We start from the raw sequence: 121896 nt of genomic DNA, 5'->3' as shown, positions 1-121896 counted from the left end.
CAGAGGCCCTGGTGGAGGTAAAAGATGTTTCTGTTATGGGCAATTTATAATGGAAAAATTAATTGGTGGATCCTCTGCAAGACTGGGGTTTCAGCCTCAGCCCTTTCCCTAGTTGCTAGTTAACTTTTTGGCATCACTTAACCTTCCCCAGGCTAACTTCCACATTAAAAATAGAAATTTGGAAACATGTTCTCTACAGTCCCAGAATGATGTATGCAGCGTGGATTCAGGAGTCAGACTGTATTTACAGTTTCTTACTTGCAAGCTTGGCAAGTTGCTTGGACAAGTTAGTTCATCTCTATGCCTCCTTCTGTTTCTCATTTTGGTGGATAATAATACTGGTGTCACTGTGGAGTGTGGGTAGGATAAATGGGGAAAGTTCCTCTCACAGTGCCTACAACCCAGGGGAGAATACTTGTTAGTTCCAGTTCCCTTTCTTCAGTTGAAATCTTTTTCAGCAAGATTAAGTGCCTAAGAGGTCAGAATTCCCCAAGCTATTAAAGTCTCTAAGTGTCATTAGCCAAATAAGCCACTGGATGTCACACTTGATCTAAGCTACCACATGTACCTTGTCCAGTGTACTTTGGCTTGGGCAGTCTTGTGTTTTCAGAGCTGGAGTGGACCTTAGTGATCGTTGACTCAGAGTTGGAGCCAGAGTTTGAAAACTGCAGGCCACAGCCAAATTTGTTTTGCACATGTTTTATTTTTTCAGTTTTAATGGAACTTGAATACACTCAGGTAGACGGTACCCTGTCCTATCCTGTAGAGCCCTACTTGGGACCTTCACTCATTGGGGTTATTCACCTGGTTCCTCAAGGCAATGGAGTGGGGAGCACCTCATCTCATTTTATAGAAGAGGAGACTGACCACCCAGACGCCCTACATGGTTTGACCAATGACATAGTGTAAGTTGGTGGTAAATCTGGGACTAGAACTCAGGCCACTTGACTCCCCCATTGGTGCCTGGCATTGAGCCAGGTACCCTAGAGTTACATCAAGATTATGCACCTTTAGGAAATTTCTACTATGCAGAAGCAAATGAGAGGGATCAGTATCTGACTCTAGCTCTCTCCTCTGTTCAATCACAAGCCTCAGAATATTTTGACTTTCACAGTAGCACTAGATTGGGTGTTTTATCTCATGAATGTTTTTTCTCATGAACTTGGTTGGGGGGTGGGACTGTGTTTGGACATTGGAACATGTTTCCCAAAGCACTTAGTAGAGACACATTAGGCTAACAATAAAGTCCACAACCTCTAACAGGAAATCAGTAAGACAAGCCAAGGGTCATGATTTATCCCAGCTCTTATCAGAAAAAACAAGCCAAGAGAGCTCACCCTGAGTACTAATAAGTTATAATGTAACCGTACACAACCACACAGGAGCTTAAATTTTCATAACTACCAGGAGGAGGATATAGGCTAATATTGCTCACACTCTACCCACCACCTTTGGAAAAACCAGGTCAGAGAGGGTAATTATCTCTCCAATTTAGATTTTCCAGGTTGTGTTCTCATTAGAACAGCAGAAAGTTATTTCTGGGTCTGTGTCAGCAGAATTGCAGACCTGTAGGAGCTACCAAGATAAGAGTAAATCAGGTTTCCATTGAAAACATTTGACTGCCTAGGGCACTTGTTCTGAGATCCTGCAGGGTTTGGGGAGGGTGTGGTCCCTTCCCAGGGGACTGGAAGTGTGGCGTGTGAAGCATGCCTATCTCTTTAGTTGATAAGGATTTTGAAGCTTCTTAAGGAAGCTCACTGCCGTCTCTTGAAAGTCTATTTTGAAGAACCCTGATGTCAATGATCAAAAATGGCAGCACAGCCTGTTATAAGTGGACCAAATGTTAAAGAGCATCAAATCTAACCATTTTCACATCACACAATCAGGAATGGGGGCCCAGAAGTGATAGAGTACCTATTGATGGGTACACAGCCATTTAGCTGAGCCAATACTTTTGTCCTTTCTTTTTTCTTCTGGCAACACTTTCTTGTACCCAGATCCTCAGAATCCTCGTCCCTTGATTTCTCTAATTACCCTGCTGCTTTTACTATTTCATACCCATTTTTCAATACTGAGGTTTTGTCGACACATAGTAAACTACACATAATAAAATTATACAATTTGATACACGTTGACATGTATATACTCACAAAGCCATCATTGCAGTCTAGAGGATAAACGTATCCATCACGCTCCCAAGTGTCCAACTGCTGCTTGGTAATCCATCCCTCCCACTCCACTCCACCCCACCACGCCCCACTCCGGTCCCCCAGGCAACCAATGATCTGCCTTCTCTCACTGTAGAAGAGTTTGCATATTCTGGAATTTTATATAAATGAATCTCTTTTGTCTGAGTTCTTTCACTTAGCATACTTACTTGGAGCTTCAATCACGTTGTAGCATGTATCAATTGTCCATTCTATTTATCACTGAGCAACATTCCTTGTATGAGTGTACCACAATTTGTTTATCCGTTCATTCATCTGTTGATGGACGTTTGGGCTTTTTCCAGTTGTTGACTGTTACAAATAAAGCCTCTATGAACATTCATGAACAAGTCTTTGTGTACATATTTGGATCAAGACTTAGGAAAAGAATGGCTAGATCATATAATAGGTATGTGTTTAACTTTTTTAAATGCAGCTTTACTGAGTTACATTTGATATATAATACACAGTACATATTTAAATTACACAATTTGATAAGTTTTGACACATTTATATGCCTGTGAAAACATCACCATATTCATAATAGTAAACACATTCATCACTCAGAAATGTTTCCTCAGAATCATTTGCCATCACCCTGCCCTTCTCAGCCTCAAGCCCAGGCAACCACTGTTTTTTCTCACTATAGTTCGTGCTTTCTAGTATTTTAGAAAATGGAGTAATACAGTATGTGCTATTTGATGTTTGTTTTCTTTCACCCAGCATAGTTATTTTAAAATTCATCCGTGTAGCAATGTGTCAATACTTCGTTCCCTTTTCTTAATGAGTAGTATTCCATTATGTGGATGGATTTTTGGCTATTACAGATAAAGCTGGTAGAAACAGTCATGTATAAGTTTCTGTATACAAATATGCTTTCATTTATCTTGGGCTAGATCATATAGTACCTGTACATTTAACTTTCTAAGGCACTACCAAACTGTTTTCCAGAGTGATTGTATCATTTTACCTTCCCAACAGCAGTGTATAAGAGTTCTAGTTCTGGGCTTCCCTGGTGGCGCAGTGGTTGAGAGTCCGCCTGCCAATGCAGGGGACGCGGGTTCGTGCCTCGGTCCAGGAAGATCCCACATGCCGCGGAGCGGCTGGGCCCGTGAGCCATGGCCACTGAGCCTGCGCATAAAAAAAAAAGAGTTCTAGTTCTTCCACATCCTTGCCAACACTTGGTATGGTCTGTCTCTTGAAGTTTTGGCTACTCTAATACATTTATAGAGACGTTTTCTAGGGTGTTAATTTTCATTTCCCTTAGGACTAATGATGTTGAACATCTTTTTATGTACTTATTTGCCGCTTCACCAAAGTGTCCATTCATATCTTTTGCCCATTTTTGATTGGGTTGTTTTGTTTTCTTAGTGTTAAGTTTTGAGAGTTCTTTACATAGTCTGGATACATGTCTTTATAAAATACTTGCTTTGCAAAGATTTTCTCCTAGTCTGTGGCTTGTTTCATTCTCTATTGAATGCCAGAAGTTTTACATTTTGATGAAGTTCAATTTATCAGTTTGTTCTCATATAAAACTATGCTTTTGGTATTATATCTAAATAACCTTTGCCTATCTTAGGGTCACAAGATTTTTCTCTTATTTTTTTCTTCTAGAAGTTTTATTGTTTTAGGTTTTACATTTTATTCTATGATCAATATTGAGTTAGTTGTTATGTAGAGTGTGAGATATGGATCAAAATTTATTGTTTTACATATAAATATCCATTGTTCCATCACCATTTGTTGAAAAGATTGTCCTTTTTCACTGACTTTGAACTGCTGTCAAAAATCAGTTATATATATGTGTGTATACACATACACCCACACATATATATGTATATATGACTCTCTTTTTGGACTCGGTTTTGCTCCATTGATCTATTTCTCTATTTTGACACCAATACCACAGTGTCTGGGATACTTTAGCTTTATAAAAAATCTAGAACTCAGGTAGTATAAAACCTCAAACTTTGTTCTTTTCAAAGTTGTGTTACCATATTCTATATGTATTTCTATATAAATTTTTGAATCATCTTGTCAGTGTCTAAATAAGTCTGCTAGTCTGCTGGGTTTGGGATTGCATTGAAACTATAGATCAGTTTGGGGAGAATTGACATTTTTAACAGTATTGAATCTTCTGACCCATGAACATGGTGTATCTATCCGTTTATTTAGACTTTCTTTAATTTATCTTTAATTACTTTCTCTAATCTCAGAAGCGTTTTGTAGTTTTCATTGTATAGGCATCACATCTTTTGTCAAATTTAAATCTATGCATTTCACATTTTTTGATGGTGTTGCAAATTGTATTGCCTTTTAAATTTCAATTTTGGATTGTTTGTTGCTAGTGCATAGGAATATAGTTGATTTTTGTATATTGATCTTATATCCTGCAAGCTTGCTAAACTCAATTATTAGTTCTATTAGCTTTTTTGTAGAGTCCTTCACATTTTCTATGTAGGCTATCATGTTGTCTCTGAATAAAGACAGTGTTACTTCTTTCTTTTCAATCTAGATTTTTAAAATTTCTTTTTCTTATTTTATTGTACTGGCAAGAACCTCCAGCACAGTGCTGAATAGAAGTGGTAGAATTGGACACCCAGGTCTTGTATGTTATCTCAGGGAGAAAGCCTAGAGTTTTTCACCATTACTATAATTTTAGATATAGATTTTTTTTTTGTAGATGCTCTTCATCAATTTAAGGAAGTTCCCTTTAATTCTTAGTGGGCTGAGAATTGTTATGATTATAAGGTTTTCTTTTAAACTTTCTTTGCCTTATTTATTGGGGTAAAGCTGGCCTCATAGAATAAGCGTGGAAATATCCCTTCCTTTTCAATTTTCTGGAATAATTTGTATAAATTATTGTAAATTAAAATATTGTAAATAGAACTGTTATTATTTCTTCCTTTATGTCTGGTAGAATTCTACAGTGAAGCCATCTGGACATGCAGTTTTCTTTGTGTGCAAGTTTTTATCTACAAGTTCAATTTTTTAAAGCTATTGGACTATTCCAGTTATCTGTTTCTTCTTGATTAAGCTTTGGTAGCTTTTTTGATTCTTACCATGTCAGGCATTATGATGAGTACTCCTATGTACATGATCTCAATTCTCATAGCAACCCTATAAGGGAGATGTTACAATTTCTCCCTAATGAATGAGGAAACAGAATCAGGTAGGTTAAGTTATTTTCTCATTCCCAACCATAAGTAGTGGCAGGGCAGACTTCGCTCTGACTGGCTACAAAGCTTGTGCTTTTAGCCACTCTGCAAGGCAGCATGGGGTTAAAAAGAACAATTGGAACTATGCTGAGGTTGACCTCGAATGATGGAGTAGCAGGTCTCAGTCCACAGACACAAGCACTAAAGAAAAAAAAAATCACTTTATTTTTCTATAACTCAACTTGAATTTTGACTGACTCCCGTTTTGTGGGGTGGGTTAAAACAAAAGCTTGCCAAGGCTCATCCTCCCATTCCTGAGATTGTGTTACAATCTTTGGTGTCCTTCGTAGTAGTAGGAATGGAGGATCTGGTCCTCATTACTGGGGCACAGAGATACCTTCTGAGAAGGCCAGTGTGTCTGTTGCTTTAGCCCCTCTGATTTCCTTTGAGAAGTCCCGGCTCTGTTTGGGGCATGGGTGTGTATTCAAGCCTGCCTGAACTTGTTCTGCAGCCGTTCTTTTCTAAGATCTCATTACCTTCTGGTGGGTGCTGCTTGGATGCAGACTCCAAATTCCCTGTATTCTTGGCTTTTCAGGCCTCACTATTCTCTCTCTCCCCATCCCCATTCTGTTTTGGAGATGAGGGCACACGTCATTCCTCTTCCTTCTCTATGATACTCTCTCTATACTATGAATCACTATCTCCGACTTTTTCACTTCCTGTAAATTCTTTGAATTGATAAATCTTTCGGAAAACCACAGTCAGAAAGCCTTGCATGGAATCTCTGGTTGATGTTTGGCCAGATACCTTTACTGAAGCAATGATAGACAGATGGATCTTCTGAGAAAGGGGGATAAAGTGAGAGTAGAATTTAAGTTAATGTCTTCCTTTTCTTTGTCTTTCCCTTCCTCTCTTTCTCTACCCTTCCCTTCCCTTCTTCCTTTCTTCTTTCCTCCATCCTTCACTCTTTCCCTTCATCCATCCCTCCCTTCCTTTCTTCTTTCCACTCAGCCAACATTTTTGAGCACTTCCAATCAGGTATCTCCAACCTCCTTAGCTTTAATCCTCCCTAGTATTGGGCATATGCTCCTGCATACGGACAACAGCAAAGTTATTCATAAATTTAAAAATTGAGTTTATTTCTCTGATTTTGCATAACAGCTTCAATGACTCTCAAATAAGCACATTTGCATTCACTATAACTTTATAACTTTTCACTGTTTCATTAATTATCTACTGTTTCACAACAAATTGTCCTAGAACTTAGCAACTTAACACGTTTTACCTCCTGTGGAACAGGAATCAAGATGCAGTTTAGATGGGTTCTCTGCTTCGGAATCTCTCATAATCTGCCGTTAACTCTGTTAGCCTGGACTGCAGTTCTGTTGAGGAGGAATCTGCTTCTGAGCCCAGTCATGTGGCTCTTGGCCTGACTTAGTTACTCACAGGCTGTTCCTTACCATATGGCCCTCTCCATAGCACAGCTCACAACGTGGCAGCTGGCTTCATGAGAGTGAACAAGCAAGATGAGCTAGCAAGATCCCAGCAAGATGGAAATCCTAATCTTTTACAACCTTATCTCAGAAGTGATATCCCATATTCTGTCCATTAGAAGTGAGCCACTTGGTCCACACTGAACTCAAGGAGAGGGATTATTTAATGGTGGGAATACCAGGAGGTTTCAGTGGAACCATACGTACCACAACTATACTTTCAATGGGTGACAACACTTTAAGAAATTCTGAGGTAAATTGACAGTTTCTTTTATTTGGTGAAGGGGAGGGAGACAAGGGTCCTAGGCATCTAGCATGTGCCAAGCCCAGTGCTGAATGATCTCAAGTGCTTACTTATTTAACTCTCACGTATTTCCTGTGATGTAGGTATTTGTGGCAGATTCTGCTAGCTTTCCCTCAATATTCATTCTTCCATAGTAAAATAATTTCTGATGGTTGCCCAGATCAAGACTACATTTCCCATTCTTCTTTTGCAGCTAGGCCTAAGTTCTGGCCAATGGGATTGAAGCCATAGTGTTGTGTGGCAGCTTCCAGTAAATTTCCTTTAGGGAAAGCTAGTAGGTGTCTTTTCCTCTTCTTCTTTGTCCTGCCTCTATCCTCCTATGTAGAATGTAGGTGCCATCATTTTAGATCATGAGATTGAGACCATGCAGGTAAAGCAGCAGAAGAGACTCTCTGTTCATGATATTGTGAAACACAATACCAGCATTGTACTGCATTTTGGGACTTTGGGTGAGGAGAAATAAATTGCTATATTATTTAAACCGTTGCCATTTTGGACTGTCACTGGCAGCCAAACCTAATCCTAGCTAATTCAGAATTTGGTACCTAGAAGTGGGATGCTACCTGTAACAGAAGGTATTCTGTTAATACCATCAAAATGTGTGGTATTGGCTTAGTGCAGGGTTGGCAAACTTTTTGTAAAGGGCCAGATGGCAAAGTCTTTAGTCTTTATATGCCATCTATGGACATTGTCACAAATTCTTCCGTTTTTTCAAAACAACTTTATAAAATGTAAAAAACATCTTAGCTCAGTCCTATAAAAATACTACAACCATCCTTAGCTCAAGGGCCAACAAAACACAGGCAGCTGGTTTTGGTCCTCCAGGGATGGTTTACTGACCTCTGCTCCCGTCCATTAAGGGATCAGCAGATACCCCCAGGGTAAATGTTGACTTCACAGCCCACTTACCTTTCTGGAGTCATGTTTTCTCGTTATTTTTTTGTTTCTTAGTATTCCTCTTGTTTTCTTTATTGATTGGAAAATAACGCACTCAATCATTAAAAGTTACATTTGTTCTCAGAAGATGCACCAGAGGGAAATTTTATAAAAGATGTGAATGTAAAGGAGTCACCAAAGGGACACTGCAATTATGGATCCTTAATATTTAGGTATTTGCTCAAAAAGAGCAAAACTTTAGTTTTCAGGAAAGAAAAAATGAATCAGCAACACATGTTGATACTTTTAAAAACTTTATAATGGTGCTTGAAAATTCAGTTAAAATCATTTTATCATCCTGGAATTACACTAGTCATCACAGTATTGCATTATTTCTCATTTCATGTGATTTTTGATTCTACAGTGCCCATTATCTTCCAAACCAATGATTATTTTCCCAGTGAATGAATGTTGTAATTTTACTCAGTATATATAGATAGATCACAGAGTTTTATAAAACATTGTACTCAAAGTACAAAAATAAGTGCTTTATGCATACTCTTTAATACTGTTTTTGTTTCTTGGTACCTCAGCTAACTAACTTCACATAAATAATGTCAATAATAACAAAAAGGAAAAGAAGAGATTGTTTAACATCTAGAAACTAGAGATACATTTTGCTGACAGCATGCTTTTCGTTAAGAGAAGAGATAATAATATCTGGCTATATTGCAGTCAGAAAAGTAGAAAAAAGAACTCATGAAGAAATAGGGATAAAAATGCCAATAATTACATCACATATTTGAACCAGTGATAATGACAGATTGATTTAATAGACTTATCTGCAGCCTGTGAGCCCAAAAATCCCTTATAAATTATTGTAGAAAATGCCAAGTTTCAAAATAAATTTACATTTGAAAATAGGTATACTTCATTGTAAATCATTTACTGCCAAAAATATAGGTATAGATAAGGCTTTTTACGCAGAGTTTTTAATTTTATAAACACAGGTATATTTAGAAAATAGAAGTTGTTAATAACCAAACTGTTTTCAAGTAAATAAAAAGCATGAGTCCCTGCTCATTAACATCATAAATCAGTATGTGAGTTTGTCAACTCCATGTTTTAAAGCTCCTTCTGGGTCTCTAACTAAACTTTTTTCTTCTTTTTACATTTTTGCATAGTCTTTTATATTTCTTCTGGGGAAAATATTTGAAAACTCATTTTACTTAAGTAGCAATAACGATAGATCAAGAGTTAAATTCGTCTTTAAAAAGGCTTACTACACGAACCTAGTGTTTGGCAGTGATAGTGGAAACAAGGTTTAGAACAGAGTCGATTTATTTTGGGGATTCTGACTAAGTGACAAAACTTACCAGATGACACACTTAAATACGTGCAATTATATTCAGTTTTAAAAACTGCAGAATGGATCACTAGACTGTGTACCCCACTGAGGGAAGAAATTTTTAAAAATAGATTTGTGTTCACAGTTTCTGGCATAAGAGTAGGTGCATAGTAAACACAGACTGATCATACATTCTATGAAGAATAGTTTTGTGGGTTAATAGCAATAGAGACTGTAAACTTTGTTTAATTCTCAATATTAGTAAAGAGAATAAAGGAAGAGTGAAAAGGAATTCCTGTTAAAAAGGAAACTATCTGTTAACATTATTTTCCATTAAAAATAATAAATTCTTTATATGAGATTATATGATGATTTGGGGTGAAGGATAGTTGATGAGCAAACATAATGGTGAAGTTAAATAGAAGGGAGTCAGTGTTTGAGCAAATCTGGAAAACACAGAAGGAGGGAAAAAGACATCCTGCCTCTTAATATGAAGATTTACATAGGAAGTCCTTTCTGGTTTGAGGTTTAGGTAGCTTGGTTCCAGGAAGAAAGAACCCAGCAAATGCAAAGACCCTACTAATGCCCTCTTGACCTTGACAGGCTAAGCACATGCCCCCAAGAGCTATCTTTCATCTTTTCTTCTGCACCATGTGGCCAAGTGGCTGCTAGCTCTGTCAACAAAAGGCAGAACTCAGGACCCAGAGCCCAGGGGCAGTGGGAAGAAAACTAGGACCAGCAAGGGGCAGTAGAGGGGCAGCTAGATGGGGAGTAGATTGAAGAGTGGAGGAGAAGATGTTGCCTTCCTCTGTGTTCACCATGATCCTACCCCAGTCAGAAAGAAGTGGCAGGGCCTTTTAGTTTAAGCTGTATCTGCTCTAGAGAGGATAAAGCCAATTCTACAACAATAAAAAAAACAAAAAGAGCCATAAAAATGGGGTCACTGGATAATCTGTTGTCTAAACTGAGACAAGTTTGAGAGTAAGGGGGACAGTTGTTCATTTTAATTGTTGATTGTTAATATTTATAGTGGGACAACAGACAAGCCTGCACTGTCCTGGCAAACCAGGATGTATTGTCACTCCAGAGAGATGGTGTTAAACCATGAGTGGGGTGGATGCTCTTCTGTCTTCAAGAAATTCCTGCTGGCAGCTAACTTTCTTTAAAGACCTGTTTCTTGGTATCTCTCCTCCCCTTAGACGAAGTACCATATGTGAAGAGAGAATGGGGTATATTCTTTTTCTTGATTTCCCTCTCAAAATAGGAGAAACGTCCACAAGGGAGAGGTGATGCAGAAGAGTTCTATATTTTATTCCAGGCACTTTTGAATGAATGGAGGCTCTGGTTTCCTAATTACTTTTTACTTCTAGATCGGTTATGAACTTCTCTTCACTATTAGCTAAACTATAAGGTGTTTTTTTATCTTTCCTACAAAACTGAGGGTAACTGGGGATGCATAAAGTCTGCCGTTTCCCATCAATGAGTCTGTGTGTTCAAGGTATACATTGCTGTCCCTATTAAATTTGTTCATCCTATACTCTGTATCAACATTGTAAGAAAAAGCTGGCTTTTAAAATGTTGGACATTTTGGGGGCAATAGAATATTCTGTACCCATTTTTTATTGAGTAAAAAAAAATTTTTTTTAATGTTTTACTCCATAAGTAAAGAGATAGGTATGAAGGTCAGAAAAAAATCTTATTTTCCTGATAGTTTCACTGATTATAGCAGGACTTGCTTTGCTTTGTTCTAATGTTGGCAAACACAAACATACAGTTTATGGATACTTTACACTTTCTATGAATATGTTCTCATTAAACTGAGAGCATTTTCAAGATGTCACTAGAATGAAGTGAAATTTCAACATCAGATTTGACAATCAATTTGACAAAACCCAGTAGATAACCGTTGCCTGTCAGGTAGGAATGTCTGTTGCCTAGTTTCTCTTTCAATAAGTATTTTAAAATTCCTAAATTATGCTATTAGTATTTTCTCTTAAAAGTGTTTATCATAAAGTTCACTTATGGTGTCATATTTGAAACTTAGTTTTGTCTTTAGCAGATGTCTCTACAATATATAAAAATATATCTACAAACTATAAAAACCTAATTCTTAACCTAATTTTCTAGGTTAAGTTGTAGCTATGTTTTCACCCCCTGGAAACTTCTATATGAGTGCAAGGGGGGAATATATGATCATGGCCTTGTGTGAATATTGGGCACGTTATTCCCTTTTAGTTGTAAGTTACTTTCAGGAAATCTGGGACAGGGCTGGAGTTGCACAACAATAATAAACTTTATCAAACTTTGTAGCTTTGAATACAAGACAGTTTACTGAAAATCCTAACTTTCTTTATTGACCCTTATTCTGCCAAGGCACCCTGGAAAGTTTCCCTATCCCCATGAATTCAAATTGTGACCCAGCTGCCCAAGAAAGAACGATAAGAGAGTCATTTAAAAATATAGCGAAAATTAACATAAATTAAAAATTATATTGAAGCAGTATTTCTGAAAAGCTAATCTGTGTGATTGGAAGAATGTTTTTGTAAAAAAACTTTTATGTAAGACTAAAATTTCCTGCATAGCTATTAGCAATACATAGCTATAATTTAATTTCCATCCATCATTGGAAAGTTAAACACCTGTGGTTTGGAAATACGTTCTCATTTGTTAGATATTTTTTGAAATACGTTCTCGTTTGTTAGATATTTTTTGAAGTCAGTGTTTTCTTAACACGAGGTAGCTTTCTAGCAGCATTTTGGGTGCTGTCACCTGAATATCGTGTGGTTTGGCATGATACCAGCTTTGGGCAGGGATGGATGGGTGTGGATAGTCATCTAGGAAAATTATGTTTTGTGGCAGTTAAAGGCAGTTCTAGCTAAATTAATGGGGTGGGAGAGGAGTATAGCAATTTAAGAAGAGGAAGCATTTTTATAGATAAGAAATTGATATCTCACTGCTGTTTCATTTCCTCCTAAGTAACATAGGGCTGATTTTAATTCTCATTAAGCTATTAATTACCCAAATTTAGAAACCCAATCCTAATTTACTAGATGTTTCTAAATTATTGGTTTGGGTATTTTGTTGTTGTCACTTAGTGGGTTGACTCATTTTAATTTTGTTTCTCTGAAGATTTTCTTCTATTAAGCATTAAAGTAAGAAATAGAAAAAGAGATATTGATACACAAGGTATGATAGGTATTAAATAAATGCTAATTGGGCTTCCCTGGTGGCGCAGTGGTTGAGAGTCCGCCTGCCGATGCAGGGGACACGGGTTCATGCCCCGGTCTGGGAGGATCCCGCGTGCCGCGGAGCGACTGGGCCCGTGGGCCATGGCCGCTGGGCCTGCGCGTCCGGAGCCTGTGCTCCGCAACGGGAGAGGCCACAACAGTGAGAGGCCCGCGTACCGCAAAAAAAAAAAAAAAAAAAAAAAAAGTTAATTTCTGAAGTTCAAAACTATAAACATAATGCAAAATAAACCTTTGGTTCTACACTTGATTTTTTTAAAAATCCCAATTTTTAAACTCATCATAACAGGAGTTTCTCTACATTACTTAATTTGGGCAAAGGCAATGCAAACATATGGCTTGGCGAACACATTGATACTTTCTATGATTTATGTTCTAAATGGAATTCTCTAGATTTTACTAGAATAAAGTAAGATTTCAGCAAAAAATAAAATCACATCTACTCACTTGAATAAAACTAGTTCTCAGGAAGTAAATGTTATGAATACTTGTGACTATTTTCCTTGAGCAAGTAATGAGATGATAGTCCAGTGGTAATTTTCTTGATACTTTGCTATTATTGTATATTTATGTCTCTGCTCTTAATCTTTTTAAAAAGTGATTATGATTTAATCTGGAGTAATGATTTTTTCTCATAAAATGATTCCTGTATTAACTAATTGTTCATTTTGATTAAATTTAAAACTGTATCATATCTTCTTTTTTGCATATACTAGATATGCAGAGTGCCTTTTTATGTTTATTTTCAAAGATTTTAAAGAACATTAAAACTTTTGTTCTTGGAATTTGGAATGCTTCTTTGGACTGATTAGCAATTTGCCTGCCCCCACTGTAATTACTCTCCTTGAGTATGAAAGCAGATCTGTGGAGGAGTGTAAATTTGGACCTAAGAATTGCTTAAGGAGGAATGTTTCACTTTCTCATACTTAGAATTAGTTTGGCCCAAGAGTTAGTTTGAAGCCAGTATGAATTATATTCACATTCATACTTTTCATGAGATGAACATATATAAAAATATCTGGCTATCTATTTTAACTTAGACAATTTTTCTTGCATTTTTCTATTTAATAAAAGTGAAATAAAAAAGTATTAAAATACCAGCTTACCCTTTCCCCTCCGCATATCCTCAAGTTCATTCTCTAGTAGGAGAGAGTGGCATGGCCATATATATACTACCAAATGTAAAATAGATACCTAGTGGGAAGCAGCCGCATAGCACAGGGAGATCAGCTCCGTGCTTTGTGACCATCTAGAGGGGTGGGAGGGAGGGAGACGGAAGAGGGAAGAGATATGGGGATATATGTATATGTATAACTGATTCACTTTGTTATAAAGCAGAAACTAACACACCATTGTAAAGCAATTATACTCCAATAAAGACGTTAAAAATAAAAAGTATTAAAATAGAGTGGAAATACAAAGAATACAGCAGTTCCCAAACTTAGTTGTACACTTGAATCAGCTAAGATCTTTAAAAACAATCAAACAAACAAACTGATGTCCGGCTCAGATCCCAAGACATTCTTATGTAGCTGGTATGAGGTGTGACCTTGGCATTGGCAGTTTGAAAAGCTCTCCAGGTATTTCTAATGTGCAGTCAAGTCTGGGAAACACTGTCCTCGGAAATATGAAAAGCAAAACAAAGCTGAAAGCATGAGGCCTTTCAGAGTTTCAGCTGTAGCCTTGAGGCCTTTGATATCAGATTGGAGTTAGTAGAACAGAAAGGTTACAAGGACTCTTAATTGTTGTTGGAATTTACCTGATTTCCATTGGAATCTGGCCTGATTTGGGGGTCACAGAATTCCATTCAAGAGTTGACAGATTTTTCTATGCTTTGGTGTTTATGTCTTCCCTTTAGTCTTGCAGAATTTTACAAAAGCCAAGGGAAATGGAAATCTAGTACTGTATGTCTTAAACCACTAATGAGACTGGAGTGGTAGTAATAGGTATTTTGTGTTTGGACTTTGATTATTTCTGTTTTGAACAAAAAGCTATCATTTATAAGTATGGAAAGAAAGCAGTGCCTTCTCCCCAGTTTTTGTAGCACACTCACCTCAGATGTTCTAGGGAAGAGACCCAAAACTCTAGGAGATTTTGATAAATAACACCCTTGCTGAATATTTGAAAAATTGGCTTCTAATAATAATCAGTGATGGATATAAAGTTCTCCTGTGATAACTTCAAAACCAAAGGACTCAGATATGGTAAAGCTGTCTGATACTTATTGAAAGTAAAAGGAAGAGAAGGCGGTGGATTTCTCGTCAGATTTAGTATAAGTGGGTTAGATAGTCCAAGGCTGAACCCAGGTTAATAACTGTCTCTGAATGCTGGGTGGTGGGCTGGGTGCTACAGAAACATCATAGAAACGAGAGTAAATCTTCACTCCTCCCTTTGAAATGACTTTTCATCCAATTTGCTGAATAGCAAAAAGTATCATAAATGATATGCTGTAGATTTGATTTATTTTTTTATGATATTGGAGATGAGCAAAATGAGATTGAGATGAAAATAAATCAATATGGACAAGTCAAAATGTTTAAAATGAGAAAAAGTCATTTCAAGTTGGCATGACTATTATGGTGTGGGCATCCTTAGGAAGCGTAGGAGTTCTAGGGAAAAAGAGGTGTGGGCTAATGAGTTTAATAAACGGTGGGCCTGGATTTGTCTTAACAATAGCTGTAACATAGCACATCAATTTCCTAGTCCCCAGGGGCTGCAGGGGATGAGAAGATCCTGACCTATGACAAATTGACTGGATGGAATTTTCAGACTGAAATGATGCTGACTCCATTAAACCTTGGATAATCTCTCACGAGGTCCAGGCTGTGAATATGCCTCATGCAGTGGGCAATGGGAAATGTGCTTTGAAAAGCATCTCCTACTGTCCCTCAGCCTTTTGTGACTTTGTGTATTACAAAAGCAGCCGTCAGCCAGGGGTTAAGACTCTGGAATTACTTGGCCCCCTTGGTTGTTACTGGTTGTCCAGGTCTGCTTAGCCCCTGAAATCTTGCTGGCTAAAAGATCTCTCTCCACTCTGTCAGGGTTTGTAAACATACTCCCCAGACACTCAGGAACCTTGGAAGAACAACTTTGGGGGGCAATTGCTCTTTAGCTTCCTGTTAGATAAAGGGCTCCTTAACATTGGATTTCATTAGAAATAAAGTTCTCATATCATGATTCTACAATTAGTATCAATGTAAGCTGTACAGTCTCAGGAAAGGCATCACTCTGGGACAAGTATTACGTGTGATCATTAGGGGACCGAGTTAGAGGTGTATTTCTTCTAGATTGAGTTTTGTGTGTTTTATTCTTAAAAGAAAGGTGTCTTCAGAAGGTTCCATAGCCATCCCCTTGGGCAGTCACTGCAAAAGTGGGGTAGACCTCATACGTTGCATACGCTGCTAAGTCTTGTCCCAGGGTCACCGCTTGCTTGAGCTGGGCTGCAGACACAGATGCAGCTGCGTTAGGGACAGCATAGCCTGGAGGAGAAGGCAGAGAAAACTTCATGAAAGGGATTCGGATTTGCTTCCTTTTGGCTTACGGTCTTTATGAAAGATGAAAATTTAACGTATTGCTTAAAGTCAAAAGTTAACGTGTACATTTTAAAAGGTGCCCTCAGGGGATGTAATATCTGGACTCATTGATGAGGGAAGAGTCTTCCTCAAAGTGGGGTCGACCATTTATATCAGAATCGTTTCACTCTTAGAAAACTGGCAACATGGGGGATAGACCCCAAGAAACAGAAACTTGACAGAATGCGGAGCTGATTAAAGTTTGATGTCCAGAACTTTTTCAGAGGGTCTCAGAACTTGTAAAGGAGGGGAGGCAGTTGATGGGTTGGCAAGGAGATCGGGGTGGGCCCTGTGGGTCTGGTTCTGCTGCATCCCCACCCTCACCTAAATAGAATATTAAAAACCATTGCCTTTACCCAGGGAGGTTTGTAGGGACTGGGTAGACCAATAAGAGAAGTAGTTAAAGTTTTAGCGTATTTCTATATAGCACCATAAAAGCACATACCTAGGGTGTCCACATTTTGGTCTAAATGGATAGGACAAACAATACCTCACCCCACCATCGAGCTGTGTTTGATGTATGCAGAGGTCTTAGTGCTCGTCCTTACTGTCAGAGAACTAAGGGGCTTGAGTGATAAGGAAATACTCATGTGCTTTTGTATTGCTATCATGTCTAGCTGATTAATACTTTTGAAGAAAAGAGCATAATAGCTATTATCTAAAAGCAGTATTTCCCTGTTAATGTCTTAGACCCAAATCTGGTTATTTCTGAGATGATCCCCAAATTGTGAAAGAGGATGAGAAAAAGGGAAAAAGTATACTTAAGCAGCAAATGGGGACCTGATTTTAAAAAAGAAAAGAAAAGAAAGAAAGCGCATTTGGTTTATGTGTCGTGGAAGTCTGCCTAAACCCAGGCACATTGATTTCTTTCTGGTGGCTTCTCAGGAAGTGGTAGTGGGAAGCTGGCTGGACTATTTGTAAAAAATTTGAATCCCCTCCTTGGCTCGTGCACTTTGGGCAGTAATGCTGACTAACGTGCTAGTGAAGTTTGGTACATTTTCCAAGGATATGAGAAATATGTTAACAATTACTTTCATAATTTTGGAAACAGTATTTCTAAAGTAAGTAAGTAAAATATACGTGTATGTGCGTGTGTAGCGTAGGTTTTAACTTTAGGGATTTTGAAAAGCAAATTGAATTTTCTTTTTCAATTTGGCTAATTTCTGAAGTACAAGAGCATTTGTGTTTTAAATAGATTCTTCCCTTGGAGCCTATTATTCTTTACTTGACTCCATAACAAGTTATAAAAGATCTTCTCAAATTCTTAGGCATTCCCAAGGCAATTCTCATGCTCTAAATATTTTTTTATTTCTTGTAGGAGCAAATAAAAGTGAGGATAAGATAAAATATTTTTGGGCAAAGAGCAAATCCTTTCCAATGTAAAAGCAAACTTTAAAATTCTCCTGGCAGTGGCTCATTTATTTTTATAGTACATTAATTTGGTGTCTTTGGGGTACAGCTTTCTGCAAGACAGGGCCTTAACTTTTTGCAAGAACTGAGAAGCCTGGCACAAGACACCCCGTTTCATGGAAAGCAAGCACGGCGCTGATGGCTGCAGCACAGCCCAGGAAGGACCTGGCCCTCGGCAGCTGTTGCCTTGATAACCTCGAAGGGGTGCATCACGCATCTTCTCCACGTTCTAAGAGCAAAGCTGGAATTGAGGTCACATTTGTGTGGGAAGCATGCTTAGTTTCGGCTTCACTTGCCAGGATGGAGGCCACATTTGCAAGTTTTGAGAAATAAAAGGAAATGAGAGCCAGCTCAGGTGTTATGGATGTGACGTATATAGCAGTTCTCATACCTACACAGGACCAATATATGAATTAATCAATTGATAGGAATGTCTTATTTCTAGGTCTAGTCAGAACTCTCTGATTTGGGCTTATGGGAGGAGGTATGCCAACACAATGACAAGTGAGAATGACAGATTTCTTCGAAAGAACCTAAACTTTTATTACCAAGAAAGAGTGGAGTTGCTCAAACTAACTGCTGAGGGAAAAATTTCCAAAAGAAATTTCTTGTCTGGTCCTCTTTAATCTCTAGAGGATTCATTTTTAATTAGTAGCATTTGTTGTAGGTACATAATAAATGGGGAAAAGTCTTTTAAATGTGACCCTGAAGGCATGTTGATCTACAGACAGACTTTAAGTAATCAGCATATGCCCCAGACCTAAATTATAGAACAGATAAAATGAGCCTGATTAGCCACTTACTGAAATGGTCTCTCTTTTTCATTTTCTCCATCTCTCTCTCTCTCTCTCTCTCTCTCACACACACACACACACACATAGAGTTTTCGTCTTAAGATAATTTTTAAAAATCCGATCTACACGTTTCTTTCAGAAAGCAAAGCAATACAAGTAGAATTGAGTAGAACTGAAGATTAGAATTGGGGAGGGAGTCCATGGATTGCTTAAAAGCTGATTGGCCTTGGCCAAATGACTTAATCTTTCTCTTGATGGTAGTTGGTTTCTTCATCTGTACAATGTGCGTGATGATAGAACCTGTCTCTTGTGGTGTCATGAGCATTGCTGAGATAAGTCAGTGCCTGGCACATAGTAAGAGTTCAAATAAACATCATCCACGAATGTAGTAGTAGTAGAATGTGGTAGTTCTAAACTCTCTTACTAAAAGTAAAAACCCAAACAAACTAGACGCAGAGAGATTGATTCATTTAAGGTCACACAGCTGCTTATAGCTGAGCTGAGACTAGACCCTCCTCTGCTGCCCAGCTCAATTCTCTTGCCTTGTTAATGGCTCGCTCATCGGGCAAATTCTTTTTGGTCACAGGTGGTGTAAATCAGATTTATTGTAGTTGAAGTTCACAGATAACTCTGTGAGTCCATGGTCCCAAAGAGGGTCTCCCAAACACTCTCTGCAGGGTGCCATTTCTGGCATTATTTTTCCATACCTGGAAATGCGGTAGCAGAAGCGGCAGCAGCAGCTGCGGTCTGGGCATCGGCTCCATCGGTGGGGATGCCCAAGGTCTGCAGGGTGTACTCGGCTGCATATGTCTTTGCTTCATCCACATAGGCACTTAGCTTCGGGGGTGTGAAAGGGTGGCTGGAAAGCAAAGTCAGTCAGGGTGTGCATTTTAAACTTATGTAGCTGAGACAGGTGAAAACCTAAGGCGCTGTTCACTTTTTTGATCGGATAATGGAATTTTGCGTGGGGACTTATCACTCTCTGCTTTTAAAGCTTCCAGATATACATGCATGTTGGAGCATTTGTGAATGGACCTAGAACATCGGTGGACGATGACATTCCTGGAGCGTACTTGCAACTCATTGTAAGTTCTTTCTAAAGTATGTGTGAAACAGGATGGTTCCTAAAACATGTAGAAATGCAGGCTCAAGGTAAAATTGAGAAGGTGATAACCACTAATAGAGAGGTTATAGCTTTGGTTCAAAACTTAAATGGCAGGGCATGGTGTTATTAGGTATAAAAGGGCAGTTTCGTATGGTTCAACCCAAATACTACACAGATAAAAGGATGGGCTATAGTTTTCACTTCTATTACACTTAACATCTGCAGTTTTCCATTGGTTGGTGAGAGTACACAGTCTTCATTGTCTATATGAAATTTAGGGGCTTTGAGATGCTAGTCTCATAGCTGTCATGTATATCCCCAATACACATCTCAACGTTTGCACTGAATGAAAAATGAGTAGGTTGTAGACTTATCTTTATCTTATTTAGATAGTGATAAAATACACTTAATTTACAAGACTCATTCTAAAATCGAAATGATTAGGAATTTGGAGAAGTTACACACATGACAGGATTCTGGCTGGACAGGGCAGGAATAGTTATTTTGTATAAGAAGAGTTGTCTTTGATCTTGTCCAATGGCAGAGTGCAGCTGATATACAGGTTGTCCCCAGTTATTTTTCTGACAAACTTCTTCTAGTATCTACAAGAGCAAAAAAAAAAAACAACAAAAAAAGTGACTTCCCTTCCAAATATCACATTTGCATTATTTCTCTTTCAGGTTTTTAAACTTGAATCTTCAGAGTTTAAGCAAATATAAGAAGAGATAAAATGCCACATGGTTTAATGACTCATAAAATTTAAGATGAACTCAATTTGAACTCCATTTAAAATGTTGTGTCTATTAATTCAGGAAAATCATTTTCACACCATTTATTCTAATACACTTTTAGTTTAGTCCATTAGCTCTAACTTTTTTACCAATAGTTTAATGTACAATTTGTTTGGTATATTTATTCCGTTTTTTAAAAAATTGATATTCCAGGGCTTCCCTGGGGGCGCAGTGGTTGGGAGTCTGGCTGCCGATGTGGGGGATGCGGGTTCGTGCCCCGGTCCGGTGGGATCCCGCGTGTTGCGGAGCGGCTGGGCCTCTGGGCCGTGGCCGCTGGGCCTGCGCGTCCGGAGCCTGTGCGCCGGGCCACGGCGGTGGGGGGCCCGCGTACCGCAAAAAAAAAAAAAAAAAAAAAAAATTGATATTTTAGCACTCTGTAGCTGGATTTACTCATTATTACCCTGAATCCTTCTGTTTATAATGGTTTAGAGAAAATAACCTAAGGATTTATTCCTATTTCATGTCATTTGTCATAGGGTTTTAACTTTACATTTTCATAAAAATAGAGTTAAAAAGTTTAATGGGTTAGTATTTATTGATGAACATTAATAGAGGGGTGTTGAGGGGTTTCCCTGGTGGCGCAGTGGTTGAGAGTCCGCCTGCCGATGCAGGAGACATGGGTTTGTGCCCCGGTCCGGGAAGATCCCACATGCCGTGGAGCGGCTGGGCCCGTGAGCCATGGCCGCTGAGCCTGCGCGTCCGGAGCCTGTGCTCCGCAACGGGAGAGGCCACAACAGTGAGAGGCCCGCGTACCGCAAAAAAAAAAAAAAAAAAAAAATAGAGGGGTGTTGATAGTTGCAATGTCTTTCTTTGGCAAAACACCACTTCTGGCTATTTTTATGATCTGATTTTTGGAATGTTCCTTCATGCTTCTTTCTTCTGTCATTACTCCAAACCAAACCTTGCCTGAAGGCACATATTTTTTTCATGCCGAAGCCATTTCTGGTGGCCCACAAGCCCTGATGCTCCCATTGATCAGCAGATCCAGTAAACTGTGCAAAACAGGGCGTAAGTCCTAAAAAATAACTCTTGGGACAGAACAGTTCCCAGGTTGAGTCTGTGGAATTTCTTATCTCATTTGCTCTAATGCTTATCCAGCTGTAATAGCATGACATTTTCCAGTTTATTGAATTTATAGATTGCTCCTATCTCCTCTATTAACTGTTGCTTCTTAATACTCTTAGTTTTGTAGCATCGCTTGTCATCTACAAACTGTTCTCTAAGGTTCCTGGGCAATAGTCAGTTACTTGAGCTGGCTGATATTCTGCCTGCTTATTTGTGCCCATTGTGCAAACACATGTAAAGGATTCCAGCTCTAACTTCTGACTCTGCAGGGCAGCCTGCTCTTCTTGTTGGAAGTTCATAACTCCACCATGGAGTTGTCCAGGCTCCATCTATGCTGGTCAGGGGTGGCATGGCCCTTAATTTCTAAGATGCAGTTGCAGAAATTCAGAGACAAATTAATTAAGAAAAACTTTCATTAGTTGATAGAGATAGTTACTCATATGTTACTGTATATATTTTTTTGGTACATTTATTTTATTTATTTATTCATTTTTGCCCACGTTGGGTCTTCGTTGCTGCACGCGGGCTTCCTCTAGTTGTGGTGAGCGGGAGCTACTCTTTGAGGTGCACAGGCTTCTCATTGAGGTGGCTTCTCGTTGCGGAGCACAGGCTCTAGGCACATGGGCTTCAGTAGTTGTGGCACGCAGGCTCAGTAGTTGTGGCTCACAGGCTCTAGAGTGCAGGCTCAGTAGTTGTGGCGCACGGGCTTAGTTGCTCTGCAGCATGTGGGATCTTCCCGGACCAGGGCTCGAACCCGTGTCCCCTGCATTGGCAGGCAGATTCTTAACCACTGTGCCACCAGTGAAGGCCCCATATATTACTATTAAGCATGACCAATTTCTAACCTGGATTTAATATAAAACCAGAAATCATTACTCATGCTATGGCAGTTCTTAGAACTATTACACAGAATTTATGACAATGATTAGTTTTTATTTTCTAAAAATATTTCTGGGTATCCTAGTACTTTAATTAGTTTGTTTATTTTAGGTTTTAACCCAGGATAGATTGGATTGACTAGCTTTTGTGTTTTCTGAGCAAAGCTCCATCATGGCACTTACTAGGTTTTATTGTAATTATTTTGTGTCAGGATCCCCTCACTGGATTGCCGTATGATTTTTGATGGCAAGGGTTGTGTTATATTCACTTTTCCATCCCCAGCACCTAGCACAATACTCGGTGCATAATGCGTGCCCCCCATATGGTTTTTGAACAGACACATGATTACTATTTACCACTCTGATAGGCATCCCTTAAAAAAGAATTGTATGGGGAGGGGTAGCAGAAACTGTAGATGAGCTAATTCGTATGTATAAGAAAGCCATTAATACACCAAAAACAAACAAAAAAAACCCAGTCAAGATGAGATTTTAGAAAATCAAGTTTTCTACTTGATTGCAATCATAAGGCTACTCCCACAAATTTGGGGCTTATACCTTTGGGGTGGGAGTTGGGAATTTTCCTTTAGGATATGCAAACTGTCACTCTGAACAACTGGATATTGATTATTCAGCCAAAGTGTCTCTGCAGAGAGTCCAGCATGTACTGCATGTCCAGAGGGGACAGTGTAAGGGTTAACACAGATCCTGTTTTGTTTTATTTTTAACCCTGTTGTTCAGTTTCCGTACTGGAACAACTTTTATAACTTTTAACTTTCCGATAATAAAATCATAGCCTCATGCAGAAACATGGAAACTTAGAATTGTGAAGTGAAAGCAAAAAATTTACCTTAATGTTACTGCCCAGATACAGTCATTGTAGATGGCTGATGGCATCTTATAGTTAATATGAGTAATGATACACCAGAGATAGCACAGTGTTTTCTCTTGGACACAGGGCTTCCAAGGAAAGATGTTCTAAATGATCTGTTCATTCCCTGTCATGAGTGCTCATCATTTGCCAACAAGCCTTGCTTCATTTTATTCTCATTTAAGGTATTGGTTGATAATTCTTGGTAGTGCTCAGAATCCTTGCATTTCAGTGGAAGATTACTTAAGATGTCAAATTTCATAATTTAAAAAAAAAGAGTCTAAAATGAAACAATTGTACTCAACACCCACTTTTCTCTCACAGTACATTATGTTGATTGGTCGCTATATCTATTTAATAAAACAAAACAAAACAGCAGCTGAAGTAGGGATCAAGTCAAATCCTTTGACAAATGGTGAATGATGGTCTTTGGCCCAACTTATACAAACTATCCAAGCTATCTCTGGAATAACGTTACCTACCTGTGGAGCAAGTTTAATTCCTTGGGGTTTTAAAGTGACAGGATTCATTGGGGTGAGCTCCATCCCAGGCAAAAGATCATAGAGTTTGTCTTCTCTCTTGTCTCCTTTGATCTGGTATCCTCGACCCAGGCCTGTGTAAGCCAAATAGCCACGGCCGCCCAGTCCTCTCACTCCCGCAGCCCCTACAGGTACATTCATGTAAATTTCTAGGAATGTAAGAAGGCATTAAACCGAATCAAACCACCAGAAAATCACCCTGAATCTTACTGTAATGGAAAAGTTAGCCCAAGTCACATTGATTATTTCCCTGAAGACAGATAGAAAACTCCAGGATTCTAATGTAATGAAACTCAACATAAGATAGGATTCACCACAGGTGTCCTTTTTTTTTTTTTAACTGTCTGTAGAAGAAAGCAATACTATCAAAGCTATGGATAAGTACACGTGCAACTTTAAAGCTTTGGTACAGAGAAATTTTGCAATTTCTCTCTTCAGTTAACCTTTCGTTGACGTTTTTCTATAGACTAATAAATGTTGGGAAGGTATTTATTAAAACATCCCAGCATAATATGACCACATGAATTAAAATAAGTCTTGCCTTTTTGTCTTTGATCAGTAAATTAGAAATGAATTCTAGTTTCCCTAATATTCCATTCGTGATGGCCTGCTGGAAAACCAACATTTAGAAAATGTGTTTTAAAACTCACCATTTTCTCTCTTATATTCTATCAATGTGAGGCTTAAATTTCCATTGAGTTTCATTAATAGATTCCTTTTGATTTTTTGTTTTGCCACATTGCTACTTTGATTTCCTATTGGTGGCATAAAGAGATAAAAAATTAAATTGATTACCCTTCATCCATGAATATCATTCATTGATTCCTTTCTTGTTATAAGTCAGGTATTTTTTCCCTTGGAGTGAAGTTTGTTTTTTTCCTACATTACAACTGGTTGACAACTTATATTTAATGTAGGGATTGTTTAATGATGTGATTTTAGATTATAAATGTACAGTGTTTTAATGACATAATTATCAAACCTATAGACAGATCATCTTGAAGGAAATCCTGAAGATTTCTTTTACATTACAATTTTGGGTGGAGTATTATGAGTATGGAAATTTTAAGGCTGTTGAAGACTAGAGTTCCTAGGATGGTCAATTCAGTTCTCCTGAAAAATAGTAAAACACAGTAAGATAATTGTTTTCACAGTAATCTGGACATGCCCCTTTGCTTCTAGTCAAACCCAAGAATAGAATTAAGTACACAGTTGGCTGTTGAATTGCTCAGACTGGTGTCATATTTGGCAGACAGATCTGAGATTCTGTAGGCATTGGTTCCTAGCAGAACCACTCTGAAGGATCCCATTAGGCAGAGACAAAACAGTTTCTTGAAAATAAAACATGCTTTCCTTATCTTTTACATTTTTTGAAATAACTGAGCTCAGAAAACTGCTTGAACATTAGGAATTCTGACAGGATTCAGCAGGAAAACGTGTTGTTTGGCAGTAAGATTGAGGTCGCGTTTTTTTTGGTTTTTTTTTCTATTTGGACTTTACTATTTGTTTCCTGATATCCTGGAGAAACAAGTTGATTTCCTTAGTAATGTGGCTTTTTAGAAGGCATAGCACATATTTCTTGGGGGATATCAGATGAGAGCATCTCATATATCTGTTAAATATATTTATGATGAATTGTGATTTATATATGGATGTGATGGCACTGACTCACCATCCAATACTCATGTGTCTTGATATTTGAGGTAACTGGTTTCCACTGAACCATACTGCTCTCAGTTGGAAGTTTTGTAATGAGTCACATATGACTCCAATATGGTAGTACAGTGATAAGGAAGAAACTAATAATTGTAGACCCGAGTTCTGGTTTGTACACATTTTACGGGCCCATGCAAAGATCAAATGTGTACATCAGACTCATTTATACTATGTTCCGACCAAGTTTTTTCAATAACCAGTTGTAATGTGAAAAAAGATTCATATGGAAGGAAAACTATTGATATAATATTTGATTTTCAATAAACAATTTTCCAGTTCTTGTCTCCCAGTGGACCCGTCCAATTTGTCTAAGGCTATTGCAATACAAAGCATTTGAAATCACAGAGTTTTTTTCTAAGGCAAGAGCTGATTAATGTTACCTCTAACAGAAGGGGCTCTGATAATGGCCCTGTTGCCAAGATGTCCTTTGGTGGCTGGGAAATGAAGGCTGGGAATTGCTGTGTAGGCCTGGGGGGCATAGAAGACAGGAGCTCCAAGGTAGGCTGTGGTGGGATCATAAACATGGCCCAAGGAGTAGGTGTACTCTCCCTGAAGCATGGTGCCCCTTCCACCTGTTCCTCGGGTGTACCTAACATAACTATCCTTGTCCACTGGTTTGGCTAGGGTCACTTCGATGGGGGACCCATCCAGCACCTGTTTTAGACAGCAAGGAAAAAGCAATGTGAAAAGATATGAAGACAGCCAGGTGTGACTGAGCCCTAGTAACACGTCTCCTTCTAAGTGTTAGTCTAGTTTGCTGCTGTGTTTACTGACTGTTTCACTTATATGTGTGAATGGAAAATACTGCCTCTCATATCAGTAAACAAAGGATGTTGCAGCCATTGAGCCATCACATTACATACTCCCCCAACGGTGATCCTGAGGAAACTCAGGATGTGAAAACACAGGATACTGGCCCCAGAGCGCTGAGGTGCATATCAAAGGAATGATTTCAATGAGCACAGACTCTTGCATCTTCCTATACATAGAAAGTGCTAAATTCCTTAACTTGAGATATCTGGCTTTCTTTAACTAACAGTAATCTTTTGGTGTTCCAACCACCTGGTCTTCGTTGCAAAAACTCCTACATATCCTGGCTCTTCTCTTCCCTCTTCGGAGCAATCCCTTAGAGCTATCTGAGAGGCTGTCTCCTGGGCGCGCAGTCCTCAGAATATCCACAGAATAAGACGTAATTCTCAACTTTCAGATTGTGCACTTCTTCCATTGACATATGTATCTTACCTTTTCATAGGTTCTTGTTCTGTGCGCCAGCTGAGTTTCCCTGAGTGGTTTGTTGGTAAATTGCACATAATCTAGCAGCAGGTGTGACAGTGAAAAATTGGCCACTGTATTGACATATTAGTTACAAATGTATTAAGTGAATACAGTTACTGAGACAGAGAATTATGTAATATTTATATGTGATATATATTTTTAATTATCTATTTATATAATTATTCTAAGAAATTTTAGGTTAATTATGGATGGAATATAATCTCCAGTACCTAGCACAGTGTAATGAAGATAAAAGGAAACCAATAAAAGATCTTACCAATTGTTAACACCTTGGCATGGGCAGCATATCAGGCCTTTCCAGCTGCCGGCCAGGTACGTGTCTTACTTCTTGGTGCAGTTACGCAATAGGTGAATTTTTACTGGAAGAGAAGTGAGGCTTAAAAGTGGGGCCCTACTTAAGAAAGAGGAATCATTGAGGGTACTGCATTGTCCCCTGTAGGCGCTTCCTTATGAAGCAACCTTTTGATCTGCTGAACAGCTGGGAACTAACAAACAGGGATGGCAGGGCAGTACTGAAGTTTCTCAAGTCAGGCACTACTTAAAACTTGTCCTCAAGAATTGTTGAAGTGTTGTTTTTCTGACACATGTTTCTGACATTTTGTAACCAGATCCAGATACTGAAGATAATGGCTGTGTGTGCATCTACAAGTGGGACTTGCTTTTACGTGCTGCTTGCATACACAAAAGATGAAGATAGCTCTCAACAGATACTTGATAGATGGGTGAATTTCCTATCAAAGGGACAAGGTGTTTTGAGGAAACAGTTGGTGGCTCCTTTCAAATAAGAATGTCATTTGTTATAAAGAAAAGAAGTGATGTAAAGCGTTCCTGCAAAAACTCCCTTTCACGGCAGCTCATGATTTCGTGAGTGATTCAGTGGCTCCTGCATCACTGAGGTCCGCTGGACAAAATCTGTGCTTTATGGTCATCCTGGTCATTTTGGTCCGCCTCCCGTTCCTAGTTACATGTATCTAGCCTACTTTTTAGTAGCGGGAGTCAGTATCAAATACGTTAGATGGACCACATGGAGAGATAGAATTCAGCTCATACTCAACTCTATTATATTGATGTTGATGTAATTAGAAGAAACAGACTTGGAGTATTAAAGAAATGGGGTGACCTTGGATGTAATTCTTTGTCTTCGGTCCTGTCTTGAGGAAGATAAGATACCCAGATAGGTCTCTGCTTATAGGAACTTCCATATCAAGAGATGTTTTTAATATTTTAACTGCAAAGTCAAATTTCTTACTGTAATAGAGTCTGTTCTGCATTACTCTGCCCCTCTAACCGTGTTTTAAACCCAGTACTGTATTTCACTTATTTGGTTTAGACGTTTCAAGATCTAGGACAATATCTTATTAACCTGTATAGCCACAAGCCCAGCAAAATTTCTCTCACGTCGTAGACATTCACAAGTATTTACAGAATAAGAGAATAATCATGTGCAAACTTCAATTCATCACCTTTCTTTCCAAATAGTTTTCTCTTCTTGACTTCCCTATCAGCCTTCTTCTGGTCTCGTATATTGAAAACCTATAATGACTCATCTTTATTTCTCACTGCTATATACAATCAGTTGCTTGATCCTTTGAATTCACCCCCGCATAGTCTTGTATAGAGATCTCTCCTACATTCCATTCCCACCCTTATTCAAGCCCTTATTTCTTCCCATTTGAGCGACTATAATAGTTTTTTAACTAGTTCCAATTACATCTCTCATTCTACTCTATGAAACTTCAATTCTTAAGAGGTTAATTTCCCTAAATTGTTAACATGATCATTACTCCACTGCACAAAAAAAATTCAAAGCCTCACCTTGTCTAATAAATTAAATATAAATATCCATATGTATACTTAAAAACCTTCATAGTTCCTAGGCAAACTTACTTCTGATTTTCCCATACCACATTATAGTTAAATATTATTATAGTATTTAGTATATATATTTATAATTACACTGAATATGTATTTAACTACATAATACATGTATACATTGCTATAAAAATATCTAGCTCTAAATATATTAGCTGCAAAAATTGGAAACAATTTGAATACTTTTCCATTGTGATTATTCCAATGTAATTATTTAGCATTTAATTTATGATGATCCCTTCTCAGTAACCATCATATGTCCCTCAAGAATGTTTTCAAATTGAGAAACTAATCTACAAACTGTTATCAAAGTAATAACATTGTTTTGATAATAAATATAATCATCAATGAAGAAGAAATAATGTTTTGCTTCATAGATATGCAATTAAATATACATTAATTTTTGAGCTGCAGTTTTCCTTTTGTGTTTTGGAGTCAGTACTTCCCCCACCCCCCCCCAGGATTCAAACACTTCTGTAGGCTCATAAGCCCAGGCCCCACTGTGTCTGAAGGGCCTGTGCTGGGAGACCATAATTTGCCCTCCAGATCCACTTCCCACTGGTCTCCAGTCTCCCAGCTCCGGGAGGGTGTTCTGCATGGCATCCTCTTCAGAGTCCTGGGCTTTCTGGATTTTGATTGGATTTGGCCAATGGAGAGGCCTGGCAGGAGGTTGGAGGGAGAGAAAACAGTGAGTTCAAGCTATTTCTTCTCTTGCCTCCCTCTCTGAGAGGTCGCCTTGGCCTGGACGTGTCCACTGGCCAAAGTTCATTACTTTTCTCAGAGACCTGCTCTTTAGAATCCTGTCTCCTTTAGATTTCCTGTTCCTTCTGTAGCCCCTTGTCCCCTTGGGTTCAGGAGTGGGTGAGCCCCAGTTTCCTGCACTGTCTCTTTTAATTCCCCTACCCCACACTCACATGTTTGTAATTAGTCCCTTTGCCAACTGTCTCCTGTTAGGACTGACTGATGCAAGGTCCGGCAGGTGAAACAGCCCTATGTGCATTAGGTTCGTAGCAAAGCAATCTACTTTTACTGTCTCCAATCGTATCTTGCTCTTTCCAAATTCTGTGCCTCTGTCTGAGACTACCTCTCCTTTTCCGTGTTTTTTCTTTTGGAATTCTGCCCAACTCTCATGGCTTCTCTTAAATATTATCTTCTCATATCCATGAAGATTTTCTGATTCTTTATGACCCACTCCTCTTTCCTTTCAACATTCTCACCACTTCTTTTTTTTTTTTTTTTTCCTAAAAAAAACTTTTATCTGGCTGGACTTTGCAAAAGTTCTGCATACTTGTCTTAATCTTCCAGGTGACTTTTAACCCTTTGATAAACATCTTTGGTTTGATCCTTTTTGTATCCCAACATTATTTAGCATGATAAGTGGTCCACAAAAGCCTTTTAATGTTTATTGGAGTAATAAGTAAATATTATATTGGTTTCTATATACAAATCAGAAGTAAGGATATAGTATCTGAGTTTTCCCCAAACCTTACTCTTGGCAAGGTGAAGAGATTCCAAGGCTTCCAGAGTTTGGAAGATCAAACTCTGAGGGCAAAATGATAACCTTGACATCTTTTTAGATTATCAGCCTCCAAAATCCTGCACTACGAAGGTGATAGTTTCTTTGAAATAGAGAAAACTGAATTGGGAAAAACACCTCGGGATAATCCACTCCAACTCTCTCTTTGTAAAGAAATTGAGGGCCAATGACATGCCCAAATCAGCCAAAATTAGAGATAGAATTGGACATATGAGCCACATCTCCATTGTATTTTCCATCACTTCTCTTTTGTTCATCTTAGATGGATTGAGACAGCCATGTCAGAGATGGAGGAAGGCTGAGTAAGAAGGACTTGCAGGACTGTTCCCTTGAATAAAACTTCCACACCAAACTTTGATGGAACCTGTACATATTTTTTCTTTGTCCTACATTACCTTCCCATTTAAAGCTTTCATAGCCTCCACCGCATCTTCTCTGTTAGTGAAGTGCACGAAAGCATAGTCTCGGATTTTCTTTACCCTCTCCACAGCACCTGGAAGCAGATTGAAAGTAGCCCCATTAGCAAACCTGAGATAGCATTGAACATGATATATTTAAGCATTTGGCTTCCAAGAATATTTTATCCTTTTTTTTTGGAGACTCTATTTAAGTAAGGAGGTCATTGAAAATATTTCCTGTGTCCAGGTTTAAAATTCTGCACATTCAACAGAATATTTTTTTCTAATTTTTAAATAATACTTATATTCTGCCTATTATAATTAGTTGTGGATTTGTGTTTCCACTTCCTAGATTATAAGATCTTTGAGGGTAGGAACGGTATCTTGTTTTGTATATTATATAATATAAAAGATAGTAACTTATACATGGTAAAATATTATTGAGTTGAATTCAATTATTGGTCATATTATAAATATATATTTAGGTAATTACCTTTTAAATTTTATGGCTTTTTCCCCAGAAAAATACCTTGTCTCTTTTGATTTATATAATAAAAAGTGTTAGAGTTAGGAGAGACTTTAGTAATAATTTAATTTTTAATTCATTTTACCTTAATCTATTTATTTTTAACTTAATGATTTGGAATGTAAGGTTCTGATAAGGTATGCGAGATTTATGAGTTCACATAGCTAGGAACTAGAACTCAGATCTCCCATCTGCTTATCTCAAACTCTCTTGATCAAAACAAACAAACAAAAAATAGTTTGTGAAAGAACATCTGAAAACCAAGATAGTTCCTTATGATGCTGTTCATAATATCTAAAAGTTGGAAACAATGTAGATATCTACTAATTCTACCTTGAGGTATCTCTTTTACAGAAGCATTCACACATATGCAAAAAGATCATGCATAGAGGTATTAATTATACGTCAGTTGAAATAGCAAAAATAAAACAATGAACAATGTCCAATTTCATGAGAGAGATTAAATTTGGTATATTCTTTTTTTTTTTTTTTTTTTGCGGTACACGGGCCTCTCACTGTTGTGGCCTCTCTCGTTGCGGAGCACGCACTCCGGATGCGCAGGCTCAGTGGCCATGGCTCACGGGCCCAGCCGCTCCGTGGCATGTGGGATCTTTCCAGACCGGGGCACGAACCCATGTCCCCTGCATCGGCAGGCGGACTCTCAACCACTGCGCCACCAGGGAAGCCCTATTCTTATTAAATAGCACTAAGGAGTCTTTAAAGAGAACAAATAGACCTATGTATACATGGAAAGATTCAGAGCCTGTTGTTAAATTTAAAAATTTACAAAATAATAAGTATAATATCATAGCATTTATGTTTTTAAAAATCCCAACTGGCATACATGTGCACATAAATATGAATACACACACACACACAGAAAGAGAACTGGAAGGACAAATATCAGACCATTAGTAGGGGTTACTTCAGGAATGGGGAGAAGAGTTGGGGAGAAGACAGGGGACTTTGATATTTTAATTTATATTCTCCAGTATTCTACAAATATTAACAAGGCTTATTTATATTATTCGTGTAATAAAAAAATAACAAATCAAACTATCCTATTTTTATGTAGAGGGATTGCTGAATATGTTGATGGTCATGTGTAAAAATAAAGTTCTACTGAGATGGTTGACCTTTATATTTTACATTTTATTATGAAATGTTGCTTACTCAATTTTAAAAATAGAACTTTTGCCTAGAGTGAAGGTAAGATGGAAACTTGTTTAACATTAACCTGTTAGTTTAGCATGTAAATTACCACCTTTTAGTTATAGTCTTGGGTATATCTTGAGAGAACAGGTTTTCTTCTATCTTTAGTTTCCCGAGACATCCTAGGATGGGACCCCATGCCAGGGAGGACCAGAAGAGAGGAGAGAAGTCCTCCTTTTCCCCTCTCCCTGTCAAAGTTCAGTTATCTATCCTCTTAGGTTCAAGGTCACAAAGGCAATTAGGTTTCTATTCTATCATGTGGTTCAATGGCTATAAACTGTCTTCCTTTGCAATAATAGTAGGGTCCTAATGGAAGGATAATTTAAAAATATTGCAGTACTTCTCTTCTCTCACCCCTCAGCATTCAACCCATGACTTCTTATGATAGTGGTTGTACAGAGCAAAATGGTCTGGCTAAGCTGAAAATAAATAAAGGTATTTGAGACCATGAATCATGAGACATGTGATTAACCGAACTTCTAACCTGGTCCCTTTATTCCTTCAGTGTCAAGTGGGGTAATTAGTGTGACTTAACCTTATGGCTTATCTTGGAAATTAAGTAAAATGTGGGCCAATGAGGACCTTTACCTTTCCAGTGTTTGCCCCATTCATCCTCCAGTGCCATCCTCCACCCAGGCTCCACTGTTAGCTCCCAGAGGCATTTTGGTATTGTCTTTACCCTAGATCCTACCTAGTGTTTTGTACACAGGGGCTGTAACCGAGTAGGGCCCTCTGGGGCCCCCAGGCACTGAAACCGAGTGGGACCTGGGCACAGAGGATGAGCAAATATTATCAGTCAATTCACACTCCAACTCCTATCATTCACATTAGTTAGGTGGCACTTCAGATGATAATGGATTTTGATGTTCTCAAATTCTGCTTGTAGATATTGAAATCAGCTTGCATTTTTGAACAGTAATGTCCAGCCACACATGCTTTTGGAAATCTTTTTTTTTTCTTTAACTTTATTTTATTTATTTATTTTTGGCTGTGTTGGGTTTTTGTTGCTGTGCGCGGGCTTTCTCTAGTTGCGGCTAGCAGGGGCTACTCTTTGTTGGGGTGCACGGACTTCTCACTGCAGTGGCTTTTCTTGTTGCGGAGCATGGGCTCTAGGCACACGGGCTTCAGTAGTTATGGCATGTGGGCTCAGTAGTTGTGGCACACAGGCTCAGTAGTTGTGGCGCATGGGTTTAGTTGCTCTGCAGCACATGGGATATTCCCAGACCAGGGATAGAACCCGTGTCCCCTGCATCGGCAGGCGGACTCCCAACCACTGCGCCACCAGGGAAGCCCAAGCATAAGTGTTTTTAAAGTATGTTTTGAAAAAGTAATGTTGTCTGGTATGTCCTACCTGGTTTAATATTGTTGAATTCTTTCTCAATCATCTCTTCAGAGGTAGACAGCATTAGGTTTCTTACATATAGGATTTTCACGGAAGACATTGTGTCTTCATCAACTTCTACTTCTGGTTCTGCCCAGTCTACTGCAATAGGATGTCCCCATAACTGAATTCTTCCTGTTGAGAAAGATGACAAGTACGATTAATTATATAGAAATTAGGACATCATCTCAGTTCATACTAATGGACTTTTAAATTGAACCTTGAGGTCTTGATTGAGCAAGAAGACTAATATTAAAAGAGGTGATTATTGATTTTAAGAGACATTTCAAATAAGACCTGGCTAGATGGGAGTTCTGTATGACAAGAGGCTTATTATAATGATAGGGTATAAACGGAACTCGAACGTGGTTTAGGAAAAGAATGGATTTAGGGCTCAGACATAGAGTCTAGCTTCCTGAAGCATTAGAAAGGTCATTAGGAAGTATATCTGCTGCGGTTGGAATCTGAGTGATTAGGTACCACCACTGGGCCGTCCAAAAATGGTGCATGTGAAGGGTGGGTAGGGCTCAGGTACCCCTAGTTTGTTTTCGGTCGCTTACACTCACTCGGTCAGAGCTCTGATCAAATATATTCCCTCCTAATTCTCGCTTTGTCAGAACATAGACAACTCAGAAATCTGGAGAAAAAGTTATTATTATTTTCCAAATTAAGACAAAGAGCAATGAAGAGTCTATGATGGGAAATTGAACTCATCTTGAAAGGGTAGCTGTTATCCATGACTACATATATATTTATATTCCTATATAACTGCAATTTATTGAGTGTCTTGCACTCCACTGTGTGTTTCTCATATTCTCTCAGTCATAGTAACTCTGTGGGGAGGGGAATGACTTTACCAATTTTACAGAAGAGGAAATGAGCTTTTGAGAGGATACCTTACCCAGATCTATTTCACTTCTCCACTGCTCCCTTTTGTTTTTTGTTACTCAACCCCTGTACCCCTCCCTACACAGTACAGATCCATGTTGAAGTGATGAGAGGAGGGTGAGGGTCAACTCAATTTCTTAATTTGATTGGAAATGTTTAAATATTACACAAGAGGCAAGTATTTTTAATCAAAATGCATCTTTTTATTCCTTAAAAAACAGTCAGTTGGGGCTTCCCTGGTGGCGCAGTGGTTGAGAGTCCACCTGCTGATGCAGGGGACATGGGTTCGTGCCCCGGTCCGGAAAGATCCCACATGCCGCGGAGCGGCTGGGCCCGTGAGCCATGGCCACTGAGCCTGCGCGTCCGGAGCCTGTGCTCCGCAACGGGAGAGGCCACAACAGTGAGAGGCCCGTGTACCGCAAAAAACAAACAAACAAACAAAAACCAGTCAGTGAAAGCATCTGTGGCACTGACATTCTAAAACTCAAACAAAGGATAGATGCATCCTAATGAGTTAGCGAATCCCAGTGAGTTAGCGGGAGGCTGGCTCCTGCTATCCCAGTTGGCTGGCTACCTTGTTCTGCCTTGTAGCCCAGCCGATAGTTTTCTCCATCACTCTTTTCCCCCTCCTTTCCACTCCCCTTCTACATCTCCTTTCCTTTTTATTCCATTCCCTTCCTTTCTATGCTTTACATAGACTTTACTAAGGGTCTTATCCCAAAAACCCTAAGGTTCCCAGGTGACTCTGGTTTCCGTAGCTCAGTGGTTCTCAATCTTGGCCCCACAGTAGAAGAGCTTACAAAAATATGGATTCCACTGTGTGTGCTGGACTCAGGTCCTTTCTACCTGCAAGAATAGACTGTTAAATTTTCAGAATTTTGTGAGTCAATTGATGTCACCTTGGTGGCTTGAAATGAACCACAGTGGGAGCGTTAACAGTATAGAAATCCAAAAATATTACAAATCAGTGCTTTTGATTTTCCCCTGGGAATCGTCTCATCACTGATCTCTGGACCCTCTTTTCCAATTCTGATTTAAGTGGTCTAGGCCTCAGGATTTTGAAAAGCACCTCAGTTAATTCAGCCAAAATTGAGAACACTGTTCTAGCCCATTGGCTTTTGCCTTTCCAGACTGGGACCACGGTAAGTCATTCACAGGCCTGAAGATGTGGAAAAGGTTAAAGTGGATAGAAGTGAGAGGAGGTGCAGGGAGCAGTGATTTCCATAAACATCCCTGTGAAAGTCAGTGTTGGAAAGTGATTTGTGAACTTGAGCTTTGAAGTCAGACAAGTTCAAATATCAGATTAATGATCCTGGCTAGGAAACAATCTTTCTAAGCATCAGTTTCCTCATCTGTAAAATGGGGCTAATAAAAGTACCTGCTTCTCAGGGTTGTTGTGAAGACAAAAGAAGGTGATGCATTAACGCCTATATGAGGAATCTAGGAAAATGCTACAGATGAACCTATATGCAAAGCAGAAATAGAGACATAGACGTAGAGCACAAATGTATGGACACAAAACGGGGAAAAGGGGGGTGGGATGAACTGGGAGATTGGGATTGACATATATACACTACTATGTGTAAAATAGATAGCTAATGAGAACCTACTGTACAGCACAGGGAACTCTACTCTGTGCTCTGTGGTGATTTAAATGGGAAGGAAATCCGAAAAGGAGGGGATATAGGTATACATATAGCTAATTCACTTTGCTGTACAGCAGAAACTAACACAACATTGTAAAGCAACTATACGGCAATAAAAATTTTTAAAAACCCACCTATTTAAAACTTTAAAAAAAAGGGACTTAATTTATCGCTTTTAGATGATAATTCAATAATGTACATTCCTCTTGAGTATTTTTGATCTATTTTTTGGGAAGTATAGTTTCCTCAGAATATGCGTTCTTTGTGTCCAATGTGAATAGTGTCACTCACTCAAATTAGGTATGATTTTTTTTAGAACTTTGTCATTTAGAAGAAAGCAAATTACATTGTAGACGCAATAAATGTTTCCATACTGAGTGGTTCCCCAGGTGTTGCTATTTACTTCCCATGCAGGTGAGTGGCTAGTGTCATTAGCTGATAGATTTAGCAGTGGATCACAAAATTTGGCTACACAACAGAATTATCTGGAAAACTTAAAATATCAGTGCTCCAACGCCGCCCCCCAGAGAAGCAGATTCAATTGATTAGAGGTTGATTTGGGCACTGGTATTGTTTAAAAACCTCTTCAGATGATTCAAATTTGTAGCCCACCATGGGCCACCCTTGATTTAGATGATCAGATCTCAAACTTGTGGTCTCAGGGGCAGTTGCATCCTGGGAACTTGTTATAAATGCAAATGATCAGACCCCATACCACACCTACTGAATCAGGAGCTCTGGGGTTGGGGGCCCCAACAATCTATGCCTTAACAAGCCCTCCAGGTGATTCTGATGGAGGTTAAGATTGCAAACCACTGTTGCAACTTTTTTTCAGAGTACCTTAGAATGCTTTGATAATGCCTGAACTGGATGCATCAACTTTGTTCTACGTACACCTCAGTAAAGATGCAATGTCAAGCGGGAGCTTCCACTGTTGGAGAAGGTAGGTGGTGGGAGGCAATATACCACTTTAGACCACAATTTTCTCTCTGTCTTCAAGTCTGGATCAATTAAGAAGGAAAAGCTTCTTGTGGTCCTTGCTTATCACGTTTCTTAAAGCTCTCCTTGTCCATTCAAACTGGGGTCTCCAGAGGATTGCCCATTACTGAAATCCTGTGTTGTTGCTTAATCTATGGTGAGGTCATAGGTAGATGTCCAAATGGGTAATAGATTTTACTCTCAGGCTTCAGTAGAAAGGAAGCAGTTTGCTCTGGCTGGCTTACTCACCGCCTCTTGTTAATCTGCTGATGAGGCAGTCTGACTGAACTCCAGCGGACTGAAACTCAACCAGCTGAGGCCAACTTAAAGGGCAACAAGCAAAGTGGGCGGGGCTGCCTCACATCATGATGAGGAAGAGAAAATGCCTGGGGAGAGTGAGGCAGCCTATATATTGCTGCGTCCTGGCCAGAGCATCCGTAGGGAGAACTCAGGATCTTGGGTGGAAGCATAACACGGTGCTTGAGAATTCTTGCCGCCTAGCTGCTCAGCCTTGCCCGGCCTAGTCAGTTCAACTCAGGTAAAGAGAAGCTCTTTCTGTGGGTCAGTGTGCTGTTTTCTTTGAAGAAGGGAAGCTGACAGGAAGTTTTAATTCCCTAGGAACACTGATTGTCCGGCTGCTGAAAACTCTCTCTCCCATTTTGGACCCTCTTTCACTGCCATCCTCCCCCATCCCCCAAATGATTGTACGTATTTGTTTTTACAGGTAATGAAGGAGGAAAATGATTAATGTGGGGTGGAATAGTGGAAGCTGGTTTCTCAGTGAAGTGGTGGCTAAGCTGGGGCTTTGAATGCCGTGAGTCAGTAGAGACGGGGAGGGGCAGGTCATTTTAGGAGGGGATACAGCCTTCGAAATAAAGGATACAAAAAACGAGCATGGTGTTGTCTAGGCCACTGAGTTTGTCCTGATAGAAAGGAGGGTGTTTATCGTGAAAAAGAAGGTCCAAATTGTTTGAAAAGAACTGGGGCCCCGAGTGAAAGGCCTTGAATGACGAGCTCAGAGGTTTATGCTTTATCTCATATGCAGCAGCAAGTTGGTGAATATTTTTGAACTAATGAGTGAGTGACATCGTTCAGCCTCTTAACAAGGAGAGACTGAATTTCTACTATTTGGAAGAACTTGTGGAAAGGATGATATGTTATTTTAGGAACACTACTCTGGTGGTAATGTTTAGGATGGAGTAGGTGGGGGAGGTGGGGGGCTAGGGGCATCAAAGAGAAAGCAGAGCTGGGAGAATACTTAGGAGACCTTGAAAAAAAATAATCCAAGGTTGGGAATATATGTGTTTAGCCTACAGTGATGACCTGAGAACAAGATGGATAGGAGGCACTTTTCGAAGGCAGAATTGTTGATGTTGAAGAGGACAGCAAAATATTAAGTTCAGGTCACTGAGAGGCTAGGTAAGCAGCGTGGGGAGTTCTAGTGATTCTATGCACCTGTGAGTCAGGCGACTTGACCGCTTGGGTAGTGAAGAAGTAGTGAATGGAAGCTTCCCCATTAAAAATATCCACCTCAGATCAAAACATTTTTACTGTCAAAATTTTAAGTATTGATTTCATCTTCCCTAGTCTTTGCAAAATTTCTCTTTCCTATGTTTTATAGCAATACTATTACACATGTATAAAATATATTAATAATATTATATTGAATCTAAAAAATGTCCACCTCTCAATAGATTCAGCCATTTTGGGGGATATCTCGTATTTTTTCACTTTAAGCTGCCTTCATGAAAATATTATTAAAACATATTCCCCAAGCTCAGAAGCCATCTTTCAATTTTGAAAATTTCTGGAGGGCTACTCCTATTGGTTTTATTTTAAAAAATAAAAATAAATGTAGGTGTTTTTGTTGCTGTTTTGCTTTGCTTTAGATTCTGGTGACTTCCACAGTGCTTAAGAGAATCCTTGATTCCAGTGTGTTCAATATGCCGTTCTTGACATACTTATCATTTTAATATTCATTTTAATACCTTTGTGTAAGTTTGGGAAATATTTTATAACAAGCACAGGACTTTCAATAATTTTTCCTAAGTTGATCTTAGTGGGGCAGTGTCTTGGTGGAGTCTTCTAAACCCAGGAATTTATGGCTGTTGACCAAATAGGACCTACCTCGTGGTTGTAGCATCTAACTAAGGTGTCTTTCTATGGAAAGCGATTATTTCTATTACCTAAAATTAGACAAATTATTAGACACTAGGAAGTTATAATAAAAGTACGTCATTTTGGGCTTCCCTAGTGGCGCAGTGGTTGGGAGTCTGCCTGCCGATGCAGGGGACACGGGTTCCTGCCCCGGTCCGGGAGGATCCCACGTGCCGCGGAGCGGCTGGGCTCGTGGGCCATGGCTGCTGAGCCTGCGCGTCCGGAGCCTGCGCGTCAGGAGCCTGTGCTCCGCAACGGGAGAGGCCACAGCAGTGAGAGGCCCGCGTACCGCAAAAAAAAAAAAAAAAAAACACGTCATTTTAATTGTCATTGGGATAATGTATCACTTGCATATTTATTATTTCTACATTATAATGGATAACATATACCCTATTTCTAATAAGCCTGATAACAAAAACTATATACAAAGATAACTGTTGACTGATAAATTTACTTTTAAGGAGATTCTTCAGTTTAAAGATTCAGTATAGGGTTGCTATAACTTCAAGTTCTGGATTTCTCCTGTGCAATATACATTGGATTTAATGCACGAAGTGAATAGTTTTCAGAACCCAATCTGTGAAAACTTCAGGGAACTGAATCAACTGTGAGATAAATAAGAAAGACCGAGAGTTTAAAAAATGTAACATAACCAGAGATAAAGAGCAAAAACAAACCCGAACAACAGGCTTCTGTTTCCTTTGCTAAGGAGCACAGCAGCCTGAGGCAGGCAGGACGGGAGTGGAGAAGTCTCCTCTTTGAGGAGGGGTCCTAACCTGGCAGAAGCTTCCTCCGGGCCATGGCAGCTGCCCGATGATTCTCATACTCCACGAAAGCAAAGCCCCGGTTTTTGGTTTTATCGGCAGCACTTGGGTAGACAATGACATCCACAACTCCTTCGGTGACCTTTTTCATCTCTGATGAGATCTCTTCTCTCGTTCTGGTTTTTGGGATCCCCCCAACAAATAATCGGCAGTTGTCCACGCTGGCACAAACCCCTAACAGACGCCCATTTCTGCGAAAACAGCAGGGGTTTTGATTGGGGCGAGTCCTTGCTTGATTAAGGTTTAAGACGGAAAATGAAAATATATATTGAAATTGAAAATATCAGGCCGGGACCTGATACGGCCTGTGGATATGGGACGTTTGGTCGTCTTAGTGTTTAAGCTGGTTTTGGAAAGTGGTAGCTGCTTTTGAGACACTGGAAGTTCTGTCAACCTTGGTTCTGCATGTTTAAAGGAAAAAGATAGTTGAAACTGAGTTGCGTCTGCTGTCTTTAGAGTATATGTAGATTCACTAGTTATTGTGAATCCTCGACACTCCCTAATACATCGTCAATCCTGAGGTCTTTACACCTGGCTCAATGTACTCTTGTATCCTGCCCTGGAGGTGTCTGAGGTTGCAACCCCTGGTGCTCCCTTTTTTTCCAACCAAATAGAGAAGCTATTCTGACATGATCATTATTAAACATAGTCCCTTATACAGAACAGAGTTTCACATATTATTTGGCCGACACAAGGAGCCCGTGAGATGGGCAGAATAGGTATTGTTTCCATTTTACAGTTGAAGAGCTTGAGACTCCAAGATATTAAGTGACTTGCTTAAGATTTTGTGGATTTTGAGAGTTAAAATTGGCCTCTGGATTCAGTTTAATCCCTGTTTCTTCCACCGTGCAGTGTTGCTTATCAGCCAGTTGGTGGATACCTTCGTTGGCAAGGTGTAGGTTGGTTCAGCTTTTCTGGGGGACATGTGGGAAAATGTATCAAAAGTCTTAGGTGTGCGTAACCTTTGGCCAAATAATGCCCCTCTAGGAGAGTGTCCTTAGAAATAAAGATGAGCATCAGCATCTTTGTGTAAGGTTATTCGCTGCTACTATTTACAATAGCTCCCAAATTGGAAATGAGCAAAATAGTCCACTGTGCAGGACTGGTTTAATGTATCTCAGCTGAGGTGACTGACTCTGGGGCTGGACATTTCCTCATTGTATACCGTGGTATGTTTGTCATCCCTGGTTCTTGACCACTAAATGCCAAGTGCCACCTGTTAGGTCATCCAAGAATGCCTCTTCATCTTTCTCTATGTCCCTTAGGGGGACAATATTGCTCCTGGCTGGGATGCACTGGTATATAAAAGATGAGCGTTCATAACATAGGATGCTCTGTGATCAATAAACATAGTAACGTAGGAGAATAAACATAGTAACGTAGGAGAGTATTTGATGGTTGAAAATACCAGTTCACACTACGCTGCTGGGTTTAAAAAAAATGTAAAATGAGTATATGAGAAAGCCATTTTGATTAAAACTGTAGAAAATCTAGAAAGACTATAAAAATTCAACATGGTGATCCTCTTTAGGCAATAGGGTAATGAAGGAACGGTTTGAACTTTTATTACTGTTTTTTGGCTGTTTTTGTGTGTTGTGTTTTAGGCCATGTGACTTTTGTAATAACTCAGTTATTAAAAATGGGTAAAGTTTGCTTAACGGAAACCACTCATTCCTCCTGAATAAAAAGTGCTCAGCCAGGTGAGTGGGAGATTGCTCTGATTTCTCGGAACTAGTGGCTCTCAGCTGTGTGGCAGGTGTTCTCACCCAGGTTGCACCCTGTCCCAGTTGTCTTCTGTGCTTTGTTGAAGAACTAAGGACCGCATATCAGACATGTAACAGGTCCATCTCCGTTTGTTGAACATTGTCCTAACAATGTGTTTTTTCTGGGGGGAGGGAAGGGTCGATAAAGTGATCTTTCAGGGTTTTTTTTTTCTTTTTTAACTTAAACCTTTTGTTCCAAGATACTATTTATTTAGAAGTTTATATTTTTGATCATTCAGGGGCCGGTCAGTTACCAGTAGGGGGAGCCTGGAGCCTCCATATCCTGTTTTTAAATCTATGTGATTTGTCAGCGAATCCCAGAATTGCTTGGAGACGAAAAACTCTCTCTCAAAAGCTGAGGGCATGACTTTAATGCCGCCAGAAGCCAGGCATTTAGACGATGCTCAGTGGATATTTGATGACGAGGAGGATATGACACCTGTGGGTCTTTTCCGGCTAAGAACCTTATCTATCCCCTCAGAGACAGTGGCTAAAAACAAACCAAAGGTTTGTAACAAGAAGAGGTAACAGACAAACCTCTTCTCTACAAGAAAGGTTCTCTCTCTGACAACATCCAAGGCAGAGTGGAAGTAGGTGAGGTTGGCCCTGGGGTGTCTATTCTGCTATTTCACATTCCATTTATCCTACTTATTAAAATCCAAAGTCACTCTGTGCCTTCACCTTGCTTCTGGCATCCAACCTGAACTTTAACTGGAATTTTGGCCACCAACTTTCTCTTTCCAAATGCTTTGTCATATTTTTCCTCTTCCTTTTCTGCACCCTCCTGCCATCATCATAACCATCAGCAAACATTTATAGAGCATCTCATATGTGTCCGGCACTGAGCTTTACCTGCATTATCTATTTTTCCTAATCCCCTCCATGAGGTAGGTATATTTTTGTCTCTATTTTATAGATGAAGACATTGAAATTCACAGAGGATACTGTTACTTTTTAATGGCTTGTGTTCATTGTTCATACCCCATCTATTTTCAGAAAGTCTTGACAGGCTCCAGTGTGTAACAATGTATTAAGTAGATTCAGCGAACTTTGTTGATTCCCTACAGAAACAATTCTACATCCACCTCAACTTAAAAGCTATTTTGAGAATAACCTTTGCTATTAAGATGTTTCGTTTCTATGAAAGACCAAGGAATGGAGAATCTTCTAATTCCTGAAAACATCACTAATATATCTTAATATAGCTTTTTATAGCGCTTTCTAAAATAACAGTATATATTATTTCATACGATGGATGCTCGGAATAACTCTGTGTGATCAGGTGATAATATGAAACGGATGCTGAAAGAGGTCAAAGGATTTGTCCAAAGGAACCTGGGCTAGACCTCTGGTCTCCTGATTCTCATACCAAAAAATTTTCCATATATCAGAGCTCTTTTGGATCCATGGTGGCATGTGTGGAAGGGGAGCCTCCTTTATGTTTTTTCCAAGAATCTGTTCCAGAATCCAATCCTGGTACTGAATGTCTAGGCTACTAGTAGTTGCCAAGTCCAATCAATCTTTTCATGGCTAAGGGGCTTAAGAAAAATGACCCAGTAGTTGACTGACTACAGAATTACAAGGATAATGCAGGACTTATTTTGAACCTATAGGAAGTGAGAGAAAACTAACGACAGGAAATCTACTCTCTCTGTATTCACTTAATTTAAGATTCCCTCAGTTTTAAAGTGCATCTCTATTCCAGGAAGAAAATATAGGTGAAAGACTGCATCTCAGAATTAATGAATGTGCTAATATGTAAGAGTTCTATCACTTATTGACGTATTACTATGTTCCAAACACTAAGCTAAACATATTGAAATCTTGATAACATCCCCATAATAAACCTATGAAATAAGTATTATTATTCCCACTTTATAGATGAGGAAATTGAGGCTCAGAAAGGTCAAGTCACTTTTTGACACTCAGCTGAGGCCCATCTGACCCCAAGCTATTGCTTTTTCATCTAACACACTAATCTTTCTTCCATGTGGCCCTGGGCTTCCTTAAGAAAGGATTTATGGCAGTTCCCTCTGGTTTAGATTTTAGAACGTAGATAATTTCATGTATTGTCAATTTATAAAAACCAGTTATTGATTGTATAGGGTCAGTTATGTCCTGGAACCCTGTGCTAATCCCATGGTTTCAAATATTGCCTATATTTGGCTGACCCCCAAATTTACGTTCCAATCGTGACCATTCTCCTGACTCCAGTATCATACAATCACCTCCTCAGCAACTCCCCTGGGACGTCTAATGTGCATCTCAAATGTAAATTGTCCCAAACAGAGCTCTTCATGTTTTCCTGTTATTCTCCCAGCCTTTTCCATCTATGACACTATCACATCCACACATACTTGGACCAAAATCCTAATTTTCCTCTCTAAATTATAAATCCACTCACACTCTAAATCCAATATTTAGCCAGTCTTGTCTATTCAACCTCCAAAATATATCACACATCTGACTTCTTACCACCTTTACCACTAACCCCTTATGCAAGCACCACCGTCTCCCATCTAGTTCTAGACACAGCAGCGGCCTTTGAACTGCCTTCCCTCTTTCAGTCCTTACCCTGCTACAGTCCATTCTTCACTTAGTAGTCAGAGGAATGGAATGTTGTAAAAAAGCATGAATCTGATTAAAACCTCCTGTAATTTCCCCTTTTTTTTAGAATAAAATCCGAATTCTTAATGATGAAATATAAGACTCCCCAACTGTATTGCCTTCAACCCTCCTCTCTTTACTCTGTTCCGAAGGCTGGCTTTCTTTCTGTGCCTTTAACACATCATGCTTATTCTCATTTTGAGACCTTTGCACTTGCTGTTCGTTCTTTCTCTGAAAGGATTTTCCTCCAGGTCTGACCGTCATGGCAGATTCTTTTCATTCAAGTCTCAGATCAAATTTTACTTTCCGGAAGAGTATTTTCTTAAATACATCAAGTTAGAGTAGCAACCTCCTCATACAACTTTACCCCATTTCCTGGTTTTTATTTTTTCAAACTCTTTTAAATAATCTTATACATCCGATTGCTCACTATGAGAGTAGGAAAGTGTACCTTGATACTTCTACTATTTTCAACAGTGTCCAGCACATATTTTTGAAATGGATAAATCAATGAATTTTGCTTCTTTGAACATTTCACAGAACTTAGTCTGGCACCTTGCATAGTGATGGTTAAATAAACATTTCATTAAATTGATTTCCAAGAAAAAGAACTAACCTTTTATTTCTGATTTTGGCTATATTTTGCATATACTATATTAGATAAACTTGATGGAAGAACAGATAAAGGTACATTGTCTGATTCGCTTTTAATCTAGGAAAGATGGGTCTTACCTAATTTCATAATTATTAAGTTGTTTGATTGCATTCTTGGCTTCTTGTTTATTTGAGAATGTTACAAATGCATATCCTCTATTGTTGCCATTAAAATCCATCATCATTCTCATCTCATAAATTTTACCAATCTACAAGTAATAAGAGAGAATTCATATTTATACATTTGTACTTCCAAATGAAAACACACACACGTGCATACACAACATTTTCTGAAGTCTCTGCCGTGTTTGGCATTTGCATCCCATGTGTAATAGTTTGCATGTTTTCATGCTGGGTTGAGATCTGTTATCTGACTCATGGGCAAAGTCAGGATAAATAAAGAAAACATGTACAAGTGGCATTTCAGCTGGAGTTGCCAGAATGTATATTTTTGGCAGAGCAAGTGACCTTTCATCACACAATTATCTGCGGATTTATACGATATCTTAGGGACCAGAAAACACATTTGTCATCAGAAGTACAATTTCTTCATAGATTTGTCCTTGCCCTTTACATTGGCCTCTGAGGCCTCCATAGTTTTTATCTTTACTTGGTCATACTCACCAGTGATGTTTAAAACGAAAACCAAGAACACTCATTTGGAGCCTTGTGAAACTGACTTCTTAGGTATCTTTTCCACCTACCATGATATAAAGGTGAACATAGAAGGTGTGTTTCAGAGGATGGTCCTGGGAGCCCTGTTTTCTCCATCTGTAGGCTGAAGGTAAATGCTAGTCTTAACACAACTGATCCAGGGCCAGCACCTCCATGGTAGCAGTGTACTCACTCTATCCCTCTCACTGTAACTCCTCTGCTTTGCTTATATACTATTCCCTCCTGCTACCGCAACTGTTCTCTATAATCCAGACACAGCAATTCATTATTGCTGGCTGCTGTAAGACGGGTGGCCCACACAGACTTGAGGGACATGCGTGGGGAGAAGAGGCATCATTAAGCTACTTCTATTACGTCAGTGGTGTCTGACCCACAGGTCAGCCCCACGCCACCCCACGGTACTCAGTGATGGACACCTATTTTTTTCTGGGCTCATTAGGAAAGAGTTCAAGCATGTTTCATCTCTGCATTTCAAGTGTTTCTTGGTGCTCATTTTCATGTTCAGTATATAAGAGTCTTATAGGATTAAGTCCTTGTAATTTATGCACGTCCCAAGTGACGTTGTTTGTATAAAATTAAGAGTAGTTCTGAAACAGCTGAACTACACACACACACACACACACACACACACACACACACACACACACACACACAGCTGATTTAGGAAAAGAAATAGCTAAACTCTCATTAAATTTTCTAGGAATTTTAAACACCACGTGGTAAATTATCGAAAATGTTAATTTTGTATTTTTGTTTTAACTTTGGGTTTAGTAGCAAAACATCATTTGGAGTTCAAACTGAGGACATTTATTCCTTAATTATATAGTGACTTTGAAAAACCATGTTATCAATCTTGTTGATTGCATTCAAATTTGTGGAAGGAAATTTTATTCTGGATCAATATGTATGGGGACACGGCTGAGCCATGACATACATATTTTTTAATGTGAAAATCTTACACTTTATAAAACCATATTAACATTTCAAAGTTGAAGCAATATCTTCTTTTAGACAGGTTGTTGTGTTATTCTAGATTGATAGACCTGTTGAGTTTGCAGTAAGATGGCTATGCTAGTGGAGATGGGGGATTGAAATATAGATTAAAAAGTCATCAGCAATGGTAGTTTCAGCTGTCAGTAACAGGACAGCTGAGTCAAGGCAGTAATAATTAGGGTCCAATCACTAACAGCTGGGAAGGTTTTAACTTTGTCCATGATTGAGGAATGGTAATTGGAAAAGAAACCATCACTGACCAAGAAGAATGAGAGTGAAAGCAAGGTGAAGAGAGTAGTATTTTTTCCTTGAAAGATTAAAAAACAACATCTTTAGACTCACTTTTTCACATAATGGTATAAGTTCATCTTCAAAAAGGTCTCGGGGAAGTTTTCCAATAAAAATTTCACAGCCCCTTTCTGGGGGTGCAGCATCCCAACCAGGCGGGGGACCACCATATTTTCTTTGTCCATTTTCCTGCAAATCCCATGTGGATTGTAGGAGGGAGAGAAGAAAACAATAGAATCTTTAGTTTGAGTTCCTCAACTATTTTCAAAATCATTTCTCAATAAGGAAGATACTTATTGACAAGTAATAGTAGTGGACTGGTCAGAGGATAAAAATGGACGTCTCTTTTGTATGAATTTTTTTAAAAATATTTATTTATTTGGCTGTGCCGGGGCTTAGTTGTGGCACATGGGATCTTTAGTTGCAGTATGTGAACTCTTAGTTGTGGCATGCATGTGAGGTCTAGTTCCCTGACCGGGGATTGAACCCAGGCCCCCTGCATTGGGAGTGCGGACGCAGTCTTATCCCCTGGACCACCAGGGAAGTCCCTTTTTTGTGTGAATTTCAACACCGTGCTCTTGCTTCAGCGACTTGCTCCAGATAAGCACTGTGAAAACTTATAAAGTGCTGGACAAATATAAAGGGTTATTTTTTTGGTTTGTTATTATTTTGCCATTCAGACTCACCAATGCCTGATCGTCAAAGGATATGATTATAATTTGAATCTGGGGTTCTGATTTAATATTGAAGTCTATGAGGTTCTGGACCTGAACTACTTGGCTCCATGACCCACTAGCTGTGGGGCATTGGGCAAATTGCTTTACTTCCCCAAACCTCAGTGTTTCTCATATATTAAGTGGAGATACTATCAGCTTTTGATTAAAGGAGATAATGTATCAAATATGCATGGCACAGGTCTCGGCATGTGATATATATTCAATAGTTATTAATTCTCTTCTTGCCTCCCTGGATTGAGGCTGTTTCATGCACTGAGCATGGCAACGTAGGCCCCTAAATAGAGACATCTTGAAGGTTAACATTTGAAAGAGTGGACTGGCTAATTTTGGGGGTAACCAGTGAGGGACTTGTCTTCAAAGCTGACAAGATGGTGAAAGGTGTTTACTAATGTTGCATCTCTGTGGAGAACAATGCAGTTCTCAGTCCAAATACTGTAGCATTAGCTTCTATATATATTTTTTCCTTTGTTCTAAAAAATCCTTGGTAAATTCAATGTCCTTTTGGGGGAGGAGTAGCACTGATGCTTGTCTGCCCTGCTGTCTGTATTTTTCTGAAGGTTAATGACCTAAACATAACTTCAGGGGCCCCAAAGTAAAAGATAGGCCTAATCCACCATTATTGAGCTGAAATAATTCATTTGCTGGAGAAGAATAAATTTACTTTCCACTTAGGTATAGCCAAAGCTCTTTGTTATACTTTAAGTGATTTTTGGAGAAAGGAAAACATAAAAGACCAAATATCAGTATTATTGCTAACTTCTACAATTACTACTTTAAAAAACTTTTATACTGTAAAATGATGGATAAAACCTAGTAATGTATAAAGTAAAAAGAAAAATTCCCCAACGCATCACCCTACCCATCTGTAGAAATAGTTACTGTTAAGTTTATCTGCCTTTCCAAATATTTTTCTATGTATATTTTCAAAAGACATGTTAGTTATTTAAAGACATTGTTTTTCACGATAGTTGTTTGTCAAAAAAAAAATCAAAGTAAAGCAGCTTCTAGTTTCACTGTTAAATCTTTATATATAGTAACTTGAGACTTTCTCGGTTATTTTATAAGTGGTAGTACAAAGGCTTTTTGGATCACAGTATTTAAGTATTTAAATGATGTCTGTTATTGCAATCATTTAAAAAATTCCTACTAATTTAATCATGTTGCCTTAAGTTAAAAAGATGTCATATGGGTGTTCTACATTGCCTTGATTACTTTTTGCTTCAAGCAAGTAGGTGCTTTTCATTTTACTAAACGTTGAAATGTTTGCCTCAAGAGTTCTTGTATTTTTTCTTCCCGTATATTCTTGCAGGATTATCCAGTAGAAGAAGTGTCAGTGAAAAATCTGAGAAATAAAATGTTTTATACTTACAGGAAACAAAACAAAACAAAACGTAAGAATTCAATGAGCATATCTCAACCAAGAATTTCCTAAAAAAAGAATCATATTTTCAGAGACATATTTAAAGTTTTCTTACTTAACAAATACCTGTATAACACTTAGTATATGACAGCACTGTTCTAATTCTCAGTATCATGGGTTAAGGGCTATTACTATCCGGACCTCACAGAAGACAGTTAAGCCCACAGAGATTAAGTAATTTGCCAAGATCATGTGGCTGGGGAGTGGAAAAGTCAGGATTTGAAGCCAGGCAGTCTCATTTCAAAGGCCATCAGCTTAATCTCTACTACATTTTGCTTTGTTATGTGGTAGTCTAATCACTTATAACAGATTCACACATTTAAGTACTTATTTATGAAAAAATTATCATGCCACTGAATTGAAAATTCTCTGCTGCATTTAAAATCCTTTCCAATTTCCAATCATTTTACTACACAAATTTTAGGGAAGAACATATCTCATACCTATTGCTTACAGAGAGGTGTATTTCTATTGCCATACTACAATCTACTTCCTTGGGTCGACTGTCACCATTTGGTTTATGCTGTTCCCTCTGAGGCCATTTCTGTATTTCTTAAATGTCTGGAGATATACTATTCAATGGATTATTGGAATAAATTTAGTATAAACTTGGCAGTATTTTTACTATTCATGCTGAGGAAACCAAACTTTCATCGCATCATAGTGAAATGGTTATTCCAGAATTTCTCATTTGACAAGCTCTGTCTGATAGCTTGAAAATAAATAGGCAACCAGCAGATTGACCTTTAGAATTTTCCCCTCAACTTTCTTGCTATAATTGTTAAAAAAAAGTCACAAACTATTTTGTGCATGTCACGTATATAGGAGAATTCATCTGCTTATAAGCCAAGATGATTGGGTAGGAGAGATGATTAATTCTGTTGTTTCTGTAAACAATTGAAATAAATTCACCAAGAGTATTTTGGGGGATCACCAAGAGTCTGACTGGTGAAGTTCAAGCACTGGGGGAGATTTGCCCTATGAGCCACCCACTGGGCTGGGAATGCACCAGTGGTGGAGGTCCAGGCCACTTTAAGACAGGCGCTGGGCATTAGTCATGGGGTTGAAATAGCTAACTGTTACTCAGAAAGGACAGTTGGGAGCTGGATTGCTGGTATTTTAGGCAGTATTTTTATAGTTGAGGAGTTTAAAATAGATAAAGCCTAGTTATAGCTGCTCTTTCCTCTCCTGGCTGATGTCCTTCTTGTGAGATGAATTCCTCCAGCAGCACAAATGTATTAGTCATTCAGAGAGAGAAAATATAGGTTTTTGTTTTCCATGAATGTTTGTTCATTGAACTCTGGGATCTTTTATTTTTCCAAAGACTTGGAAACCATTTATTTCTCTCAAATCACACATAAATAGGTGAAGACCTTCAACTGTGTAAATTTAAAAATTAAAGACCTCATTCTAACTATAAATCCAGTGGCTTTAATTTAAATACTGGATACTGAGCCTACCCAGTAAGTATTTGGAAGTCCCTTCTGTTGCAGATATTTTAAACCTTTCATGAAGGAACCATAGAGTCTTTAAGAAATTTTATATGCCATCTTCTTGACCTTGGATAAAACCACCCAACCTTCAGTAAATGACTCTAAGCAATAAATCTTAGCGTGAAGGACAAGTGGATGGAGTTAATTTGGGCCACCTGGCATCTGATCTTTTAATACATCTGGGAAATCTGGGCAAAACTGCCTTTTTCCTATAGCAGTTAAAAATAGCAGATACTTGCTTTTCTAGTGTCCCTTGCAACTAGGACAGTAATGGTTATAATAAATTGCGTTCTGGTGCAGAAATTTTCAACGTGCTAACATTAGTGTGGCATCCTCCTTGGATACATTTTCTTATCATTCTAGGTTTGTGGTGTGGTTTTGGGTTTCATTCCTAAAAGCTTACTCTTTAAAAAATTTTTAAATTTATTATTAAAGTATAGTTGATTTACAATGTTGCATTAGTTTCAGGCGTACAGCAAAGTGATTCAGTTACACATATACATATCTTTTTTTTTCCCTAAAAGCTTACTGTTGAATCTAGTTCTCTAAATTCAAAATTTCTGTAACCCAGCATCCTTTTAATAAACTCCTTTTCTGCTTAATCAGCCAGAATTTACCTCTAATACTTGCACATGATAGTAACAGCAGCAAAAAACAACAGCTAAAACAGCGGCTAACTCTGAGTCAAGCAATGTGCCAAGTGCTTCCCAGGTATTAATTCATTTAATCTTCTCAACAAACCTATGAGGCTGATACTACTATTACTTTCATTTTGTAGGTGAGAAATCCAAAGACATAAAAGTAGTAAGTGGCAAAGACAAAATCTGAATCCTGAGTCCATGCTTGTAGTTATAACATTTTTCTCTGTTTTTTTATATTAACCCAATATGCTCATTTTACAGATAAGGAAACTGAGTCCAGAGATGTTATGTGACTTCCTTAAAGTTACACTGGTTACATTTGTTGCAGAAAACACTAGACTAAATGTCCTCTGATTCTCAATCTGGTGAACTTGGCAAATATACTGTTCAAAAGTCGTGATGACTTTTCTTCTCAGGCTTACCAGCCTCACAATTTTGTATGTTGTGTGTCACACCTACTTTCTTGTTCAACTTCATCAAACATGGACACCAGATGATTGGTTGTCTCCCATAAATGAACCGATTCATAAACTCAAAGAGTATTAATTAATGAACCCTCATTCAGTTTATTTTTCTGAGTAGTAATTTCAATTCCTTTAATGGTTCTTTGGAAACTTTATATTCCAAATCTGTAATCATCTTTGTGGTTCCCTTTGGTCCTTTGTTTTTTCTTGCCAAGAGGGAAGAAATTGTGTATGTTTCCTTATTCAACTGCTTTCAGCTGTTCTCCTACCCATTTTCCAATTGACTATGTTTGTATCTATTTCTGCTCCTGATCACTCAGGTGCTGGACAATCTCCCCATGCTTGGTGACACTTCTGACGTTCACAAGCATGCCAGTCACCACCACCATACCAAGAACAATGGTTCCATGGCTGAACTCCTGTGGTCTCTTCTCACAGCTGATGCCAATGCATTGAGAACAGCTTTCTGGACTGTGTCTATTGCAGTTCATAAATTAATACCATATTTTCCTGGTTGTTGATTTGAAAGATTGAATGAAGGTCTTTACAAGGCATTATTTTTATTACCTTTCACCTGTGTACCAACTATATATCTCAATATGTGATAGGGTTCAAGGCAAATCTAAGGGGCCTTAAATAAGATGTACCAAAAGAATCCTCTTAGATGTGATTTTAACTTTGGTCTGCTAATGCTGTTATTGTTGTTGAGGACAACAGACGGTGCTATAGGGAATGTTTATTTTGTTAATTCTGTATGAAAGATAATGATCTGTTTTGTGTATTGTTTGTTTACCTGCACATCTTAAGACCAGTGACTTCATATTGGTAAAATCTATTTTAGGCTAAGAATGTTTCGAAGGCAGAATTTATTTAACTTATATACTGTGGAAGTTGGCATTACCATTATTAGCTATTTTTTAAAATCTTTGCATTCATACACAATATGAATGCCAGATATTTTCTTTAAAATAGAAAGAGCAATGATAATTGTGGTGTAAAGACTGAATAAATGGGATGTTTGAATTTGTAGAAATGTGGTACTATAGTTAGTAACAAAGAGGCAAAGTTAGGGCAGGAGCATAACACATGAATATAAATTTAACTTTATCATCATACAGCCCAGAGTTTCTCAAAATATTTTATGTGAGGTAATATTAGGTGGTTTATAGACCAATGCTTTATTTTAATAGTTATGCATTTATTTTATTGTACATCAGGAAAATATATTTATCACATAAAACCTTTTCCACTTACATAAAAGTCTACTTTTAACACTAAACTCAGTATTTCTATTCAAGTTATTTAATGAATTCTAAATAAGTATTATTTTTGGCTGTATGTGTTTATGGCAAAAATCACAAAGATGCAAATAGATTTTGGCTTTTTAAAATTTATCTTTGTTTCAGTCTTCAAAAAGCTTCCACATTTGATTTTTTAAAAATATATGGTATGGTTTGTTCATAAAAACAGCTATCAGCAAATTATGAATCATGTTCCTGTATCACTTTGGAAGACTGACTGTTGAAAGCCTATTGCCTAGGAAAACAGTCCTAATTTCATTTCAAGTTGCTAGTTGTCTTATGGAGGCAGAACTAACTTGTTATCAGATGATGCCTTTAATAATATCATCTTCTAATATTTTCCCTTTATGGATTATGTGTGACAACCACCCTTGAGGAATTCAGTATCTCAGTTGTTGAAGTATTTAAGAGCAAACAGGCTTTTAAAAATAACTTGCATTTTGTAAAGCTCATTATATGTTTTTGGCCAATTCATGGGTATATTAAATTCAAGAATATCCTTACACAAAATTAGAAATCAGAAAATTTATTTTTTTGGAGTGTGTATGTGTGTTTCTACATAAGAGAACAAGTAAAATGCCAATTAACTTCTAAGACCCTCTGTTCACATTTGCCATGAGTTTCACTAATGATGGACTGCACTGTATATATTATCTTGAGACCAGGATTTGCTGTGTTCATGCTCACTTTTGGCTCTGGGCAGTTGCCTTGTCTTACTGCTGGAATCTCCAGGAACCTATAAATTCCATCTACAAAATAACTAGGTGAAATCTTTGGTGATTCCTTTATCCATTTGGGGCGTTTATCTTTTTGCAATGTGTAATTTATTCAATAGGCCCATGCAACTTTTTATTATAGATACAATTTGCCTTTCTGAATTGACTAATAGTAGTCAGAGATCTGATTAAATGACATAAAGATATCCCCATGCAAATAAGGACATTTGGCCTTATGCAGATAATGAACATTTGGTTTGGGTTAATTGCTCTTCTATCCTTTCCTAGTTCAACATATGCCAAGGAGAATTCCATCAAATGCACTTGTCTTTTAGCATGTGAGAAATTTTATACAGTAATTAATCTCCTTATCACACCCCCATGAATTTTTACAAGCTGAGGGTCTCGGCAAGACACTAAATTTCTCCTGACTTGAAATTCTTCATTTAAAAGGGAATAGGGCTAACTAGGTGATTGCAGAGGTCTTGGGAGGGTATTAGGATGGTTGTGAAAGGGAGGCTGACTTTCACCGTATTAAAATGTGGAAAAATGTTCATAGGATGTTTTCTGAGTTAGTCAATAGGACCCTTAAAGGAAATGTAGGGATTTTTAAAACCAATGTGTCTCCATTGCATATCCCCTTGACACCTGGTCCATTAATTACTTAATGACTTTCTTTGCATTGATTCACTTTCTTAAACTTACACAAAAAAGAAAATATCGTTCTCATAAGTGGAGTATCATTTCCCACAAATGGAAGGTCACTATAAAAGAAACTGCAAAAGAAGGAAACCATGATCAAGTTCTAGCCGGACATTGTTGTCTACTAAAAGTTCTGAGCCCTAGTTCTGCTGTTTAAAAAGATTAGCAGAGGGAGGGGATATGGGGATATATGTATACATATAACTGATTCACTTTGTTATACAGCAGAAACTAACACAACATTGTAAAGCAATTATACTCCAATAAAGATGTTACAAAATAACAAAAAAGATTAGCAGGGGCTGGAGAGGTGTTTAAGACATACCTTCAATGACTTCCCTCATCAGAAAGCTTAAAATAGAATTGAAAGTGGAATCATTCTCTCATGATGAAATTCAAGGTTATTGAATCCTCTGTAGGATTCAAGGTATGGTTCGGCTCTCTACCCTGCATCTCTGAAACAATGTTAAAAAAGGATCACAGCTACTGAAGTCCTACCCAAATTCATGATTGTATGTTTCTGTGATCTCATTTTTTCTCCTTAGCCTACGTTAGAGAGCTCTCTTCGCATGTCATAATAACATTTTAGTTTCTGAAGATGAAGAGCCACTTATTTTTGATTGCTGATTGCTGAAGTTGTCTGCAAACAAAGTCTAAAGTTCAAAACAGCCATCGGTGCTTCTGTGTATTTGAGTCATGAAATTTACACCAGTTTTTAAGCTGATAAAATGGAAACCCTTATGTGCTTCTAGTTTAAGGGAAAACACTATAATCCATATTTTGCAAAGATTTTGAACCTTGTATTGAAGACCTCATATATAACCAACTTTCTATTAGGCTATTGGAGGAGAAATTCATTGCTGTTTGAAAATAGCTCCTGGAATGCCTTTCTATCTCGTGGGATGCTGAAGTTCCCATCACATGTCAGGTACACACACTCTCCACAAAAGGATTCACAGAGCTGCTTCTTCATTTGGAGTCTTCCACACCAGCCTATGGCATTGCTGGCTAGTAGAAGCAAGGCTTCTAAGGTGCTTGATAATTAAGTTAGCCTGTGGGTGGCTGGAGTGATAAGCTTAGGGAAACACGTGCCCGTGATGATCTACTGGTCCCACCCTGTTCTCATGCTTAGTGCCACCTATTTAAGGAATTAGGACGTTCACCAAGTGCATGAACGATAAGTCCTTGGATAGTGGGGACAGGAGCAGTTGGTGAGAACAGGCAATAGAAGAAAAAGTAGGACCCAGGAACTATATTCTACCGTGAAGTCAAATTCCTTTTTCTGTCCCTAGGATTTTTGTGTGGTGCTTGGAAAAGAATGTCAATGCCACAGTGTTCCTCCATCTGCTTCTCACTGAGCTAGTCTAGTCGAAGCCATTTGTAAACTCTGGGATCCTAAGTTACTTATTTTTTATTGCATTATTTGTAGGAAAAATTGTAATTTGAAAAATACCCAAGGAAATTTACTAAGGTACATTATACCAAACCAGAGAGATAGGGGAGTTAACTTAGTTTGAGGCACACTTAGCAGAGGGATGGTCTCCTAATCAGATCTAGTGCCATGCTTTGTACCTTATGGCTGATACATATCTACTGAGGAACTGAATAAATTAGAATTAAAATATGCAGTTGCAGTGAAACTCCAAATAAGAGAACACACCTAGAAAGCACAGTTTGAGAAATGGGAATTAAAGTCTGTATTTTATTCTAGTTTGAGGAAATTGTTCCCAGGAACAGATTGATGACTGATTAAAAAAAGGAAGAGAAGGATGAAGCCCACTGATTTCTCATTTATCTGCTGTAATCTTACTGGATCTTTGAAATTAAGACACACTAATATCTTCACCGCTGAAAAGTGTTGTGCATTTTACAAATATTTTGGTGAATCAGTATCACCCAAGTGGTCCCCTCTGCCAAGGCTGCTGTTTTGTCCTTGGCTCCTTGCAATGTTTGTTTGCTCTCATCTTCTAAGTCTCAGCTTCAATGTCATCTTGTCTGAAGAAGGCCTCCTGCCATTGTCATTTAACCTGATTTATGACATTCATAGCACTCAACATGATATGTCATTATTTTATTTCTTGTTTATTTTCTGTTTCCCCATGAGTAATTTTCATGAAGGCAGGCACCGTGTCTCTCTTTGTGGAATCAATAAATGAATGAATGAGGGTTTAGACTTCATTTGGTGGGTAGGACAAGGAGGGTTGCTCCTACATCCTTTAAGGAATCTTAAATGCTTATCTATGTTATAGGAAGTTTTCTTTAAAAACTATGAATTAGGCATAGAGAACAGACTTGTGGTTTCCAAGGGGGAGAGGGAGCGGGTGGGGGATGGATTGGGAGTTTGGGATTAGCAGATGAAAACTATTATATATAGAATGGATAAACAACAAGGTCGTACTGTATAGCACAGGGAACTATATTCAATATCCTGTGATAAACCATAACCATAATGGAAAAGAATATAAAAAAGAATATATGTGTGTGTATATATATGTATAACTGAATCACTTTGCTGTACACCAGAAATTAACACAACACGGTAAATTAACTGTACTTCAATTTTTTTAAAAAACCTGTGAATTAACTTATAGCAGAGTACTAGATTAAGGATAAGAGTTGGGAGTCAGCAAACTTCCTCTATAAAACGCCAGATAGTTGATATTTTAGGATTAAAAAAAACCCGACTTTTTTTTTTTTTTGCGGTACGCGGGCCTCTCACTGTTGTGGCCTCTCCCGTTGCGGAGCACAGGCTTCCAGACGCGCAGGCTTAGCGGCCATGGCTCACGGGCCCAGCCGCTCCGCGGCATGTGGGATCTTCCCGGACCGGGGCACGAACCCGTGTCCCCTGCATCGGCAGGCGGACTCTCAACCACTGCGCCACCAGGGAAGCCCAAAGCCCCCGACCTTTTGAAATTGTGAGAATCACTCATAGCCTTCAATCACTACAGAAACAGGCTGTGGCCACATTTGAGTCGTGGGTCAGTTTGCTGACCTCTGGCTTATGTCTCTACTGAATTGTATAACTCTGGGGCTTGTCTTCCAATGTAAAATGGAAAGGGTTGGATTATACCAGTATTAAATATACATGTAGTAAACATATAAAGAATTAGAAATAATAGCCTAATGAACCCAAGCACCTATCATCCAGCTTCAATAATGAAATTTTCCTCATGAAATTTTCCCAACTTTTCTATTCCTAACCGAATGCTTCTTATAAATTTTTTCTACTTCATGAGATTTTTTTTCCTTGACATAAAAATAATCCATATTCATTATAGAAAGTTTGGAACATAAAGAACACAAGGAAGAAAAAACTACTCTCATCAGAGATTACATTTCATTATCTCCCAATATTTGTGTGTATGAATAATTTCTTAAAATATGATCTGTAAACTGATATACACAGTTTTGCATTCTAATTTTTAACATTAAAATTTGGACATTTCTGCATGTCTTTGAAATCACAGTTTTACATGACTATATAATTTGGAAATATAAGGGTGACATATTTTATATGACCAGTAATATTTTATTGGACACTTAGGATATGTCCAATATTTTTAAACAAATTCCACTATGATGAGCATCCTTATGTCTAAATATTTGTCCTCATTCCTTAGGTCAAAGACTATGGTCAGTTTTAAGGCTCTAAACAGAAAGGTAACACCCACAGCTGTATTGCTCACTTAATGCAATCTTATAGTGTCCTTTTAAATTCTGGGTAAATTCATTTTAATTTCAACTACTTGCTATGCATTTTAGGTCAGCTGCTAAACCTTATACTTCTATAATGCCAAGGACCAACACTAACACATTGTGTTCAATAATAGAGACTAAGGGAACAAAACAGACAAGAACAAAAAAACTTTAAGGACAACCACTGGATTAAGCAAGCAATGGGACTGACATACCACGTAAATATTCGTTGTAATAATTTTTAGAAAGTAGATTATCAGGGCTTCCCTGGTGGCACAGTGGTTGAGAGTCCGCCTGCCAATGCAGGGGACACGGGTTCGTGCCCCGGTCCGGGAAGATCCCACATGCTGCGGAGCGGCTGGACCCATGAGCCATGGCTGCTGAGCCTGCGTGTCCGGAGCCTGTGCTCCGCAACGGGAGAGGCCACAACAGTGAGAGGCCCGCGTACCGCAAAAAAAAAAAAAAAAAAAAAAAAAAAGAACGATAATAGATTATCAGTAGGGTAATTGGACAGTGTTAATACACACCATATTTTAAATCACTTAAAAATAGTATATAAGTATCCTGAGTCTTCTTTAAAAAAATATTCAGTTCAGACTACTTGAGGGTGATCTTTATTAGCTATATATTTAGCTTTCCTTGTAGTAGAATTAAAACTGATGTAAACTGACTCCACGTTGGGTGGAAAGTTTTCTGAAAATGTTCATCTATGAAAATGTATTTTTCTAGACTTAAGGAGAAAATTCCAGCTGAAAGAAGCATCGCGTGTCACAGAGTTGATGACCCGCGCTAGTAATGCGTTCTGGAGGAAAGGTTCATCATAATGTGATTTTTTTTTTTCCTTTGACTCTCAAAGACATGTATGGTAGTTTTAGAAAATCTGGGAAGTACAGTTAAGAGTGAAAAAGTGAGGAAAAAAAGCCCCACACATATTTCATTGCCTGGAGAAGAAGTCTGTTTACAAGCTAACATAGTGGCACACATCCAAAATCTTTTTGTGTGGCATAATGCAACTAAGTTGGAAGTTTAACTTGTCAATATTACACAGTTTTTATCAATAATATTTATTGAACCTGTATATGCAGAGTATTGCATTAATGTTCTTTTATTCTTTAAAGAACTTTGATAAAAATTTTAGCCATGAATTCTAAAGATATCCAATTATTATTAAAAAGATAAAGCATATTTTCAAGCCCTCACAAGCACGTTTTATCGCATCAGTTTGTATATAAAAGACTGGCTCATGTTATTAAGTAACCTGCAAAACTCTATTTTTGACCACTGTATTTGTCCTGCTAGTGATAAGAGAGCACAAATTAGTCACCCTCTCTTTTTCGAATTCTTGTTTTGCAAGTATTCACCATTCAATATCAGAGACTGCAAAGAAGAGCAGAAGCAAATCCTTCAATCCCTAATTTAGCAAATACCATAACATTTAAAAATATCATTTTATAGGTATGCTCCCTGAATTGTATTAATATATTTACCTTCATTTGTGTACAGAGATTTTTAAAAAAGTAAACCCAATGTTCTTTTTTTTTTTTTTTGATGACGCTACTAATGTTTTCTCTAATCCAGAGTAGGAAGACTGCAGTATTGAGAAGGCTAAAGGCTTTTCCCTAAATGGCAGTTTGAAGCTATGTCTCAATACATGCTGGTTTCCTCTTCCAATTAGACAAGTTTGCTGACCAGTAACTAGATTGAGCAGATGCTAGAATCACAAAATCTTGACTAAGAGTGGGGTAGGTCCTAGCCAACCTTCTGGGAAATTAAGGCTGAGAGCAGTTAAGGGACTTGAGTTTGGGATTAACATATACACACTACTATATATAAAATAAGTAAACAACAAGGACCTACTGTATAGCACAGGGAACTATACTCAATATATTATAATAACCTACAATGGAAAATAATATGAAAAATAATATATATATATCACTGAATCACTTTGCTGTACATCTGAAACTAACACAACCTTGTAAATCACCTATACGTCAATTTTAAAAAAGGAATTAAAATATAGATCATACTTGCGTGTGGTAGGTACTGGGTTGAATAGCAGGTCTCTGATTTGAAGTCTTGGGTGATTTTCTACACTTTGCAGCCAAAATCAGAAGGTATTTTCCAAATCATTCAAAGTGGTTGACCCAAGTCATGTATATATTTACATCTTGATTAGAGACTTTAGATCTAGATAGCTAGGTTTCAGAATTTTAGGTTTCTACATTACTAGAAAATTTCTGTTCCAGTAGTCATTCTGCTAACAAATAATTACTTAAAGTGAATCATGTTACAAAGTTTAAGCTCAACAAAATATTTTTAGCACTCTCTGCCATGCTAATCTCTCAAACTGCAGTCTTAAAGATAACATTATAACAGCTCTTAGTTCTGTAAATCTTGCCAGAAATTTTGGCCAATTGCAGTGGAATTAAGATGGCCTATAAATCTTGGGCAAGCTACCTAACTCCTTGAGCCTTGTTTTCCTTATCTGGAAACTGGAGATGATCATAGTAACTACCTCATAGTGTTGTTATTAGTATTAAATGAGTTAATACTCATTTAATACTAATATTAAATTACTAAATTTAAATTAGTGTTTAAATTATTAAATACTAATACTAAATTAAATAGACACAAAGCAGTTAGAATATAAATGTCCAGTAAATGTTTACTATTTTGTAATTGTTATTAACTTGTGATCTAAAACCTCTATTAATATTTTCTGAATGTAATTGAATATATAAGATCAACGTAATAGGCAGTTTGGCCGTATATTTTTAGGGGTATTATATTTGAAAACATTTAAAATGATAAAAGTAAAATAGCCTTATTGTTTTTTTCCTTTTTAATGCAAATGTTCGTAAATTATTAGGTTTATGAAAAGATCTCCATTGCTGTTTGAGTCTCTTTTAAAAATGTATTGTTATTTGCAAGCTTTTTACATTGTTCTAATATGTTAAAATTTTCTGTTCTGCAGAATTTTCTAAATGATCACTTAATGACTGTTTACGTTTCGTTTGTAACAGGATTTTAAGATGGAATGGGATTATTTTGGCCTCTGGTTTGGATACGAAACTGTCACTGGACCACAAGCAGGACAAGGAGGTAGGGAGAAACTGTTTAACTGTTTGACATTCTTTTTTTTTTTTTTTTTTCCGGTACGCGGGCCTCTCACTGTTGTGGCCTCTCCCCTTGCGGAGCACAGGCTCTGGACGTGCAGGCTCAGTGGCCATGGCTCACGGGCCCAGCCGCTCCGCGGCTTGTGGGATCTTCCCTGACCGGGGCATGAACCCCCGTCCCCTGCATCGGCAGGCGGACTCTCAACCACTGCGCCACCAGGGAAGCCCTGTTTGACGTTCTTAACTGAATATCCCCTACCCCTCCTCATCCCTGAATTTAGAAAATAATATTGAAGAGTTTGAAAGGAAGTTTTGGAGTTGACTCAAAGATATTTGGAGCCCACTGCTGGTGTGTTGTGAATCCTAGTTCCCCCTAAGTGGGAGGAATTTTGAGGTGCTTCTCAGCTAACCTAAAGCAGGGGAGAGGAGTAGGAAACCACTCAGAACTTGCTATGTATTCCCTGCTGTTGGGAACACACGAAGCTGCTGGGTCTAACTCAGTCCTAAAGTATCTAATGGCAAACAGTGGGCTGGCCTCCTGCTTTGATGGTGGTGAGAAGGAGAGCTCATTGCTTTGTGTCACGTGCACTTGCAGGTTTTACTGGGTCAGAATGTGTGTTTCCAGGGGACTAGAGTTTGGCCAAATGTAGGAATCAGGGGTCATTTTCCATCTTCTCCAAGAGGGATGCTTGGGGTGTCGAAAAGAGCTCTGCCAAAGGAGACTGAGGCCCAGGGAAGGAGCCTCTAGCTAGAGCAGAGTGTAGCCAGTTGAGAGACCCCTGGCAATGGATTTAAGGAGGTCTTTGATGACCCTACAGAGTATCCCAGGAGGTTTACACACCTGCTGGGCCCAGAGCCCAATGCCAAAATCAGTCAAGTAGAAACTTTCCTGTCCCCTCTCCTTTGCTTTCACCCCTTTCCTCTGCTCCAGCTGAGTCAGGAATTCTAGTTAGGAAACTGGTGTCGGAAACTATACTTCTGAAAGCATAAAGGAGAAAAAATAGAAATTGCCCTCCACCCTGACATGCCTGGAAAAGGGAAATGGCTTTCACTTGGAATAAAGTTAAGTTTTTATTCTACTGGACAAGACATATTCATTATTTAGTGGAGGATCTTTTATTAGCTGAAAGTTACCAGAAAAGTCATGAGACTTTCCCTGAAATTTCATCTGGGGGGAATGAAAGAACCAGTGCCCAGAATAAAATTAAATGGACAGTTTATATTGTTTTAGGATTATTTCTCATAAAGTTCTGTTTGTTGAGTATACTTATATATTCATAGTTAATAATTTCCTTTTATACATTAGGTTTATGATATTGAGATATTAGAAATAGCATCACACTAGAAAGGCTTATATGTTTTCATCATTATATTTCAGATCATTAAAGGTTTGTTTCCAGAGGGGAATATACTTATGTATGAATATTGACTAATTGGTTTTCAAAAGGGTTTAAGTGCTTTCCACTACCACTATCTTTGCATGAGTGTTTCAGATACAAAGCAGTTAGAAAGAAAAACTGATATAAAACATTTTTGATTTTATAACATTTATGAAACTGCTGATTACAAAAGATAAAAACATTTTTTCAACTAACTGTACCTGAGCAAATGTAAAAAATTATTATTCTAAGTGTATCTGTTCTATAGACCGTAAACTCTATAGAATTTCCTCTGTGGATTATGAAATACCCCTTTATGTGGGAAAAGACTGCATAAAAATTTTCAATCAGGCATTAATTTTGAAGCACATTAAATTTGGAGATGAAGACATTTAAAAGTTTAGTAATGATCCTAAAATAGACTTTTATTAAGTATTAAAAACTAATAATACATTAGTATCTCCCTTGACTTAAATGAAATTTTAGAAGCCTTCTGTGAAATACTGAAATCTTAAAAAAGTCTAAATAAATACTCTTCATTAGGATGAAAAATTAGAAATAACTTTGAGCATTATATTATCTCTAACAAAGTGTGCCATGACTTATAAGATTATTGCAAAATGTACTACATTTAGTTTTCAACTGATCTGACAAAGGAACATGTAATAAAGGACACTATTGTATATGTTATTATTACCCACTTATGACTTTCGTATTCATAATAGCACAAAGATTTGGTTAAGTTGGGAAAGTATGTGATAAAATATAATAGCTGAGCAGTAAAATACTTTGTCTTACTGTAAAAAGAACAACATTAAAAAAAAGCAACATTATTTCTTCAAGTAAGATAATTAACTTATATGTCTAAAACTAGTTTGTTTTTCAATATATCATAAGCTCTCTAACAGAGGTTATCATAAAGACAATAATAATGTACAGACAATTCTTAACAACCAGTGATAATGAATAGATAGTTTTAGGATAGTTTTTCTTCTTTCTTTTTCAAAAATGCTGAACATGGAGAGAAATTATTATATATCCTAAACAGATTGGATAGGTGTTATGAGAAAACATCCTGGAATAGCTAGGTTGACCAGATGGTCAGTTCTTGGATCCTTCATCTAGAAGTTGTTTTACATCTGCTGTCAAATATCTCTCTAGAAACTAAGGCAAGTTCCTGGATAGTTTGTTTTCTTCTGGTTCTTGAAGCACCAGCTGGGTTCTCGTTCACTGACAAGCTCTGGGTGGTGAATTCCAGCTGCCTTTTCTTATACTAAACTGACCTTTCAAAACTGTGATAGTCTTTATGACTGTTAACACTAGTTCTGCTTCCAAATGGCAAGGCAAAATTGAGTTGATAACCCAGAGTAGAAAGAACATCACCTGGGAGATCACCTACAAAACTGAAATGATCCAACTTCCTTCCCCCCGGAAAGGAATGTCCAACTAAAGAGTTATACGACTGATCGATCACATTTTGCATGTTAGGATCGCTAATATTCCCACCACTCTGAATTCAGTGGTGAGTTTCAGCAGATGGCACAAGAAGTTCCTACCTGGACCAAGCTATATCCTGTGCGCTGGACCAGTGCGCGGAGGGCTGCTTCCTTCTGGGTGCCGCTCAATCCATCCCCGGATTTGTGATTTGATTCCATTGAGAGTGATTATCAGCAAAAAATCAGGTTAATTAGGGTTGCTCACTGAAACCAAATTTAAGATAAATTAAGTAAATTACTATTACCAAGTCCAAACTTGTCCTTTTCATGAAGGGCATCTTTAGGAAACATTCTCTATAAATTACTCATTAAGGTTAGAGCAACTAACAGACACCCACAAACCAGGGCAGTTAAATAACCTCATTAAAAATTTTTTTAAAAAATGTTCAATTATAGTTGAAATTTAGAAGTCAACACTGAATAATGTCCTTTTTCCACTTAGAATGCAGACCAGTAGTTCTCAGTCCAATTATCTCAGAATGTCACCAAATGCTCAAAAACAAATTCATTCTTGCCAATTAAAAGTATGAGGAATGGTCCTTGCAGATGTGGGAAGAAAAGCAGCGTTACTAAATCAAATTGACGAGGATATGGTATGAAGATCCTGAAAGTTTTAGCTTCATTTATCTATTCTGTCTGTTACCTGAGACATTTATCTACTTATTCTTCAAAGATAAATTTCTAGATCAGAGTGTGCTGGTATCAGATGTACAGAAGTCATCATGCAAACTACTCTGTAATAAAAATGTCACATGGGTTTTAACAAAATAAGAACAATGGATCCTTTTGAATGGTGTTGGAAGGGCCTACTGACACCTGGATCGTATATCACATAGACCACTCAGAAAAGGACATGAAGCCCTTTGTAAAATCTAAGAAATTAGGAAAATTTACATATGTCCATGTTGATCTATGTAGATGTGAATATGAAACTTCAGCATTTCATTATCTATACTTTCTATCAGGGAACATGGTTTGAACCCCATTCCAAATCTGATGGTTGTTCAAATTCACAGGTTCCCAGCACAAGGGCTTGTCCATGGTGAAGGTCCCAGGCTATGATGGTGCGAGCCCCTGGAGGCTCTCATGTACAGAGGGGAGTGCATTGACCCACTGGATTAGAGTGGGAGTGACTCAGTGAAGGTTCCGGGCTGGGATTTCTCTCTGCTTGATGTACTCTGCCAACCAAGACAAAGGAAGCTCTTTTTACACTGATTTGAATCACATGCAAATATAATGTATTTCACTATAGGCCCTTTAAGAACTTTTCTGTTCTATGCATTGGGATTTCCCATACCACTTTGATTTTCATTTAAAGGTTCAGGGTAAAGGTACCATTAATAATACAAGGAATGGGTAAACAATTGGGTGACAAAAGTGAAGCCGAGATAATCTGAGTAAAATGCAACTTCAAAGTATTCTATTATGAAAGTAATAGAATAATATAGCAGAAACTAACACAACATTGTTAAGCAATTATACTCAATTAAAAATAAAGTTCCCAAACAATAGACAAGCATCATCTAGAAAGTAATATTTTCAATATAATTTAGAAAACCAAATTTAAAAAAAACAACTAGATTCCAGCGAGAATATTCATTAGCTGTTACAGGGATAAAACAATTTCATTTTCTGTATATAAGCATGGCCATTCTTGCCCTAGACTTTTCTCATAATTCTTGCTTGCTTCTGACCCAGATCAATTCAGTTTTCAATCATTCATTCTCTCAAGAAGTATTTAGTTAGTGCTGTCTATATGGCAGCTTCACTCCGTGCCCAGCTTTAAGGGCATTGTGTTTTATGGACAGCTGGCTAACTCAGTTAATACACCGGTCTGTATTGTCTGTTACTTTGCAAAAGGCAGTGTTTTGTTTGTTTGTTTGTTTTAATCTTTTTATCTTGACTAAGACAAATTGGAAAGTATTTTCTGATAATGGTGGTTTGATATATATATGTAGCAATTCAGATTGGACGTGTAGCTTTAGTGACACATTTATAGTGTAAGTACTCTTTCTATGGATACTACAAGGTAGGCATAAAATGAGACCCATATTCAGTTTTTAATCCTAAACTGCTGGTGAGTACAGTCATAGAAATCTCTATGAAACAATACAATCCTCTTAAAAGATAAATTTACAAAAGGCGTTTTGTGCCACTTGCAGCAACATGGGTGGACCTAGAGATTACCATACTAAGTGAAGTAAGCCAGCCAGAGAAAGACGAATATGATGTTGATTATATGTGGAATCTAAAAAAAAAAAAAAAGATGCAAATGAACTTATATACAAAACAGCAATAGACCCACAGACATAGGAAACAAACTTATGGTTACCAAAGGGTAAAGAAGAGGGAGGGATAAATTAGGAGTTCGGGATTAACATATACACATTATTACATGTAAAATAGATAACAAACAAGGACCTACTGTATAGCACAGGGAACTATACTCAGTATTTTGTAATAACCTATAAGGGAAAAGAATCTGCATAAGAATATATATATATATTCAGTTTTGTATATATATATGTATATATATGTGTGTATGTATCTGTATATATATATATATATATATATATGAATCACTTCACTGTGATGTACACCTGAAACTAACACTAAGTTATAAATCAACTATACTTCAATAAAAAATATAAATTAAAAAAAGGAATTTTGAAGATTTACAAAGAAAAACTAGCCTTTAAGACTAGTTCTAACTCGTGCACTTTTCTCAAATGTTACTAAAATTGCCTTTTCATCAAGATACTCTCAAATGCTCCCACAGTGCTGGATTTAACCTTTAAGAGCAGTGAGGCCATGGATGGACTGGGGTCTGATGAGGTTAGTCTTGCATGTCTTAACAGAGGTTGGAAGGCAAAGTCTGTTGTCTTCTAGCCAAGTTGTAGGTTTGCTCTTTGCTGAACTTCATCTTCTCCATCAAGAGATAGGAATTCATGGTGAGACAAGTTTTATTTGTAAAACCTGCCTTTAGTTTTGGTTAATTATTAATAAAGGTGATTAAAAATACTTTGACATCAGAATGGTCTTTTGATCACACATAGGTTCACTCTGACATTATTGAGAAAATCTGTATAATATCTCAACATAGAATCAAGTCATTGGAAATCAGGACATAGAAACAAAATTCAGAATTTGCCTTAAGAGACACTTGATCTTCAATGTTTGTTTCTCAAAAACAACCCCCTCTTTCAACATTGACTTAATCTAAGGAGTGAACTCGAATCCAAGATAAATATTTTCTTAAGCAAGTCAAACTTCTGTTTAAAAATTTGGTCAAATTTGAAAGAAACGTTTTGCAATACATTTTCTAATTTAACACCTTGCAGATTCTTCAGATCTGAGCTACTGCATTTTGAAGAGTAGTTCCCAGTGTAATTTATTGAGGCAGTAGAATTCAAAACCTATATATAGCAGGCATTAAGACCATTGGAGCTAAAGGAAAGCACTCATAAACATGTATTACTTATTCATTCAAAACTTGTTTACTGGGTATCTACCATCATCCAAGAATTTTTGAGACACTGGGAATCAGAGAGCAAAACAAACCCCTCTCTCCGCAAAATCTCATGGAGTTTTATAGTGGTTGTGAGAGACAGTAAACAAGATAAATGAGCAAAATATACACTGTGCTTATGTTAATTTCTGAGGAGAAAAAAATAATGGAAGAGCAATATGAAGTATATGTGTTGGGAGGAGGATGGAATTTTAGATAGTGTGGTCCTGATACAGTGAATTTGGAAAGGAACCTGGGCGAAATGAGGGATGTATTTGGGGGAGAGCATTCCAAGAAGTTGGAGGGCCCTGAGGTGGGAGCTTGTCGATGAAACAGTGGCCTATGTGGAGAGGATGGAGCTGAGTGAATGAGAGAATGGGAACTGGGGTCAGGGAGATAATGGCGGACCAGGTCATGAAGGATCTTGTAGGTCACGGTAAGGACCTTGGCTTTTGCCCTGAGATGTGAAGATTTTACTTATGTTTAACAGACTCACTCTAACCATCGAGAAAACACTGAAGGGAGTCAGGCAGCGTTGGGGCTAAGGTGAGGCAAGGGAGGTCAGGCAATCACTCTGATCCTGTTTTTATTTAAATTTTGCCATTTTGTTCATCATGGATTTTTTTCCATCGATTTTTATTTTTTTTAATTGCATTAAAATATCATTTGTCGGGCTTCCCTGGTGGCGCAGTGGTTGAGAGTCCGCCTGCCGATGCAGGGGACACAGGTTCGTGCCCCGGTCCGGGAGGATCCCACATGCCGCAGGGCGGCTAGGCCTGTGAGCCATGGCCTCTGAGCCTGTGCGTCTGGAGCCTGTGCTCCACAACGGGAGAGGCCGCAACAGTGAGAGGCCCGCGTACCGCAAAAAAAAAAAAAAAAAATCATTTGTCTTAATTACTGAGTTTTTTGATGGCTCTTACATTTTGCATTTGAGGCAGTGCCTCACTTGCCTTGCTCTGGTTAGAGGGGTCGAGGGGAGAAGCAGGGAGACCAGTTAGAAACACTGCGACATCCGGGTACGAGAGAATAGTGGCTTGGATTAGAGTGGTGATAGTGAGGGTGCTGAAAAGTGATCGAATCTTGGAATAGATTTTACGGATGAGTTGGATGCATCGTGAGAGAGAAAAACGAGGAGTTGAGGATGACATCGTTTCTTCGCCTGGGCAACTAGAGGAATGGAGTTGCCAGTTTACTGAGATGAGGAATAACGAGTCTGTGGAAGAAGAGCAGGAGCTCAGGTGGAGGCACATTGATTTCGAGATGCCCATTAGGCAGCCACGGGAAGAGATTCAGTGCACAGTTAGATATCTGAGTCAGGATGTTACGTGAGATTTACAGACAGGAGATATCGATTTGGCAGCTCTCTGTGTAGAGATGATGATTAAGCTGTGAAATTGGTTGAAATCAGTAGGGACGGAGTATAGAAAATAGGTCCTACTTTGGGGTACTCTAACTTTTGGAAGTTGGAGAGACAAGGAGGAATCAGCAAAGCGGAATGAGATGAAGCAGCCGGGTAGGTAGGAGGTAAACCAAATGAGAGAGGTGGATTGGAAGCCAAGAAAAAAGAAAGGATTTTGAGATCAAGTGCGTGGTCAGGTGTGCCAAGACCTGCTAAGTCAAGGAAGATAAAGCCTGAATAGGGATGCGGACCCTAGAGCTAGACCTCCTGAGTTCAAATCCTCATTCTGCCTCTTACTCTGCGCCCTGGAAAAGTTCCTTAACCTCTTGGTAACTCAATATCTTTAACTGAGGAAGCAGTAACTGGGGGTATTGTATTACATGAGTAAATACGTTGGAAGGGCTTTGGACGAATTCCTGGAATGTAGTGAGTGCTAGACTATTGTTAGGCATAGATAAGTAAAATATAAAAGCAGAAAGGGAGAGGCAATCACCCCAACTTCTCAGAGATTGTGCAGTAAGAAATTCCAGAGGTTCATGGAAGAGCACGGTTATCTAGATGAGAATGGATGAGGGAAGAAAGGGGCAAAGAAATGGAAGTTGGATGGAGAAAGAATACAGGCAATATTATAGGAAAGAATCATGGACTCCTCTCCCCCCAGGATCAGTTTGCTCATTTGTGAATTGGGGTAACAGGCAGGCTGTGACATTGCTGTTGTGAAGATGAAATGAGAACATACTTGTCAAGTGTTTAGTTAGGTCCAGCATACAGCAAGTACTCCCACCTGACTTACTGCTAATCACTCATGTTGGAGGGGAGGAATAGCAAAGAGATTGTAGAAAGGACCTGCTGGACATGACAGCACTTCCTTGTGTAATTTCCTTCCCTTCTCCTCCTTCCTTATTCATTCTGAAAATGAGTGAGGGAGGAGCTAATAATGCAAAAAATGAGAAGTCTCTTCCAGCTCTGCCAGCTTCCACTAATCTGCCCTCAGTGTCTCCCATCCTCTTTTTTCTCAGCAAAGTAATACTTTGTTCAAATGTGTACTCGCCACCAAACCTGCTGTATAAAAATGCTCCCCTCTTTTGTTCCTCTGCTTCCATTCAGTGGAAACTGAGTCTCAGTTTCCTATCATTTAAAATTTAGGATAATATTAGTTCCTATTTCATAGGGTTGTTTTTAAGGATTAAGTATTTTGAATGTATTCTTACTTAAAGTGGATCCTGACGATTACTAACTGCCCAGGAAGTGTTAGCTGTTTTATTATTTAATTATTATTATTCTAATTAATCTCTAATTCCAAGGGGTAGAATTGCAAAACCACTTGCTGGAAGGATAAAGTCTCAAGTTCTTAGCATGATACCTCATCTCTTCAGGACTAGCTCCCAGACTCCCCTTCCAGTGTCATTCACATACCCTGCCACTGGGAAGTCCCGTGTTTTCTTATACTTCTGGGCTCTCTGCTTCAAATGCCCTTTCCTCCTCTTCTCTTCCCTTCTCTTACCTACCATTCTCTTCTCACATTGGTCTCACTACATTGACCCTGTTGATCCTGCCAGACTTGATTGAAATATTATCTGCTCTGTGATGCTTCCTTTGATCCTATTTAGGGGTAATGTTAGGTGCCACTTCCTTAATGCTCTCAAGAAAGCTTGTACATCCCTCGGTTGTTGCAGATGGTACTATAATTATTATAGTTTAGTTATTACCTAACTAAACTGTGAATGTCCTGCATGTACGGACTATGTTGTACTCATCTTTACCCAAGAGTTTTAGCCTGACATTATGCTAAGTGCTCAGTAAATACTTATGGAACAAACCAGAGATTTTGGATCCGCATTTTATAAATGATAGTGACTTGCACTGGATCAGAAGTAAAATTAGTCTGCAGCTAATTTCCTAACACTTATTATTATGCTTGTTCCAGTTGCTTCCTGAAAGTTCTATCCTAGAATGAATTTGCTCTGTGTGAGAAATTGATTTGCATGGTTTCTCTGCATTTTTGAATGTGTCATTGTATTTGGGAGGGTAAGACTAAAATTGTGAGTGCAAAGTGATTCAAAAATAGTCGATGTTTGGATTCACTTTTCTTCTCAATGCGTTTCTGGTTTAGTATTTGCAATGTTAGTGCCTATTTGATGAAGATTAAAAGAACCTAGAAGTTATTGGGGGTTCAAGATTTCTGCCTTCCTTAAGTCTCAGGTGGATTGGAGTGAACTGCTCACCTCATCACTTGGCTAATACTGATCAGTAGCAATTTCCAGAGTTCACTGTTGGGCAAGATCAGAGCTGCTGTTCCTGACCCTTGACCCTGATGTCCTCCAGTGCCAGTGTGTCCCGGCTCAGGGAAGGTGGCAGGGAACAAAATAAGAAGGAAGCTGGAGGAGAGCAGCAGGTAGGGTGGTAGATTATGACTTTTCCAAATCTAGAGCTGTCAGGAAGATACTGTATGCTGCTCTTAAATTATAACCCTAATCTATAAAGAAGAAAAGCATACATAAAAATTGGGCTCCCATAGAGAAGCAAGTTGTGGAAGGAAAAATATGATAATATGAGAGAATTTTGGGTGATATTTGTTTTCTAGGTTTGCCTGAAGTTATGGCAAAGTGGGAAGATCTTAATGCCCTGGTGGAACATAAGTTGGCAGCTAGGGAAACAGAGAAAGTGGAAAACAAGTTTTTTGTTTGTTTGCTTTTAAAGTCTCTCAAAATAGTAAATTGGGCAAGACGTGAGACAAAGGTAAGAGAAGTGCACGATGGAAAAGCACACTTAAAGAGTGAAGAAAGGCTGACTTAGAAAAGCAAAAGCTGAAATGGTAGCTGTGAATGATAGGCAGAGAAGAACAAAAAGGAGATGAAGGATAAAGGCAGAGAACTAAAGTTAGAAGGTTTCTTGGTAAAAAACTAAATGAAGTAATTATCCTTAACTTTAACAAAAAGGTCAATAAATGTTTAATATCTTAAAATGTTTAATATATTACAGGCATACAATGCCAGCCATTGTACTAACAATTTAGAGTTAGGAAATGGAGTAGTTTTGTTAATATTATCATTTCTATCTTATTTGGTTTTTTTCCAAAGAGGACCGATAAGGAAATTGAATGGGAAGTAAGCCTATTTCTGACTTGGTAAACAGGGGAGAGGTGTCCTTTGTGATTGCGGAGGGCCTGTACTAGCAATGTGCCGGGTGCATTTCAAATTGATGGTAGCTTCACTTGCCTTTGGGACCTCTCCAAACCCAATCCAGTCTTTCCCCAGTGTCTTATTGTATACGGATGTTGCATGATGTAGGCTGGACATAACTCTTAAAGCAACATGCAAGTTGTACAAGTGATTTTATCATGAATTTCAGCCTTCTAGTATCTCCTGGGAATTTTACACCGAAGGAGTTCCAAATTGTGTCGAAATGGTTTGTGAAGGATTTATGACCAAAGTTTACACATTTGCCTAATGAGGCTAAGTAAAAATTACTTTGTGTTACTTGATAAAAAATGTAAATTAGCTCTAATATTCTCTTTGGAAAAATGTTTACAATCAGTCTTAAGATCATTTTGGAAGTGAATTAATGTTATAGCTGTTTATTTGGCCATGAATCATGAACCATAGCAAAATTAATAGAGAATATGCATCCATAAAATTCCAAAGCGTAACCATAAAAACATCTCACAAAGTCTTAATATGTGGCATCTTAATTTTTAAAAAGCAATGGATATCAGCAAAAAAATCAAATTAACCAGAATCCCTTCTATGTTATTCAGGCATTAGTAATGAATCATGCATTAAGTTGGGCCTGGTCAATTTGAGCTTAGACAAGCCTTAAAATAAAGAAAAATAAAGTTTTTCATAGTAGATATATTAATTTTACTGGTAATTATTGACAAAATCCTCTTTCTAGAGTAGGTTTCACATTTTTAGAGAAGGACAAGCTTGCATTTAAATTTCAGTTCTACCACCATGATTTTCACTATTCTGAGACACTGTTTCCTATTTTAAGAAAAGAATAGGAACACAGATACTTAAATGTTTTTCTTTCCTTTTTTTTTTTCTAAACAAAGGATTAAATAAATCAGATAATGGATATGAGAACATCTAACAAAGTGCTTGACATACAGAAGATACTCAGTAAACATTCCTTCTTTTTTCCTTATCTGCTGCTTTGGTTGACTTTTTAACCACCATCTGTGGCTCTCTGAGTGGTTATTCTCCTTTCTAGAAACTGTCCGGGGTGAAGAAAAGTGCAGTTTTGAATGTATTATCTTGATTTCTTTCATATTGTTTTAATAATCCAGTTATTTCATTTGTTTTCGTTTCTCAGTAGGAAAAATCTTTAAAGTCCTCCGTGTGTGTGTGTGTGTGTGTGTGTGTGTGTGTGTGTGTGGTGTCTCATAGAGCATGTTAATTTTGTAATAAAAATTAGACACAATCTAAATATCCAATGATGAAATATATTAATAAGCAGTGGTACTGTACAGCTAATAAAACTGATGTTCTAGTAGAACATGTTATTTAAGCAGATATTTGTAAAATGTAATCAAGTAAAAAAAGGCAGATTACAAAACAATGTATAGTCTGATTTCATTTGTGTTAAGTTTTATATTCATCAGAGTGATTATAAAAGGCTAACTCGTTCTATCTTCTTTGTGCATTAAAAAATTATTTTTATCATTCTTGCTAGTTTTAGCTGTCTATAATATGCAGCTCTTACTCTAATTTTTAAAAGTTAAATTATATTAACAAATGAATGTCAGTGTAAGCAAGTCATCAAAAACTATGAGATGTGGTCAAGATTAAATTCTTAGGAAACTGTTTCTCTTCAGCATTTTTCTAATAAACGATGATCATTTGACTAAGGAGGCTAGGAAAAAGGAAAAGAGACTAAAAGAAATCAGAAGGAATTAAAGATAAAAGTAAATTAATAAAACACAAAAATCTGTAGACTTGATAAATACATGTAAGAGCTGATTGAAGAGATGGGTAAATTAGCACACCTCTGGCAATCTTGACAAGGTAAAAAGAAGAAAACCTATTTTAAAAACAAAGGGAAAATGAATATAACCACAGATCAAGAGACTTTTAAAGACTGTGTTTTTATCAATAAATTGAAAAATTAGATGCAGTAACCAATTACCTAGAAAACTGTGAATTTTCAAAATTGCTTCAAGGGTAAGTCAAAAATTTGCATATACCAATAACTGTAAACTGTATTGAAAAAATTCATTGTATTCCTCCCAAATAACACACGGTCCAAATGGCTTTATTAGGCAAGTTTTATAAACTTTAAGTTTTCTTAAATGAGTTTTAGAGACTCATTTAAGAAATATATTTTTTATTATAGAAAGCTTTTGAAGCATAGAATAATAACAGAAAACTTATGAAATTATTGACAAAGTTAGCATATCTCTGATACAAAGCCAGACAAATATATCACAAAACAGAAGACTATAGATCAGTATCACAAATATAGATATGAACTGCATACAGCAAAATATCAAAAGACAAATATACAATAAACACGATGGGTTTACTACAAGACTACAAAGATTATTCAACATCAGGGATTCTATTAGTTTAATTCACTTCATTGATGAAGAAGAAAAACACATCATCATCCCAGTAAATGTAAATTCAACACCCACTAGTGGTTTAAAAAAAGAAACTCTTAGTAAGTTAGTAATAGAATAGTAATTCTTAAATTGATACAGTATCTATCAGAGACATGTAGCAAACATCACACTAAATAGTGAAACACTGCAATCATTCATTCTCAGTCAAAAGAAGTAAATAAACTATATAAAACTATTAGAACTAATAAAAGAATACTACGAGGACAGTTATAAAAATGTTCCGTATTTAAGCAGAAAAAAATGAAATGAGAATCTGAACAATATAAACAAAATATATAAAATAACAAACAATGTGAAATATCCAAAATCTATATGAAGAAAATGATAATATTCTACTGCAGGATCTAAAAGCCTGGGTAAATAGAGGTCTTATTATTATAAAGATTAATTCTCAAAAATTATTAATCTAGTGCAATACCAATTTAATTTCCAATTAAATTATTTTGAAATTTGACAAACTGGTTCTAAAGTTCATCTGGCAGGAAAAACGGCAATACATATCACAACATGCATTGAAAGTATAGAGTTATTTGGAACTAGCCTAATCAAAAGTTAAAATTAAAACAGGCAATGGTGATCATTTGGTAATATATAGAAAGAGGGAATTACTATGTTGTGTACATGGAATTAACGTAGTGTTGTAGATGAATTATACGTCAATAAAAATAAATACAATAGGCACAGGAATAGACAAATAGATTAATGGAATGGTAAAAAGTCTAGACCCATAGTTGTGTTTATATCGGAACTGCCAATAGGTGCGATCATAGGGAGATCATAGACAATTTGAGAAGAAACATAAAGTTGGCATACCATCTCACAACACATACCAAACTCCTAAGTGACTTAAAGAAATAACCTTTCAACAACATTGTATAACTGCTAGAAGAAAATATGGGAGGACATTTTTATAATCTTGTAATGCAGAAAGTCTTCCTAACCAAGCACACCAAAAGCCAGGATTGAAAAGACTAACAGATGTGACTACATAAAAATTACAAATATCTGTAATGACAACATAAAGTTAAAAGGAAGCCACAGACTAGAAGAAAATGATTGCTACTTACGTAATATACAGAGAATTAATATCTGCAATATACAAAGAGTACTTTAAAATCAATAGTAAAGGGGCTCAGAAGTCAGTGGACAAAGAGCAAAGGACATGAGCAGTAAATTCACAGAAAAAAAATAGTTTATAAACTTATTTAAATATGGTCATTTAGTGGTCAGAAAAAACAAAGGAAAACCAAGATACTTGGTTTTGCCTATTATGGGGCAATATTAGAACAGATTTCAAATAATACGAACAATAAACATAGCTGACATTAACTGAACGAATACTATTGACTGTGTTCTAAAAACTTAAAATGTAATTCATTTAATCCTTATAAAAACTTAATGGGGTAGGTATTTTCATTCCTCTGATATAGGTAATAAACCAAGTTAGAGAAGTTAATGAGCCCAAGTTTACTTAGGTAATAAGTGGCACAACCGTGATTTGAATCTAAGTAGCTGTCTACCTGTTTCTTACTCCCTTCCATTCTTTAATCCTGTACTTTGTTCTCTTTCCTGCTCCTTTGGTGACACCCCTGGGTAAAGAAGTTGCTGATTCTATCTGGAAGGTACACCATGTTTTTAAGACAAGTTATTAACAGTTGTAGAGAAGCAATGCTGACAGACAAACTTTCTAAATGCTATTTTTTCAAAGATGTAAAAAGCTGATATTTTGATTACTGTTTGTTGATGTTTAACTCCATATACCATCTTACTTGGAGTCATTCCAAGTCCTAAATAGAGTAACTTAAAACAGCACATCCTAAGATACTGGGGAAATTGTACCACAGTAAAAATATCTATAGACAAAAATAAAACTATACCAGAGAAGAAAATACTATTGGGGCTACCAACTTAGAATTTATCAGAGAAAAAGAACAAGCAGAGGTATAATAGACAAATGATTGGATTGCAATATTTATACATTTCTTTGTGTATATACATGTGTATATAATTGCACCTGTACTAAATCAGGGCATTATGAACATTCAGGGGATGAGAAGACATGTCTTCCCAACATTTTTTAAAAAATAATTAAAAATCAGGAGTCACACACAATCTCTTTTGAAAAGAAAAAGTTACCCAAACTCTTGGGAAAGTTAAGCACATTCATCTGGTCCACAGATCATCATTACTGCAAAACAATCCTGACATCTGGAAATCCTTCTTGTTTTGTTTGAGAAAAAAGTGATTTCAAATGGTCAGAAGTTTTTATTTTCATTTAGAAAATCTGTTTAAAAATGCATAATTTATGGTCCAATGGAACACCTCCTGCTCTTTAACATATTCTCATTAAGTAGATATTACAGAGGTGTATTTTATTGGCTTCAAAAGAGATTTCACCATTTATTTGCTTCAAATGCCCTTTAAATATCAACAAAGAGCCTTTAAATCCCTGGAATTTAGCTTGAAACTATAAATTACACAAGGAAAGACAGGAGAGGAAGTGTTAACCTATGCATGTCTTGTCAAAATAGGACTTCAAGATTTAACTGCAGGTGTTTCTAAATTTTAGCAGAAACTATGGAGAAAGAACAGACTCCCTACCTGGCTTCATGTTATAATCACCCATACTTGGGCATCACCCTTACCACCCCTAGAGGGATTCTCATTCAACTGGTCTGGAGTGGAGCCCAGGAAATTGTATGGTTTAAAACCTCCTCAGGTGATAATACGCAGCTGAGGTTAGAACTTCTGAACCTATGCATGTTAAAAATCAGTCTATGCATGTTAAATGTCAAACCAAATGAAATATGGAGAGTAATTTATTCCTCCTGCCAAATAGTTGGGACAGACACATCTTAAAAAATTACTAAAAAAAAGAAAAAGTCTATAAAAGAAAGAGACTAGATTACAGGAGAAAGAATAATTCAAAATTGTCTCTAATAATTGTCCTGTCTACTTTTCATCACTTAATGAATAAATGTTTTCATAATTGCCAGTATTTACAAATAATGCCCTTGAAATACCAAAAAAAATCACATTCTTCCTAGATTCTTGCCTAAGTGATTCATATTCAACTCCATTTCCATGAGGACCAACCGGTAAGGTATTCATATTACTGCTGTATGCATGAAACTCTATGTCGTGGCTCTATATATGGAGAGGAAGCAAAAGCTGTGAGGTGGAGAAAGGATAGAGAGTAGAAAGTAAGGATGGCTTTTAGAAGAGAGAGGAGCAGATGTAGGAAGTAGTTGAGTCAAGTTAACAGTGAAGCACCTTAGCAGATCCATGAATACCTACAGTTGAGGTCCTTATAGCCTCTTTATCCAGAACAACCTCCAGCACAGGCTCCTCATGAAGTCTGGATCTTGACATTTTCCTGCTCCTGTACATATGTATCCTTACTTGTTGCTCTTCTTACTCCTATCCTCATCCTCCACCCTCTCTTCCATTACTAGACTTAACTCAGTCAAAGTAGAATGAAACTTCACTGCTTACTACCCCTAGTTACTGCCTACCCCTGCGAGATCAGTCTCCCTAAAATGTCCCTTCTAATATTCTTCATTGGTCTCATAATTAACTATAAAGAAACAGTCCAACCCCTTAGCCTGACATCCAGTATCCACCATGATCTGGTCCTAACTCTACTTTTCTGACTATCTCTCAATCCAAGTCTAGAGCTATTCTGCGCTCAAGCCCGTCAGGTCTCCCAGATACACCAGTTACTTCTTACTTCTTAGGTTCCTTTGTTCTTGTTTCCCATTTTCCATGTGCCTAGAGTCCCCATCCTTATTTTCACAGTCTCCCTGGCTGAGATGAATTTATGCCTGCACCATCAGGTTGTGTGTGGTTGTACATATGTAGGAATGCACAAGCACACGTGTGGCTATGAATGTGTATATATACATAAGGGTGAATAAACTCCTGGTGGCCAGTGTTGACAGCACAACATCACACAAGAAGTTTTCTTTTGTAGCTGGTTCTGACACCACCACTCCCTTACAAATCCTCCAGCTTCTGCTCAACTTGGATAAGAATATCAGAAACTCTGAACCAGAGATCCTCATAAGTGACCTGTACTTGACAACATTGAATATTGAGAGACGAATAGCAGTTTTTTTAATCCAAAAAAGATTTTGGAAAATTTTAACAGCAGATGGGAACTGTGCATGTGTTGGATGAAGGAGGGGGTAATGGAGAAGGAATGGACATCCTTAAGACCAGACAACGTGAGGTGCTTTCTATTCCCTTAAGGTTATACTGTGATGGTTAATTTTACGTTATCAACTTGACTGGGTCACAGAGTGCCCAGACATTTGGCCAAGCATTATTCTGGGTGTGTCTTTGAGGGTATTTCTGAATGATATGAATGTTTGAATTGATAGACTGAGTAAAGCAGATTGCTCTTCCTAATGTGGGTGGGCCTCACCTAATCAACTGAAGGTCTGAATAGAATAAAAAGGCTAAATAAGAGAGAACACCCAGTTTATTACAAAAAAAAAAAAAAAGAGAGGGAGAACTCTGCCCTTCCTGAGTGCTTGAGCTAGGACATCAGTCTCTTCCTGCATTCAGAGTTGAACTGAAACATTGGCTTTTCTTGGGAAGCCTTCTGGCTTTCAGACAGGAACTACATGTTGGCTCTCCTGGGTCTCCAGATTGCCAACTGCAGATCTTGGGACTTGTCAGCCTCCATAATCGGATGAGCCAATTCCTTATAATAAACCTCTTTATCTATTGATAGATAAATAGATTTATATGTATCTTACAGATACGAGAACAATGACAACACTAAAACCATGTAGGTATATGTATTAGCCAGTTAGGATTCCAATTGGAATATTGGTTCTGTTTATCTGGAGAACCCTGGCTAATACGTATACATACATGGTTTTGGTGTTGTCATTGTTCTAGTACATGTAAGATCAGGGTACAGATGGCTATTGTGTTGTCTTCTCTCAATAATAATGCCCAACTCTGACCCCATGACTGACTTTCTTAAAGATCCCTGGGAAAGAAAACTGGCAGAGTTTAGAAATTCTAGAATCACATAACCTAACGAGAAGAGTAGAATTTCTTTGCATGTATGTTGAATTTCTAAGTTGACTTACAAATTGGTATGGTGGTAATCACAGCATACAATGTAGATATCCTTCAGCTTAAAAGCAGATGTTTATCCAATAGTCCTGGGACCAATTATTTGTGTGGCTGATTACAGAGACCTGATGAGCTGGTGAGGTCTGGTGTTATCATGTCTCTTTTTATTCTCGTTGAGATTGTCCTTTTGAACTTAGTTCCTGCATCTGGTTTCCTCAGACCAATTTGGAAAACTTAAGTTGAAAACTCAATGTTCACCAAGGCTGCCAATCACTGACTAATGGAAGACATTCAATCCTGGAGTGAAGCTTACAAATTCCAATGATCTAAAGCTCTGTAGTACAATGGCCCTGAGGCAATCTGACTCTTTCAATAAAGGACAGCCTTACGTTTCCCTTGAAAAAAAAAAAGATTATATGGATATTCTATAACTAGGTCACTGAGTAAGGGTGACTTGCCATCTGATATACCTTGATAAGAGATGTAGCAAATGGCTCTGCTCGGTGTTTTCTTTTTTAAAAAATGTACTTTTTTTTTTTTTTTTGGCTGTGTTGGGTTTTCGTTGCTACACACAGGCTTTCTCTAGACGCGACGAGCAGGGGCTACTCTTTGTTGCGGTGCCCGTGCTTCTCATTGCGGTGGCTTCTCTTGTTGCGCAGCACGGGCTCTAGGCATGCAGGCTTCAGTGGTTGCGGCCCGGGGGCTCAGTAGTTGGTGCTCGCGGGCTCTGAAGCGCAGGCTCAGTAGTTGTGGTGCATGGGCTCTGTTGCTCCGTGGCATGTGGGATCTTCCCGGACCAGGTACGAACCCGTGTCCCCTCCACTGGCAGGAGGCTTCTTGACCACTGCACTACCAGGGAAGTCCCTTGGTGTTTTATGAATTGCCTGCAATTGTAATTCTCACAGAGAGGCAGGTGACAGTTTCCTGTAGTAAGAATTTCAGGGCTCTGACTTGCCCAGTTGTATCTCACCAGGATGAGTAGCACAGGGCTCTGGCCATGTGTTCTTCATGCCCTCTACTTAGCTAGTCAGACCCAGGCTGACCAATTGCAGCATCCATCCCTCATCCCCGATCGTAGACTGCCCTCCAAAGATTCAGGCTTCTGAAAGAAATCCAGATCCTCTTCTCCCTGCTCTTTGTCAACAACCCCCAATTCTGCCCTGGTCTCACATCTAGTCTTCCCCAGCCCTCCCAGCGTTACAACCATATGGCTGCTCCCAACCTGATGCACTTAGAAAAAGTGAAAGATTAAAGACCAGATTGTGCGAAGCTTGATGAATGATAATTTGAAGTGTTTGTTTCCACGATTCAGTACTTTTTTCCACTGAAAAGCCAGAAACTTCCAAGACTCAGTGTCAGAAAATAAAGGGAGGAGGCAAGAAAAACAGTCTGTACCTCCTGAAACATCTATGAAATTTACTCACACAAATTCCCGGCAGTCTGACCACACATACAACTACTTAGATTTATAGTTCTACATCTCAAACTTGGACAATTTGCTTCAAGGACAAGAGTCAGCTAGACAGAACATTTGAAGATGAAAGAAAAGATCCTAGTGTATGTCAATGATTAAATTGTGTCAATGCAGTATTTTTCGGTTGCAAAAATAAAATCATCTCAAATGTATATATAAACAAAATAATACATTTCAATCACAGTGAAAAGAAAAGATTATATAAATTCTGATTTTATGCTAACTTACATGCGTTGGTATAAACTGCCCTTATTAAATCCTTGCCTCCTTATTTCTAGTCAGCCACTGAGTTCCGATACTTTGCTTTCTTTTGAATTTTCACTGCCATTAATTATCATCTCTGCAGCCATCATTTAATATTTAGATCATCGCTGTAATTCAGCCTCTAGTCTTTTCTAACTCTAATGTCATATGTACAACACTGGTTGATTTTCTTAAATATCCATTTTATATTACTCTTCAACTAAAATAATTCCAATGGCCTCATATAACTCTATGAACTAATGTCAATTTTTCTATCTTATTACCAAACTTCTCCAATGTTGTACTTCATAGTAATTTCCAGTGTATACATTCCCTCTACTCAGGCCAGTTTGAAGGATGACTAGGAGTTAGGAGAAGGGAGAAGAAAGGGACTCTAGGGGACAGAGGTGTAAGTGAAAATAATATGGATGGTTGAGAAGCTGAGTATGATTAACATGTTGAATTCAAGTTGGGAGGGGGTTTCTCGAGGGAGGGAGCGAGAGTGACAGAAGATAAAGCTGGTAAGGTAGGCAAGAATTAAATCAATATTGGCATGATAGAGTGTTCGCACTGTATTATGAAGTCACTGGGAACAGCATGGAAGAATTCTAGGACCCTGTGTACTTTAGAAAGATAACTCGTGAGTTTTGTTGAGAGCAGCTTAAAGGCAGAAAGATTAGTTTCGAGACAGATGGAAAAGAAAAAGGAGGACAGAACATCCTACATTCATTCCTCATTCATTCATTGAGGAATGAAGGTAGGATAAAGAGAGGGAGGGCCATAAACTCACCAAGGACATACACTCATCTTAGCCCTTAGCCCTTAGCCTCGTGTTAGTTGGCACTTCATACCTATTTGCTAAGCAGAATGGACATTTTATATCCTCTGACTACTCTAGACTTTGTCCTCTTTTTCCTAATTTTCTAGTTTCACCACAGGATATTAGAATACACGATATTTTGCACTGTGTTGTTCATTATTGGTTCACAAGTCTAAGGGTGTCATAGTCAATAATGAACATAAAACCATGGAATCACGAAGTCATACTGACTTAGGTTCAAATATTGAGTTCCATCCTTTAAGAACTTTGCAAACTTGGGTTAAGTTATTTATAACTGGCTTCCAGTTTCTTCATTTCAAAATTGGAGATAATGATGCCTGCCTTATAGGGTTGTTATAGTGATTCAAAGTGATTGGATAAGTGCACAGCATGGAGCTTGGTACATGACACTCACTAATGTTTTTCTTTATCTCTTCTTCTACCTCTTCACCTTCTGTCCCCAATTAGGTGGCTATTTTATTCAATAAAGAGTACTGTGCGTTTGAATACTTTGATTTTTTTTTTTTTTTTTTTTTTTTGTCATAACAGTGAAAATAACAGAGCCTGAGAGGTTTGTACTCTGGGGTGATTTCAGACCAGATTTCTAGTCTGCTTCTCTTGCTAATTACCCAGGTTCCTTTAAATCACTCTATACTGACTTAATTAGGAGGCCCTGCCTATGATAGAGAACATCTCTGCCTTGGGAAAACTGCAACAGAGTCGGGGAGAAATTGTTCCCAATTTGCCCAGCAAGCCAGTCATGGGGATAGTTAATTTCTAAGCCACGGACTTCCAGGCTAAAATATACTTTCTACATGTTGACCTCATAGCCTCTCTCTCTTCTAACCATTTTCCTCCAGTAAAGCATTGTGAAATCAACACAGAAGTGAGATGAGAATTACAGCTGCAGTAGCTGAGGTTCATGCACACTTACTTGGTAATGTTCTAAGATCTTCATGTGTAATTTCTGATCTAATCTCAAAGCAACCTTGATTTTACAGCAGAGGAAATAGGCACAGAGAAGTTACCTTGCTGAAGGCCACATGGCTAGTAAGTGGTGAAACTAGGATTTGAGCCCAGGCATTGTGGGTCCAGAGCCTTCTGCTCTAGCATTGCATTCATCTCCCTCTTGGCCATTCCAGCACCATGAATCAGCTTTGTTTCATTGGAATTTGGGGAATACTTTGAAATATTGAATTATTATTATTGGAAGTAATAAACTGAATTATTATTATTATAGTAAATATTTGATCTTATGGCTTATTTTGAAAGGCAAATAAGAATAAGAGTTTCTAGACATTGTAATTTTTTCTCTTATCTTTATTACCCTCTGGGACCACATAATGGCATTCCCTGATTGATTCCAATTTAAGTAATGCAGTTGTATTAAGTAACTGTTATGAAATGAGAGAGACACGTGGAGGAATTAGTACCTGGTAAGTGTGATGCTCAAACGACTTTAATAATAAATCAAAATTATTTAATAAGTAAATTCTTTCTCAAAAATCAGACAAACACCTGCCATTCAAATACCTTCTGTTATCCTTTGGTTACCCATGACACTTTCACCCTGGGCCATCTCTCCTCTACGTCTTCTCTTCCCCACCATCAAAACTTACCTATCCTAAGTACCATTTCCATAAGGCTTTATGAGACTAGTGAATATGCTAAGTGATTTTAGGCTACAGTGTTCCTGTATGTCAACACCTCAAAGCGCCCTGATCACTCCCACTCTGTATTCCAACTAATTCGTATTTTAAAAAGGAACTTCTGGAAACATACTCTTTTTATCCTAAATGAAGAACTCTATTGAGGCTGGTGGAGCTGCTATTTGGGTGCATCTGGGTTTCAATTTAAAGTTCCAAATTAGGTCAGTTTAAATATGGGATTCCCTTAGCATTCAGAGACCTAGCAACCCAATTATCCTTTCCCTGGGGAGAAGGGTGTGTCCTCCAGGTGGGAGGTGCTATGTCCTTTTCAGACACTAACAGAATTCGAGTGTAAGGCAGCCAAGTCATTCAGGACAATTACTTTGTATTTTCAGAGGTGACGCCACTGTGTTCCTGGCCTGTGCCCGCGCATATTTCCTCTGTGACCTGGGCCTGGCAGTCTCTGTGTTCACAAGAGAGGTCTCCTTTAACTGCGTCTCGGACTGTGTCAGTCCCTGAATCTGAACATAACAGGGAGAGTGGCACTCAGAGTGAAGGGAATATTTCCTCATAATCGTGGAGGTCCTATTAATCTCTGTCTCAGAGTTTGCATAGAGAATCAGGATGAATTAGAAATGCTGTCCTGTGGGAGATGGTATAATGGAAAGGGCCTGCCTGAGGGGTGGAGTCCTGCACATGGGTTCTTCCCCTGATAACGTGTCTTTTATCCTTGGGGCACTCATATAGCTTTTTCTCTGTCAAAGGACTTCAACGTTTCCTTTTAACTCCAAGACTCAGCGCTTCTCAGTGTTCCATTTCTACTCTGTTTGCAGGGTCTATGTGCCAGACTCCTGGAGTTCACTCTTGTTTCTACCACTGATTAACTGTGTGATCTTGGGCAATGTTTTTCATGTCTCTGAGATGTCACCTCTTTACAGGAAAAATGGAATTGCACCAGTACCGATTCCAGGAGATTCCAGAGGATTAAATGAGTTAATCTATGTGTCTGGCATATGGCAGGAGCTATATAAGGATATAAGAGCTATTATTAATATCATTGTTATCATCATCATAGAGTGTCCATTGGCTGGTAGTAAATGCCTGAATTGTGAGGCAGCGTTAGGGCTCTTCAGGAAAGAGGATTGGAAAGAGGGTTCCTAAGGGGGGCATTTGTATGTGCCAACAGTTTTCTCCTCCATGGTATCAGATTCTGATTTTTGACTTGCACTGCAAGTAAGCACAGGTTTTAGGCTAAGCCAATTCATGCAGAAGGCCCCAGCTGAGCCCCAGCTGAGCATGAAATATAAACCTAATAGACGAGCTGGATAGAAGGATACTACAGATGGGTTAATAGAAGTGAAAATCAATTGCGTTTATACCTAATACCCTGCCAGTGCTCTGTCAGTTTTTTAGGAGATGTTATAGAATCTTCCCTTCTTTGCTTCCTTCACTATCTTAGTTACAGCATCTGCACTGGTTTAAATCTTTTGAGGGTTGTTTTCTTCTGGGACCTGCATGGGACTTGTTCTCCTCTCAGCTTCCGTCTGGATCCTTATGTCCTTTCCTCACAGTTTCATCAAACCGCTTAATTCATCAACAAATCAGTTAACGCCCAGGACAGTAGTTGAAGGCTCCCTACGTAGTCTGCACTATTGCTACATACATGGAGCTAAGCTTATAAACTCTAGGTGAGAGCATCGTTCAGTGATGAATAATGACAATTACCTTGAAGAAACTAGGATTACTAAATTGACTATGAAGAACTTTGGCATTAAAGAAACCTAAATTCTTCTGTATAAAATGCTTTGTAAACTAGAATATTCTATAGAAATAAGGTATCATGGTAGTTAATTTTGCTATGTAAATCTAGTGTTAAGTCCACTGGGCATCCCAAAACAATGGTCATTTTTTAACTGCTAGAGGAAGAAAAGACATTGCTATGTCCTTGAAGGAGGCATTTTGATAGAATTGCAAACCGGTTTGCTTGCTTAGTCATTCTGTCTGGCCAAATTGTCATATGCTAATTCTCTTTAGCCATATTACTGACTGGGGCAGAACCCTGTACATAACCTTGCAAACTAGAGAGAGTTATCCTAATCCTTATTATTACTTTCCTCTTAATATTAGCACGAACTGAGTCCTATTGGAATAAGCAAATCTGGAAAATGTTTTCTGTATGATCAGTAATACCTACATATATAAAGTTCCACGTATATATCCGAATAAGGAAAAAACAAGCTTAGTGTATATCTTTAAGAGAAAATCAAATCTGAGAGCTTAAGATACCAGTATATTTTAGTCAAGACAACTTTTTTTTTTTTTTTTTTTTTTTTTGCGGTACGCAGGCCTCTCACTGCTGTGGCCTCTCCCGTTGCGGAGCACAGGCTCCGGACGCGCAGGCTCAGCGGCCATGGCTCACGGGCCCAGCCGCTCCGCGGCCTGTAGGAACTTCCCGGACCAGGGCATGAACCCGTGTCCCCTGCATCGGCAGGCGGACTCTCAACCACTGCGCCACCAGGGAAGCCCAAGACAACTATTTTTACAAAGAGAAATATTTTAATTTTTCATTTGGATCCATCAAAAATATTCATCACAAAATTCTAATTTATTAAAATAAAAATTTGAAATAGTTCTTAATGCTGATAACCTAGTTGGGTTAGGTTTGATGGAATAAAGAGATAAACCAGCTTTTCTGATCGAATCAGCAGTAAATATTTGTTAATTACTGCCTGGATTTTACTTTATCAGGCCAAGGAGCAGATGGGATTTAGATTTCTAATACAGAATGTCACTGTAGTCGTGCTGCTCCTTTTCTAGATGCTTTCCCTGGGGGAGTTTGGACTGTTACGACTGCACTTTAGAAGAGCCTGGTTACTGTTTCCATGAATAAGATAAAATGGTGTTTATCCTCTGTGGATCAATACCATCTTGTTTGAACTTATTGAGTCATTTAGAGACACATAAGGTAATGAAAACCATTGTGCAATAGTACCCAGCGTACTACCCATACTGCCCAGGTTTCTGTAGGATGACAGTATTTTAAAAGATAGTTATTGAAACAGATTTTTAATATCAACTGGCTGTGTGATGAAATGAACACACACTGTGACAGGGTGTCCTGTGGGTTTCAGTGAAAAAATTCTTTTTTTTAGAATAAAAGAGAATGATAAGTTGTCTTATTTTCTGAATAAATGGAATGGGGTTTCACTTTGTGACTCATCAAAAAACTTCATTGTTTACATACAGCTTTTTATTTAAATGATAGTAGCATTGTTTTGACAAAGAGGAGCTAATAGGTAAGTTTGGAAAGTTTTAGGAGACTTTTCTGGAGGTCTTTACCAACAGGGAAACGGAAAGGGAAGAGAGTTTTGCTGAATTCCTCCTGTGTACCAGGGACTGTGCTTAACTATTTTGCTTTATTATCTCATTTAATCTTTACTAAATTCTGCAGGACAGATTTTGCCCCCATTTTACCTTTGAGGAATCCGAGATTTAGGGAAGCTGAATATCATGCCCAGAGTCATAAACCTAGGGAGTTTGTAACAAGCAGTCCAACCCAGCTCTGTCATGAGAAAAGTCCAGTGTTCTGTCTATAATTAATTTGGAAAGTCTCTAAGATAGGCATGGTCCTGTCTGACGAAAGATGGTTAGACTCTCAGGTACCTAAGAGGTTTTCAATCGTGATGATTTCAATAGTGATGGTTTCAGTCAATTCTGGTTGTTATGAAGGCTGGACACGGGCTATAAAAATGATTTGTTCTGTCTTAATCTGTAGTCTGAGGAATACCATTTCTGAGAGTTGTTAATAAATGTTACTGAAAGAAGATGTTCTGTTGTAAATTAAGCTTAGGAAACAGAACATTGCCTGCTCTCCTAGGTATTCAAGATAAATGAATGTATTTACACACAGAGTAAACCTCCAGTCATTGTGAGGACGGTCTCATGGTTCTATGCTTGGGCTCTGGAGTCAGACCACTTGGCTGGGGAACTTGGCTCCGCCACCTCCTAACTGGGTGATGTTCAGCCCATTAGGTAACTTACTTGTGCCTCAGCTTTCTTGTTTTGAAAAATGTTATGATAGTATCTACCTTATATGACTCTTCTAAGAATAACTTGAGATAAACGCATGGAAGGCGCTTAGAAGTGCACTTGGCAATATGCGTCATAAACGTCTGTTATTATTATTATTCAAAATACTCATGTAGTAATAAGACCTGCTTTAACTTGTCCAACCACCATTTCCTCAACTTACTGGACAATAGAATTCCTCTTTCTGAGCCACATATATTAATGTCCACTGAATACAGTGTAGGAAATGCTATATTTGAAAAGACACAAAAGCAACTTGGTATTAGCCCAATTGGAAATAATAACCAAATATTCAGTGTTTTCATATGCACTATGTCATTTTATGTTTGCCCATAACAACTAATTTCTTTTTTCTTAACAACTATCTTTCTCCTTCCCTTACACTTGATAAATAATAAATTGCATTTATAAATAGTAAAATATGAGAACTGTCTCAAATGGGCAGTATCAATACTATTCCAGAAAATATTGCCCTTAAAAATGAACCTGTAAGTCATTGTCTATTACCTGTGTTTAGCAGGGGAAGGCCTCAGTGCTTTGACAAGTTAGTGATTTCACTTTTGTTTCCAGACCTATTATGCTCCTACTGTATGCATCTCAGCACATATTAATAAAAAAGAAGGTTTCAGACCAGACCGCCACATCTTTGATGATCTTAAACTGTATACAACTAGAGTTAAATTTGCCAACGCACGTTTTGCAGAACACTAATCCTGCACAATGCACAAATGATGGTGTGTTAGTCATCTTCTTGGAGATACACAATACACATCTAAGAAGTCCCGTGGTAAAGAAACTTGTTTGGGAACCCATTCTCCTTGGAACTTACTTTGGTAATCATAGAACAAAACTATCACAATCAGAGTATTTAAGAGATTTCTGGGAGGAATGGGATATTCCTGGTAAGTGCCCTGATTGATTTCTTTTTTTTAGGTAAAATACCATTATAGTCTGATTGTGAATCATCTTGTTGGAGTGAACAAAATGATCATGTGAAATATATCCACCGCAGCACAGTTGCCCAAACCATCCTGAAAGGAAAAGATCTAATAATTAGCCATCTCAAGGTTGAGATTTAATATACTCAAACCAATCATTGTTCATGACTCTGTGTGTGTGTGTGTGTGTGTTTGTGTGTGTGTGTGTGTGTGTGTTTTCGGTGGTGGTGCAGGATAAAGGAGGAGAGGAAAGAAGATAATTGAATATGTGAAGTCTAAAGTGTGGTAGAAATTATGACCTATACAGAGAACTCAGAATCTGTCAGTGATGTTAATACTATTTCTCTTCTTAATTATACTTTTACGCTTCCTGGGATCTGAGGACCAGGACAGTCAGTCAACCACAACTCTCCCAGCTGTCCGGCTATTGCTAAATACATTTCTCAGAAACGTTAGCCTTACTCTTATACCCAAAGTGATAAATCTACATTTTTTTTAACCCTCAGAAATTGATTAAATCAAGGAGCAAAAACAGCTGCCATCTCATTTTGACATTATACGATCACTCTAATTTTCTTTTGTTTTCAGGTGGCTTCATTAGTATAAAAACAGACTAGAAAAGTCTCTGAATTCAGCTCTATAGTGGAAGAGGGTAAAAACTGTTTTCACTGCATTCCCACTGATCCACACCGCACAGTTTCACACAGTTGAAATAGAAAAAGCAAAACACATGGACAATACCTGAGTGATTTCAGAGATCCCCACCCGGAAAAGGTTTCCTTGATTATGGCGAATTCAACGTGTCACTCTGGGTATGCTCTAATCATCATATCAAACTCCAAAGGTTCAGTGGCTTTAGGTTTGGTTTACAATTCCTGGGAGTTAAACTTTAACTCACCCTGTCTCTTGCATCCATGCAGCCCTTTGACCAGATAATTGGGTCACTACAACCCAAGCAGAATCTACAAAACTACTTTTGTCATTTGTTTACCATATTAAAATGAATTTTGCATTAAGAATCATTAATGTGAATATTGTCTTGATGCCGTTTTAAGTGATATATATTTTAAAAAGTAGAACTCACTGCAATTTGGGTAACTAAGCTTTTCTTTATATTGGCTCCCTTGTTTTCTGCTATGCCAAAATGATATTAACCCTATGGTAATTTAGGAGAACGTTTCCTTTTTTTTTTCCCTCCACACTTCCTATGTCAGTGTATTACATGGAATAAAGTGTGGAGTTTTAGGTCAAGTATGTAGATAAAGGCAGGCTTACCAAAATAAAATACAAAAAGCATTTATATAACCAAATAAATAGGGTCAGATCAGGTTGGGGAAAGCACGCTTCTTTTTATACAGGCTGCTCATTCAGATTTTAAGAGGGAGCCGTCATAATCAGCCATGTACTGAGGTTATATGAGAGCCAAAGCTATTGTTCATTACTTGTTCATTTTTTGAAGAATAGGAAAATGTTATTTCCAAAGATATAAACTCTACGTTCTCAGTTCTCTGAGAAGAGCTCCAGTCTATAGAGGAAATTTCTAAGGGTCATAAAGCCCACTTTAAAAAAAAAAAAAAGAACTAAAACTCTCCTAATTTTGAGCAAATTGTAAGGGTTTATAAACTACAGGTCCCCGCGCTAAAATTAAAGGGCACACTTGGCTTCAGTTCTAATAAGAGGAGTCTGATTTTCTAGGAACCAACTATTAACAGAAGTACTTGTTCATTCTGTGCTTTTGTTTGTTTGTTTTTACAAACAGTCGTTCCATAATATGGACATAGAGGAAGATAAGTCGACTGCGCACATCTGGGAAAATAAAGTATACTGTCAGAATGCTAGTTCTGTCCACAGTTTTCAGTTCTCAAACACAAGGAAGCCTTGATTTACCTAAGCTTTTTCCAAAGCAAGGCCTGACAAGGTTTAACAAAAACACTCCCAGAACAATTGTTTTGCCCTGAAATTTTGCCCCTGGAGTGAGAGCTGAGGGAAGCATCATGCCCCTCCCAGCTAGACAGCTCTCTGAGGGACGCATCCCTCTACAACCTCCTTGGGAGTGGACCCCCCTCACCAAGCAGTTTTATTGGTTTTCCTAGTGAAAGCTCAGTCTGGGCTCGTTTGGTTCCCCAATGTGTGGGGAATTCTTTCCTTGAGTTCATCTGGTCCTGCAGAGAACTGTTGATATTGTAAGACTGTCAGTCTTGGGAGGATTATTGTTGGTTGTTTGGTATGGTAGATGCCTGGATGGCGAGTAGTAGAGATGAAGCAAAAAAAGCCAGGGTTTTGAGGGTATCTAGTGGAACAGCAAAATACGATGGTAAAAGAAGGCATTATGTTAACTGGCTATTTAAAAATATATCGGTTTCCTATTTGAGCTGTCCTGGCTTTAACAGGGCAGGATTATAATCACGTTAAACCAAAATGTTTGGAAATAAGTTAAAATAGCCCTTAGATCTGACAATTCAGGTAAGACAATTCATATATTATTCATAAGAGCCAAAGGCAATAATGGATTTGGTGGTATCGTTAAGATATTGCTGGAAAGTTTCTTCCTTTTTATTTTCTAAGCCATATTTGTTGCAGTGATAGGGATGTGCTGATCAGCAATAAAAAGAAAAATAGTGGATCAGCCTCTCTTTCCTAAGGTTACTTACTTAGGGAGGCAATCTGTGGCCTTGGGACAAAGAGAAACCAAATGATCAGAATGAGATCAAGTTCATGACCTTGATCTCATCAGTCTAATCAAGGGAAATAATTGTACCTAGAATGGCAAGGCTTGCTTTTACTTCGTAAATATAGACCTAGGTTAGTCCTCCTGGGGCCTCATTATCCTAGGAGAGACAAAGCAATAATCAAATAAACTGTTAATACAGTGTAAACAAGGAAACAAATTCGGTTTAAACAGTGGTTGGTAAATATTGTTTCATTTGTTTATTCTTCAGTTACCTGAGGACTTACTATCTGCTAAGTGTAGATGGGTAATTATTTAAAATGAGAGTTGAATTTATAAGTAGGGTGTAAAATCAATATACTGGGTCATATCCAACATACTAAAACTAGAATAGAATAGAAAATATCAAGCGAATTGCTTCTAGAAAGGGTATATAGTATTCCTGAAACTTTTGTTTCAGTTACATGTATGTGTATGTGTGTACTGGTTATGATGTAAATTTTATTTTATTGTGGAGCACAATTTTAAATGCTCACAAAATATTGTTAGTCTTTAGGTGTTCCATGGTTAACCAACCAGATACAGGGTATATGCGTTAAGCCAGTCCCCCCCCCCCCAGTGACTAACTTAGTTATAAGTATTATGAGGCAGAAGTACAGGATGCTAAGCAGAGCATAAAACACAGGGACCTACAATTATACTTCAAAAACAAACAAACTCATAGAAAGAGAGAACAGATTTGTGTTATTAGTGGTGGGGGTGGGTAAATTGGAGGAAGGCAGTCAAAAGGTACAGACTTCCAGTTACATATAAGTACTAGGGATGGAATGTACAACATGATAAATATAATTAACACTGCTGTAATATATGAAAGTCGTTAAGCGAGTGAATCCTGAGTTGTCATCATGAGAAAATTTTCTATTTAATTTTGTATCTATATGAGATGATGAATATTCACTGATATCACTTATTGTGATAATCATGTTAAAAAAAGAAACAAACAGAAACAACAACAATACAGGAACCTAACCTAGTGTGGGACTGTGTGGGAGTAAGGAAAGGCTTCCAGAACACCAGATATTTAAACTGAGACCTGAGAGATGTGTGAGTGGGAGGGGGTGGGCATTCGAGTAGGTAGAAATAGCACATGTGGACGCCCTGAGTTTGAATGAGTTTGACCTGGTAGAAAGCCAGTTGTGAGCAGCAAGAGGGAGAAAGTGGCAGAAAGTGGCCCCTAGAGGGCCATGTACGTGGTGATACAGAATTCCAACATTATCCTGGGGCACCATGGGTAGTCACTGAAGGGTTCTAAGAAGGTGAGTCACATGATCTATTTGTGTATATTTTGGGTGTAGAGTTGAGAATAAATTGTCATGAGATGACATTGTCTGCCCCTCTCCTTATTTTAAAAATTGAGGTATAATTGATATATATTAGTTTATCTTTTTTAAGATCAAAATATGCTTGTTTTAGAATTATTTTATTCATGTATATGTTCAAATAAGAGTTAGTGGTTTGGATTTGAGGGAGGCAAAGCATCTAACAGACTAGATGGTGGTGAAGATTAGGGTGGTGGCATTGGAGTGAGAATGAATAGAATTTGGAGGAAGAGGTTTGCAAAGTGGATCATAGTAGCTGCTCATTAAATGGGAGCTCTCATCAGTCATGTTCTCTTTGGCTTGTGGATTTTAACTAATCTTGCTTTTAATATTGGGCTGACTTTGCCACCTAACAGAGCTGGTATACTTAGGCAAAATTCATTGATAGTTGCTGGCTTAGGTAAAATGAAAGCTTTAAAAAACTTAAACTATAATTTAAAGCCAAAGGTTACCAAGTGTAAGAAGCTTCCTTCCCAGCCATGATCCTTCCTCTCCTATATCAATAAAAGATTTCTTCAGTGTTTTCAATTTCTTAGGAATTCAAAATTCATTTTGGATGTTTGATGGGTGGGTGGGTGTGTGTTACTTCCCTAGAAGAGAGCATTCTAGATAATGAAAGGGCCATATTGGACACGTTACCTAGGGCACAAGCCTAATTCTTTTTCCGTCTCTATTATGGAGAAAGAGCTTTGAGCCTGGAGCTGGTACCTGAGGAATCCAGGGCTAATGCTATCACTCAAGAGCTGCTTGACCCTGAGCAAATTTCTGCCCCTTGTCTGAGTCTGTGTTCCTGCCTTTAATGAGGCAAACCTCTACCTGCCTTATCTACCTCACTGATTATTGAGACGGTCAAAGTATATGTGAAAATGATTTGAAAATAGAGTACCATAGAGTACAGAGTAGAATGATTGCAGAGCAAATGAAATCTACATCCTCAAGGCTACGTCAATGCAACTTCTTGTTTTAATTTAACTGTGAAATAAGGTCTTCTAGGATTTTAAGCCTGCTCTTTTAGATTCATAACATTTCAACCTTAAAGCCTGTTGCTATTCTTAATGCCTGCTAGACTTTGGAAGAAAGCAGAGTTTGATTCAGTGGGTTAGAATCCATCTGTTCTTTAATGCCACATCCCAGGATTTTCGACTTTTGACAAGTTATTGGTTTTGTAACTAGAGCCATCTAGTGTTGAACTGATTAAAACACACACACACACACACACACGCACACACCCACACACACCTACCCACCCCTCTCTTTGCTTTAGGAAATTGCATTTGTTTCTCCTGACATACTTGAACAGTATTTTCCATATCACATAATTGTAGGATTAAATGGGTACTTGAGAATTTATCTAAAGTGTAGGCTAAATCTAAAAATCATAGCAGCAAGTGGGAGGCTACCCTGACCCTGTCCTTTAAACGTGAATTGAGTATCTCCCACTTTTGAATCCTTGCTCCTTTCCATAGTCATTCCTGTGTTGAAATGAATGTTCTTGAAATTATAGTTTACAAAGATCATATTGCTTTTTTAAAGCAATATTATTTAGTTCAACCCCAAAGCAAAAGCAAATATGGATTTTTTGGTAAAAGAACAGTTTTAGAACAAGAAATCCAGTTGGTAATCTGGTGTTTTCCTTTATTGATATTAGAAAATACTGATCATTGGGTTTTGGGGTTTTTTTTTTTGATCATTGGGTTTTTAATCTGCCTAATGTGCTTTGCTCTATTTTCTTTACTATAAAGAAAATAATTCCCACAGAAAAATTGCTTCTAAGCTCTTAGATCACTTCTTGAGAGGAATTTATTATATAATCTCTCTCCTGATGATCATGACATTACCTATTTCCTTGAGTTAATTTTACTAAGTTTTGACAAAAAAGATCTTCTTTTCAAAAGGTAGGAGACATCCTGGGGGATGCAAAGTTAAAACGCATATACACGTGTGTATGTGCACACAACACATACACACAAACACACACACGTCCCAGACAAGATAATTATGGCATATTAATAATATTTTTTCCTTCTTTCATCAAATGTACCACTCCTTATCACCAGTTGATACACTAAATTCTTCAGGTTCACAAAGCATCTGAGAAGTAATATATGGCAACTTGGGCAGCATCTTGAATTTTTTTCCAGTAAAACTAGATCTGGCCAATTTAGCAAATCTAGGTTTTCCACATCCAAGTAGAAAAACATTTATCAATGAACCCAAAAGGACTTTTTTTTTCTGATTTTCTTAAATACTAGAATAACATTGGGGTTAAGAATAACAAAAATGGAATAATAAAATGCTAATTATTTGCATTAATACATTTTCAAATGGTGAAAGAAAGCTGAAATTAATGGCGAGCTGGTTAGGAAGAGAACATTAACTTTTCAAACATAACTGAAGCTGCTGATCAATGGGCCTAATTGCTAATTTGTATTCATTGTGGTTTATACAAAATGGAAACTTACATTTCAAATGCACTTTATAGTTTCCAAAACACTTCTAATGTGTCTTCTCAAGAACCATATCAGATTAGGAGGCGGCAGAGTAAAATGTTTAATAGTATGGGTTTTGCAGTCCAGTTGCTTGGGTTGTCATCTCAATTAATCACAGTAGCTACCTCCCCTCAGGCAAGTCTTCTAACCTCTCAGAGCCTCTGTTTTCACATCTGGTAATAGGGATCATGGTAAAACCTACCTCAGAGTTCCTATGAGACTCAAAGGAGAGAAGGCATGGAAAGAGCTTAGTCCAAAGCCAAATTCATAGCATATATTTACCTATTAATTTTATATTAGTTTTAAAAGGAGCCTTAAGGGTTAACCATCCTCCTTCCATGATACCAGTGAACAGACAACTGTGATTCCGTGTGGTCTCAAATGTACTGCTCTGAAAACTGGTGTTTCCTGTCAGATGGTCCGAGGTCATCCGCGTGGTCTGGTGAACACCATGCATTTACAATGTGGAGTAAACAGTGTACTTGTGCTTTGAGAATCGTAGATCACTGTAGGAATTAAGATATTATATGTATGTATGTTTTATCTTCATAGCAACTCTGGGGAACGATTAAGGCAGGAGGGCAATTTCCTCTGTTTTGAAGAAGAAAAGATGGGATAATAAGAGGTTAAATGTTTTGTGCAAAGTGGTGTTATACCAGGAAACAGTGCAGGGGTGGAGCAAAGCATACAGGCTTTTGCCGTTTACTCACTGAGTGGCCTTAGAAAGTTTCCTAATGTCTTTGAACATTAATTTTTTCTCATTTGTAAAATAGGATTGGTAATCTCTAATTTATAATATTTTGTTAGAATTAAATGAGCTTTGTGTTTGTACTATGGCTGGCACATGGTAAATTCCTGTCTCAGCTCCGGGTCTCGTTCTACCACACCCTAATCCATCCAGATTAGTGTTCTTACCCTGGTTCTCCCACTAACAAATCGGTGTTTTTATTTAGACTGCTTGAGAAGACTTCTGCTTCCTGAATCTAAAGATCTAAGTCTTTCATCACTTCTATAAAATTCTTGATCATCGTTTCTTCAAATGTTGCCCCTGAACCCATTCTCTCTAATCTTTCTCTTTATAACTATGATTAGATATATTTTGGTAATTTCTTCAAATACACCTTTCAGTTCATTAATTTCCTTCTCAACACTGTGTAATCTTATGTTTTATTCATCTTAATGTATCCACTGAGTTTTTAAACTTCGCCAAACACATATATACATATGGACGTGTGTATGTATATATATATGCACATATACATATGTATATGTGCATATATATTTTAGAAGTTCTATTCGTTTTTTTAACAGAGCTGTGCATTATTATTTTTCTTTTTTTTCAGTTCCATCTTTTATTTTGTGAATCATGATAAACACATTCATTTATAGTCTGTATATGATTACAGGTCTATCTATGAAGCAATTCATGTCCAGTTCTTTTTGTTGTTTTTGTTAACACTCTTTTAAGATGTCTTATGTCCTTGTAGTTTTGTCATTTTTAGATTGTTATATATAGTATATAAGTTATTTAATAGAGAGGTTATTTTTCATATGTGCTTTTATATGTAGGAATTCTGGACCGCCTGAGTTTGCCAACGGGGTTGTATCCCTCCAGAGAGGTTTTGCATTTGCTTCCTCTGGGGGACACTTTTCTAAATTAATGTTTTAGCTTGGTATTTATGATACTATGCAATACATATATACACACACAGACACACACGCATATACAGACACAAATCATCTGTGTGTGTCTGTGTGTGTACCTTAAAACCTGCGTAAGGATATATTAGGTTATAAACATTAGAGAAATTTTATCTCATTTAGATCTAAGACTGAGACAAATTCCATTTTAATTTTCCTTTGCCGGTGGGCAAATATCTTCCAGGCTACATTTCGTTTTGGATGGCGTGGTTACATTCAAGAGTCCTGGCTTTATGAAGGGACTCAGTACCAATGCTGATACTATGCTTATTTCAGGTCCAAGGTTCCCACCTGGTTGCAAGGATCCACTCCACTTGGCTACTAATAATCAGGTTCTGCCAATTTTTTGTTTTCTTACTGTTTTTATGCATTTATATGAGTGTGTTATATTCTATCCACATTTCTAGGTCTTTTAGTGGAAATTACCTATATCTGAATTAGGTTTGGATTCATATAATAGGAAACCCAAAATAGCAGTGATTTAAAGAAGATAGAAGTTTATTTCTTATGTAAAATAAGTCCAAAGGAGGCAGTGAAAGCTGGCAGGGTAGCTATAAGATTTTCTCAGGGACCTGGGTTTCTTCCAGCCCTCAGCTATGTCGTGACCCTCATCTTCACACACCTGGATCCTGATTAAGCTGGTCATCACACTTTTTTCCCAAAGGAACATTATTTATTTATTTATTGGCTGCGTTGAGTCTTCGTTGCTGTGCGCGGGCTTTCTCTAGTTGCAGCGAGCAGGAGCTACTCTTCGTTGTGGTGCACGGGCTTCTCATTGCGGTGGCTTCTCCTGTTACGGAGCACGGGCTCCAGGCGCATGGGCTTCAGTAGTTGTGGCACGCAGGCTCAGTAGTTGTGGTGCACGGGCTTAGTTGCTCCGCGGCATGTGGGATCTTCCCGGAACAGGGCTCAAACCCGTGTCCCCTGTGTTGGCAGGCGGATTCTTAACCACTATGCCACCAGGGAAGTCCCAAGAGGGTCATCACTTCTAAAATCCAGAATGCAGCGTACAGAAGGGGGTTTAGAAGTCGTACCTCCTCTCTTTAGGGAAATTCTCCCCAAAATCCCACTCAACACTTCTGCTTGTATCTTACTGGCCAAAATTTGGTCAAATGGCCTCATCTAGATCCTATTTGGAGGAATTATTCTTTCAAGCTCATCCCAAATAAGAACAGTGTTCTTTTACTCTGTAGGCAGAACTGAGGTAAGCAACTAGTCTTTTCCGTCACAAGAAGTTTTTCAAGAAGTCTAGTCTATAGGATTGCACCTAAAGGAACAACGTTCATTGAACATTTGGATCATGCTTGACGTGGGGCTTATTGGAACCAGCAGGCATGGTATCTGTTCTCATGGGGCTTTTGTCTAGAGGGATATTTTGTCATATAACTTAATAACTGTGGAGACAACTTCATGTCTCTGAATCTGTTTCCTCACTTGAAAATTTACATCCAATTAGGAGCTTTTGTGGTGATTAATTTTATGTGTCAACGTGGCTAGGGTATAGTACCCAGATATTTGGTGAAACATTATTTTAGATGTTTCTGTGGAGGTATTCTTTAGATGAGATTAACATTCAAATCAGTAGACTTTGAATAAAGCAGATTACCCTTCATAATGTGGGTAAGCCTAATTTAATCAGTTGGAGCTTTAAGAGAAAAAGACCTTCCCCAAGGTAGATGGAATTCTGTCAGCAGACTGCCTTTGGGTTTGAAATGCAACTGTTCCCTGGGTCTCCAGCCTGCTAGCCTACCCTGCAGACTTTGGACTTGCCAAACTTCCAGGACTGAATTACATAAGCCAATACCTTAAATTCTGTCTGTCTCTCTGTGGATACACACACACACACACACACACACACACACACACACACAGCCACTTGCCAGAGGCAGGCTACTATAAAACCTACGGTAGAAATTTGATAATTATCAAAAAGGGATGATAAAATTAGAAATGAACAATCAAGGTCAATAAGCATTTGAGGAAAGGCAGATCTGTGATACATAAGCAACAAATTCAGAACATAGCATGTGCAAGAATTATTATCTTCAGATATTTGATAGGAATTAACATTTATTAAAAAAAGAATAGGCTACTATAAAAAAGAAATCTTGGGCAACTAAGAATGCTCACTTCAGTATTATTGGAATTTCAACAATAAGAATATATTTAGGTATTATTTTGAATACTAATTATTTTAAAAGTGAAATCTGTATACTACTGTTGTAAAGAGTATGCTAAATTGGTTGGTAAGGAGATGCTTAGCAAAACTGAATTTGACATATTGGAATGTAGTTGGGTCAAGAAAAGAGAAGCCTGGGAGGGTTCACTTTAAATTTTGTTCCCATCTTAGGAATGGCAGTTACTCTGTAAAGCAGGCTTTGAAGAGGGGTGTTGCCTTCACCAGCTGGTTTATCATCCACACCCTTTAAGCACTGACTTCCCTTCTTTTTCTGTCATTGAGGAAAGAAGTGACCTCTGCAAGGCTGGCAGAAGGTTGAGTGTAGAGTGTAGAACATCAAGACCTAGGATAACAGCTCCCAAACTTGAAATCCAACTTTAAAGCTTTGTTCTAAGTTAGAGTTAGGAGGTCAGTTCTGGAATTCACTGGCTGGCATGGCTGAGTAGTAATGCCTGGTGAGATGGTGCGGTGATGAAGCTTTCAGGCTCTCAAGCTTGATTTCCTGCTTATGTACATTGCTCCCCCACTCACTACCTGTGAAATCTTGGTAAAATTATTTAAATTCTTGGTGCTTAGTTTCCTTCCATTTAAAATGAGGTATTTGGGGGATTACTCACTATAGTTATGTAAAGTGCTTAACCCATTGTCAGGCATACTCTAAGGAGGCAGTGGATGTTAGCTATAGGTTATTGAAGTAGAACATGAGTTCCAATGATATCATGAGTTCGCCATCCAGAAAGATTTCCTAATAAAGGAGAAAGGTAAGAGTTCCTTTATATTGTTATTTGACAGAAATATGAGAGAAAGTAGAAGGGCCCACAGTATATTCAGTTTGTGTCAAAGCATAATTAAAATGCATGCTTGGTGTTCAGGGTAGCACTATTTATGCCTGAATCCTGGGGTGAGAGAATTGGAGAGGAAGGTATAAAACGCATCCCAGGTTGTGTTTGCTTTGGCCAGCTCCAATATTTCTGGATTTTGTTGCTGGCAATATTTTGACCTGGCCACACAAATTACTTGTACCCCATTAACTTCACACAGCGGAGAACCGCTGAAAAGAGACCAACCAAACTTTACAACCTCAGCCAGTTCTGTTCACTCAGTTGGAAAATGAGTTCCATGTTAATGGCATTTATTGTGATCCCTTTGCTGCAAAAGGGACATTCAACCAAAACACCAATTAAAGGCACATTTAATTCAGCAAGACCTACTTTGCTGAGGTCCTTTGAGTTCAAACATCTGACTGCTGACTTTACGCCAAGGAGTTTTGTTTTTTGTTCTTTTTTAATTTTTAATATGGAAGTAGATGGACATTTTCACCATTTTGTGAAATTTCTACATTCCCATATAACTGTGACTAGGACAGGCCTTTAAAAATGTTTCATCTCATTAGGGTAGTTATTTTGGGTTGTACAGAAAAAACAGGGAGCCAGAAAGATTTCAGTTTAATGAGTCTGAGCTCTGGCAGGTCTGGCCACATACTTTCTGAGCCTTAGTTTCCTCATCTGTAAAATGGGAGTTGTCACACTTCAGAAGTGCTGTGAAGAGTAAGTGAGATTGGTTCTGTTTAAAAAGCTTGTTACGTGCTGAGCACACAAGCATCTGAGACATGTTAGTTTCCTTCTTAGGTTGATGGAGTAATGGCAGCATCTTGACTTCTTGGGTGAAACAATCACACTTAGGAATCTTATCCCTTTTCCCAGGCAAAGGCCCTTGGGTAGCCTAACTCAAATCAGTGACTCCAATGGAGTAGATTTCTAATAGGAGGCAGAGATCTTTTTTTTTTTAATTAAACCAGAAAAGTTTATCAGAATAAAAAATTAGCTACTGTTTAATGAGTCCAAACCCAGCTCTTCCAATACTGCCTCAAGGAAACTGTTATATACACACGTGTAAATCCAGAAGTTGGAAATCAAATCTAGCAATTGCCTGCTCTATTAGTTCCATATGCTTCTATTTAGGAACACTTTTTAAAGTTTGTGAAAACATGTTTATTAAAGTTTAGAACAGTACATTCTAGATTTTTAAAATAACTATTTTTTAAATAAACTTTATTTTTAGAACAGTTTTAAATTTACAGAAAAATTGTGAAGACAGTGCTTAGTTCCCATATACCCAGCATCCAGTTTTCCCTATTATTAACATCATATAATAGTACCGTACATGTGCTACAACTAATAAACCAATATTGACACAGTATTTCTAACTGAACTACATGCTTTATTCAGATTTCCTTAAATTTTACCTAATATCCTCCCCCTGTCACAGGTTCTCATCCAAGATCTATTGCATTGAGCCATCATGCCTCCTTAAGTGCTTCTTGGCAGTGACAGTTTCACAGGCTTTCCTTGTTTTTGGTGACCTTGACAGTCTTGAGGCATACTGATCAAGTGAGTTGTAGGACATCCCTTAGTTGGGTTTTATCTGTGTTTTTGTCATGAGGAGACTGGAGTTATAGATTTGGGGAAGAGCACAGAGGTAAAGTGCTGTTTTAATCATATCATATCAAGGGTACATACTATCAACATGACTTAGGACTGTTGATGTTGACCTTGAACCCCTGGCTGAAGCAGTGTTTGTCAGCTTTCTCTGCTGCAAAGTTACCCTTTATTTTCCCCTTTCCATACTGTACTCTTCGGCAGAGACTCACTCTGCACAGGCCCCACTGAAGGAATAGGGAGCTATGTCCCCCCTCCTTTAGAGTACAGGACCTACATAATCTCTGGAATTCTTCTGCATGGGAGATCTGGCGGTTCTCCCCTGTTTGCTTGCTTTTTTGCTTGCTTGCTTAGTTATCAGTGTGGAACCATGGATATTTATTTCACCCTTTGGGTTGTAATCTAACAGTACTTTCTTCTCTTGCTCAAACTGTTCCAACTTTGGCCATTGGGCTATCTTCCAGTTAGCTGCTGTGTCCAGGTACACTTTTCACAGTTGTAACTTTACACATACTTTTATGATTTGTTGATTTAATGCAGTTTCCTCACAAAGTTATAAACTTTATGAGGGCAAGGTATATGTCTTATTGAGCTTGTTTGCCACTGTGTCCTTGGTGTTTAGAAGTTGACTGGAATGTAGTAAGTGCTCAATGAATATTGAATGGCTAAATACAGGAACGAATGAGTAAATGAATGTGTCAGACACTGTCTGAAGCACATTACATACATCATTTGTAAACTTCAAAATAATTCTGAAAAGGAGGCATTACTATTCCCTGTTTTATGCATGGAAGAACTAAACTCAGAGAAGTAACTTGATCAAAGTCACACAGCGGTAGGCAAGAACTTGAACCCCAGATTGCCTGACTTGATGCACACGGGCAGCCCTGAATATTGCAATTGAGACATATGTTAAAGATCGTCAAAAGTCTAATTATAAGGTTATATGTGTATATAATCACCGCTCTCACTATTTCCCTCCTTCTCTCTCTTTATCTGTACTTACATATAACCAGCTATCATCTATTGTTGTAAATGGAACCAAAAATAGTGAGTATAAGTCCCCCAAAATTTAAAATTTTACTAGTCCTTTACTCAATGCATGAATTACGCATCTTCCAGCCTTTTCTCGCATATCCTGGATTGTAGGAGGAATTCCAAAATTTGAGTAAGCTGTTTATTTAAATCACTGTAGGTTACTCCAGTATGCTGGTGAGAGTTAAATAAAGCATCCTTCTGCTCTTCATGGAAAGGCTCAGAAGGGACCCCTGGTTTTATTTTACCCCCTTATAAATTAGTGACAACGGGCAGTCAGTGGAAAGCAAATAGTCTTAGGGGATGGAAAGACCAGGTTTGACTCATGGCTCTGCCATTTCCCAGCGGGAGACCTCAGGCAAGTTCTCTAAAACTTTCAAGCCTCAGTTTTCTCCTCTATAAAATGGTGGTGTTCAAAGTGCCCACTTCATAAGTGAAGATGAAATGGGGCATTTGTGTATTAAGGGCATAACACAGTGCCTGTAATATACAAAGAACTCAATACATAGTAGCTGCTGTTTTTATTTTTGTTATCATTGTTATTCCCTTCTCTGGAGTTTAAAACATATTAGAGTTGTTTTTTTTAAGTGTTTTAATGGAGGACTGATATGGAATATAGGGAGACTCAAGCTGAGAGAACCCATAAACTACACGTGACCAATTTTGGAAAATGCTTAGTTTCAAGATGAGACTCTATTTTTCTGGCCAAAATATTAACTTGAATACATTTACTCTTAAATTATGATGTAATTTATAAAGATAGCTCCCTGGCTCTGTTCAACTGCCTCATACTCTTTGATAAACATGCTCCACACATTTTTTTTAATGACCCACAGACTATCACTTACTCCACTTATTTAGGAATATTGTCATCCTCTAAACCAATGGTAGCAAATCCCCCTCTGTATTATGACAAATAATGTTTCATTCCATTTGATCATATTGGGTGTGCTGGACAATGAATTATAATGTAGATATTAATACCTATTGCCCTGAAGTTTCCATGCCCTTTAAGAATTGCTTTCTAATACTGTGTAAAGTTTCACCAATGACTCACCGTTCAACCCATAAATCACTGTTGCCTTTCAGAATCCTTCAGCACAGACCCTGTTGTTGGCCCACCTCTCCAGTTGTTTTTCATGATTCTAAAGGAGCAGTTCACAGTCAGCGATAGTGGGAGGTCTGGTGGCCTCTCAGCGGGCACGGTCTCATGTCAATGGTTAGAGGATACTGCAGCAATAAGGACATTTACTGGCATGTATACTGGTATTTAGTGATTCTAAGATGCACAATTTCCATATTTTAAATCTCAATGTGTCTTACAGTCACTGTTGGCCAGACAGTGGATATAATGTTGTCATTGCCTCCATGTGCGTATCAATATTAGAAGAATAGGTGTTACTGGGTGGAAAGGCGGTCCTGAAGATAGTAGTGGACCATTCTCGTGGGGGGAAAAAAAAATAAAAGCATTGTCGGTATCCTTAATGGCATAGAAAAGGTTGGGATATATGGAATCCGAGGAGAGCCAGATTGAGTGTGAAGAAGTTTTGAGATGACCTTAAATTTGTTTTGCATGCATCCCTTATTATTATGTATGAAAAGGAGGTATAATTCCAGTCTCTGCCTGAATAAGTCTAAAAGAGCTATTTCAGTAACAAAGTTAAAAAAAAAAAACAAAACCTTAAGTGTAAGAAAGCATTATGTTTCAGGGACAGAGCTTTTTCTTAGTGGTGCCTATAATAATAGCATGTCTTACAATGGATGGCATATTAAATTTGATAAAATATGGCAGCTGGATGCCCTCAGGTAGCACAGGCTTTAGTTTTCTCCTAGAGCTTCTGGATCCATATTTCAGCCAACACTCTTGGTTTAATGTGTCAGCCCCTCATAGTTAATTTGGTTCAGGCCTTACATGCTCACATAGCAAAATCTAGAGGATGAGAAAGATCTTCATGAGCTCATTCTTCAGTTAACCTCGGTAGGGAAAAGCTATCCATTTCATGGCTTAAGTCTTGTTTTCTAAGCCAATTATTGGCAAAGGGGAATTTCATTCTCATGATTAAGATTAACCAGGGTTCAATCTGAAAACCACATGGGCTGGTACCCTAAGTGGAAAGGTGAAGAGAATGTTGAGAGGCAGCCGCACAGGGTCCACCACAGAGCTTTTCTTTCTCTTTGTTTTACACTGCGTCAAGGCAGTTTTTGTTTTCAAGGCGTACTTTTAAAGTTTAATGCTATTGTTGAAACCAAAATCTTTTCCCATTACCTGATTCAATAAGCATCAAATTTTTGTAAGTACTTATACAAAATAAAATCTATTTGCAGTTTTCATATTTAAATATGGGCAAAGTTGTAAAATACTTTCTTGAAACAAACGTGTACAATATTTCACAGTTATCTGTTAGAATATTCTAGTACTTGAATATTTCTATTATATCACAAACGTTATCAACATTTCAGAGAATCAAAGTTGAATGAGGGTATTTTAGCATAGTACTATCAAAATTGAACGCTGCTCTTTGGGAGATTATTTGCCTAAAGTTGACTAGAATCACACAAGTGTCTTTATAACCTGGGCAAGAGAACAGTTGTCATCTTCTGGATTTCAGAGAAGAGATGGGATCTCTTCTATATTCCCTAGGTGTGTGTTTTAATTTACTATCTGCTCTACCTCTAGGAAAGGATTTAAGGGCACACTACTGGTGATTTGTAGTTACAGAGAAGCAGGTTTCTTTCCTTCTTCTCCTTTTTCTTTTTTTAGATAAGATGATTAACAAGATGGTCAGTTTCTTTATCCAGTGGAGGGGCAGTTGGACCTTCTGGGTTTGGGGTAAAAGGTTAGATTGTTTTTCTCCCCACTGTGGTATGAGAAGCAGAGGGTGGGTAAATACATTGGTGGTGGAGCCAGGATCAGAGCTTGAGAAATGCATCCAAACTTAACAGGGCAAGAAAACATGCAAATTGGAACAGAATGGTCAGAAATCCTGGAAAAATAAATGCAAAGTTCTCATAGGTGACCAAAAATGAATCCCACCTGGGCTTTCAATGAAGCCATGTTAGTGGCGTAGTTAAGACAGTAGGCTCTGGTTTAGGTTAAATTCAGCTCTGCCATTTACTAGCTACGTGACTCAACTAATTGTGTAACCATCAAAATCAATTTCCTTGTCTGTAAAATAAGAATAATAATAGTACCTACCTCATTCTCCTTATACTGTTCTTATTTCTTTCTTAACCTATCCTGGTCATTACCTGTTTCATTTCATTTGTTGGTTGTATTTATTATCTTTCTTTCTGAAGATAAACTCCGTGGTTGTAGGAACTTTGTTTGACTCATTCACTGCTGAATTTCAATTACCTTGCACAGTGACAATATAAGAAAATAAGGAGGTGATTTCAGCAATAATGTCTTTGAATAGACAAGAGGGGATAGAATCAAGGAGACAAACTGAAAAGGCTGGAAGGAAGAGGAGGATAGCTCAGTGCTTCTCCAACTTTGAAGTGCATACAAATCTCTTAGGGATCTTGGTAAAAGTGCAGATTGTAATTCAGTAGGGCTAGGGTGAGACCTGAGATTCTGAATATACAACAAGCTCCCAGGTGATGTCAAGGTGATGCTGCTGGGACCATACTTTAAGTAGCAAGGTCTAGAGGGATTATTGAGTCAGACACTGTACGAATGGGAATAGGGAACTGTGTTTTTAATAACTCTCCAGGTGATTATGACACATTTCAAAGTTGGAAAACTACTGGGCTTAATGAAAGAGGAAAAGAGATTTTAGAAAGCATGGAGGGACAGCTGAGTTGGAATCAAGTGAATATCTAATGACAGAGGCGAGGATTAATGTATGATAATGCTTAAGTGGACTTCTGGGATCCTCTAATGTAAGTTTTTATTATATTAAAAAATGGTGGCTTCAGCACTGATTTCAACATTGCTAAACTTCATATTGCTTAAAATGAGAAATTACACATCCCATCCAATTTAGTGCCTACGTATTCTGGTTACCTTAACTTGAATGCCTCTGAACTTATTGGCAAACACTTCAGACAAATTGAAGAGTTTTCTAATACCTGGTGCTGTTTTGTAAAGAACCAACTATGTCTAACAAATGAAATTTGCCTCTTAGGTAAAGCAATGGACCCCTTATTGAAAATAATGAGAAAGAAGTAGCCAGCTTGTGTTTCAGCTTCAATAAGCTTTTGATTCTTTTTCATATTTACAAATTAAATTTGTTTGCAAGGCTATATTTAGACTGCAATATCAGTGGCTTAATAGCAGTATTAAATAAGGGAAGAGAACTTATTAGGTAATATTTTATAGGCCTTTGGCCTTAGGCCACTACTATGTACTATTTTACATGACTTTAATGATGGAAAGGAAAGCATAGTCTTTAAATCTGCAAAGTTGACAGAGCTGGTATCTCATGGATAGAATCTAAAATCAAATTGTATGGAAGGTGATGCAGAAGTGGTTTATTATTCACTCAATAAGTATTTTATTGTCTGATTATTATGTCCCTCATGTCTGAAAAGGACTTCCAGCAGAGTCAACAGATGTTTGAATGCCTGCTGTGTGGAGCAGCTATGCCAGGCTCTGAGCAGAATAGAGATAGAGGACTTGACTTAGAGTCAATAGAGATAGAGTGCCGACTTCAGGGTACTTACAGCCTGAAGAAGATGATAAGACAAGTACCTGAATAACTAAAGCAAGATACCAAAGGATGCATCCTACCAGAGGTGTCAGTAGAATCCCCCGGGAATTGAAGGAGGTAGTGAGAGTGTCTTTCAACATGGATTATAGACTTGATTTTAGAATTCAGCAACATTATTCAAAATGTAAAATACACATGCACTTTGACTCTGCTGTCATAGGAAATTTATACTACATCCAGGTGCTGACCCAGGTTTTGTGGATCTTGAAGCATATATATTATAATTTTGTGGTTCTCTGGTTAGGAGGAAAAATACACCAAAAGACCCATGAAAGTGAGAGACTCTGAAACTTGGGCTTCAGTAGCTTCACCATGAATCTGTCTCTGTGTAGTTTAGCATCATTTTTAGTAGCAAAAGGCTGGGCTAATCAAATTGTTCATTAGCAGAGTACTGGTTAAATAAATTATGAGATATATATATATATATATATATATTTTTTTTTTTTTTTTGCGGTACACAGGCCTCTCACTGTTATGGCCTCTCCCGTTGCGGAGCACAGGCTCCAGACGGGCAGCCTCAGCGGCCATGGCTCACGGGCCCAGCTGCTCCACGGCATGTGGGATCTTCCCGGACCGGGGCACGAACCTGTGTCCCCTGCATCGGCAGGTGGACTCTCAACCACTGCACCACCAGGGAAGCCCTATGATATATTTTTAATGAAATATTATACAGCCGCTAAAAAGCATGTGGGAGGTCTATCCCTATGTACCAATATAGAACAATCTCTAAGACATGATTAGACGACAAAAGCCAAGTGCAGAACAGTGTGTATAGTGTGCTACTATTTATTTTAAAAGGCGGGGACATGTATACATGGGGATATGCTTATAGATGCATTGAATAGCTCTGACACTCGCAGCATTGTTGCCTCTGGGAAGGGGTACAGGGTGGGAGTCAATGGTGAAAGGAAATGTAATTTATTTCCTCATACCCTTTTGCACTGTTTGAATATTTACTATGTGCATTTACAAGATTACAAAAATAATGTTAAAAAGCAGCCACAACAGCCAAAGAAAAGGAGAGAATTTGAGACAGTCCTTGGAAGAAAACAGCATGAAGATATGTTTGGCTGTTGCACAGGGTGAAGTTGGCTCCCAGTGTTGAAGAAGCTCTTCCATGGAGGCATTGGGGAGCCAGCGAGCAGAGGACTTACCTGACAGCAGCTGTGCTTTGCAATTACTCATCTGGCCACACTGGCCTGATGGGTCAGTGTGATGCGTTGAAGTCAGTAGGCTGGTTCTGAGCCTGTTACGGTGGACCTCCAGGAAAGATACAACAAGGATCCGGGTGGTGTTTTGCAAGCGAGAGCAGAGGCAAAAAGATGGGAGTGGGAGAGAGATTGGAAGACGGACCACAGAGTCAGGGAATGCTTTAGGTATGGAAGGAAGTGATATAGAAAAGGGCCGCAGGAGACCCTGAAGAAATAGGCTTCATCTGATTAGGAAAAGTAGTGCCCAGTAGTGTGTTCTAAGTTGTTTTTCCTTTGGTGTTTGGTGATATATGTAAACTGTCTGAGAAAACTAATTGTTTGGGAAGGTTCCCGTTGCCATCAGCCTTCCTTCCTTTTCTCCTCAGTGCCTTGGGGAAGGACAGGCCTTCCCAAGGACCCTGACTTTGGTGGTTTTTCAGAGGTTATTTTCAGTCCTTATCTTCTGAAAATATGGAGAGAAGCATAAACTCATCGGACCACAAAGAAATGAAGACTCGTTCATTGTGCATCTTGTGTAAGAGATAGCAAGTGTGGATAGGGTGAGCGGTCCACAGAGCAGGTGTGTCCCAGAGCTCTGGGGTACCTTTTCTCACAAGCTAAATAAATGGTCACATTCAAGGTCTGATTTTTCTGGTCAACAGGAAAGGTTCCCTGCTAATCTGCAGGTAATCCTGCCTCCCTGAGGATGTTCACATTCCTTTAATTGAAGACAAAGATTTTTGTTCCTCAGAGATCAGGATAAGAAGCAGATTCATACTGGTCATGGTAACTCAAGACCTTCACTTCACGCTGGGATGTGAAGGGTGCACTTTCCAGAGAATATGTTTCCATAGAGGAGGCCGTGAGTGACTGGGTGAAGAGGGGTGTAATTTGAGTGGATTGCAGCTTAAAGAGTGTAGAAAATATAGACAAAGTCATTAATGATGACTTTTCTGACTTTGTAAGCCTGCCTACCTCAGGTCAGGAATAGCACGCACGAGAGTGGGGTGATCTTGGCTTCGCTTTGGGTAAAGGGTTTCCCAGAATGGGATATAGGACCACTTGAAATAGAATCACCTGGGACTCTTGTGAAAAACCAGATTCCTGGGATCCACCCAAGTCCCAGTTAATAATAAACTCAGGAGGGGGTTGAGGAGGAGTGGCTTCGGAATCTGCATTTTAGGAGCTCCCTGGTGATTCTTCTGCCCACAGAAGTTTGGGAATCATTGCCCTAGTAGTTTAGGATTTCTCTCCTCTTCTGTCCCTCCAAGTATCTTTCCATCCCTAACCTTTCTTTCTGCTCTTAAGCCGTGTCATTCTGGGTTGGCTGCCCGTCTTCTCTGCTCCTACCACACGAGGGTTTACCTCCATCAGAGCACTTATCACACTCTCGTAAATAAGTTTACTTGCATTAGAATGTGCATTCTTTGGGTCCAGGAGCTGTGTATTGTATTTTTACGTATCCTGTTCTAGAATTCTAGGCTAGGAACACCTCACCAAAGAGCTTCTCAATCACAGGGGGTTGGGATGGTGAGATGTGTTCTCAATATCAGTGCAGAGCTATGGCTTTCAAAAGTGTTGAATGGAGTCAGGTCGGTTCAATGATTTTCTGATTTCCCTGTAGCCTTTTGTGTCCTCAGCAAGAACCTGGTAGTAGCATGTGTATGAGCTCATTCATGGAGATGCATTTTGTCTTCTTTGCTTGGATCTCTCCCCAGGTTGCTTTACTCCCACACTATTAGGCTCTTACCTACCTCTAGCAATAACTATAGGCACGGGCTCCTATTTGCAGAATTCAGATATGAAACACGGAACTGGCTAAACCCAAGTTTCATACATAGATAACACCAGAGCGCCGGGCTTACACTACCTGCCTATACCAGAGATGTGAAAACAGGTCAGTTACAAATTTAGGTCCTGATCTAATCAAGTAGTCTGGAAGGCAGCCAGCAAGTCAGGACAGCTCAGATAGCAGGCAGCATCCTTCTCCCTTCCTCACATTCTGCTCATAGGCTGTTAGCCTCCATGCCTCAGCGAGAGCTGCTAAGTTCTTGAGTAGTTTACAAAGCACTTTAAAATTAATTCAAATCAGGCCGTAGGTGGTTATGATGCAAGTTGTTGAACCAGTGTCAAACAGTGCCCTGGCATCATTTCTGGGATTAATTTCCCTCACGTGTAAAGAAATTATACTCCAATAAAGATGTTAAAAAAGAATCAATTGGTTTTCTTCATAGCCAGAGATTTTATGGGGTGGAAAAACGAGGATCTGAAATAAGGAAGCCTTTGAAGTGTCCGTAGCATTTGGAAGCGCTCAGAACCCGTGAAAGGCCAGCTTCCCACACAATACACATCTCTGGAGGCTGGACAAAGAGGATGGCCTGGCACTGAGGCCCACATGGTGGGTTTAGGCTCTCCCTCTGAGCCCCCCCCCTAGGCTTAGGTGAAGCTGATTTTCTTCTTGCCCCAAACCTCCCTCAGGGCTTCAAGCCCACTCCCATCCTGCTCTACTGCTCACTCAGAGTTCTGTCTTCGCCTGTGGATAGGACGGGGGTTCAACTTATTATTTTTTTATTTTTATTTTTTTTGCGGTACGCGGGCCTCTCACTGCTGTGGCCTCTCCCGCTGCGGAGCACAGGCTCCAGACACGCATGCTCAGCGGCCATGGCTCACGGGCCCAGCCGCTCCATGGCATGTGGGATCCTCCCAGACCGGGGCACGAACCCGTGTCCCCTGCATCAGCAGGCGGACTCTCAACCACTGCACCACCAAGGAAGCCCTCAACTTATTATTAAACATCTTTCAATCTGCTGGATGAGCACACCCAAGTCCATGAAACCATAACTCAAGTTCGATTTGTGTCTTTTATCTCACATGGAATCCACTGGTGGAGGGGAGTGTGTGAGGGACTCTTACTCTCATCCACTTGTCCTCCAACCTCGGCGATTGTGGGCCACTTATGACTCCCACTCCACAGTTAATTACTCTTCTCAAGGTCCTGGGGGAAAGTTCTTCCTTCCTTCACATGCTTTTAAATTTCGGCCTCTCGTCTCCCTCTCTTGGGACCTTCCTCCTGGGGCTTCTTTTCTGGTGTTGGTTATCAATCATGCAGTTCCATCTCTTCCATCAGGGTGGACCACGGTGGAGAGCAGTACTGGAGAAGATGCTCAGAACACGCAGTTGTAACACTGCCATTATGGTCAGACTTGCACTCTGCTGTGATGCTCAACCTCTCAGAGTGCTTTTTCGTGGCATATTCTTTCTTTCCTTTGAGTCACATTACCAAACGTCCCTTTTACCAAACAGATGAATCTGCCTCCTTGGCTATCCCTTCATAAGTAAGATAATCATATTCTCTGGGTCTCATTATTGGGAAGTTATATCTGAGAAGTGTGAGTATTTTTATAGGGACAATAGAATAAGGTAATTGAAGAAAGGACTATTTGGATTGGAAGTTTTGAGATATGTGGTTGAGTCAGTATATTCAAGGGCTATGGTATCAGATTTTCCTTTGACCATCAAACATACTATTCAGAGTCTCATTCCTCATTCAAGTCCCTGATAGTAACAGGTTACCTCATTCATGTTCAATGAATGAATGTAATTGGCTCATCTTAATGATTTACCCATGCAGAGTAATCTATTTTCATATTGGGAGAGACTTTAAGGGGAAATACCAGAATTGAATGACAAGTTGTTGAAGATTTCAGTTGAACCTGGAATTTTATCTCAGTTTTGGCTCTTATCAGCTATCTTACTTTGAAAACCTCATTTAACTGATCCTCAGTTCTCTTGGGCTTGAAGTAACTGGAGATAGTAAGAGTTATGCCCCATGCTTTAAATGTGTGCAATCTAGTACTTATCAAAATATGTTATGCAAAAGAATCACCTGAAGAATTTGTTAAGACTCAAGGTTTCTGGTCCCCACACCCAGGAGAGGTTCTAATTGGTAGGTTTGGGGTAGGCTTGAGAATTTACATTTTGGAAAGACCACAGGTGATGTTGCTGAAAGTGCACCACATTTTGAATAGCAATGGCATCATCTCAAGTTAGCAACTGTCAAACCTGCCTGTGGAACAGGGAACGTGTACTTGTCTGAGTTACGGATTCTTATACTCTGTCTTTGGAGAATGTGATTCTATAATCCTGGGAGGGACCTGGGAATCTTTGTTTTTAATAAAACCCCCAGGAAATCCTTTGTTCTTGTTTATAACCTCCATAACATTGTTTTGTTTTTCACTAATTTTAGACTTATAGAAATGTTACCAAAATTGTACAGAGAGTTCACATATACCACTTATCCAGCTTCTCCTGTTAACAGTTTACATAATTTTAATCTAATTCCCAAAACTGGGAAATGAACATGTGTTCAATACTATTAACTACCCACCATTCAGGAAATTCTGACACAACCAGTCCGTAGCAAGCTGAATAATGGCCACTGAAGATGTTCGCATGCTAATCCTGAGAACCTCGGAATGTTACCTTATATGGCAAAATGGACTTTGTAGATGTGACTAAGTTAGGGATCGTGAGGTGGGGAGATTGTCCTTGATGATTTGGATGGATCTGATGTAATCACAAGGGTCCTTATTATCATAAGGGACACAGGCAAAAAAATCAGAACTAGAAAAGAAGGCAATGTGCTGATGGAAACAGGGAGAAAAGGTCTTTTGATGCAGGGCCAATAAGTCAAGGAACAAAGACAGCCTCTGGAAACCAGGCAAGGCTAGGAAATGGATTCTCCCATAGAGATTCCAGAATGATCCAGCTTGCCCCAGTACCTTGATGTTAGCCCTGTAAGGCTCATTTTGGATTTCTGGCCTCCAGAACTGTTAGAAGAAATTTGTATTGTTTTAAGCCACTAAGTTTGTACTGTGTTGTTTGGTACACTTTCCTGTTTTGAGTTAGGGTTTTTCAAAACACTCTTTCCTTTTGGATTCATCTTATCTTTCGGATCTCTAATTTGTTTTCCTTTTCATTCTTTATTTTCATCTGATCTTTTGATTTCTCTTTAACTCTTATCTATTTGAATCTTGTATTTTACTATATTATAATTTAACCATCCTGATGCCCGTTTTCTTTTTTCTTGTATGTGTGTGTCTAGTTGAGAGCAAGGAGTACAAGATGAGATCGGGGGGGGGGGGGTTCTGTGTCCTCCAGGTGCTTCTGGCAAGAACCACTTTTAGTCCATTTCCATACCTGCAAGGCACAATCTGTTGCATGTTATAGATGCCTTGTCTGTGTTTGTGGGATAAGTATGCAAAAATTAACAAGGAACTCCTTGTCAAACTCCCTCAGATGGCAACTTTGCAAATATGTGTCTTGGCTGGGTAGAGGTCATTTCTTTTTTTTTAATTGAAGTAATAGTTGATTTACAATGTTGTGTTAATTTCTGCTGTACAGCAAAGTGATTCAGTTATACATATATATACTGTTTATTATATTCTTTTCCATTATGATTTATCACAGGATATTGAATATAATTCCCTGTGCTATGTAGTAGGACCTTGTTGTTTATCCATCCTATATATATAATAGTTTGCATCTGCTAACCCCAAACTCCCACTCCATCCCTCCTCCACTTTCCCTCCCCCTTAGCAACCACAAGTCTCTTCTCTATGTCTGTGAGTCTGTTTCTGTTTCGTAGATAAGTTCATTTGTGTCATATTTTAGATCCTACATATAAGTGATATCATATGGCATTTGTCTTCCTCTTTCTTACTTACTTCACTTAGTATGATAATCTTTAAGTCCAACCATGTTGCTGCAAATGGCATTATTTCGTTCTTTTTTATGGGTGAGTAGTATTCCACATCTTCTTTATCCATTCGTCTGTCAATGGACATTTAGGTTTTTTTCCATGTCTTGGCTATTGTGAATAGTGCTGCTATGACCATAATGTGCATATATATATATATATATATATATATATATATATATATTTTTTTTTTTTTTTCTGTACGCGGGCCTCTCACCGCTGTGGCCTCTCCTGTTGCGGAGCACAGGCTCCGGACACACAGGCTCAGCGGCCATGGCTCACGAGCCCAGCCGCTCCGTGGCATGTGGGATCTTCCCAGACCGGGGCACGAACCTGTGTCCCCTGCATCAGCAGGCAGACTCTCAACCACTGTGCCACCACGGAAGCCCACATATATCTTTTTGAATTACAGTTTTGTCTGAATATAGGCCCAGGAGTGGGATTGCTGGATCATATGGCAGCTCTATTTTTAGTTTTTTGAGGAACCTCCATACTGTTTTCCATCGTGGCTGCACCAATTTACATTCCCACCAGCAGTGTAGGAGGGTTCCCTTTTCTCCACACCCTCTCCAGCATTTACTGTTTGTAGATTTTTTGATGATGGCCATTCTGACCAGTGTGAGGTGATACCTCATTGTAGTTTTGATTTGCATTTCTCTAATGATTAGTGATGTTGAGCATCCTTTCATGTGTTTGTTGGCCATCTGTATGTCTTCTTTGGAGAAATGTCTATTTAGGTCTTCTGCCCATTTTTTGATTGGGTTGTTTGTTTTTTTAATATTGAGCTGCATGAGCTGTTTATATATTTTGGAGATTAATCCTTTGTCTGTTGATTCGTTTGCAAATATTTTCTCCCATTCTGTACGTTTTCTTTTTGTTTTGTTCATGGTTTCCTTTGCTGTGCAAAAGCTTGTAAGTTTGATTAGGTCCCTTTTGTTTATTTTTGCTTCTATCTCTACTGCCTTGGGAGACTGTAGAGGTCATTTCTTTTAGTCAGTTTACTTACTGATCATCTGCTGTGTCCCAGACATTAAACTGGGCCTCAGCAGCACAGTGCAAAAGAGATGGGATAACCCAGTGATTTCAGGTTTGGTCTCAAAGCTTGATTCTGCCATTAACTGATAACAGGATAAAAATCACCTGTTTTCTTTTCAATGATAATATTTTTGCTCATTTTATTTTTTTACCAACAACATTAACCTCCAATTAACTTCTTATCTGTGTTTTGATATAGCTCTCATTTATGTTTTCCTTCAAGCTTATTTATTTTAATTTTTAACTTGTTTTTTTCATTGTAGCAGGAAGCTTGGGCTTTGAGGGATAGGGGAATAATTCCACCATCAATGGAGAGTTTGTAGGCCTCTTTCTCTCTAGCCAGTTCTGCAGGGGTCACACTTAATAAAAGTCATGTTCTACTCAATATTGGTTCTCAAACACACATACCTCACTAAGAATATTCAGAAACACTTTTGAAGGAAAATCACAGCTCTCCCTGAAAGATGACAGTAAGAAATGAGACTGTTTGCTGATATCATATGTGACCACTTGTTCTAAAGTCTTTGGGGAAGGGAACTTCCTGTTCGCAGGAAGGGGAGCAGCAGAGATGCTCAGGGCTGCTCAGGGAAGTCTGTCTCACTTCCCTTGGTGCCTTCCAAGACTGATATCCCTCTCTTGAGTAAGGCCAGAAGGTACTGTAAAGTTCCAGCTGTTCTTCAGATGCTCCAGCGGTTCTTCCAAATTTTATTTTCACAAGTTTGTATGAAATCTAGACTTTTGAAGACACATTTTTCGCATTCAAGATGTTGACTGTATCAGTCAGATTTCTTGGTTGTAGTAAACAAAAACAAGCTCTGGTTAACCAAAACCAGAAAACTGTTTCAAATATATTGGGGATAGCTCCCAGTAGCTTTTGCAGAACCAGTGTCAAAACACAGGCAGGACCAAGTGAGATCAGGGCATCAGGAATTTTCATCCAAGACACACCATAGAAACAGTCTGGTTGAGGAGTCACCCTTGGTGATCCCTGCCCTGCCCTGTCTCTGCCAAGGACTCGTCAATAACTTTAGAACTGCCTTGGCATCCCTCATCTCCATTCCCCAAAATTCAAAATGCTGTGTAGAAGCCCTCAATTGACCAAGCCTTAGCCATCTTCTCTTATTCTGGCTGCCAGGGATAAGAAGAGAGCAAATCTCCCTTGACTTTCACAGTGGGAGACAGATTGCTAAAATAGGAAGGGTGTTCAAATGATGGGCAGTCAAAATATTACACATGGCGCTACAGAGGCACACACAAAAGCAGTGGGAGATATTTGGGGTAAGTTCATATCTTTTTCTCTTCAAGCCACATCATATCAGCAGTTCTTTACTCTCACTGTAAGTCTGTCTTATTGGAGTATCTCTTTTTGAAGTCTCTTTACTATTGGTCCTTAAAGATTTGCAGTTATTCTTTTTATCAAGGGGACAACTTTCCTTCTTTCTCTCTGTCTCTCTTTTTTCTTATTGACTCATAAATTTTTAAAGCTGGAAGCGGTCTTAGGACCCCTTAGAATGACATCTGTTCAATAAGGATGATTCTGGCTAAAAGTAATGGACTATCCCCCCAAATGGCTTATAGAATGAGAAATTGTTTAATGAATTCTAATGTTGGTCATTCAGCAGCTCAAAAGTGACAGGGGAGCCCTCAGATTCTATATAATCCTCTTACCTTCCATGTCATGGTTGTATGATGGCTACCACCGCTCCAAGCACAAAAGCTTCCGAAGGCATGTAGGAGGGAAATTTATTTTCAATAGTAAGGAAAACCTTTCCCAGGATACCCCAGGCAGAATAATCACTTTCCACTGGGTGAGACTGATTATGTGCCTGTGTCCTAGATACATAGGAAAATGGAGAAGTGAGATGATCTTTTTAGCTTTATAGTGGGAGATAAGTTCCACTAGCAAGGAAGGAGGGGAGAGAATGATGTCTGGAAACCAACACTGTTTGCTTTTGCATCTAACTCAGCACTTGACTTTGGAGGAAACTGAGCCCCAGCGGGAGTTAAACAATTTGTCCAAAGTCGCAAGATTAGTCAAGACAGATCCAATAATAGACCCAGGGAAATCAATTGAGTACTCCTTTTAATCTGTTTACTATTCCTCTGCTATTCAAATACTCCTATTCATCAGATAGTTGTATCTGAAGGACAAAAAATAATATTTACTTTGCAAATTTTCCACGTCATCAAATACATCATTATTAAATGAGGTTTGCAATGGAACCATAGGATGGTTGCATTTCTGGAATGATGGGGCATTTTATATCAGGGTAGAGGATTTTATTTTCTGTCTTCCTTGCCATAGTTTCTTAGACCCCTGTGTACTTTGTGCAAATGGACAATTTGCCATCTGTAGTAGTTTGTTTTCCCTCAGCAGTTGAGATTAGGGTTAACATACTGGGAGAATGGAGAAAGAAAGGCAAAGGGAGGTAGAAATTTAAAGAGACCAGGTAGGTATAAAAGAGAAACCAGATTCTATTGTTTCAGAGCCATTCCATTCTTGTGAGTTGAAAGGAGGGCAATGTAGAACCCCCTTCACTCCTCTCTGGATCTATTGTAAAGGGCATTTATGAACATCCCATTCTTCTTGCCCACTTGTCTCTATGGTACTCAATATTACAGTCAGAGTGTGCTGTGGCAGATGGAGAAAATTTGAGCACCCTTTTATCATGATTGCTGTAGAAGTGGGCAATCATGGTCACTAGATAGATGATCCATGTGGATTTTGCCTTGTTTCAATACTAAGTAGGTTCTGAAGGTTGAGGGCTTAAAGTGAAGGATAATGAAAGAGATGTGGGAGGCTAGCAAACAAATATGAAATGGATTTGAATCAAGAAAATCTATAATAATCGGAAAGCAAGAAGAGAGGAAGGGCTGAACATACTATAAAACAATCTACAGATATTTCAAGGTAGGAATACAGAGGTTGAGTCCACTAAAGATGTTTCATCTCTTGCCCCTATCCACAGATTTTAAAACATTCTTCCCCATCCAAATGCCACTTAGACAGCCCTACATACTTTGGTACCTTGATACATCCTGGGCCCAGATAATTGGGCCGTGAGTAAGCACCTTATCCAATATCTGCCTATGCACTGGTTGGACAGCAAATTTTTTATAGCTTGGCTTGAAGAGATGAGCTGGACCACTCAAACTCTGACTCATATCCTCTCCTTGTTTCCCTCCTTCATATTTGAACCGAGGAACTAAGACTGGTACTAGTTGGTGATGCGCAGAAGGGCTGAAACTTTATGACATAGAGTTGGAACTGCTGGTCACATTGAGCCATGTGCAAGGTGAAGTAGAAGAAGCTGATTGAGCAAGGAAATGGACCAAACTCAGAGGAACAGAAGTTAGAAATCATGTAGTTCCTAGTTTCTAGTTAAAATTCTACCAAATGCCCATCTTTTCTTCACCCTCTGTTCTAGGCCCATGAAATGCCTGTATTCTTATCATCAGTCCTACTTTGTATCTATGCTAGTGCATTTCTGCTTCTTGCAGGCAACATAAATGGAAGACAGTAGGTTGCCCATAGCCTGAAGCCTTCATTGTTGAAGGCTTCATATCTTGAGCTAAACTTTATCCTTTCCAAGTGTTCTCTTTAAGAAGTGTTATTCCTTGAAAGGCAACACTCATATATCATTGTATATCTTCTATTATAGTAGATTCTGTCTATTGGGGAAGGTGAATTGTAGGCAAAGGTAAAGAGAGGGAAAGGAGAACTTAGTCATAGATTTACTCACATGAATATGAATTATTTTTCAAGCGACACTGTAGAGCAGAGGTTTTGAAGAGGGCAAAGCCCTGAAAGGAGGGTTGAGGGATTCCAGAAACAAATAATGATGAATTCTAAGGAGGGGCACTGATCAGGACAAGTGAGATTTAAGACTGAGCTCTTGTCTTGAAAATAGGGGTGGGGTCAACATTTTACTCTTAGATCCTAGGAAAGTGTGTGGCCTCTAGCAAACATTCAAAAGTTCAAAATACTAGTTGATGATAGAGAAAATAATAGAATGGACATAGTTATCCCTGATGCATCACAAGAGTTCCCCGGAAGACTTTTAAATGAACGATGACCCCAGGAACTGTCTCGTGTTTTCTCCTCCTCTTCATAATTGGCAAAGTTTAAATAGCAAAGGAAATCTTTATAAAATTTTAAGCCATAGGTCAGGGACTTTCTACTTGAAAAACTTTCCTTTACCCATTGAAGTAGGCTGATATTAAACAAGATTTTGCTGTTCATTCCCACTTTTTCTACCTTTAGTTTATAGAGAGGATAAGGTGGCCCCTCGAAATAAAAGATTAATCTGGATCGTCCTGCAAATGGCATAGTAATTATTAAAATTTTTTTTAGAGCTTTGGTATTCTTTGCTTTTAAAAACCTTTGATCTAGGCTTATAAAAGACAGCAACAAGTCTTAGTAGTATTATTAGCTCCTCAGTGCAATCTCATGTTCTAAGGTTACGATTCTAAAATTACTAGTATAGAATTTAAGACACTGATGAGATTTTAGGTCATCTCTCCCTCCCTGATTTAGAATTCTTTCTCTAAGAAATATTAGCACAAACTTCTGTAAGAGATAAGACAGTTTTGGCTGGACTTCAGGTATGAGTATGTTAAAAAAAACAACAAGCATGAGCACAACTTTCTATAAAAATAAGGTTTATGTTTATCCAAAGATCAGTCTCACTTACGTCTGTTTATTCAATCAAGAGCCATCCATTTTAGGAATGTTGGCTCAAAACTACACAAATAAATAAGCAAATAAAAGAAAGCTATATTTCAGCCAAACCAAGTTGATTAGCAACAATCTACCCGTAATTGCACACACTTGGGTGTGATAGACTATTAAAAATATATCTTGGCAAACAAAAGAAAAAATATTTTACTAAATGATAGAATTTTATTTTCAGAAGGGCTTTCAACTTCAAAAGCTTTTCTGGGTTGGGGGTGGCAGATGGACGTAGGCAAGGGAAGCATATCATTGAAGAAGATTAAATGAATAAAAGGAAAGTCTTGAAATCCTCCAATGTTATAGACCCACAAGCTAATGGGCTTCCAATGACTTTTCCCTGATTCTAAATTCTTGGTGATCCAGGGAGCCCAGGCGTTTTTAGGCTACAGACTCTATGGTCCCAGAAGAGACAGAGTTGATGAGGTATTTCAAGGCCAATGAAGAGATGTGAGATGAGAGGGTACCAACATCAGAGGCACAGACTACTTCAAAGGCTAGAGTGATGTGAGCAACCTAGATGAGCTTGTTTAAGTGCATCCTTTGTGGAAAGGATGGTGGAAAAACAGAGTAGTTGACTGTGGCCAGTTCCTTTCCCTTCTACCTTTAGGAATAGAAGAAGAATGGAAGGCATAGGTATTAGGCTGAATCATATTAGGACTGGGGCTATCTTAGCTAAACTATAAAGAAATCTTAAGGTCTTTTGGAATGATCATATCACTAGCTTAATTTAATGTGATCATTCCTCTAACCAATAAAACAATTCAGTTTGTTTCTGGCTCAGCCACTTGGGAATTTCCCACCATGAGTACCCATTGGTCAGGTAGCAACAAACGTGCCAACCTTGAGTGATGTCCCTGCTTAAGAAAAAATCTCTTTAGCCATTCCTCTTCAAGAACCAATTGTTTCATCTCTGATGATTTGGCTGTGAGTCTGATTTCAGGCTGTGATTTTATATTAAACGAACTCTCTACACATCTATGAAGCTGCTCTTTGGCATCCTTTGTTTATGCTTTCTATTTCTTCTCCGGGACTTTAAGTCATAGAAAAAAAATTGAAACGCAGTTTTATTAAGATAAAGATGACCTTATGGATACTTTATTGAGAAATATTTGCACTTTTAAGGAATGTACAGGGACAGAGAGGTCTAGTTGAATAAATGATAGGATTTCAATGTTTGGGTATGTTGATGAATTCATGACACATAACCTAGTAGTTAGTCTGATAACTTGTGAAGCCTCACTTTACAGTGCTCTTGGTATCCCTAGAAAAGTGATACCTTGAGGGGGAAAGGAAATTTGTTGAATACATACTAAGTTCTATCCCACTATTCAGAGGATTTATACAATTTATCTCAATTATTCCTTATGACAACTCTTAGAGGAGGTGATACTTATGCTCACTTTAGAGATGAAGAAAATTAGGGTCCAGGGACGTTAAGCAACTTGCTAAAGGCAACATAGCCTGGAAGTGGAAGAGCTGGGAATTGAACTGAGCACTGTTTTGTTTCTTCAT

At 38.3% G+C, this 121896-nt stretch overlaps 1 protein-coding gene across 3 annotated transcripts; it reads right to left on the bottom strand.

Annotated features, from left to right (window-relative positions):
• Window positions 1-15958: 15958 nt before the first annotated feature.
• Window positions 15959-64390, bottom strand: A1CF (APOBEC1 complementation factor). Of its 3 annotated transcripts, XM_060125901.1 has the most exons (12): window positions 53738-53843; window positions 53064-53071; window positions 47122-47256; window positions 45190-45320; window positions 40040-40278; window positions 33565-33729; window positions 30473-30570; window positions 25753-26026; window positions 23600-23805; window positions 19978-20114; window positions 19115-19266; window positions 15959-16110 (listed from the first exon to the last, which is right to left on the bottom strand). In XM_060125901.1, exons 1-12 carry the CDS (start codon window positions 53802-53804, stop codon window positions 15959-15961), a joined length of 1764 nt encoding a protein of 587 aa, XP_059981884.1. In that variant the 5' UTR covers window positions 53805-53843. The 3 variants fall into 3 exon arrangements, with proteins under 3 accessions (XP_059981884.1, XP_059981882.1, XP_059981883.1); XM_060125899.1 differs by lacking the exons at window positions 53064-53071; window positions 53738-53843 and adding an exon at window positions 64292-64390; XM_060125900.1 differs by lacking the exons at window positions 53064-53071; window positions 53738-53843 and adding an exon at window positions 64292-64390 and having other exon boundaries at window positions 23600-23781.
• Between the last annotated feature and the right edge of the window lie 57506 nt (window positions 64391-121896).

This window comes from Lagenorhynchus albirostris, chromosome 16 (assembly GCF_949774975.1).
Source record: "Lagenorhynchus albirostris chromosome 16, mLagAlb1.1, whole genome shotgun sequence".
Taxonomy (NCBI): domain Eukaryota; kingdom Metazoa; phylum Chordata; class Mammalia; order Artiodactyla; family Delphinidae; genus Lagenorhynchus; species Lagenorhynchus albirostris.
This window is presented reverse-complemented; position numbering and strand designations above follow the sequence as displayed.

Excerpts from the sequence above, each read along its gene's own strand:
- A1CF (XM_060125899.1), bottom strand. The coding sequence starts at position 64,390 with ATGGAATCAAATCACAAATCCGGGGATGGATTGAGCGGCACCCAGAAG. Across the intron at positions 20,115-23,599 it reads GAATTAAACTTGCTCCACAG|ATACTAGAAGAAGTTTGTCA; the intron begins GTAGGTAACGTT and ends TTGCTCTTGTAG. Across the intron at positions 19,267-19,977 it reads TCCAGCCAGAATCCTGTCAT|CCACCCTTTCACACCCCCGA; the intron begins GTGTGTAACTTC and ends TTTGCTTTCCAG.